The sequence below is a fragment of the Lissotriton vulgaris genome, unplaced genomic scaffold (genome assembly GCF_964263255.1).
Source record: "Lissotriton vulgaris unplaced genomic scaffold, aLisVul1.2 SCAFFOLD_4645, whole genome shotgun sequence".
Classification (NCBI taxonomy): Eukaryota; Metazoa; Chordata; class Amphibia; order Caudata; family Salamandridae; genus Lissotriton; species Lissotriton vulgaris.
Genome location: NW_028250753.1, coordinates 10,255 through 154,433, shown reverse-complemented (window position 1 = coordinate 154,433; position 144,179 = coordinate 10,255). Strand labels below are relative to the sequence as shown.

General features: G+C 47.9%; 1 long non-coding RNA gene across 1 annotated transcript; it reads left to right on the top strand.

Moving 5' to 3' along the window:
- Window positions 1-64,907: 64,907 nt before the first annotated feature.
- On the top strand, window positions 64,908-141,581 carry LOC147663134 (uncharacterized). The gene is made up of 4 exons (XR_015305427.1): window positions 64,908-65,328; window positions 118,136-118,231; window positions 118,364-118,594; window positions 141,553-141,581. It is a non-coding gene; the product is annotated as an uncharacterized LOC147663134 (long non-coding RNA).
- Window positions 141,582-144,179: the final 2,598 nt, after the last annotated feature.

Genomic DNA, 144,179 nt, shown 5'->3' with positions numbered 1-144,179 from the left:
TCCCACACTGAATATTTAATTTTTTCATACCCGCCCCTTGGGTTCACGTTCCCAGGCATAGGAATATGGAAAACAATGAGAGTGTACAGTATATAGAAACATTGTTTCACAGTCAAGGTGGACTGCAGCATCTTCTAGGTGGGTTCCCAGGCGCATCTTGCTTCGGGAGCCAGCTGGCTTGTCTCAGCTTCTGCGCAGTTGGGTTTCTCCCATGTCTCGTGACAGGGTTTAGAAGAGCTTCAATATGGAGCGGCTCCCCGTTCCCAGGCCCATAGATACGTGGTACATGAAAAGCAAGCGAAAACACATTAGAATCATACATAAAAATGATTACACTGTATACCGTAAAAAACTTCACTGCACCCCTTATTTTATAATATCTAGAGGATTACGGTTTAGTGCGAAAAGACAGATAGGCATAAGCAGCGGGGCAAGCAGAGAGCATGGTTAGAGACAAGCGGCCATGTTTGCAACAGTGCGCATGAGCAACAAGTCCCTCCAAAATGCGAGTGCGTCACATCACATGGGTATGACCGACGCATGCGCAGACTGGATTTTCTGCGAAGCGGCCATTCAGTAGTGCAAGCTTTGTTATTACGGAAAGACACATAGGCAAGCCTCATAGGGGCACCCGCGTGTTGGGGAAAAGGCGACATAAATGACGGACAGGTTGAATTAATATGATTACAAGTTAGGCGAGGTTCTTGAGTCAGGGCAAGTCGCTTTACGTGCGAATCCTTGCTCCATCAATCCCCTCTTTGATGATATTTACTATCATCACAATAAAGGAAACAGATGCCAACTTCATTCTTCCAATTCGCTCATCTCTATTTCCACGAATTTATTGTTGAGTTTTCTTTCAGCTTCTCTATGAGAGTGGTGATTCTTAGCTTTCTTATAAATCTGGTTTCTTAATTCTTCTAATTCTAGCTCGTCAACATTTCTCTTCACTCCTCTCTTATATACAGTGTACTTTTTGCATTTTTGACATTTACAGCAGATGAATATGATCAGTACAACCACACCTATTCCAGCTATTGGCATCAGTATTTTCCATATAAGATTTTTACCTAAGTTAGAAAACCAACTACCTATAGAGGAGAGACCACCAGTTAGTTTCGTCCAGGCACTGTCGACCTCTAATGGTTTGAGTTCTTTTTCCAAATTAGTTATGTTCTTTACATATTTCTTAAGTTCGATACTTTTGTCAGGTATGTAGGTGCAACAATGTTGCGCCTTCAACATCCTGCAGACTCCGCCCTCTTTTGCCAATAAGGTGTCAAGAGCAAGGCGATTCTGTAAAACCATTGATCTGATCGCAACCATTTCAGTATTGACCAGCAGGAATCCAGCAGCAGTGTCAGTTGATAACCGATCCACTACTGTAGACAATTTGCAAATTCTGTGAGTATTCAGAACTACCCCCATTCCAGGTATCAGTGCACTAAAAATATCACCTATAATTTCTCCTACACTTTCACGTTTTCTACGCGCTAAGCCATTAGTCTCTTCATTGCTTCCAGCAGCGTTGTTCACATGGTATATCTTAGGGAAGACAATGCCAAAGTAGCAGCTTCCATACCAGTGATCCGGCAATTTGAAGTAAGCCTTGTTCCCACATATATAATAAATTCCGGGAAACACAGGTTCCGACCCATTTTTGAAACCCCAACCGCCAATTACCTTGTAATTATGTTCACACTCGCTGGAACCGATGAATACATTGTTATAATAACTAGTCTTTTCTCTATGAAGACAGAGTTTCCCTTTCCGTTCAAAATCCAGCAACAAAGCAGGAGCAGCTTCGCCTTCTGAGGTGCTTTCCATCTTTTCTGCCCACCTAGGGGTTCTATCCTTTTCGTCAGTGGCCTTTTTCTGAAACTTTTCCCTCCTTCTTTCTGCCATTTTTATAAACATCTTTTCCTGCTCTTGCAAGGAACAGGTCAGATTAGCTTGTCTAGCTTCATTTCAGTCTATGTCACCTATAGTCAGAAAATATTCTCCCATGTAACGGGTCACCTCACTTCTAATATGTACAAGGTTTAGGTTTCCACGAATGGGAAGTTCTGAAAAAATTACGTCAGTGTTTGAGTAATAGTACTGTAAAGTGCTTCTATAGAATAAGCTTGCTAATATACTACAGGAAATACCGTAGGTCAGGGGTAAATGGTGATATGTCACGCCTTCAGCTACAGAAGTGGGTAGCTTCATGCAGACATAACAATCTTCTATTTCCATAGCTTCTACATAATGCACTAAAAGGTTAGCAAAGACATTTAAATGTGTCCGGTTTCTCATTTTGTGAAAATGTAGTCCACCCTCATCTGATGCTTCTAATTTAGGTTGTGTGTGTCTCAGACTAACTGTATTGTCGCGTTTTTCCAAACTTCGTGGTGTTTCTTCAGTCTGTACAACGTCTGTGTCTAGCGTATCGGGTTCAGTAGGGGACAAGTTAGGATCTTTACTTATCATAAAAGGTATAAAGACTGTTAGCCCTATCCATATCACTATCAACATTGCTACACTACATAAGCATATTTTACAGCAGGTTTTGCAACAACTAAATCTGGATCTTCCATTGACACTTGAATCAGCCATTATAGCTTACAGGTGGTTCCTTCTCGACCCCTCTTTGTTTCTTTATACCAGAGGTTCACTTAGGCGTGTCTCAAGGAGGGTCTTCGTCAGAACTCTGATCAGCAATGGACTCTTCGTCACTTTTGCCACTGTGGTTGGGCTCATCAATTTCTTCCAACACCAAATAAGTCCATTCAGGGCTCCGATACAACCTGTTCTGTTTCTTTACTCTGTCGCTTTTTCTGAGAGACTTGCCTCGGGCTTCTTTCCTTTCACTTTCAGCCCTTTTTCGGTCTTTTAGTTTTTCTTCAACTGTCTTTATTCGGAGTCTCAGTCTTTTGATGTATCGGGGTTCACCCTTACTCTTGTGACTTTCAGTGGTTGAGGAAACTTGACCTTCCTGGTGAACTCTCTTAATTTCACTTCGTGGTTGTTCTTTGGTCTTGGCAGTGTCTATTTCCCTTCCTGTCTGACTAGTTCCAGGTCTTTCATCTATTTATTCTGCCTGGTTCCTAAGCTGGCCTTGTTCAGGTGGAATTTGTATTTGTTCTTTACTTTCAGGTGATCTGGTTTCTGCTTCCTGAACACGTTCGTCTATATCTATCTGGTCCTGTTCATGCACTTCGATCCCTTGATTTTCTTCCGCATGAACTTCAACCTTAACCACTATCTGACCCTTTCCAGATTCTGGAGTTTCAGGAGGAGTGTCAATGGCTTGATCTGTCCCTACTTGGCCTACTTCCTGATCAGGTTTGATGTGAGTCTCGATGACCTGACCTTCGTCCTCTAATTCTGTCTCACCTGCACTATCCCACTCACTATCTAGGTAGGAATATTTTCTGGTTCGTATTGGATCAAGAACCTGGTCGTCGGCAGGGAACCAATCAACGTCTTGACTTGTGCTCGGTAGTTCGATGTCAGCGAGATCCGGACCCTCTTCGGGAGTCTCCTCAGCTGGACTACCTTCAGCTTCAGTCGCGTTTTCTCCGGTTACCCGCTTCGTGTGGCTGGCATGGATCCACTTCGGTACACCAGCACACTTTACAGCAGTTGTGGTGACAAGGATCACTTGTCTTGGCTTTCCCTACCTTTGGTCCAAGGCAACTCGTCCGGGTGTGTTTCTTTAACACCACCCAATCACCTGGTTTCAGTTTATGTGCTGGAGTCTTGGGCCAGTCGTCAGCTGTCTCTCCAATCTGGTGAGAGATGGAACGCACTTGGTCACCCAGCTGCTTGCAGTATTCTAGTATCAAATCATCAGAAATACTTAGCAGTTTGTGTCCAGGTACCCATGCCTGTCGCATCACTCTCCCCATTAGCACTTCATGGGGGCTCAGGCCTGTTTTTCGGTTTGGAATACTTCTCAAACTCATCAGCACAAGGGGCAAAGCTTCTATCCAGTTCATTTTGGTGGAATCACACATCTTCGCCAGTCTGGACTTGATCGTACCATTTATCTGTTCAACTATTCCAGAAGCCTCTGGATGATAGGCACAGTGCAGCCTTTGCTCCATTTTAAAGGCTCTACAGAGTTCTTTTAGGACATCGTTGGCAAAGTGCCCACCTTGGTCTGTTTCAATAGTCTCTGGAATTCCATATCTAGGTGTCAATTCCCTGAGTAATAGTTTGGCTACAGTTATGGCATCATTTTTCTTTGCTGGGTAGGCTTCCACCCATCTAGAAAATAGGCAAACTATTACCAGGACGTATCTGTATCCCTTGCACATGGGCAACTGGATAAAGTCTGCCTGCATCCTGACAAAGGGACCTACTGCCTTTCCAATTGTACTTTGTTCTACTACAGTCCTCTTTCCTGCGTTGAATTGCTGGCACACTAGGCACCTCTGGCAAAGTCTTTCCGCTTGGTTCCTGAATTTTGAATTGTAGAATACCTTTTCAAACACACGACACATCGCATCCCTTCCCATATGTGTTGGTTCATGTATCATTCTGACCATTGGGTCTACCAGGCTGTCTGGCAGTACAGGCACACCAGAGGGGTCAACCACCACACCATCATTCCTGATTCGGCATTCATTCGTCCTCCATCTGCCCTTTTCTTCCCTGTCTGTTGCCTGTTGTAAGTTTCTCAATTCCTCCCATGTAGATACACTCTCAAACAACATCAGTTGGCAGCTGTTTCCACCACCCCATAATCCAATTTGGAGGGACATTTTGTGTCGGGCACAAAACTGGGCGATTTGGTCAGCGTATCGATTTCCGGCTGTCACATCATCATTTCCAGATTTGTGAGCCGCACACTTGACCACAGCCAATTCTTTGGGCAATTGAATTGCTTCCAGTAAGTTCTGTACCACCTTTCCATTTCTGATAGGGGTACCTGAGGAAGTCATGAATTCTCTTTGTAACCATAGTTGGCCGAAGTCATGAACAACCCCATAACAGTACTGGCTGTCGGGATAAACAGTTATTCTTTTGTTTTTCCCCCGTTTACAAGCTCTGGTTAATGCGATTAGTTCTGCTACTTGTGCAGATTTTACTTCGCATAGGTAAGATGCTTCCCGGGTTGTCGTCAATGTGACTACAGCATAGGCAGCACTCAGACCTCCATCCTCATGTCTTAAACACGAGCCATCCACAAATATTGTAAGATCCCCATCAAGTAAGGCTATTTCTCTGATATCAGGACGGGGCTTAGTGCTAAATTCTGTTATATCTATGCAGTTATGTTCCATTTCATCCTCTGCTTCTACATCCAGAGGAACAGGTAACAGGGTTGCAGGGCTCAAGACATTGCACCGGGAAATAATTACATTCTCAGCACCTATTAGAATTCTCTCATACTTAGTCAGCCGACTAGGTGTGAGATACTGGGTCTTGGTTCTCGTCAGTAGGATTACAACAGAATGTGGAACATATACAGTGACAGGATGTCCCATGACAATATTCTCACTCTGTTCTAGACTGACGCAAGTAGCAGCTACTGCCTTCAGGCACCCGGGTAATCCAGCAGCCACTGGATCTAAAGTGGCCGAAAAATAGGCCACGGGACGCCTGACCAGCCCATGCTCCTGTGTCAGGACTGAGAGTGCACAATTGTCTCTTGTGTCACAGAACAGTTCGAAGTTCTTGGAATAATCAGGCATTCCTAATGCAGGAGCTGAACACAGACAATTTCGCAATTTCACCCATGCGGACATGCTTTCACTGTCCCAACTGACTGGGTCTTCCACTCCTTTCTTGGTCATTCTTATCAAAGGTTTGGCTAGAGCTGCAAATCCTACAATCCATTGTCTGCAGTACCCCACAACTCCTAGGCACATTCTTACTTCTTTCTGAGTTCGGGGGAGGTCCATGGTCTGAATTATCTTGATCCTTTCTGTAGTGACTTTTCGGATCCCTTTCTCTATCTGGTGCCCCAGATATTTTACTGAGTTCCTACAGAACTGCAATTTGTCTGGTGATACCTTATGTCCTCCCTTTCCTAGGTGATTCAGCAAGGCAATGGTGTCCGTGACACAGTCAGTTTGAGTTTTAGACGCCACCAAAAGGTCGTCTATGTACTGTACCAAAACGGACTCTCTTGGCAGTACTAACGATTCAAGGCATTTCTTTAGGATCTTTTTGAAAATCGATGGACTTTCAGTGTACCCTTGAGGGACACGATTCCAGACATAGACGTGGCTGTCAAATTCAAAACTAAAAAGGAACTTGCTTTCTGGATGCAATGGGATGGAAAAGAATGCATGGCACAGGTCAATGACAGTGAACCATTCCGCATCCCGAGGAATCTGATACAGTATCACTGCGGGGTTTGGCACAATGGGGCAGCAAGGTACGACAATTTGGTTTACCTTGCACAGATCCTGCACTACCCGGTACTTTCCGCTAGGCTTTTTAATTCCAATGATGGGTGAATTGCAGGGACTGCTCATTACTTCCTGTATGATGTCTGCTTCAAGTAATCTGTTTATTTCAATTGCGATTCCAGCCTTCACTTCTGCACTCATTTTATACTGTCTGGTTCTTGGGTACACAGCATTTGTTTTTATGGCTATTTTGACTGGATCTACATTTGCCATTAAGCCTACATCTCTTCCTGTGAAATCCCATACTTCAGGTACCACTTTTGACTGCAATTCTTCAGGAAGGTCTTCAATGGACAGGTGTCGAATTTCGGTGTCCGGTCTAACTAACATCAATTTGTACAGGCCATCTTCATCTGGGGTCTGAATCTCGACACCCTTTGGTGTGCAAAAGATAGTACAGTTCATTTTGCACAACAAATCTCGTCCTAACAGGTTCACGGGACTGGAGTCACAGACCTCAAATCTGTGCATTTCCTTGAAATTTCCTATGGAAATCTCCATGGGTTCAGTTACTGGCGTACTGATTATTTGATTTGAAACACCCACTACTTGGATTGCTTCTCCAGAGAGGGGTAGGTTAGGAACATCCACTGTTCTCACAGTGGAACGGGTAGCACCAGTGTCCAATAGAAAGGTGACGTCTTTTCCCTCAACCTTTCCTTCAATGTATGGTCCAGTCTGGTCTACCGGTAAGGAGGCGCCAAGTACGCACTCCTTGTCCTCCCCCCTCAGGCCCCGTCAATCTTGATCATCACAGAGGAAAGAATCATTTAACAAATACTGTGGAATTGCCGCATTTCTCTCATTCTCTCCTTCCCATACCTCAGCCCTTTCATTCTGCTGACCCTGATTCTTATAATTCTGTCTAGGAGCGCGAGGTAGTGGAGGTAGCTTTACCTGGTGCTGGTTCTTTCGTGTCCCCTCTTTCTGCACCTGTGGATTTAAACCATTTACAGGGGCATTACCAGCCTGCAGATGTGGACACTCGTCTCTCCAATGCCCTATCTGACCGCACCCGTGGCAGGGGAACTTCTTCATAGCCTCTTCCCGACTCATTTTTACCCGGGGTTTCCCTCCTCCCCCAGCATTGGGATTTTGGGCATTATTAGTATTATTTAATTTACTTAACTGTTTTTCTTGCTGTTCAGCCAATTTCACTTGTGCCCACATAACCTTCTCCTTGAGGGCTTTCTTCTTGTTTTCTATCTCATCCTCACAGTACTTGGCGTACTTGAGGACATCATCTATGGGCTTACCCTGCCAACTGATTTTATTATCTCGAATCCATTGGGATATTTCGGGCCTTAATCCTAGCACGAATCTGTAACTGAAATGGGTCATGTCCTTCATGTCCACATTATCGATTCCACTGTAAGTTTTGAACACTTGCAGCAACCTTTCATAAAAGGAGTGGACGGTTTCATCGCGCTCTTGGGTAGTTCTATCTATCCGGGTCCAATCAGTTTCCTTTGCGGGCACCTTTTTCTTTAGGTATTGTATGACTTGATCATACTTCCTCATTACTTCAGGTGAGGGAGCTCCGGTTTTGGGATCTCTCGCATATTCGTCATTGGGCCAATCAATTTCAATTTTGCACTCGGTCCACAAATCTACAGGTACTACAATGTCGAAGAACCCATCCAGGTCTTTCAGGAGACATTTCTGAACCTTTATGAAGCGTTCGACCTGTCTGTACCAGTCAACTGGCTTCTCCCGCAATTTTGGAAAGTCATTTGTAAATGACACAATATCTTGTCGGGACCAAGGAACATGGACGTATTTTCCCCCAGGGACCTCTCTCATGGGACACAATTTTTCTGCGGGACCTACTTATTTAAGCACGTATCCTGAAGTTTGGGATTTAGCTCTACTGTCTTCCTTTTTCTTTGCCCACCGGGTTTTCCATTTTTCTACATCCCCCATTTCTGTAGGAGCTTCAGTAATTCTTTTATCTGGATTTGTTTTCCTACTACATTCAAGCTCTCTAAGTCTTTGTCGGAAAAATCTGCTCTGTAGGGTTTCTGAAGGACTTTGGAACGACTGACATCGATTCCCATGTCTGCGGCAGTGTCCATCAATCTCTCATGGAGCAATCTAGCGTTCCGGGTAAGGTTTTTGCTGATGAACAGTAACTCTTCTTCGTTAAAGGAGTTTAACCGGTCCAATCCTACATTACCAGCCATTAGTTCCTCTATTTCTATCCTTAGTCTATAGATTTCTAAGGGTTTCGGTTGGGGTGTGGTTTCTTTCTCTAACTCTTTGGTCCATCTGTCCAATTCTTCTGGAGATACTACAGTGGCACTCCTAACCTCAGAGGTGCATTCAATCAGAACCTCCTTTGTCCTAGCCTGAGTCCTTGCCCTCGGTACACTGCTCCCATGTTCTCTTATGGGCAGATCCATTAAGACCACTGACTCACATTCACTTTCTTGATCATCAACTATGAGCGTCTCTTTTCTTGGGGGTGGAATACTTGGGTTTGGTACAATCGGGGTTATAACAGGAGTTTGTGGACTGGCCATTCTATCCCCGTAAAGAGGAATAGCTGGACCGATAGTTACTGGGATAGTCAGTGAATCTGGATGGGGATGTATCTGGGCTATGGTCCGAATTAAATCATCTCGCTGTCTAGCCAGGGCTTCCTTCTCCCGCAAAGCCTTTTCTGCGGAATTGTCATGCAATACTTGGGGTACCAAGGGAGGGTAAATATTTGGGGCTGTCGGAGTAACCAACCGAGGTGGGTATTCTCCAAACGGACGGTAATTCGGGACCGTAGAACTAGGTCTGCAAAACCCATCCCCATCACTGGTTTTACTATCTGTACCCGTTCCATCTGTCTCACTATCCCTCCGACATCTAGGATATTTAGAAAACGGGTTTGGTGAACTCAAAGGCTCTGACTCTGCAACATAGGGAGGGGGGTTTTTCATCAACAAATCCTCTAGGTGTTCATCTTCAGAGTCCCCCACGGCCATTAAGTGATGGGTTTTCTCTGTACACTTCCCTTTCCCTTGTGCTAGTACCCCCATCATTGGAAACAATCCCTCAACCATCATATTCTGTCTCCACTGTTTCATTTTCTGCTCTTTGGTTTCTCTCTGGACCTTCGGATACCATTTGCTTACTCCCTTGTCCATCCGGGGTCTATCTCTTTCCAGAGCCTCAATCTCCCATTCTTCTAGGGCTTCGTACTGGGTTAATCTGGGTCTGGGATGTAATTCGTTTATGCGGGTTCTTAAGTTAAACAGGATTCTGCCATTAAAAGTACCATCAATAGGGAATGCTAGGACTCCGTCATCTGCAGTATACTTTGCCCAGTTCTCTAACCATACACAGGTATGATACCCTTTTTCAAACATCATGAAGGAGGCAGGAGTATTTGGTGGGGGAATGATCACACCTTCCCTCGTTCTAATGGGCTTGTCTGTCTTAAAAAAGTTCTTTATTTTATCGGAAAAGGACATTTTTCTTTTTACTCCGTACATTATGCGCGGTCTACCTCGTAGAATCTGATCCTTATGAAATCCTAGGTACTGTGGATTAGGTATAAACTCTGGATACCACATACACCTTTCCAGACTAGCTTCTAACTCGGCTTGATTAATTTTGTTTACCTTTGTGCTTCCAATGCTAGCGCAACTTTTATTTCGCGACAGCCAATCAACACAGTGATTACAAAAGCCCTTGTCCAATGGGTGCGCGGCCTTTCGCGAGATGAAGTCTCACGCTCCGGCACTCACCCCTCCCTTACAATTTCAGCTTCACTATACGCCCGCTGTTTCAACCAATACCAGCGCGGCACGGAGTGACGTCAGGGCAGTCTTCCGATTGACTCCCTCCTTCACAAGGTAACGGAAACTTTGAATTTTTCCTAAAGTGCGAGTGCAAATTTTAGTTAACAACACGCAACGTTCGCCACTGTGTCTGAGGGTTCTAAATAGAAAAAAAAATTCTCTCACTACAAGTAAACCACTTCTGTCTACTTTTCATTCACTCCGGGTAGACTTCTCTGTCTAACCTCCCACACAAGCAATATAGAACCTGCTACTCCTCTGACTCATCCACTTATTTCTTGGATATATACTAAGTCAGGCTTTCACCAGCGGACTACCTTGCTTACCAATCAAGCCTCGGAGACCCTATTTACTCCTTTCACATGAGACCCTTACAAGGCGATATCTCAATGGAAGTTTTAACGGCCTCGTAGCTATCAATTACTCAGATGCAAAAGATCCTAATTAGTGCTTCCAGTTATTCCTAACCCTGCACTAATGACTCACGACAAGTGACCTCATCAGCTAACCGGATTCTGCTCACCGTTAGCTATAGACTTCCCCGGGGATTCGGACTACACTTAACGCTCACAGGCAATTTTGTTAATATTACATATAATACTTATAGCAGCAATGCAAAAATCATTTACATATATAAAGAATCCTTTTAAAACATTTGCGCAATATTTGAAGCAATGCAATCAATAAAAATCTTAGCAGCACATTTTATTTTCACGGTTTATTTATTCGACTATCTTGTCTACCTATCTTAACTAGTCCTAACCATACTACTGCTACCAGAAAATTACTGATAGAGCGCGCAGGTCACCCGGATCACTAGTTTACCAAATTTCCACGCACTGGGCCCTGGCGTGCATATGATGACAGTGTTTTGCATGAACCGGGTGAAACCTTTTCCACGCTGCTATGAGTAATTCGGGGGGTGACTCTCACACCACTTACTATTCATGTACCTGACTTACCCCAGGCACATTACTCCTGATGGATCAGGAGCTAGCAGTGGACAGGCGACAAGATTTCCTAAAAGGGAGTAGAACTTTTGTACACTTAGTACATTTATCCACACTTTATACTGTAAAATGACCACAGACACCTGATGGGTTTTCAAAGTTTATAAAAGAAATTTCAGAATGAATATGCCAAGATAATGAGGCAAATACAAATCAGCACATCAATGATTAGAATTAATGCCACAATATAACTATGGATTAGGGCAAGTACCATTAGAGTAGTTGGGAACACTACGGGGTATGAGTATTGAGGAACAAGCTATTCAAACAAGTTTAAACTAGGGCAAGGGACGTGGGAAGGACCTAACATGTGCACTTAAACTAGGCTTCTTATGCTATTCTTACTAAGTTCACTGCAACCATGCTAAAGGGAAGGGAAAAATGGAACACACTAAAACAATATGACAGTTTAATAATATCCTAAAGGTAGGGAAAGAAGGGGAACATCACTAATAAACAATTGCATATAAATCACTTTAAAGGTGATAGAGAAATATCACAGGCAAGAGTGCTTTATTAAGAAAAGGAAAGGTAAGAGTATAGTCAGACAGACACCCACAGAGGATATTTACCTAGTACGAGAATGAAGACTAACCCTGGCCACGGGTCAGTTGGGACAAGATCGGGGACAGGGCCCTCAAGGATTCAGGAATACCAGAAGGTGAGCAGGTACAGCTCACGGACAATCAGGACAGGATACCCCTCAGGATTTGGGTCAGGACTGGGCTCACCAAAGGGCACGACCAACCCCTGCAGCTTCGGATGCAACGCCTGCGTTACCCCTTCTCTGCACAGAATCCGCCAGTAACCCCGATTGGGTCTTCGAATTTCCCCAGCAAAGTGCTTCGCTAGCACTTAAGACTATTTCCACCCCATGGAGTTTGTGGAAAGTATGGACAGAGTGCTCCGCAGCGCTCTGTATCAATCACCTATAGAGTTCGTAGGGTCAGTGACAGGTCTGCTACTCAGACAAGTCGGTCGATTTCTCTAAGCTATACTAGGCTAGTTATACTGTTTTGGGACCCCTAGACCACCCACAAATGTTGCAAATGACACAGTCCCAAATTATGATTGGTCAGGAGAGGTGGTTATGTCATGGTTACCACCTATAATTCTGTGTTCCCACACTGAATATTTAATTTTTTCATACCCGCCCCTTGGGTTCACGTTCCCAGGCATAGGAATATGGAAAACAATGAGAGTGTACAGTATATAGAAACATTGTTTCACAGTCAAGGTGGACTGCAGCATCTTCTAGGTGGGTTCCCAGGCGCATCTTGCTTCGGGAGCCAGCTGGCTTTTCTCAGCTTCTGCGCAGTTGGGTTTCTCCCATGTCACGTGACAGGGTTTAGAAGAGCTTCAATATGGAGCGGCTCCCCGTTCCCAGGCCCATAGATACGTGGTACATGAAAAGCAAGCGAAAAACACATTAGAATCATACATAAAAATGATTACACTGTATACCGTAAAAAACTTCACTGCACCCCTTATTTTATAATATCTAGAGCATTACGGTTTAGTGCGAAAAGACAGATAGGCATAAGCAGCGGGGCAAGCAGAGAGCATGGTTAGAGACAAGCGGCCATGTTTGCAACAGTGCGCATGAGCAACAAGTCCCTCCAAAATGCGAGTGCGTCACATCACATGGGTATGACCGACGCATGCGCAGACTGGATTTTCTGCGAAGCGGCCATTCAGTAGTGCAAGCTTTGTTATTACGGAAAGACACATAGGCAAGCCTCCTAGGGGCACCCGCGTGTTGGGGAAAAGGCGACATAAATGACGGACAGGTTGAATTAATATGATTACAAGTTAGGCGAGGTTCTTGAGTCAGGGCAAGTCGCTTTACGTGCGAATCCTTGCTCCATCAGTATGATGGACGGAGTGTTGAACAATGCAAGCACTCACCCCTAGTCAACTGATCTGGGTTAAATCCATCATCATTCTTTAGCTCTCTCCGCCACCCCAGTTCAGACATGGCCATATGCAAATCAGTCTGACCCTGTGCCTCATGGGAACAGTCCAACCCGAACTGCCAAGCCATGTCTTCCCTGGACTGAAAACAAGTATCCTGGGCCCGGTTTCTGGCTAATCAGCCTTCATCAGCCAGGCTAGATAAAATCCAGAGGCAAAGTGAGCAAGGGACCCGCGTCTGGGCATATAGTTGACATTTCATAAATGTATATTTTCGTGATTCATCAGATAGCATTTTCAAATGTCAAGTATATGCTTAGAATGAAACATTGCTTTAAATGCATAGAGCACCAATGCACTTTTGTGTACAACCAGTACCAATACATTTTAATGAATTTTGGATGGGTTTTGAAAACTTGTTGTATTAGAGATATTTTAGATATGTTTCAACATGTTTAGGACATTTGGGCAGATTTACATTTACTGGCGCATCCCTGCATATCGGCAGGGATGGGCCAGTAATTGTGCGCAGCAGCTCCGCCACCCTTGATTGTAAATGCGGCGCACCATGGGGCAAAACGGCATCTGTGCTGTAAAAGCGGCTCATTGTTGGAGTTGCGTCGCAAGCACGACGCAGCTCCAGCAATGATTAGGGGGGCCCTATGTGCACAATGCTGCGTCAATCCTTACGCCTGCTTCAGGCTGGCGCAGGGTTTTGACGCAGCATGGGCCCAAAAGAGACAGAGTGAAATCTTGTAGATTTCACTCAGACACTTTTGGGAGGCGTTACTCCGCCAGAACGCCTACCCCTGCGATGGTACGCCTCTTCTGGTGCAGGGCTTTACAACGTGACGCATCTCCCAGATGCATCACGTTGTAAATACCCTGCACCATGTCGCATCTTTTGCGCCGCCGCTGCATCACAAAAGTGACGCAACGGTGGCATAAAAGTGGCACAAGGGGTTTGTAAATCTGCCCCTTAGTATTTAGTAAAATTCGTACATAAGAAAGTGGATTGGGTGTTGTGTGCGATAATAGATTCCGAATGAATTTCCCGATTCATGCCCTTACATAGGTACAATTCACGTTGCCCTTATATAGGTATAGAAATCCAGTCCCAATGTAGGCATAGCCCATGCAGCCCAAATACAGGCATGGCTACACTTCCATCCGTTCATCTACGTCACAATGATTTCTTGAAAAACCAGACTCTTAAGCTGTTAGGGACTTCCCCTTGCTTGAATATTGATTTCTCGAAGCACTCAGGTATTTTACATGAACATCTATTCCTTAGGGGTTCATTCATGACGTTCATATGCCCGACTTTACCTTCACTTGCTATGGCAAAACACGGTGTGGTTCGGTGCAGTCCTACTACCTACTTGCACAACGCAGCTCGCTACAGCAAGTTCCGAAGGAAGCCAACTCTCCAGCTGACGAACTGGCAAGAAGTAGTCCTCCTCCTCTTGAGAAATCCAGCTCCAGTGTTTCTGACTCACCTTGCAGGGTGTTGGGAAATCAAGTCCATGAAAGACATACCAACCTCTCTCATTCTAAAGTATGGAGATAATTAGAACCTAGAGAAACCTTTGGCAATTCTTGGCAGAACTAAACCTATCCTAAAGACCATACTTACTTCTTCCCTCGTACTAGACTTAGGCTAGGTACATTGGGGTGGGCGTATTTTAATAGCACCAGTTGAGTATTTTAGCCTATGTTATTTATGTATGTATTTTTATGTCATAGCACCAGACAATGCTATTACAGTATTATTTCATATTACTGTTTACGCTGTACGCATTATACTTTGCATTCTGTCTAGTGATTGTAGTAGTTCACCTCTCTTTAATGAGAAAGAAGACTGTTTAATGAACCCCTTTTATTGATACGCCCGTCCCTCTATTTTTTTCTGCAACTCTGTAGAAACGAAGCTTGCACGATTGACTGAGTCAAATAGTTATCTATTGTTTCCACAACTCTGAAGATACGTTTTATTCTTGGGGAAACAAAGTTGTCATGTTTATGCGGTTGACAGAAACTAATCCCTTCTTATGTATTCGAGAAAGTTTCTAGTGACCTCTGAGTTAGTTGGCACACACAATTAAGTTTAGTATACTCAATAGAGACATACTGACCTCAGTCCTATGTCAAATCTATAGTGTATATTATTCCAATGTGCAGAGCCTATTGGGAATGGAGGAACTACACTACAGACGTACCCGTTATGATGAACAGAGGCACTTTACCAGGACCTCTATGGCGAAAATAGACTAAAAATGGGACAGCTAGATTATAAAATACAATAGGTATAGTAAAAATAAAAATGCCAGCTAAATGAAAGCAAAAAACTGATTATTTCCCCAAAGAAGTAAATGGGAAATAATTGAAAAATGTTGAATAAATGTATTAAATAAGAAACAAGTTACTTACCTGTACATTGTGGTTCTCCAGTATTGATATCTTTTATATATTCACATGCTTGAATCTTCCCTTGTTCTGCATTCTGTCCATCAATTGTTGTTTTTGCATTTGAATCTTCCCTGTTGTCATATTGGGAGTCACACGCTAACAGTAAAATAGCAGTATCAAAACTTCAACATTCAAATACCCACAGGAATTCTCTAGCTTTTTGCGACCTATTACCATTGTTATACAACATCAAAACTCCAGCTAATCAGAGCACAGACCTTAGAGTCTCCTTCTCCTGCAGGGCCACCATACCTCAGATTTCAAGTATGAGTACCACAAGGTAATAAAAGAGGTATGGAGGGTGAACCTGAAAAGGGAGGAGGGAGGGTCACATGTAAATCTATAAAAGATATCAATCCTGGAGAACCACAGTGTACAGGTAAGTATTTTTGTTTTTTTCAGTATTGTATATTTTATAGATTTGCATGCTTGAATCAGAATAGCAAGCCGTACCAGAGGGTCAGAGGTGGAGGGTAAGGTGAACCATCCCACCATGCTACCCAGAAACCAAAATATGAATAATAATCATAAAGAGCATATAATATGAGCTCATACCAATGTATACATATGCCTAGATTAGAAAATATTCGAAACATATTAATGACTTATTATAATAACAGTAGCATATTTTAAAGAAAAAGACACGAAGATCATACCTTATGTGAATAGACATCGCAGAGGAGGTTGACAAACTGCTACATCCGCCTTCTGCCAGGCATCCAGGCAAGTAATGCTTCGTTAAGGTATGGACGACTGTAACATTGTATCTTTGTTCCCCTGAGGCGTGAGCCGGGGGATCTAGCCTGCCATTCTATTTTAAAATCACATTTTCATGTTATTTTCGCCAACCTTGGATTTTTAACTGTGGGCTTAAACTGTTCATTAAACTGGGCTTAAACTCTTCATTGCGCCTTACCTGATTATAGCGTGTGACTGTACTTGGGATTTGGCACTGCAGTAGCGCGATTACAGAAACGGTGCCGCCATCTTAGGTGGACACCAGGGCAGCGCTCTAGTTGTTTGGCGCTCCCTACCCTCTCCCTATATAATGTGCATATGAAACCGACGGCGCAGCGGGCGGGCGCAGCGGGCGCGCCGGCGGCGTGCCAAAGGCAAGCCCGTCCGCGCCCTTCATCGCCTGTCCATCGCCTTTCGCCAGAACCCCTGGTCTGGTTCAGTCTGCTTTGCACAGGTATGGTAGGGAACAACTCTTGCATTTAAAACCTGATGCAGGGGTCTGTATGGATCTGCCATTACAGCTAGGTGAGTCAAGTCTGAGATGTCAGTCTTGTGCCTTTACAACATGCTCTCCTTCTGGGGTCGGGAGTACTGAAGTCTTAGGGACACAAACTGTGTTCACAGTTCTACAACTAAACGTGCGTTCTCTGGTGAAACACCATATCTAAGTTTATTCGTTACTTAGCGATGAAACCCCTGATGTCCTCTTTGTCTGTGAGACATGGTTGCGGGATGATATGGCAGGGATAACTGGCTTATCTCTCCCAGAAGGTTATCTGAATAAGACTCTTAATCGTGACTCCAAGGGAGGTGGGATTGCTGTTATTTGTAAAGCTCTGTATCCCTGTATCTTCACGGCGGAGAACTTGTGGGGCTGTGAATGTGCACGTTTTAGACTAGATATTAACCCGCATTTTACTTTTTCGGGGCTTTATATCTATCGCCCTCCTGGTCATGCTTCTAAGTTCTGTGAAGCCTTATTAGAGTTAGTGGGCTCATTGGTGTTGCAATCTGCCAACTTCTCTATTTTAGGTAACCTAAACCTCCACTTTGACCAAACACTGGACCAGGCTATCTGTAACCTGATAGCTGACTTAGCAGCTTTCCAATTGGACTTATTGGTACGGGATGCCACTCATGTCGCAGGACATATATTGGATCCTGTTTTTTCCAACATTCCAGCCGTCCAGGTTGATCAACCTCTTCCTATGGCCTGGACTGATCATTATCTGATCAAAGCTAGCTGGAAGATAACACAACCCCCAAAGTCCAATAGGACAGCTTTGACGTTTAAAAGACCTTGGCATAAACTTAACATAAACGATTTCCACGCCTATCTGAGAGAGACCTTTGTCGAAGATTTGGCTGACCCTGATACCGCATATACTGCCTTTTGCGACTGGATTGGGGGGGCTTGACGCTCTGATTCCAGCTAGATGGGTCAGAGGGCGGAATTCGATCACCAATCCTTGGTTTTCTGATGCTCTTAGAACACTCAGAAAGGAGTGTAAAAGAGCTGAGCGACTGTGGAGAAGGGACTATGACAAAGATCTCAAGTCTGTGTACTTGGCTAAATTAAAACACTACCATAAAACGATTTGTTCCACACGCGCCAATTTTTACGCTGAAAAAATCAGTGATAACTCTAATCCTACGAAATACATTTTTAAGATTGTTCAGGAGCTAAAGAACACTAAAACTTCAGTTTCACATGTAAACTCAGCGCAGCAATGCGAGGAGCTTGCTCATTTCTTTCTGAACAAAGTGCAGAAAATCTACGCCACTTTTCCTCAGCATTCCTCTGCTCTTGGCCCTATCACGGTCAGAGAGGGGATTTCTACTTTGGCCGCGATACCCGAGCTCTCGTGCGACGAACTTGTGAGACTCTCGGGGTCTCCATCTGATCCTATGAGGCCGTCACAGTTTCTGGACTCTATGGACCTTATTCAAAAGCCTCTAATGCAGATACTCAATCTATCTTTTACCACCGCTATAGGACCGTCTGCCTGGAAACAGGCTCTGGTCTCTCCTATCATTAAAAAGTCCACACTTGATCCCTCTCTACCTGAGAATTTTAGGCCTATCTCTTTGCTTCCATGGGTTGCTAAATTAGCTGAGGCTCATGTGAAAGAGATGCTGGCTCGACATATGACCCGTAACAACATTCTGGACCCGTCTCAAAATGGCTTCAGATCGGGTCATAGCACCGAGTCGGCCTTGTTGGCCTCCACGGAGTACCTAAGAACTACTCTTGACGCCGGTCAGGGTGCAGCGCTCATTTTATTAGATCTTAGCGCTGCCTTTGATACGGTGTCTCACGACATCTTGTTGTACCGTCTGGAGGCAATTGGGATCATGGATCAGGCCCTGGGATGGTTCCGTGCATTTCTGACGGACAGATCCTTCCGGGTCTCGGCACCACCTTTTCTGTCTCAAGCCCATTCCATCTGCCAAGGGGTTCCGCAGGGCTCTGCGTTGAGCCCGACGTTGTTCAATCTTTATGTTCAACCTCTCGCTGCTGTGGCAAGAGAGTGGGGCCTAACGTTAGTTTCTTATGGTGATGACACTCAGCTGATTGTCACCTTGGCTGAAGGTCCCTATGCCGCTGCCACTAGGTTCAGAGATGGGATGACCGCAGTTGCCCAATGGATGGCTTAAAATTGTCTTCAATTGAATGCCACTAAAACCGAGGTGATGCTGGTAGGGAAAAACACCTCCCTTTGGAACGAACATTGGTGGCCAGCTTCCTTAGGCACTATGCCTGCAGCCAAGCCAGTGGTCAAGAACTTGGGTGTGTGGCTAGACGCAGATCTCAATTTTCTGGGCCACACAAAGAAGGTGGCAGCGACATGTGTGGGCTTACTGAGAGGCCTTCGCCCTGTTCTGAAGTTTTTTAGTGCGCCTGTTCGGCAGCTTATCATCCAGGCCACAATTCTATTGTGCTTGGATTACGCTAGCGCGCTACTTTTGGGCGCAAATAAAGCTGAGATTCTACGTCTACAGCGAGTTCAGAACTCAGCAGCCCGTGCTCTTGTCGGACTGCCTTGCAGATGTTCTGCTAGAGCCACTATTAGAGCTTTACACTGGCTGCTGATTCATGCTAGAATCCAGTTTAAGACACTTTGTTTAGCATTTAAAATTTTGAAAGGTACCAGCCCTGAGCTTCTCCGCCCTCTTTCAACTTCGTATACTCCTCAGCGTAACTTGTGCTCCTTGGGTCAACATCTGGTAAATACACCCAAGTTCAGACTTTGCCGTGTTGGAGGGCGTTCCTTTCGACTGCTGGCGGCCAAACTGTGGAACTCTTTGCCTGTATCTATTCGTAGTATCGATGAGCTGCTCCCATTTCGGAAAGCCATGAAGACCTATCTTTTTCCTCTGATTTAAGGTTTCTTTCTCTCAGTTCCTCCTCTTCTGGTACAATGATACGGTCAGCGCCGGGATGCCCCTTAGCTGGGGCAGCTGTGCGCTCTAACAAAACTTTAACATAACATAACATAACATAACATAACGCCCATCCATGTGGCTGCCCTGCACATATCAGGCAAAGACACTCCAGCGAATAGGACAGAGGAAGCTGCCTTCTTGTGTGTTGAGTGTGTTGAGTGTGAAGCAACCTTGGAAACCAGGGGGTGGCCAGCCCTCTCATGACAGAATAGAATAGTCCATAAGACCCAGAAAGCGATAGACGCCTGTGTCAAAGCCTGACCCTTCCTAGGTGCAGAGAAGGCAATGAGTAACTGGGGTAGAAAGGCTGAGTCCTTTGCAAGTAGAACTTTAAACATTGTTTATTGTCCAGAGAATGGAGTGCTCTCTCAGCTGGAGAAGATGGAGCTGAAAAGAAGGAGGTCTCCTTTAGATGAAATGCAGAAGGTGCTTTGGGAAAAAAAGATCGATTGGAATGAAGAATTACTTTATCTTGAAAGAACTGCAAGTAAGGCTCCATTGGTTTGAAGGCCTGAATTTCACTAATGCGTCTAGCTGACGAGATGGCCAACAGGAGAGGTACTTCAAGTCACACTTGTGAATTGGTTCATAGGGTGACTTCATAAGCTGCGACAGGACAATATTTAATTTCCATAGCACTGGAGGACGTCTTACTGAAGGGTAGGCCCTGAAAAGTACTTTCATGAACTCTTTTATCAGATTTTTAGACCACAAAGACATGCAACCAGAACGTCGTCTGTATCTGAAGATTGCTACCAAGTGCACTTTAATGGACATATGCATCAGACCAGCTTTGGCAAGAGACAAGAGATAGGGCAAAACGTCTTCAGGAGGCAATGAGAGAGGATCACTAGAGTATGTGGCACACCATATGAAAAAAAATTCTACTTAGCCAAATAGCATTTGATCGTAGAAGGAGCTCAGGCTTTCTGTAGTATAACCTGACATTCCTCGGAATTTATTAGTTGTATGAATTCTGCGTGACGAGGAGCCAAGCCGACAAGTGTAGTGTGCGGATTTGAGGATGAAGCACTTGGCCCTGGTTCAAGGAGAGAAGGTTTTCTTTTGGCTGAAACAGGATTGGAGAGGACCTTGATAGGTGATACAGCTATGTGAACCACTATTGTCGCCCCACACTGCGGTGATCAGGATGACATGGTAAAGCTCTCATTTGATCTTTTGCAGAACCTTTGGAATGAGAGGAAAACAGAGGGAAAGCATAGGCATACCTTCCCTCCCAAGAAAAGTGGAAGGCGTCTCCTCAAGAGTCTATCTGAGGAAATCTTCTGTCGTAGAATCTGCATTTTTTGTTGAGTGATGTAGCAATGAGATATAGTGTTGGAAACCCCCAGCAGTAAAAAACCCTTTGTAGCTGATCCTCGGTTAGTTCCCACTTGTGACGCTGCTTGGTGTCCCTGCTGAAGGAATCAGCACAATCGTTTTGGGCTCCTGACACATTTCCAGATCTGCTGAACCAGGATTCAGAAGGCCGGAAATCTTGTCGCACCTTGTTACAGCAGATAGAACATGGTGGTGGTGTTGTCCGTGCGAATCAGGATCAACAACTCCTGATTCTTGGCTGGACCTTTCTTGGGAACAATCACAACTGGTGATACCTATGGTGTGGGGCCATCCGTTTTCTCAATGATATCTGCCTGAAGCAGTTCCTGAATCTGGTCCTCCCCCACCTGCTGAAGGTGGAAGGGTACTCTCCTTGGGTGTTGAGCAATGGGGCGTACCTGATAATTTATGTGTAATCGAATTAAGCACTTATTCATCTTGCCAAGTCCGCTGAACAGTTTTGGGAATTTTCGGACAATGTCTGGATTATCATGCACTCGGTATAGTATTTCCACTAGTCTGAGTCTCTCTGCTGTGGGCAAACTGAGGAGACAGTCAGCTTCTGGTCCTTCAATGACATGAATGTATGCCTGTACTACTGAATTCATGTTTGAGTGTTGTCGCAAACTTGCCCAGACAGAGAAGTGGTTTTCTCGCCATCCAGGTGAACACCCTGACATGTGCGGGGCTCAAAGCCGGCGGCGGCCTCATCTTCTTGTATTCAGTCACAGGCATGTAGTTTAGTGATGCCCCACTATCAAGTACAAATTTGGTGGCATGAGTCCCCACTTCAATGTCCAGCGGAGGATACTTCTTTAATTGGTCTGGGTCGGCTACCATGCATATGTATTCGTCTGTGTATGTCGTTTCTCTAGAGTTTGACCTCGACTCCCTCGACGATGACCCTCTGGTCCATTGGGATCTGTGCGATTCTTTGCTTGAGTGTGATGATTCGGACGACGACGGTGCAAGGTCTTGCACAGATTTCGCGTAGTGTCGCTTTCCTTCTGGTCAGGATCTGGATGTCTCACCCTTTCTCTCCTTATTGAATGCTCCACACATTACTTCGAAATGGTTCATGCGCCCGCATTTTCGACACTGTTGGCCCATTGCGGGACAGGAGTCTGTGTGTGGGAAATCATACCCACATCTGTAACATTTCCGTGGACGTTCCTGCTTTTTGTTGTAGTTCGCTTTCTTTTCTCTTCTTCTGGATTCATGTCGTCGATGACTTTGATGACCATGACGGGACACTGGACGAGACCTTCTTTGATGGTCACCTGATCTTCTCCGACTGCTGGAACTTTGTGTCCAGTATGCCTGTTCCTTCCTGTCTCCCCGTCCTGTCTCCATGTTCTTGGCGTGTTCGTCTGCTTGATCATATACTCTCATCATCTCCTCAATTTCATCGAGATCATGACTTTTTCGTAGTAGGCGCCTGCTTAGGGTCTCTGAATGACAGCCCTCAATGACTCTCAGTCGGATGGCATCTTCTGTTTTTTAAGGCGTCAAAATTGCAATACTGCGACAGGCGCGCAGGCGTGCGATGAAAGTGCTCATCATTTCATCTTTGTCCTGACGTGCTTGATGAAACACATATCTTTCATAGTCCACATTTATTTTATGCACAAACTTTCTGTTGAGTGCATCACGCACCTTATCGTAAGTTCCTTTATCGTCCGTTGGTAGTTCTTTGATGACCTTCCTGATCTCTTTGCTGACCAAATTGCGGAGTGCAATCAGTTTGTCTCGGTCTCCAGTGACCTTTGACCCTTCTAGGTAATCTTCAAAATCTTCTAGCCACTCCTGCCACCGGGGACCCTTGCTTCCGCCTGCTACCAGAGTCAATGTTTCTGGGGGGCGTAGATGAGAGACTATGGACGCAGCCGGGGCTGCGCCACCTCCATTCCGATGGGGTGAGTTCGACATGGCTGTTCAGACGTGTCGCTAGCGTGCTTGCGTTCCAGTTGACGCGCACCGTTGCACTGTCCACTGCTTGTTTATATCTTCGATGTTTGTCTTGTACTTTCAATGCTTGTTTTGTATTTTCAATGCTTGTTTGTATTTTCAATGCTTGTTTGTATTTTCAATGCTTGTTTTGTATTTTCAATGCTTGTTTGTATGTCCAATGCTTGTTTTATTGTCTTGCACTGGGGACGCCTGACTTCAAAATGGCCGCCCATTCACTTCACAGGGATGTCCTTTACAATCGCCTGACTTCAAGATGGCCACCACCAGTCACCCACGAGGTTTGAGTTCCCATGCAGCATCTATCATACTCGGTCTCTGTAGGCACTCACCGGGGGTCTCTTCTTCCAGCAGCAGGGATTTGGCAGCTCCGCTTCCACTTCTAGGCCACTTTCCACCGTTCAGGTAGGCCAGGGGCGAGCTCCAGCGTCTCGCGTTTGCTGCGTGCCGTTCCTCACGCATCGGGGGTGAGACCCGATGTCGGCTAAACGGGCGCTTCTATTCTGGCGCCTCCGCAGGCTTCACTCGCCTCCTGCTACGCTCCTCACTCGGGCAGGGCACTTCAGGAAGGCTGGGGTGGGCTCCCAGTTCCTACCTTCTGGGTTCAGTCATCGGGACACACTCCCGACTTTGGCGCGAAAATCGCGTCGGACACCGGAGGGGCAGCGCTTCAATTTCCACTGCTCCGGAGTGGTTTCACACGATCTCCTGGCCGTGGGACGACTCCTCTACCGCTGGCCTCGAGCTGTAGGCGGCGGTGACTTCGGGGCACAGACGTTGCAACAGCAATCACTTCTTGCTGGTGCACAGGACAGGGCAGTTCTTGCTCTTGCTTTTCAGAAGGACTGGCAGGTCACTTGCATCCCACCCTTGTCGCCAGTTGTCATGTCGTGGCAGCAATAACGACTGACAAAGTGTGGGTATTTTCAAAAGAGCTTTATTCTGCTTCTGCTCATGACCCTGTCCCTACTCTAACTGCCCCTTTGCTATTACCGCTCCTCCTCTTCCTCCAACCCCGAAACTCCTCCCATCCCAACTACTAGACTGCATACAACACTACACTCAGTAGCTTGTCTGTCAAAGAAAAAGTGCCAAACCACCTGTCATCAATTCAGAATGTTAGCTGTATACCATTCAGCAGCATTTGCAGCGTGCTGCCTGCTGATTAATGCACTCAACCACAGTCATGTTATCCGCCAGGAATGCCAGCCAAATGAGCATGTCCTGGCGAACCTCTGCAGAGAGTCTTGTGCAATGGTGCCCTTCTTTGAGGCCAACCATGGCCTGAGCAATGGATCGTGAGAAAGGGCGAGCCATCGGCATAACCCTTAATGCAAAGTTAAGCTGACCTACTGTTTGCTGTAATTGGTGCAGTGTCACTTTCTATTTCCGAAGTCACTTTAACAAGGAAGCCCTGAATTTGGCGATCTTCTCCACCGGCAAGCGGAAGCAACCCTCCACGGAGTCCAGTTCGATACCCAGAAACTCCTGGGAGGTAGTCGGCCCCACCCTCTTCCCCTGCGCCAACAGTACCCCGAAACCCTGCATGAGCACGCAGAAATCCTGCAATGCCCGTGTACAGTCCCGAGAGCCTGCTGGGCCGAGAAACAGAAAATCATCAAGATAATGCATCACATGTTGGTGCCCTGTGGCCTTCGAGAACACCCACTCCAGAAATGAGCTAAACATTTCAAAATATGCACATGAAATTGAACAACCCATTGGCATGCACATATCCATGTAGTATTTCCTCATAAATGTAAAACCCAGCAAGTGCTGATCCTGGGGATGCACCGGAAGCAACCTAAATGCAGATTCAATATCCGATTTTGCTAACAATGCACCGGGGCCTAAGCGATTCAACATCACCACTGCGTCATCGAAAGATGCATACCTCACACTGCAAATGTCTGGATCGATCGCCTCATTGACGGAAGCCCCCTTTGGTGCCGACAAATTATGAATGAGCCTGTATTCCCCCGGGTCCTTTTTAGGCACCACCCCTAGTGGGGAACACACAAAATCAGCCGTTGGTGGGTCACTAAAAGGTCCTGCAACCCGCCCCTAGGCAAACTCTTTGGCGATTTTTGTGGCGGCAACCGCCGGGTTGCGCTGAACTGACAGTTGGTTCTTACATGAGGGGGCCCCCCCGAAAATCATCCGCCGGGATCCTGAAGCCATACGAGAAGCCATCCCGCAGGATCCCAGCGGACACATGATCAGGGTATTTGTTCAGCCATGGGGTCAAAGCCAGAATATCTACAGTGATTGTTTGGACTTCCGCGGCACCGTATCAATCCTGCTTGGTACCCCCTTTTCCTCTGGTACCATTGGCTCTGGATCGGCAGCTAGTTTCGGGGTGGGAGGTGTTACCACAACTAGAGCACGCATGCCTGAACCTACACGTGCCTTGCGGCCTACTACACGTTCCCTTATTGAAACCCCAACATACTCCTCGCTTATTTCCGTTCACTCCCGATCTAGGCTGAAACTCCCCCCCTGGGTTGGTCAAAAGGGCTGAGGATGTTTCTGTTGAAAGGCCCTGGAGCCGTTTGCGCTCGACCCTGATCCACCCGCTGATCCCGTCAAGAACTGCGCATGTCACGACACAGTATCCAAACATTCCCAAGTCAGTGTTTCATTAAACTCTTTCGCTTTTCTAAAAGCCATGTCATACCCTTTCCATTCTTCTCCCCCATACTTCTCATGGAAGCCCGTGATCCTGCTCTGGTAGCACGCCAGGTCACTTAACGGTTCCGGTGTTCGTTCAGCGATAATTGATACAAAAATAGAAAAGGCCCTGATCCAGTTCATCATGGACTCTTCCACCCTGAATTCTGCCATTTTTGCCCGCCATACACTGGGGTGCCACAAATCCTTCTGAGTCTTGGCATATTCTAACTCTCGATGATCAGTCAACAATGAAAACATGTTTATGTATTTATTAGCCCACACCATTTCCTTGGTCGACATAGGAATATGTTGCTCCAAGCTTTCCCGCCTTGAGGGTACCACGCCCTCCCCCATCATTGGGCGTGATCTCTTACCGCCTTCCGCCGCACCTTCAGCTGTGTCCGCCGACTTATTCCGGTTTTCGACCGCGACCAGATTCGCCACCTGTGGAGTAATAGAAGGCACGTTCGCTGTCCCAGCACCCCTTGTCTGCCTTAGCTGCTCGATAATCTGCCTTGCTTCTTCGGCCGGGTCTTCCACAGCCACGGATCCCCCCGCTCCCTTCTTCAACCAGGGTAACACAGCCGCCAACTGACGAGATAGTTCGGGAGGCATTTGGTCGTTATCCAGCGGTGTGATAACCACAGGGATCGGCAATCCCCCATTCGGTGTGGGTACAGGGCTGGACGCTGGTGCTACTGGGACCGGCGGGACCTCCATCGGGACTGGGGCCTCGCTAGGACCCGCTTTCCCCTTTTTCTTTTTCCCCTTATCCCCCCCTGGGGTAATGTTTGGCAAAGCAGGCCCCACGATCCTCTTAGGTCGCTCCGAGGACTCTGCTTGGGCCTCAACTTGTTTCCTGAGGGCCGCTAAGCCGCGACCCAGCTGGTCTACTTTACCAAACTTCCTGTCCATTGCCGACACTTGGTTCACCAGTGTGCGCAGCATTCGTTCCATCTCGGAGCTCTTTCCACCCTTCTTGCCAGGCATATCTACGTTCTGTTTTGCTTCTGCCCGCTTTCCAGTAGAGCCTCGAACTCCAGCTACGCCTTGATGACTGAAACAGAAAAAACAACGATTACACGTTCAAAAAATTGCAGCTTGTTCCCTTGCGGGCTCACGAGCGACGAGTGTTGCAGCCTTCAGAGCGCAGGAACAAGAGGACGCTTCCTTGGATTCCTGCGCCTTTTATCCAGCAGCGGGAAGGCGGGGCCGCGACCCCATCCCGCCCATAGGTGCACGGACTTCCGGGCGGGTGTTAAGGACAACCCTTTTAGGCGGCGGGGGCGTGCTCCGACCACGCCGCTTTGGGCATACCGGCCGGGACACGCCCCCCGCCCGCAACGGTTTCCCGGGGGATCGGGGCACCCAGCCATACGTTCGGGGTGACCGAGTGGTTTCCCCTTTCCATATACCATTCAGAAATGCGAACATTATTTAGGAGGCTTTTATATGTCAAAAAGCATTATGTTTAGGAGAAATGAATAGAGTTATTTTTGCATGGAACAGTGGCAGAGGTAGAAAAGGTTTGTTATGATATACCGCTTGTTTGGAGGTGTACCAGAACATGAGATAGGTATCACTGTTGATAACTTTCAAGAAGAGATCAGAAACTCTTACAAAGTTTGTTACGAGAAAACAAACTGTGTTTGTAGGTCGAGCAACAGCGTGCAAGCCCTGCAGTTATCTATAGAACCATGTTTTTCCTGCCTGCAACTTACCATACGCTGACTCCACAGTCAATCTTCCTCACTGCCTCCTGACTGGTTCCTGCAACCGATATGTCACTTCTCTTGAAGACTGCAGACTAACAGCCAAGTGCAGTTACGTTACGCTGTGAAGGCATCTCTGTTGGTTGGACAAACTCTTTTCCTACTGCTGGCCTTCACTATGCTACAAGTCCAACTCCAGTCTTGCGGTGCCCCTACACGGTGCAGTCCGTGCTGTGCTCTCCCCCTCCATTACCTCATGTCACATTTTTTTTTAATTAATGCTCCTATCGACATAGTTGCAGCTACGCGCTGCACTCACTGCTCAAGCTGCAGTTACGATTAGGCAATTTCTTAAAACCAATGTGCCATGGCGTGGGCAGGCACATCATTTATATTACTATTCTGTTGGAAACAAGCACTGTCATACTGGCTAACTTTGCTTATTGTATGCTTATTGTTGTCCTACAAACTGGCAGCAAAAATCGGCTGCTAGTTTGGACTATAGGGCATGAGCTGGCCCCATTGAAAACATAATAGTATCTCAATAAGTAGTCAAAAATATTGACCTATTGCGGTCTATGTTCAACACAAGTTTTATGCCCCATGAGCCGGCAGATGAAGGGTTTTCCTCTCGGTCGAATTCACCGCATGAGTTCAATGCCTCGTTCCTACCCTTGTGCCGCTCCGTGGATACTATTATGTTTTCAATGGGGCCAGCTCATGCCCTATAGTCCAAACTAGCAGCCGATTTTTGCTGCCAGTTTGGACAACAGGCTTACTATCTTACAAACCGAGCATTTCCCAGTAGGGACCATTAGAAGGTCCTGATGAGTAGGCAGTAAGGGACTGCCTACAAAACATGTTGACCAGGTAGCAAGCTAATTGCTCTACCACAAAACCCCCTTCTTAATATTCCCAGCCAGAGAAGTGAATACATTATTTTTTCTACTAGCCAGGGAATTTTTAATTTTTTCCTTTTTTATCACACTCACTAGTTAGGTCCCTACACTTCACTGACACCCTGCACCATCACATAGCCTTTGTCACAAATACCTAGTGCTCCCGCGTAGTCCGTAGGTCGTAGCACGCCCCGCCCCGTAGAGGGACGGGAAGACCCCTATGATGAAGCATGACACTACTGGATTTTTTTAGTGTATGAGGGGTATTTTAAAAAGCACATAAATGCTCTCATCTTTCCACTGTATAAGAGAGAGTTTAGTTTTTTCACTGAACATATCAAAATCCAAATAAAAATATCACCATTACACATTGATAGAATCTTTTTGTTTATATAAGACTTTTTAGGAGGGTGATTCTATCATTGCCTCTATGCTTCCTCTTTTGTTTTGGAACACCAGTAATGTTCCCTAATCCTCCTTTTAGTTGTAGACATACCCATGTGTCCCTCATGTGCCAACTTACAAATGGTTTCCCTTAGCTTCAATGGAGGAATAATTTTATCAGACCTTACAATAATGTTCTGACTCAACATTAATTCATCTCTGACTTTGTAAAATGATGCCAATTCACCGGAAAGTTTCCTCTCTTCAGGCCAACCATTAGTCAAGAACTGCTTAACCAGATTCAAAACTTCATCATTGTTCATAGCTTCTTACCAATCTTTCTCAGACAAAACTAGAGAACTCTCTTGACTTAAAATCACATTCACATCCGCAAAAGAGTATGCAACATCACATTCAACACATTTACCAACAGCCACACTCGCAGGAAAACGTGACATACAATCCGCATGAACATTCAAACGTCCTGGAACATACACAACCTCACAACCGTATTCCTGTAATTTGGCTGCCAACCTTGCTAAACGAGCAGTAAGTACTCTTCCACCACCTGCAGACAACATAGTGATTAAAGGTTTGTGATCAGTTCTCAAAGAAAATTTAGTTCCCCACAAAAATTGTCTAAAGTGTTGAGATGCTCAAGTACAGGCAAGTAGCTCTCTCTTAATTTTTGAGTAATTCTTTTCAGCGTCACGTAAGGCTCTAGAAGCATACGACAGAACAAACTCACCAGACCTATCTTTCTGCATTAATACGGCACCTAAACCAACGTTACTTGCATCAACATATACAATGCACTCCTTACCCACCGAATATGGCCTCAAAAATGGAGCCTCAACAATTTTGCATTTCAAAATTTGAAAAGATTCCTGTTGTTCCTTGCCCCACTCAAATTTAGCATTTTTTTTTAGTAAAGTCCTTAATGGATGTACAATGTCTGAATAATTTTTTACAAATTTACTGTAAGATTCAGTCAGACCTAAAAAGGAAAGTAATTGTTCTTTTGATTTAGGTGTACGAGCATTAACAATACTCTGAACATGGTTAACCTTGGGCTGCCTTTCTTTTCAAAGGGGACATTGCATTTTCCATCGGCACAGCCCGCCCTGCCCGCCGCCGCCCGACCCCTTCAGCCACCTCGGGGGTCCGGCCGCTGAGTGGAGTGTGGGCGAGGCACAAGGACCACAAATCCCAGCAGCGCTAGTGGCGCATACCGCTACCTTTGCGCGCCAGGAGGCGCATAAATCAGGCGTCACCCCGATCGAGGGGGTGAAACCAAATTTAAAAACTTGAGCCTTACCGCAGCACAGGCGCTGCCTTTCTTTTCAAAGGGTATATTATTTACAACAAGGGGTGGTGAGGGACAGAGTCTCTGAATTAAACAGAATACTCTCACCCAGTCAAGAGATCAGGGCTAGATCCAACACCGTTTTTTAGCTCACTGCACCATCCCAGTTTCAGAACCTGGCTGTATGCAAATTAGTCTGTTCCTGTCCCAGTGCATGATGGGAACAGGGCAAACCAAACTACAAAAGCCAATTCTTACACTGGGAAGGAAACAAGCTACCGGGGACCGGTGTCTGGCATTTCAGCCTCTTCGGCCCGGCTTGCTTGAATCCTGATGGTGCAATGAGCAAGGGTCTCACATCTGAGAATACCCTTCCACGCTTAGGGTGGACAAAAATATTTACAACAAGGGGTGGTGAGGGACAGAGTCTCTGAATTAAGCAGAAAGCTCTCACCCAGTCAAGAGATCAGGGCTAGATCCAACACCGTTTTTTAGCTCACTGCACCATCCCAGTTTCAGAACCCGGCTGTATGCAAATTAGTCTGTTCCTGTCCCAGTGCATGATGGGAACAGGGCAAACCAAACTACAAAAGCCAATTCTTACACTGGGAAGGAAACAAGCTCTTTTCAAAGGGGACATTGCATTTTCCATCGGCACAGCCCGCCCGCCCGCCGCCGCCCGACCCCTTCAGCCACCTCGGGGGTCCGGCCGCTGAGTGGAGTGTGGGCGTGGCACAAGGACCACAAATCCCAGCAGCGCTAGCGGCGCATACCGCTACCTTTGCGCGCCAGGAGGCGCATATATCAGGCGTCACCCCCGTCTCGCGGGACGCGAGCGGGACGCCGGGCGAAGCCCGGGCTAAGGGCGGGCCCTCTGAGGCCCTCCGAGGACGAGGAGGTCGGGTTGGGTACACCCCCTTAACATCTCTGCCCAACGGTACATCAGGTAAACCTTTAATATAACTTGTATGTGTCTAAAAAGCTCCCCTGCTACTTAGTATACAAAGGATAATACCTTTTACGACATAGAGCACCGCTGCATTACACTTATTGGGAGACCCCTGATTTCTCCACTCAGTGCTTGCTATTGCACCCCGGCTACGACCACACCGCAATGTCTACCAGGGGAAGTAGAAGTAAAACTGCTGCAGCAAACAGTACATCCATCATTGGCCCCATTGACAATTTCATTACGAGAACTCATGACGCTATTGACTTAAGCATCTTGAAAGAAGAGTCTCACAAGACTTAGAAGCTGCCAAGCGTAGGGCCTCATATGAACTACTAACAACTAAACGTTGCTCCCTTGGCGAAATTTTGTTGGCAAAAACTCCTGCTAAACACAACGAACTACAACCAGGCTGTTTGCAAGAAATACGGTCTGATCTTCATACCATTCCTAATGAAATCAATTTATCAGCTACGGATCCACTGATTGACTGTGATTCTGATACGAGTAATGATCTTGAAAAGACACCAGATCTAAACATAAATCTTACTCCGGAAAACACAGAAGAGAATAGTCCTATACTATTAAGACCCACTGAAGAGGGCGCAATTCGTAAACAGACTCAACAACCAATAATAAGTATCCCTCCTGCTGTAAAATCACGTAAAAAATCTAAAGCTCCATCTAGAAAAACCACAATCAAGCACTCCACAGTTAGTGGAATAACAAAACAACCCGACCCTTCAACTGAAGTCATGCAGGAAAAGGTCCAGGAGTATATAAATAACCTTGACGCATCAGTAAAACAAATAAAAGATGACCAACTAATAGAAAGAGTTGGCAATCTCCTGGCGATCTTCATCTCACCAATCGAATCTAGATTGACTCGAATTGAAAAAAAACTTGAGGAACTTATCGCTGTTAACAAAAAGACTCCCACTAGAGACATTGCACCTACCAATACAGCGGGAAAAACAAATATCAGTAAAATCACCACTACAAAACAGACAGAAAAAGTTACATCATCTGTAGATAGAACAACAAAACCACAACCAAATCCACTTCCTCTAGTAAGCAGAGATAAGTCTACAAACAACCCTACTACAGGAAATGGCCCAACTCTAAGTACAACTACTAGCACTCGGGCTGTAACTACTACTCCAGGAAAGATGACAGTATCATCTCAGGAACAAAAAAAGAGACACAACCATTCAATTTCTACTTCCACAAACTCTCAAAAACCCCGGCTAACACATGACCCACCATATAATTCAAGGCAGATCCCTTCAAGAATCAATCTTCCTCCCGAATGTGGTGCTTATGTATTGATTTTGGTTAATGTTCCTAGGCTCAGACATGATCAAGAGGAAACTTATTCATCTTTGAAAAACAAGATCTTGCATTGGTTGATAGCAAACTGTAATTATCCGATAGAATGCACAGGAGAAATAAACAATGTACAGAGAGTAGGATGGATAGGCCCTTTAAAGAAAAAATTCGAAGGTGACTGTGTATCCATAAGCTTCAAGAATCCACAATGGGCCGAGAAAACTCTGGCTAGAGCCCCTCCACCCTCGGTTTGGGAATTTAACATTACTTTACTCCCGCTGGGGTACTTCTATAGGCATCTGATTACTAATGTACCAACAATGGAATCTAATCTAGCCACTCCTTTTCTTGATCACCATCCAATGTTTGAAAACAACTCCCCCTTTTTACAGCAGTATCCCAAACTCACATATCCGAACATCCATATGCAAAGACATCAACCACAGGTCCATTCTCATTTCACACCCCATCCTTATCTGTCTACAATGCCAAATAAAGAATATAGGGACCCTCGCTGGCAACAAGTTGCTGCCGCTCCTGGCAATCTTTATAGTATCCCAACACAAAATAGGTTTGCTGCACTTTCCACTCTTGACTTCAATGATTGACAAGAAAATATTTATTTCGAAGGACTAGTGACCTATACATTAAACCCAGAAGGCCAGATGTCAGATAGTGCCCTCAATACACAGGGAATAGATATTCATAACTCTATAGTAGAGAATACCCTAATTACCCAAAATCGAATAAGACCAAATGATGAAACTAACTTAGCACAAACAAAAATTTGTCCTGAACTTCAGGGAAATTCAACAATTAAGATAACTTCTCCCAGACATAACAGAAGTACTTCCTCAATACATATAACTTTCTGGAATATAGCAGGTTTGCTGGCTAAAGTAACAAACCCTAACTTTATAAACCAAGTGACTGCGAGCAGTATTATCTGTCTTCAGGAAACTTGGGCCATTGAGCCATTACATATAATGGGATACAAGACTTTCCTTTCCTCAGCAAAAAAATCTTCATCTGGAAGAAACAGTGGCGGGTTAACTATCTATATAGCCAATACTTTACATCATGAAGAGATCGTTCCTGTTAAACTAAATGAGAACTACCAAATAGTTATTCTAAAGACAACTAAACAGACGCTATACATTATTGTAAACTTCTATAATAACAAGAAACTAGACGATCTGACCAATCTTCTTCAAGAGATTTCTCTTACTCTACAAGACTTAAAAGAGAAATTCATTAATAAAACATGCACCATACTTTGGGGTGGCGACTTCAATATCCACTTATGTGAGAATAATAACACAGATAAATGTGGGATTGAGGACGATGATGGTATTATGATCACTCACTTTACTCACTCATATGAAGGCGAAAAAATGAACGAGGCTGTAACTGAACTAGAATTGGGCTTTGCAAACGAATTAAAAACCTCCCAAGTACCTTTTACACCAACCTTTAATGGTAGGGAACTAACGAGTCTGATAGACTACGTTATGATCTCAGCACATAAAGGCCCAAATATAGAATTATTTGAAGTAGTCAAAAACCCTTTAAGTGATCACTTCCCGATTGTAATCATCCTAAGAGAACAAAAAAAACAAAAAGATTTTGATACATTTTCTTTACTACATCAACAAAACCTAGAGTTGGGTTCTCTTAACGGCTACACCCTAAAATGGGGAAACGTTGATAAAAAAAGCGATCACCTCAGGAGTAGTTACAGCATGTAAAAATGAGATATCACTTTGTCTAGACTATGAGGCAGAAAGTTCTAATATAATAGCTAGTTTCAATACTAATACAGAAAAGATAAAAAAGGCACTAACTAGATCTTGTAAACAGACTAACTGTGAAAAGAAAGGCTGGTTTAATTCAGCTTGTACTAAAGCACACATAAAACTAAAAAAAGCATTGGGCAGGAAACATAGAGACAGGGTGGAAATTACTGCTCTAAGGAGAGAATATGCCTTAGCAATTAAAAATAGAAAACAAGAGATAAAAACCGAGCTATGGGAGCGTCTAAAGAAAAGCTCTGAACTCAAAGATAGCGTTGAGTTCTGGAAAATAGTAAGGTCACCATACCTCACAGGTAAGGAGGATATACCCTCTATCGATGTTGCAATTACTAACACTGAATGGGTACATCATTATTCAAATGTTTTTGGTTTAGGATCATCATATAATACGGAAACAATGGACTTATTGAATCAAGTTATCTATCCGCTAAACCTGCAGTTTACGCATGACGAGGTACAGAAAGCATTAAGATCCTCAAAAATAGGCCCCGGGGCCTGACGGGGTTCCCAATAATATTTTTAAAATACGAGGAAGAACTCTGGTCCCCGCTCCTGACAAATGTATTAAACGCATCACTAGAAGAAGGCCTGATAAAATCATGGAAGACCTCTGTACTTGTCCCGATCTTTAAAAAGGGAGACCGAAACTCACCAACTTGCTATAGGCCTATCTCTCTCCTGGACTCTCTTGGGAAGGTCGCTGGTCGGATCATTCTCGAGAGACTCCAGGAGTGGGCAGTTACTAATAACGCTATATCAGATATACAATACGGTTTCCGTGAGGGTCTAGGCACTGTGGATCAAGCGTTAAACCTGTCCCTATTGGCAGGAAAGTATTTAGAGGCCAAGGGGAGTGTCTTTCACATGGTGTATGTAGACCTATCCGCAGCCTTTGATTGTGTTATACACTCAAGGCTGTGGATGATCATGCTGAAAATGGGAGTAGATCCCCCTATCGTGGACTTCCTACGAGAACTCTATACCGGAACAACAGGCAGAGTGCGATTCGGGACAAAGGGCCAACTGACAGATAGCTTCGGTGTGGAAAAGGGGGTCAGACAGGGATGCGTTCTGGCCCCCTTTCTATTCACCCTCTACACAAATGGCCTCGAGACAGCAATGCTTGAGGGAAGTAAAGACCTCCCCTCGGTTGGTCGTCGGCATATACCTGCTTTGCTATATGCCGACGACGCGGTCATTTTGGCTAGAACATCAGTGGAACTGCAGCGAGAGCTTGATAGATACTGTGAATTTATGTTAAGTCTGAACTTGTTTTTAAATGTTAAGAAAACTTTTACCATGCATGCGGGGAGGAAAAGCATGAAACCTAAAATACTATTTGTGAAAGGAGAAGCTTTGGAAAGAACATCCACTTACAAATACTTGGGAATCGTCATTGACGACAAATTTAAGTGGAAAGCAGCAATTTCTGCTAGGAAACTATCCGTTCTAAAAGCAACAACGGCCTTGAGATCATTTGTTCAAAAACTGGGTCATAAGCCACCTCTAGAAACGTTTAAAATCTACAAGGCAAAATGTGTCAGTACCGCAATTTATGGGGCAGGGATATGGGGCTATGCAAACGTGACTGACTTACAAAAAATAGAAAACGCCTTTTTAAGATCCCTACTGGGGCTACCGAAAAATTCCTCTACATACGCCTGTCACGAAGAGCTGGGCATAGACCATCTAGAGGATATTATAAGAACTCAACCTATAATGCTCTGGCGCAGAATTTGGGTCACTGAACAATGCCACCTAACCAGACTCATTATTCAAGACATACAGACGCTTGAGCACTATGGGCGGTTGAAATGGACAGCCTATGTAAAAGCCTTTTTAAAAGACATGGGATACAGTCATTATTTTACAGATCCATCATCTCTAAACAGTATTTCCAAATTAGAACTGAGGAAAGCATGTCTATCACATCAGCATCAAATACGTCTGCTAAAAGAAATCCATAAACCCTCTGTACAACAAAGTTTATTAGTTCAAACAGTATCATCTGTCGAACCCTATTTGATGTATAATATGACCCAATTTGAAAAACTACTCTTGACACGCTTTAGGTTCAATACGTTCCACTTAATGGTCTGTTTCCCCACACAGAATGATTGGTCATCAAAACTGTTGTTGTGCCCTTGCGACTCCCAATCACAGCAGTCAACGATACATACAGTCTTATTTTGTAAATTCTTTGAGGCACCCCGCAGACAATGGCTATTGCCCATACTCAAATATTGGGGCCTACGCCAATGTCGCCCAGCTTACCTGGCGTTACAATATCTTGAAAATGAATTGATAGCAAAAGCAACTGTACGCTTCCTGAAATTTTGCATACGCCATAGGTCTAATCTCTGATAATTAAATGAATGAAGAGACCATAAGGGATGGCAGTAAAAGTTTACCCTTTTTTTAAAAAACACATTGTGAATTTATAAACTGTATTTTAAACTTACGACTTTTAACAGTTTTTTTTTTTTTAAATTGAACCAATGTATAAAAATGTATTTCTATGAACTTTTATGGTTTTTCCTTTTAAAAACCGAATAAAGTTATTTTTGATTTTGATTTGAACCTTGGGTTTGATACCGTCCTTCGAAATTTCATGGCCTAAATACTCATCTTTATCCTGCCTAAACTTGCATTTAGTAAGTTTCAAAGTAAGACCCTTGGACCTTATTTTTTCCAAAACAGAAACTAAATTCTCATTGTGTTCATTGCTATCTTTCCCAAAAATCAATATATCATCCTGGAAGGCTATAGCCCCTTTACACTCCATCAACAACTCTTTCATTAGACGCTGGAAAACAGAGGCTGCACTCGCCAAACCAAAAGGCATACGCAAATATTGGAACATGCCTTCTGGAGTGACAAATGCAGTTAATTTTCTGGAGTCCTCGTGTAACTCCACCTGGTGGTAAGCACTAGCCAGGTCAATGGTGGAAAAGACAGTGGCCCCAGATAATGCAGCAATCAACTCATGGATATTTGGTAAGGGGTGTTTATCTATCCAAATTTCTTTATTAAGACTGCGAAGATCCGCACATAACCGAAGATCGCTTGAGCTCTTAAGCGATATCACAATGGGCGAAACCCAAGGGGATGACTCAATTGGCTCAATTATGTTCCTTTTGACCAAACCATCTAACATTTCCTTTAATTTTGGCCTATAAGCTAAAGGATCATTTCTCACTCTATGCCTAACGGGGACAGCGTTATCATTCAAAATGATTTCGTGTTTGAAATCAACATATTTTCCTAATTTCTCATTAAAGATTTCAGGAAACTTCTCCAATACCTTCTTAGTGAAACTAACACTATTAGATGCGTCTAGGGTTAAATTCACCATAGAGTCAATTATTGACTTTTCAAAACGAGGCTCATTAACATAGACCGGAGGATCTGCATTTGGATCCAATTTAATTCCTAAATCACGTTGGTGAGGCCAACCAAGAATAGATACCTCTTTGGTAGCGACATAAACTTTTGCTCTGATGTCCCAATTCTTAAAAGATAGCTTCGCCCAGAAAAATCCCTCTAGAGCAATCTTTTGTCCCGTTTACCCACCAGGATATATATCTGGACTTAATAATTCTCTTTGGCACCACAATTGTTGAAAAATATTCTTGCTAATGATGGTGTACCACGCACATGAATCAACGAAAATTTCAACGGGTTTATCATCAATCAAAATTGTACATGAAGGAAAATTCTTTTGAACACATTCATCCACGGAAAGTATACAATTCAAACTATTAAGAACCTCCTCTTCTTCAGGTGATATATAATTAATTTTCTGCCCTGACTTGCATACATTACCAAAATGCCCTTTTTCTTGCACTTTACACAGATTTTGTCCCAGGCAGGACAACCTCTGTAATTACCCACATGGTTGGAACTCCCGCATCTATAGCAAAGTATTGTACCCCTCTCCACAAAACTTCTGTTTTCATTAGCATTTCTTGCATATTCTTTCTTGAAATTACTTTTACTACCAGAAACACTCGAAGTAGGTTGACTTTTAACAATAGCTACCTCTATCTCGGGTACATGTGTCTTCTGATTTTTCCCTCTAATTTCTGACACAAATAATTCAGAATGTTCTATACCTTTTGCTATATTCACTACTGCAGCTAATGTAGTCTCCGTTCCTAACCAAAGTCTTTCTTGGATCTTTTTGCTTTTAGTCTTCATCATAATTTGATCCCTAAGAACTTGTTCATAAGATATAGTTTCAAAAGAACAAGAACAAGCAAGAGAACGTAATGCCGCAACATAATCCTCAATTGTTTCCTCAGCCTTCTGTTCACGAGAGTAAAATTTGAACCTTTCCATTACAGTATTTATTCTTCTACCAAAGCGAATTTCCATTTGCTTTGCAGCTTTATCAAACACATCCATGTCACCAGCATCCTCTAAAGGTGGTAAATTATCAAATTCTTTAATCCCAGCACCCCCAAGACAATGTCTTAAAAGAGCTAGTTTCCTTTTTGCAGAACAACCATCTTTTTCCAATACTTCTATGTACGCAATAAACATAGGATACCAAAGATCCCATTCTATGTTAGGATCACATGCAACTTGAAGAAAATGTGAAGGTGCAGCTATATTTGACATTTTGTAATTAAAAACTGGGAGAGATTAAAAACAAATAAATAAATAAATAACACTTCTTTAAAAAGGAATAATAGTAACAGTATTGGTGTGCCAATCACCGTAGTTATTGATTTGCGAACGTCGAATTTCCATTCAAAGTCTTGAAACAGGTGTGCAAATCACCGTGGTTACTGACTTGCAGCGGAGTGTGTTAAGGGATGACACAAACGATGCTTAAATTCCAAGAGAAATGTTTCTTCACTCGTTATGTTTTCTCTTGTCACGAAGTCTTCACAATCAACTGAAAATGCCTCAAACTTAACAAAGATGGCCGCCGTGAACGTCTTATCCTGCGCGATGACATCAGAATACCAGAATTCACTGCGTCAAGCTTGAGCGAAAGACGAATTCCAGAGGCAGAAGAGAAAAGCTTGTGGTAAGCTTCCTCAAATTTTAAATATAAATAGTTCTAGGAAAACGCTTACATCCGCTAACTTCGATTCATTAATCCAGCAAAATAATCCTGAAATTCGCCAGAATCTGATTCAAACACGGCGAACACCGCTCGATGAGTGCGGTCGATAAAATGATAGAAACAGTCAAAACATCGTGGAAGCATAATTTTAACACGAATCTAGAGTCATTCTGAGAAGAAGAAAAAAAAACGTACATTTGTAGAGCCATAGCGGACCACTTCTTTAAGCAAAGTCTCAAAAATATTACAGCAGATAAGCTTTTCTTTACTTGGTCATAGATTGCAGGCTTTTCTTCGTTTAAACACGTGTGAACGCCGTCTTCTTTAAATCTAATCCTCCCAATCGTCGCCAGTGAATGTGTAGTAATTTCCAACCACACAAAAGTTAGGTTCCAGGTAGATTTATTGTACAGAAGAACAGCTTGACAACCACAAGTAGGAAAATGACATTCTCCCAATTAAGACCTCTGAGCAACTGGCTCAGTAATCAAGGATAAACATTCCAGGTGACATAAACTAATTCTAAGTGACATAAACTAATTCTAAATGACATCAAGTAATGGAATACCACACACAGCAACAGAACAACCATGCTGTAGCCTTAGGGGAAAAGAAAGCTTAACCACTTGGATGCTATGGTGCCTCTGGTGCCTCAATGTAATTTCCATTGAAATCAATGGAAACTCCATGACGAGTTACCCTTGTCATTAGCGGCGAAGAGGTTAAGCGTTAGGCATGAACATGTGCCCTAGAGGCTTCATCCTTAATATCAAAGCATTAGGCATAAAAGGTAAGCATCATGGCATTATCATAGGCACAGGAAAACCTTATATACCAGACCAGCCTAAGACCCTTTGCCATGTAGGCGTCATCATGAGCAACAGAAGGGCATTGGCATGCAGCATCTCATATGAGGCATGCAGGCATGAAATACAATTAGCATGGGGGCAATACTGTCACTAGGCATTAATCACTATGTGCATAGATCAGCCTCACTTCATTAGACATCAGCATAAACCTTAGCAGCACTGCAATAAGCATAAAAGCGTTAAATGCACTAGGATCACCACATTAGCGCAAGTCACATTAGGAGGGGGCATAAAACATTAACAGCCATGCAGTCATTGAGGGAAAGCGGCACACATAACTCTAAGATTAAAGATGCCCCTCGTTGTGCAGCCGCCCTCTCTTTTGCTAGGTACAGAAAAATGAGGTCCCAGGATAAATGCAAATAGAAAAAATGGAAACAAAAAACTAAAGTAGGAAGTACATTTGTTATTTAATCCCAAAGTACTGCTTGTGAAATTAGCGCCCATAGCATAAATACATAGATCAACATATCATGGTGCCCAAGGTAGGAGGGGAAGGGGGGAGGCGAGGTGAGGGTAGGCGTGGTAAGCAGTAGTGCACAAGTATAATATATACAGTACAAGTCACAAATACTCCTTTGTAAAATACTCAGAGACTGGCTAAGGTTAGCGCCAGGCACAAGAAAAGCGCATAAATGACATTGTATTAGATCACAATCATGCTTCCAAATAGGAGAGATAATTTATTTGTAGCTAGGGCAGGAAGTTGGTGAGGGATCCAGTTGTCGACGTTTCGACCCCATACATAAGTAGGAACAAGTTGGCCCTTACAGGAGGGTCTCCATCAGGACGCGTGGGGTGTGGGGGTGATGGTAGGGCAGTAAATCGTAGGTTTCAATTAAGAGTCTCCCAATGGTTCTGATCAATGGCTCCTGAATGTTGGTCATTAGGGAGAGTAGCACGGTGAAAGTGCAAGCGTCGATTCACCGGTAAATGCTGCCATACAGCTAACCGCAGATTACTTGGTTTCAGTCGAGGGTAGCGTCCCGATGAATGAGCCTCTCTTCTGCAGCGCAGCTGTGTTGAGTACCAGGAGAATTGGCCCACTGTGTCCTCGGAGCCCCCCTCCGGAGCTACTGACTTCAAAACTGCCCCCAAAAGAACCCTGGGACGTCTCTTGGACTCTGCAATTAAGAGTCCCCCACAATGTTGAAGCTGTCCACTGTCAACCAAGCAGGCAGGGGGGGAATCCCACATGCCGGGATTCCCTCGTATGCTTTAGAATCCCGGCGCTGCAGACGTCCGCTCCTCTTCTGCTGGGCACAGGTGTAGCGCCTTGGCAGCCAGCAGAGCACAGTCAATGCGGATAAGGCACTGTGGTAGCACCACAATGCAGCACACATGCAGGGGAATTGAAATATAGAGCTTTGACAGCACAGCGCTGCAGGTCTCAGCTCCTCTTCCCCTGGGAACCTGAATATAGCGCTTACAATGTGCTCAGTCCCACCAGGGGCTTCAGGGACAACAGGTAGCGCTCCTCACAAGCAATGTGAGTGCTCACGAGGCGCTAGGTAGCTGCCACAAATTAAGGGTTCCACTTAAGGACATAGCGCCCATGTTCCTCTCTCCTCACTGGCCATCTGCATATAGCGATTGGGCGGTACAGCACTAGGGTGCAGGCAGGGGGGGACAGGTAATCCACCTGGAGCACTCATGACGCGCTAGGTCCCACCAGCAGACTTAGGGACAACAAGTCCCGCTCCTTACCTCCTTCTGGTCGTAGTCAAAGGTGCTCCTTGGCAATCAGATAAAGCGCTCTTCTTTTCCAGGCACTGGGTAGCAGAGCAGCAGGCACTACTGGGCAAGGTCAACAGTCAGTGGGCACTCATCAGGACAGGGCTGTAGTTTCTAGGAACCATCCTCCTCTGTAACGTGGCACTCCTGATACAGCAGCCTTGACTCCGGCAGTGGGGCTCTCACTAGCCCTGTGGACAGCAGAGGGGTTACAGTTGGGCCCAGGGACCAGCACACAGGCCCTTGCGGCGGTACCTCCTGGCAGAGTGTCCCCTCTCAGTCAAGTCCACCCTCAGTCTTAGCACATGGTATCTCAACTGCTCTACATATATACCCCTCCTCCCACCTACCAGAATGGGCTAGAACCTTCTAGAAGGTCCCTGGCAGTTCCAGCCTCACTGTCACTGTGGGGAAAATGTAGAACACCTTGTCACTTCAAACACTAGACCGCCAACCCGCCTCAGGCAGGCGGCACAAGCAGACAGAAATGGCGTCCATTTTAAAGGTGACATTTCTGCAATGGTAAAAGAACACTAGACCGCCAACTCACTGCAGGCAGGCAGCACAATGCACACAGCAATGGTGTCCATTTTAAAAGTGACATTTTACCAAGGTGCATTCTTACAATGGGGGGATTACTGGTGCGTACACCATTGCGTCACACTTAACATTTGTATTTCACATCCATTAACATGACGTGGATTCCCACAAAAGCGAAAAAATTCAGGGGAAAAAGGGCCAAGTCCAACAGTTTTATTACATGTAAGCTATGTTTTAAATGTTTGTTTTTATTTACTTCAACTTTTAAAATATGAAGTGTACCAATGCACCCAACAGCCATGATATAGCGCGCTTTCTTCCCGCTGTAGCATAGTATTACCTCATCGTTCTCCCTAGATAAATGCCTTTTTTACTCCACTATTGTTTGCCAGTTTGTGTTATAAAAATGTCTATATCTTAAAGATGATATGCTCTGTTTAAATTGATAATAGCATTACATTGTTTAAGAGGGTGACCATGAAGAAAACATGAATGTGCGATTATTTCTTGCACCCTTTGAATCAGCCATTGTTGGACATTAGACAGACGCTGGATGCATTACCACGAAGGGCTTCTCTCAGTGCAGACCTGCTGATAGAGCACACCGTCTAACATTTACAAACATGCTGAAAATTGAGAGAATCCTGTGCTTCCTGTCAGTAATGTACTGCTGCAAGAATGTCCTTGGATTGTAAGTAATAGCGGCATTTGAAAAAGCAACTGTAGCTTTAAACTTATTGTGTAAAAGTATCGGGTAATAGAAGTACCCTTTCCATTCACATTGACTAGAACATTTCACAGCAGGACTGAATAATCTCTTTAGCAGACATACTCTTCCAGCTTCATGTTATCTTATGTTATGTTATGTTATTCACACTGATAACGCGCACAGCTGCCCCAGCGAAGGGGCGTCCTGGCGCTTTAACAAGGTACACAAAACACAACACCGATAAAAGGCCAGAAAGGAGAAATAGCAGAAAACAATTAAAGAACTAAACAAATAAAATAGTCTTGATGGCGCGTCTAAACTGGAGAAGGTCATCAAGAACCCGGATGTGAAGAGGAAGAGAGTTCCACCACTTCGCTGCTAACACGCGAAAAGAGCGGCCACCAGCTCTACTCAACCTGAAGCGCGGAACCACTGCCAAATTCAGGCCCATGGATCTGAGGGTTCGCGGGGGTACATACGGTACCAGCAAGTTCTCCAGAATTTGAGGAGACATGCCCTTGAGGATTTTAAACGCAAGGCATAATACCTTGAATTTGATCCTCTGGTTTACAGGAAGCCAATGGAGAGAATGCAGCGATTTAGAGACCGAACACCGCCTTGGCAGACCTATCACCACTCTGGCTGCAGCATTTTGGACTCGCTGTAGCCGGGTGAGTTCCGACTGAATAATCCCCGCCAAAAGCGAGCTAGCATAATCCAGCCGGGACAACACAGACGCTTGAACCACCAGTTGCCTGGTGGGTGCGTCAAAAAATTTGAGGATAGGTCTTAGGCCTCTGATGATGCCATAGCAGGTGGCCGCCACCTTCTTGGTGTGACTGATGAAACTGACGGTTGGGTCGAGCCAAACCCCTAGGTTTTTTATCTCCGATGCTGGAGAGGGGGTCACACCCAGTTCAGGGTGCCACCACCTGTCACCCCACAGCTCCGCCTGCTTGCCGACCACCATAACCTCGGACTTCTTGGCGTTTAACTGGAGACAGTTGGAATTCATCCAGTTGGCCACTGCCTGTAATCCATCATGGAACTTGGGAGCCTCCATGTCTGAGTTCCCACTCAACGTGACCGCCAGCTGCGTATCGTCTGTTACAAGGCTTTTCATCGAGCAGGCAAAACCAGACATTTAAACACATTAAACAACAGGGAGACATAAAAGGTTTGACTTAAAATTGAAAGTGTACCTTCATTGTTCATTGATGGGTTCGTGGTCCTGCAATATTGTTGATCAGTGAGGGATGAATGAGAAAATGAGTCATAGGGTGGGAGAGTGGGTGGGGTGCATGAAAGCAAGGATGAGTGACAGAGTGTATCCATGATGTGTGACTATCTAAACTCACCAATAAGGAGGATTGTTTGCAGTGACTGACAACAAAGTATTGTGCCTTGGTACGTTGTTAGTGTTCCTTTACTCCTCTTGGCAATGTGTGATAATACAGATCTTGACCCTCCTGTGAGTGACCCCTCTCTGATCAATTCAGTCAGTGATTTCACAACTGTGAGCCCAGAGTAAAGTGCTGTTGAAGCTAATTACGTGGTGCATTGTGGGAGCGTGCCACTTTGCAGGATGTGATGGCACAGTCCATATTACAGTTGCACTGTGAGAGGAGCTCTCTTTCTCTTCTCTGAAGTGGAGAACAAGTACTCCCTTCAAGCTGGCAGGACTGCATCTTACTCTGTATACGGTGGAGCCCTTAAAGAGGCAGGGTTGCATTAAGTAAATTCTGTCCACAAACTGGTGGAATCAAAGCTGCAGGCTTTAAGTTTTATTATCTGACAACATAGCTTCACTCGGAGTCCTAGCTCTTTGCTAAACTTCATTGAGAAGACAAGGATTGGGAAAAGTTCAGAAGCCAAAATATTGTCCAACATGTTATGCGGCTCCTGGATACTAGATGTGGACACACTAGGATGGTATACACCTGTTACAACGCAACTTTTACAACTACCTACTATTACAACGCAACTTTTACAACGCATACCATTACAACGCATTGCGCTGGGGGGCGCTCTAGGATAGGGAATAAGTATAATTTACTATCCAACACCTTCCCTAGTGTCCACGGGGACTGGAGTTAGAATAGTAAATTATACTTACCACTATCCAGCACCTCAAAGCGCTATGCGTTGTAATGGTATGCGTTGTAATGGTCGCGTTGTAATAGTAGGTAGTTGTAATGGTATGCGTTGTAACATGGTACATCCCACTAGGATTATACCTGGAAAGGAGGCAAATCTGGGCAGTAACTGTAAATATTCAGGACAAAGGGTAACATTTTATTCCATACAAAATTACATTTGTCACATTGGATGGAAAAGCTAGGTGCAGGTCTCAAACAGATGGATATTTTTTACTCTATGTTTACAGATTCCATGATTGTTTTCAGATGAGTGCATGCTAATAATTCCAGCACCGGCTTTGCGGTAGTGTTAGAGTTAGGATTACTATACTCCTTTTTAAACACCGGCCCTGAAGTATTGCAGATTTAATTTAATTTAATTTAAAGCCATTCGTAAAGCACCTGGTTACTCAGAAACAGAGTGTCCCCGCGCTGAATACTGAAAAGATGCCAGAGAAGGGAGCACGGGTACGCCAATTCATACATGAAGATGGGGATTAAGTACGTGGAAAAAGAAACGTTTTAAGTTTTCCCTGAAACCTGATTTCAGAGGGTTCCATGCGGATCTCAAGTGGGAGCTCGTTCCAGCATTTAGCAGCCAGATATCTGAACGAACGGCCGCCCATCCTGGCTCTGGTGATTTTAGGAATTTTAAACAACATAGCTCCAGAAGATCTCAGATTTCTGGTGGGGCGATGTGTTATGAGAAGGCCTTTTAGATAGTCTGGCCCCGTGCCATATGCGATACGATGGGCAAAGCATAAGGACTTAAATTTAATTTGTTCCTCAATGGGGAGCCAGTGAAGTTTGGACAAGGCAGATTTCCCTGAGGCTCTACGAGGAAGCTTGAGCACCAGACGTGCGGCGGCATTCTGAACACGCTGAAGTTGGTAAAGTCCTTTTTTGCTCAAACCTAGTAGCAGGGCATTCCCATAGTCCAAATGAGGAGTCACTAGGGCATGGACAATGATCTTTCTAGAGTCCATGGGGAGGAGATCTAATACCTTCCGGAGAACCTTCAGAACGCTGAAGCCCCTCGCTGTGACTTTGCTGACATGAGGCATGTAAGAAAGATTAGAGTTATGCCCAAGTTCCGCACCACGACTGCAGGACAGGGCAGGCTGCCTAATTCCGCAGGCCACCACATATGGGACCATGCGGAAGAGGATTTTCCTACCACCAACAGCTCGGTTTTGTCGCCATTAAGGCGGAGACAGTTATTATTCATCCAAACAGCCACAGAAGAGAGACAGTTGGAGAAATTGGTGGCGTCCTCTCTGCAGTCGGGTGTGAGCTTGAACATCAACTGGGTGTCATCAGCGTAACTGACAATGCCCACCCCATAAGCCTCCACCATGCAAGCCAGGGGTTCCATATAGATATTAAATAAAGTCGGGCTCAAACTTGAGCCCTGAGGAACCCCATGGCTCGCCTTCCTGAGGGAAGACTTAAAGGGGGGGCAGTGCAACTGGAAGTTCCTGTTAACCAAGAAGGACTCCATCCACGCAAGGGCGTGCCCCTTTACTCCCATGTCAGATAGCCGAGACAGCAGCGTTGAGTGCAGCACGGTGTCGAAGGCTGCACTAAGATCTAAAAGTACCAACGCTGCTGTCTCTCCATCGTCCACTATGTGCCTTAGACTTTCAGTGGAAAAAAGTAGGGCAGACTCCGTAGAGTGCCCCGCTCTGAACCCAGATTGTGTAGGGTGCAAGAGAGAGTGTTCTTTCAGATAGCTCATGAGCTGTCTGTTAACTACTTTTTCCACAAGTTTAGCGCAGAAAGGGAGGAGGGAGATAGGGCGAAGGTTTTGAAATTGAGAGATGTGGATGTTGGCCTTCTTCTTAAGGGGGATTACTTGGGCTGTTTTCCAAGCATTTAATACCTGGCATTCTTGAAAGGATAGCGACACAATAAGACTAATATAATCAATTATTGTGGTTTCCATGACTCCTAAACAGCGAGTCGGCGGGCACACATCGCTTGGAGAGCCCGATTATATGCTTTTTGCGATGCACAGTAACTCCTGTTTCTCCGGTGTCACAAAACACGTGAGACCAGGAGTCCCCGTTTTGCTTGTATTGGCTATTCAAAGTTTACTCGAGCTGGCTTCATCCTTCGTGAAGGTAGCATGGATTTTATCTATCTTGTTCACGAAGAAGTCAGCAATGGAGTCACACAGTTCTTCCGAGTGGATATCTTGAGCTTCCAGCCTCGTTGGAATTGTGAGTTCCTTATATATAGAGAAGAGTTCTTTAGTGGGATTGTTTGCTGAATCAATTCTACTTTTGAGGTGGCAGCTTTTTTCAGCTCTCACTAGTTTATGGTATTTGTTTAATTCACACTTATATAGTAGTTTGTCCTCATGTTTGTAGAATTTCCTCCAACTACGTTCTAACATTTTGCATCTCGTTCTGGCAGTTTTTAGTTTTTCCGAAAACCAAGGAGCGGTTTTGGATTGCCTAGCCAGGGGCTTGGATGTCCATGGGGCTATCTCATCCAGAGCGGTGGACAGCCATCTTTCATAATTTTGCCAAGCCTCTTGAAGGGAGTTGCTTTGCGGAGGAGGTTTTTTTTCCAGAGCAAGTCTAAAGGCTTCTTGGGAAAACTTTTTCCAATTTCTTCGTTTCAGGGAAGGGGGTTTGAAAAATATGCTATCTCTAAGTGTGTTATCGACCAAGATCGGGACGACAAGGTGATCAGACCAAATTATGCTGACCGGAGGGAAGGCTATAATACCGTCCCAGTTGGCAAAGATCGCATTTAGGAGATGTCCATGTTGATGTGTAGGGGCAGTGGATTGTAAGTTCAGCCCCAATGAAGCCAAAGCTGTCGCCACCTCCTGAGCCTCCTTACATTCCCTATCGTCAAAATGGAGGTTTAAATCGCCTAAAATAGCGAACTTTTTGTATAGGAGGGCTGGCTGCGTAATAAAGTCCACAAACTGACTAACAAATCGTCCAGCTGCTCCAGGTGGGCGGTATGTTAATAGACCATTGACAACATTTCTTGGTCCTAGTTTAATGGTGAATAGCCCGCTTTCACTATGAGGTACACTGGCTTTCACTAAGTTACATTCTATCTCGGACTTATGAATAAGGGCTATCCCTCCTCCTCTTTGTTTGTGTCTATCTAACAAAGAAGACACTAGCCCGGGGGAATAGCCTCAAGCGCTTCCGGAGATGATTCCTCGTCCAGCCACGTCTCAGTTAAGAAAGCTACGTCAGGATTATTAGTGATGAGTAGATCATATAATTCAAGTTTGTGTTTTTTCAACGACCTACAGTTTAATAGTAGCATATTTGGTTTAGATGTAGGCAGTGTGTTTTCCCCAGGGGTATGGAAAGTCTGGTCACACAGATCACAAGCTTTAGGTAAGCGATCAGCTAGTAGGCGGTGAGCGCAGTCATTTGGCACCTTAGGGCGTAATAGCAGTAGCTCCTGTTTAGTGTATTGTATAAAGTGACTTGTAGGGCCGGAGATGTCATATAGTATCAGGGGGCTTAGAGGGCTCGCCCCACGTCCTGGTGTGTCGCGGACGGGCGCAGACGGGCTGGACTCTGGCTTGACTCTGGCGCGAATGCGGCGCGCCCGCTGAACGCGTCCGCTGCGCGGAGCCATGATCGTTTGGTTTTATGGTGGTGACTCACCCAAGATGGCCACCATAATCACTCCACCCGAGACCCAGGAAGCCCAGCCCTAAAATCGTCCGGACCCTCTGGGAGGAGGCAGCGCTGACTAAAGTGAATGGAATTACTATAATAACATTGACCCGTTAGGGGCAGAAGGCGAGAAACATGTCAACCATTTACACTATCTAGACCCTGTAGGATCATTGACTCCAGACATGGCTCACACATTTTTAGTTGGGTTAGTACACCCTCAGAATAAAATGTGTTCCACACAGGGCAGTACTAAACCTATTTTAACTCACTTTGCACACACAATTCACTACCCTGACCACATACCCTCACACACCCAACGGCTGTCTCTTAAAAGATCTCCAGCAAAGAGCTCCTTAGCGGGTGCCCGTCGAGCATTGCAGCGCGGGCCCGACGAGGAGCACACCACAATGATGAAGCATGACATCCTTCGGGGTGTGTGAGGGCAATCCATAAGAGACCTGTACACTCCCCCTTCCCCCTTTAGGAACTGCAAATCCATTTCACTTACTTACTTTTTAGGAGCATTGTGCAGGACCTATTTACAAAGCTCCTGGTTACTCCTTTTTGATTAACACTTTACATCACACAAATTACGCAGAGACAATCATTCATACGTGTGTAAATTGGTGTATAGGAAATGTTACATCAGACAAAGGACTACAAGGTGTAGGAGTCATATGACAATCATACTAGTAGGCAGTATAATGTAATAGTGATTCGCCTGGAGAAACACAAACTATGAATTTAGAACGTAATATCACGGTTGGGAGTTCTCTTTAATAACCAGAATTGATTTCTATCTAAATGAACCTTTTTGCAACATTAGAAAAATCAAAGACTGGGGAAATAACCATAACGCTCCAATGTACACCTTGCAGTTTGCATGCTGCTCTTAAATGAGAGTTAATAGCTCACTTAACTATGTTAAAATTTTTTACTTATAAACTGCAAGTAACAAAAGGATCTCACTGTCAAAAGCAGTAAACGTAAATCCGTATTTGTAAAGTGCAAACTACTCACCCTTACGAGTCTCAAAGCCCTGGGGGACATCGTGGAAATTAAGTGAGCTATTACCCAGAAATCCCTGGTGTTGAGCTGAGCTGTCGCCAGTGCCGGGGATCGAATCATGAACCCTGTGCTCTGTAGTCAGCTGCCCTGGCCGCTGCACCACACCTCTCCACTAAGCTCTTTATGCTATGCGCAATTTGGGACCTGCATGATACATGTTCTTTGCAGCCCTCTGAGTCTACTTTTCACGAGTCAGAGCTTTCACTTAACAAAACTCCATCTCTCTCTAAGAACAACATTAATAACGGAGTTATCATGACATTTTTATTGTAGCCAAAAATTGCTGGGGGCAGCAAGTGCTTTAAAAAACAATATACTTGCAAACATGATGCCCCCACCTGAAGTCAGCTGCCGGTGCGATCACACCGGTCACACCGCCCTAGAGCCGGCTCTTCTCAAAGGTCCTGTAACCTCAGTGACGGGTCACTGTTGCTCTAGGGTGTGCTGCTTCATAGATCTGACGGCAAGACTGGAGGGGAACTCCAGTATGGATTGTGGGGGACAGGCCTTCAAGGTTAACCCACACTTGCAACCGCCAGGGTCCATCACTAGGGGGCACCAGGGCTTCTAAAGTCTAGTGAGGCCTTCTAAGGTCCAGCCCGGGAATGTGCTCCCTCAAGAGATTGGTCTTGGGGACTGGTCATGACGGCTGAGCCTGGTTCCCCAGTCCCATATTTGTCAGCTCTGACAGTGCTACATCCTCCTGAGAGAAACTCACACTGCATTCAACTACAATTCAATTGTGCCCCGATATAATCAACTGGATGCGACTCAGTTCACATTGCGCACTAGACAAGAGAAATATGCTGCCTAAAAAAGAAGTAACAACTATCTGGTAAAAGCAAACTCTCATAGGGAATGCAAGATTAGGTAACAGATGTGAAATGTAAAAAGGAACAACATGGTTACCTTAACGCTTTTGCACTTATTATTCAGAAATCAGCGAGTGCTTTTGCCTGATAAGTTAAGGACATGACTACAGGGCCCAGAGGGACCCATTTCAATGTCCATTACTTATATCCTTACCAAAAATAAGCAGTATTGTTTAGAAAGACCACATCCGTGAACACAGAGCTGCGGTACAAATTTTATTTAAACTTTATTTTCCAATCCACCCATCAACCAGGTATTGCAGTACATCCAGGAATGGTCCACCTCCCCACCTGGGGGATAGAATGCTGTTCAAAGAAAGAAGAGAAAATAAAACTAGTGCTTCACTGGCAAACTCTGTAAAGTAGCACTAATGTGCTCTCGGTGTGAATAAAATCAATCTGGCCACTGTGCAGCCCACTCTGTCTTGCTTTATTTAGTTATTTTTCACATCTTGAAACTTTAATTTCTCTCTGTCCTGAGGCTGCACTTTTCAATGGAAAAATCATCGGGCTTGCGCCTACCACGCCTACCGCCGTGAAGGGAACCGCTCTACAAACTTAACCTCCATTTCTTGTTGGTCGACTTCCTTGCTGCTTGGGGCAGGGGCAGTGTGTGAGGCCCCCCTGGACCGAGACCGCCGTGAGGGAAACGACCATCACCGTCGGGGACTACAGATACCAGCAGCCCCTGGGAGGCACGCGCTGACAGTATCACCAACAGGCGCCTATAGCCTTCATTAGCGCTACACGCCTCCCGCGGTGCGGGACGCTCATCAGGCTCACGCCTACCTCAACTACCGCCGTTAGGGGAACGGCTCTTCAAACTTACCCTCCACCTCTTGTTGGTCGCCTTCCTTGCTGCTTGGGGCAGGGGCAGTGTGTGAGGCCTCCCTGGACCGAGACCACCATGAGGGAAGCGGCCATCACCGTCGGGGACTACAGATACCAGAAGCCCCTGGGAGGCGCGCGCTGACAGTGTCACCAAAAGGCCACAGCAGCCTTCATTAGCGCTACACGCCTCCCACGGCGCGGGGCGCTCATCGGGCTCGCGCCTACCGCCGTGAGAGGAACGGCTCTTCAAACTTACCCTCTACCTCTTCTTGGTCACCTTCCTTACTGCTTGGTGCAGGGGCAGTGTGTGAGGCCCCCCTGGACCGAGACCACCGTGAGGGAAACGGCCATCACCGTCGGGGACTACAGATACCAGCAGCCCCTGGGAGGCGCGCGCTGACAGTGTCACCAACAGCCGCCTGCAGCCCTCATTAACGCTACACGCCTCCCGCGGCGCGGGACGCGCGCGGGCAGTGCCAGGCAAAGCCCGGGCCAAGGGCGGGCCCGTCTGTGCCCATCAGGGCCAGGAAGGGGCAGGGCAGGGCCACCCTCCTTGGGTGCATTTTCTGGGGACTAACTCATGAGGTGTGGTAAGACCACTGTTGACATTGACATTGATTCCTTCTAGTAGTCAGCCTTGGCATTTGTTTTTTCACCCTTAGAGTTATTCTGTTCCCGTTTTCTGCTTTGTTGAACGGTTTTGATCTTGCAGGCACATAAGTTTGTCCAGCAGTTTTTACAATTCTTGTTATTAGAACTGAGTACAATGGAGAAACGAAAGAGCACTGTGGGAACTCTAGACGCCTTCCTGGTTAGAGCTGAGTCCCTCCTCACCCATGAGATACAGTTAACCGAACGGAGGCTCTCACTTGATTCTTCTCAGTTTCCATTGACCAGGGAGGAAGAATCTAACAGACCTTTAACTCCTAAGATTATTATTCAACGAAATAATTCTAATTCCCCCTGGTTACCCAATCCCTACCCCCTTTGAGTCACGATAGGGAGATCGAAAATACCACACCAGTAGGGATAGGTCCTCTAACCCGGAAACAAACAAAATTGATGAAAGGGAATGTAACAAAAATTAAACAGAAGGGAGAAAGGGGGGGGTAATCAAGGAAGAAAAAAAGATTATCCCGGTTTTAGTTCCCAAGTTACTGTTTTAGCAGAAACTCAAACAGAGGTAACCTTTAACACCCTTGAATCTTCGCTAACTTTAAAGATGTCTCACTGGGCACCAAGGCTCTTTTCGAAGATATAGTCAGAAGATTGATAGAAACTCAGATCAGTGCCAAGATAACCCAGATGAGTGCACTTATCGACGAAAGATTTGGCTGTATGGAGGAAAAGATTGAGCAGCTGAGAGAGGTAGTAGGATCAATTAGCGATACATTAGAAAAAACAACTACTACCCATAATAGTAAGGATTTTAACCCCACATATAAGGAGGGTCCTAGGTTATCCACACAGGAGATTTCGTCCGGAACCATAAGAGAATCTCAATCAGTAATTTTAACCAGCCCTGCAGCAGAGGATCCTAAACTTGAGGCCCCCTTCAGGGTGGAGTACAAGAGTAGACAAGGGCAAGACAAAAGGGAATACCTAAACAACTCTAGCGCCCAATCCAGCACAGATATTCTAGATTTACCACCCGCATCCCGTCCCTATGTACTAATTCTAACGGGGTTCCGGCATTAAAACAGGGACAGATCGAATCTTGGCCTACCCTTCTCAATAAAGTGGTGGACTGGCTGACGAAATTTAAATATTTTAGTCCCCACCACATAAATGAAATACTGATGGTTTGCAGAGTGGAATGGGTTGGCACCTCACTAAAGTCCATATCCGGCGATTGCATTGTTGTAAATTTTCAGTCCCCCCGATTGGTTCGCTCTCTCTTAAACCACAAAGAGGTACCTCCCGCTTTACGATCTAGCATTATGGCCCTCCTACTGGGTTTCTTTTACAAACACATCATAAGGCCCAGAGGAGAAGGGAATGCATCTGTTGTAACTTCTAACAGGTTTGAGGTGTTATCTCCTCTAGAGGAAGTGGACTGACAATCAATCTGTGTTCCTGGGTGTACTTCCCGCTTGAATGAAAGAAACAGAGTGGTTCAGTCAAAGATTCCCTCTACCACATCTCTTATGGTAGAGGATCGGGTAGTAAATTCTTTATTTCTGACTTCTGAACCAATTTCGGCTCTATCTGAGCTGGAGCAACAACCACCCACAGTCAATCTTGGCAATGGATCCACATTACAGAGTTCACCCAAAATAAATAGACCAGATCTGGGCTCGGGTAACCTTATCGATGGAATTCCTTCAAAGGAATTTGGAGGCCCTGTAACAGCCCTTTCCTCTGACGCAAAATCCACGAGAGGGGTTCCACTCAGCATTATTTTCTGGAACATTGCTGGCCTACGTGCCAAGGTCAATCAAGGCAAGTGGCTTTCCTTCTCGCGGACCTACGGCATTCTTTGTCTCCAAGAGACGTGTGCTGTCGTAACCTATCCATCTAAATGGTTATAAAACTTTTTTCTCCCCTTCAATTCCGTCCCCATCAGGGCGTGCGAAAGGAGGTTTAGTGGTTTATATTTCCAACTTAATCTCAGTGCGGGAAATCACTGCCCTAAAAATGGAAGATAATTTTCAGATAATTCTAATAGACATTAATAAAATAGATTTCCTTGTGATAGTCAATTTCTATAATAATTTAAAGCAGCCCCAGTTAATTGACACTCTAAAGGAAATTTGTCACCTTCTTTTATAATTTAACAACAATCATCAAGGGAAAAACCCCATTATCATTTGGGGCAGTGATTTTAATTTATTCCTTTGTGCACACAATGATACTATAACATGTGGCCTTCTAGATGAGAAAGATAATAACTTGACTCATTTTACCCATACTCAGAGTGGGGCTTGTTTGAATGAGACAATATTGATCTTGCAAATGGTCTTGGCCAACAAATTAATATCACCCGCTGTTCCTCTTACTCCCACCTTTAATGGTAGAGGAGCCTCTAGCTGCATACACTTTATTTTTCTGGCAAGTAGGGCTTCATCCCTTATTTTGAATTTCACAACCCATGATTGTGTATTTAGTGACCACTTCCCTATCTCTATTATCTTTTCTCTCCTGTTGATACGAGGAATGACCAATCGGATAAGTTCTCATGGGGAGGAAAGTTTGGTCATGAACAGATTAAACGGTTACACACTTAAGTGGGTACATGTTGATCCAGTAAAGATTCCTGAAAAAGTTGTTATGAATTCGATGACTGCAATTAGGATCTGTCTGGCCGATTCATCAACCCCTCAGGAGATTCTTGACAATTTTTTGGTAGTTACCAATTCTGTTAAAGAAGCTTTAAATATTAAACCCAAAGGGGAAAGGAAAATAAGGTTGGCTGGCTTAATCACAACGGTACCAAAGTGTACTCAAATCTTAAAACGCTCTTAATAAAACTACAAGAGACAGGCAAGAGATTACTCATTTCAGAAAAACCTACCATAATGGCCCTACAACAAAGGAAAACAGAATTGAAAGAGGAACTATGGGCAGAATTACATAAAAGTTGCTTAATGAACGACAGTGCCGCCTTCTGGGAGGTGGTTAATACCCCTTTTCTGTCTGGATCCAGGGAAACTAGCAAAATAGAAGTTACGATTGACGAATCGTCCTGGATAGCTCACTTTTCCCAAATATTCGGAGTATCAGCTAACGTGCCCTTATCTCAGTGTCATTCAGGGATGAATAGTAATAGTACCAGGTCCACTTTCATTACACTTGTCTTAGATTTCACTTTAGATACTAGTAAAGGGCGTAGGGCCCCAGGCCCCGACGGGGTGCCGGTTGACCTTTACAAATTTAAATTTAAAATGGATCTCTGGGCCACAATATTGCTCAGGGTATTAGAAGCAACCTGTAAATTTGGATTGCTGGACTCTTGGTCCGAATCCATTTTGGTCCCAGTTTTTAAAAAGGGTGATCAACTCAGTCCAACTTGTTATCGTCCTATTTCATTACTGGACTCCCTGGGAAAAGTTGTGGGGCGCATTATATTAGAACACTTACAGCACTGGGCTGAAGACACCATGATTTTATCGGACCTTCAGTATGGATTTAGGGAAGGTTTGGGCACCATTAAGCAGGTTTTAAACTTGACTTACTTACAGGTAAATACGTAGAAGCGAAAGGTGGGAGACTTCATGTGGCCTAAGTAGATCTTACTTCAGCATTTGACTGCGTAGGCCATTCGAAGCTCTGGGGCATTCTAACAACAAATTGGTGTTGATTCTCCGTTAGTAAACTTTCTCCGTGAAATATACTATAATGCTACAGCCAGAGTGAGATTTAGATTGTGTGGAGAGTTGACAGCAACATTTAGGGTCGAGCGGGATGCCAGACAGGGTTGCGTCCTGGCCCCCTTCCTCTTTACTCTCTACACAAATGGATTAGAAGAAGCCATGTTGGAGGGGTGTCAGGCCCTACCCCAAATCCAAAATCGTCTGATCTCCGCTCTCCTTTATGCGGACGACACAGTGATCATTGCTCGCACTCCCCTTGAAATCCAACACTCACTAAATCGATATAATTCATTCATGTTGAACCTCGATTTAAAAATTAATATTAAAAAAACCTTTATTATGAATTCTGGCCCAAAGCTTAGAAAAGGGAGAGACATTTACATAAATAACTCTAGGGTGGAGAATACACCTACTAATCCCTATCTTTGAGTTCTAATAGACGAGAAAGGCACTTGGAGAAAATCCATAGAAGCTAGAAAATTGTTGTTTTTAAAGTCGACTATGGCCCTAGTTAATTTCACCCAGAGACTAGGAAAAAGACCTCCGGGGGAGATGATCCGCATCTATCAGGCAAAATGTACTAGCACTGCTATTTATGGAGCAGGGGTGTGGGGCTATGTACAGGCGGAATCTCTCCAAAAAGTGGAGAACAGCTTTTTGAGGTTTCTCCTCGCTGTACCACAGGGTACTTCAACCTTCAGTTGCCACCTAGAATTAGGTTTGCCTTATCTTACTGACATCATAAAGATGCAACCAATTCTGCTATGGCACTGCCTTTGTACATCATCTAAGATAGTTCTCACTCAAAGTCTCTTAAAGGATTGTCTCTTACTTGTAATGTAATGTAATGTAATGTAATGTAACGTCACATTTGTATAGCGCTACTACCACTCCATGGAGCATCTTGGCGCTTGGGACCAACCGAGCTGGAATAGGTTGGTGGACTAGAGGCAGCTCAGTACATACTACACACTTTACACCAGTACCCTACAGGCAGCGTCAGTGAGGGAGAACACCCAGGTCTTCAGGGACATCTTGAAGTGGCTCTCATTAGACATTAGCCGAAGCTGGGGTGGCAGTTTGTTCCAAGACCTGGAACCCAGGACAAAAAGAGATTTCCCACCTTTAGTGACAAGTCTGAATCTGGGGGTTACCAATAGATTTTGATCAATCAATCAATCAGTGACACTTATAAAGCGCGCTACATACCCATAGGGTCTCAAGGCGCTGGTGGGGGGGGGGGTGCCGCTACTGCTCGAACAGCCAGGTCTTCAGCTTCTTCCTGAAGGAGAGGTGGTCTTGGGTCAGGCGCAGGTCGGACGGGAGGCAGTTCCAGGTCTTGGCGGCCAGGTAGGAGAAGGACCTTCCTCCTGTGGTCGCTCTTCGGATGCGGGGGACGGCGGCGAGGGCGTGGTTGGCTGATCGGAGGTGGCGTTTGGGAGCGTAGAAGTTGACTCGGCTGTTGAGGTAGCTCGGGCCTTGGTCGTGTAGGGCTTTGTGTGCGTGGGTGAGGAGGCGGAAGGTGATTCTCTTGTTGATGGGGAGCCAGTGAAGGTCTCTCAGATGTCCGGAGATGTGGCTGGATCGTGGGATGTCGAGGATGAGTCTGGCTGAGGCGTTTTGGATCCGCTGGAGTCTCTTCTGGAGCTTGGCGGTGGTCCCGGCGTAGAGGGCGTTGCCGTAGTCCAGTCGGCTGGTGACGAGGGCCTGGGTGACGGTCTTCCTGGTCTCTGTGGGGATCCACCAGAAGATCTTCCGTAGCATGCGTAGGATGTTGAAGCACGCCGAGGAGACGCTGCTGACTTGCCTGGTCATGGAGAGGGAGGAGTCCAGGATGAAGCCCAGGTTTCGTGCATGGTCTGTCGGTTTGGGTGCGGTGCCCAGGGCGGGAGGCCACCAGGAGTCGTCCCAGGCGGAGGGAGAGGAGCCCAGGATGAGGACCTCCGTCTTGTCCGAGTTCAGTTTCAGGCGGCTGGTCGTCATCCACTCGGCTACCTCTTTCATCCCTTCGTGTAGGTTGGCTCTGGCGGCGGCGGGGTTGTTGGTCAGGGAGAGGATCAGCTGGGTGTCGTCGGCGTAGGAGATGATGCTGAGGTGGTGTTTGCGTACGATGGCCGCGAGGGGGCTCATGTAGACGTTGAAGAGGGTGGGGCTCAGGGATGATCCTTGGGGGACGCCGCAGATGACTTCGGAGGCCTCTGACTTGTACGGTGGTAGGCGGACTCGCTGTGTTCTTCCGTCGAGGAAGGAGATGATCCATTCCAGCGCCTTGTCCTGGATGCCGATGTTGCTGAGGCGCCGTACTAGGGTGCGGTGGCAGACCGTGTCGAATGCCGCGGAGAGGTCTAGGAGGATGAGGGCCGCTGTTTCTCCATTGTCCATCAGGGCTCGGATGTCATCGGTGGCGGCGATGAGGGCGGTCTCGGTGCTGTGTTTGGCTCGGAAGCCGGACTGTGAGGGGTCGAGGGATCCGTTCGTCTCGAGGAAGGCGGCCATCTGCTTGTTGACGGTCTTCTCGATGACTTTGGCTGGAAACGGGAGAAGCGAGATGGGGCGGTAATTCTTGAGGTCGGTGGGGTCCGCTGTTGGTTTCTTGAGTAGAGCGCTGAGTTCGGCGTGTTTCCAGCTCTCGGGGAAGATGGCGGTGTCGAAGGAAGTGTTGATGATGTCTCGCAGGTGGGGTGCGATGACAGCGTCGGCCTTGTTGAAGATGTGGTGAGGGCAGGGGTCGGTTGGTGATCCGGAGTGGATTGAGTTCATCGTGCGGATGGTGTCTTCGGTGCTGATCGGGGTCCAGGCGTGGAGGGTGGTGGTGGGGGGGGGGTGGCTGGTCGGTCGTGGTGTGCGTTGGTTGGTTGTTGAAGCTGCTGTGTATGTCTGTGATCTTGTTGTGGAAGTAGGAGGCGAGGGAGTTGCAGAGGTCTTGCGATGGGGTGATGTCGTTGTTTCCTGCGTTGGGGTTGGAAAGCTCTTTCACGATGTTGAAGAGTTCCTTGCTGTTGTGTGCGTTGTTGTCCAACCGGTCCTTGAATGCTGTTCTCTTGGCGGCGCGGATCAGCTGGTGGTGTTTCCGGGTGGCAAGTTTGTAGGAGGTCCTGTTGTCCGGTGTCGGATTCCTTTTCCAGACTTTCTCGAGGGCTCGGCAGTTCTTCTTGGAGCTCTTGAGTTCGTCGGTGAACCATGGGGCCTTCTTGCTGCCGGGTCTGCTAGGCGGGGTCCTCAGCGGGGCGAGTTCGTCCGCGCAGTTGCTGATCCACTTCGTGATGTTATCGGCGGCCTGGCTGGGGTTCGCTGAGCTGGCAGGAGGGTGTTGGCTCAGGGAGGTGGCGAGCTGGTCTGCTGTGATCTTGTTCCAGCTTCTGCGGGCGGTGTGTTGCTGGTGTTGGTGGGTCGTCGTTCTCTTGAAGGTGAAGTGGACGCAGCTGTGGTCCGTCCATTGAAGCTCTGTGGCGTGGCTGAAGTCGATGTCTGTGCTGGATGAGAAGACGGCGTCGAGTGTGTGTCCGGCGAGGTGGGTGGGGGTGGACACCAGTTGCTTGAGTCCCAGGTTGGCGAGGTTGTCGAGCAGGGTGCTGGTGTTGTGGTCGTTGTTGTTCTCCAGATGGAAGTTGAGGTCTCCGAGGAGGATGTAGTCAGCGGAGGGGAGGGCATGCGGGCTGACGAAGTCGGCGATGTCCTCGCTGAATTGCGTGCGTGGTCCAGGGGGTCGGTAGATCAGGGTGCCTCTGAGGGTGGTGTTCGGGTTGGTGTGGATCTGGAAATGCAGGTGTTCGGCGCTGGTCAGGGTGTTGTCGGTGCTGGTCGTGACACGGATGGTGTTCCTGTGGATGATGGCGATGCCTCCTCCCATCTGGTTGGCGTTTCGGTCCCTCCGGACGATCTTGTAGCCCTCTGGGATAGCGATGGCGATGTCGGGAGCTGAAGAGGCATTCATCCAGGTCTCCGTGAGGAAGGCAACGTCAGGGGCTGTGTCGTCTAGAAGGTTCCAGAGTTCGATGGCGTGTCTGTGGACGGAGCGGGTGTTGAGCAGGATGCACTTGAGGTGGGTGCTGCTGGTGTTCGACTTGGCGGGTGCTGGTGCGGGGCTGGTCCGGATGCAGGTGAATTTGCAGGCGTGGCAGCTGAAAGGTCCGTGGGTATGTCTTGGAGTGGCTTGATGGCATTCCGGTAGTCGGCCGGTGTTGAGAGCGAAGAGGGTGGCGGCGGAGTACGTCTGGCGGGTCGGTCGGGGTCTTCGGGGGCCAGGGGTCCTGGCGCTGGTCGCGATCCGGTCGCGGACGGGCGCAGACGGGCTTACCTTTGGCGCGCCTTCGGCGCACAATCGGCGCGCCCGCTGCGCGTGACCGCTGCGCGTGACCGCTGCGCGTTCGCACGGTCGCCATTTAAAGGCCAAGTGCGCGGGTGGGCGGAGCAGCTGGGAGGCGGGAGCGGGGAGGGAACAGAAGAGAAAAGGGGCGGGGCTGATGGCGGTGGCGGGAAGCGGGAGCGGGGAGGGAGAGCGGAGGGCGGCGAGGTAGGCGGGCACACAGGAAGGAGACAGGCACAAATGAAAAAACACGAAGAAAAACGGGGCACTGGGTACAGGCAACAATGCAGGTCAAAAACAGAGGCAAAACAGTAGACAAACGCTCTTACGGCAACCAAAAAAACAAGCACAAATTTCCGACAGAAATCGGCAAAAACCAAGGGGAGCGCTCAAGGCGGCAGCGAGGCCGGCGCTGGGGCAGAGGCAGGCACAGGAGCACACGCAGCAGCTGGTGGCCGTGCGGCGCGGGGGTGTCCCACAAGTGGTTGATTAGCGGACCTCAGGCAGCGAGCTGGCTGATAACGTTTGAAGCCATTGGACAAGTACCTGGGTCCTTGTAGCTGAAAAGCTCTAAAGGTGATAACAACGATCTTAAATAAAATACGCTTGTGTACTGGTAACCAATGGAGAGTCTTAAGCGCGGCCGAGGCAGATGACTTTCTAGGCCAGCGAAGTACCAAGCGCGCAGTAGCATGCTGGACCAACTGCAGCCTGTGAAGCACGGCTTCATTAGATCCCGCATACAGGCTATTGCAGTAGTCCAGTCTCGATGTTATCGACGCTACTGCCACTGTTTTCCTTGCTGCCAAAGGAAGATCAAAGAACTTCCTAATAAGCATGGGCGGAAAATCCGTTTCGCTCGCGGATTTTGCGGATTTTCGGTAAATTCGCAATCCGCGAGATTCGCGAATCTCCCGCAAAATCCGCAAATCCGCGAGCAGCGGATTTTATGGCTTGCTCGCACTGTTCGCGTGAGTTCGCGGCTTTCCAGTACAACTTTGCGCCCCGCGAATAAGCGCTAAATTGCAGAAATACGATCTTAGCAAAACTGAAACTACTTACCAGGTTCAAAAGTTCAGGCTCATCATTAGTAGCCATTTCCTGTAGTGCTTCCTGAGGGGCCCCTCCAGAGTTCAGTTGCCAGTTGCAACTATTATGTGACCCTGCTCTGAACCTCAGAATAGTTACACATATGCCACAAAGGTCCTGAATTACAGCTAAGAGAGACAAGCAGGAGCCAGGCTGGAAGTTCAAATCCATTAATCAGCCCCTAATTCATTATTGTCAGTTGGGGCAGGGCAGGTGTTGTAACTAATTTTGCAACAATGAAAGCACTTAGCAAGTGCAAAAGATCACTAATCAGGAAGCACTAAGGAAGCAGGTGCCAGCTAAAAAAATATTCTGTGACACATTAATCAGCCCCAAATTAATTCAGGTCACTTGAGGCAGGGAAGGTGTGCTTTGCTTTGCCACAATAATGTAAAACTGGACAACCAGAGGGTGCTGTGATGAAACAGAGAGTGGCATGGGTGTGCCAGAGGGTGGCATGAGTAGTCAGAGAGTGGCAGTGGTGACAGAGAGTGGCAAACACAAAAAAAAAAAATCCGCGAGAATTCGAGGATTTTGCGGATTGCGAGTTCGCAAATCCGCAAAATTCGCGAACGCGAGATTCGCAAAATTCGCCCATGCTTACTTCCTAAGCGATCTAATAATATGGAAACACGTGCTAGCCACGCCTACCGCTTGCTGCTTAAATGACAATTGGTCATCAAACTTGATGTCCAGATTACGAGCAGAAGAGATAGTGTTGGGAGGAGCTTCAGCATCCTCGGGCCACCATTGTTTGGGGAAAAACAAGTTTTGGGGACCGAAGGGCAAGATTTCCGTCTTCCCAGAGTTACACTTGAGGTGATTGCTATTCATCCACTCAAATGTGGACGTAAGGCAGTTTTTCAGATTTTCCTCTGCTCCAGGCAGCTCCCTATCCAACACCAGGATAAGCTGCGTGTCATCCGCGTATGATATTGTGCTAATCTGATAGGAGGCAATTAATTCAATCAGGGGTACCATGTAAAGGTTGAAGAGTACAGGGCTCAAACCTGAGCCCTGGGGGACCCCTGAGCTGATGACTTTTACTTCAGAATTATATTCACCCAGTACCGTGACTTGACGTCTTTGGTTGAGGAAATTTCTAAACCATGCCAACGCCACTCCTCCTATGCCTGCGTTAAATAAACGGTCAAACAAAATTGTATGTGAGACCGTATCGAAGGCCGCCGATAGATCGAGTAAAATCAAGACGGCCTTCTTCCCTTCATCCATAGCCATTCGCAGGGTCTCTGCCGTAAACAAAAGGGCAGATTCAGTAGAATGTTTAGATCTAAACCCTGATTGATTGGTGTGCAGGATGTTATTCTCCTCAAGAAAATTCGTAAGTTGGTTATTAACAAATCTTTCCGTCAGCTTAAACATCAGTAAGATCGGTTGGCTTCGATATGTCAAGAAGTTCTTATATGACATGGCCTAGAGAAATATTATCACAATCCTCCAGAATTGGCAGAGCTTTCAAGGAAAACGTTAAAAAATCAATGTTTATGCCATTTAGGGGATCTTCGTCTGGCATCAGAAGCCAACAAAATCTCGACTCAGCACTCTCTGTTGATCCAAACCTCCTTGGGGATTCAGCCATACTTAAACTTGAATTTTAAGCAGCTATGATAGATTTTTGCTGATCCGGTTTAGGCTCAACATTTTTCATCGACTTGTTACTTTCCCAACTGTAAATGACTGGTCAAAGCAGCTATCCTGTCCCTGTGATGGTGTTTCTCCCCAATCTCTTTTGCATTTGACCCTTTTTTGTAAATGTTATATTGAACCTAGAAAGCGCCGGTTAGTCCCAATTTTAAAAAGTTTGCGGCTACGCCAATGCTGTCCTGCTCTCATGGTTCTCCAACTTCTGGATTCCGAATTTTTAGCCCTAAATATTGCTAGGTTTTTTTAATTTTGTATTCGCCACAGAAGTAATTTATAATGGAACTACAATGCATTTTAACCTTCTTGTTGAATATTCTCTAAATGTAAATTTTTTGAATTTCAAGCTACTTTGTTAACTTATAGTGTTTTTAAATATGCATGTACCATTATTTGATAAACGTATTATTATGATATGTATAGACTTTTATGTTTTTCTCCTAATTGAAACGGAATAAAGTAAATTATGATTCTGACTCAATGGAAAAATGTGCCAAAATAACAACTACAGCAAAATGTTTTTCTTTTTTGGAACAATTTCACGAAGGAACAAATAAATGAAAGGTGAGGAAAGAGGTATTATTGGCTACAAGGCAAAGGGAAGGGTGGAGGAGTTATTGTAAAAGCATTCATGGTAAAGGCATATAGCGTGCTATGTGGTAAATGCATTTTGTGGTACAGGATGCATGGTGAAGATATTGTGTGGCAATTGCCACCAGTGTTTTAAATGGAAAAAGAAATAAGTGCAGGTACTCACTCCTACAAAGCTGTGGACTAGCAGTGGAGCTAGGGGGAGGTGTAACGGTGGGTGAGAAGACAACTATTTAAATAATCTTATTTTGCAGTCTTCCTGATCATTTTATAATCAGATACATTATTCCTGTCACACCCCTACAACATTCCCCTTAGCCACTCACTTATCTCCCAGGCGTTAGTTTTCCTTTCCCTTTTGATATGTTATCCCTCTTCCTAATTCTCTTCACTCTTCCCCCACCTCGTCATGTTTCCTCATTTCCCTCATCACTTACTGCTTTCTCCTTGCCTCTGCCCTTTGCTTCTCTCTTCTTCCCATTTCTGTATTGTTTTGTCCTTGGTTATTCTCTTTTCCCTTGTCTCTATATCCCCATCTTCCTTAACCCTCGTTAATGTTTCCCTACTCACCTCTCTAGTACTCGTCCACCCACTTCCAATCCTGTTTCGCTTCCACACCTCAGGCTCTTTCCCCAGCTTCTCGTTTGCTTTCCTTTCCTTTTCTTCCTGTCGATAGTCTGCTCCCCCAACCACCCACAACCCAGCCCTATCCTATCCGACACTGCGGGATCTGGCCCCTGGCCTCTCAAAACGCATAATCAGCGTTATAATGCATCTCAGGTTAACTGGCTGTGCTGACAACTTGAGTGCTGCTTCCGCTCCACTCTAATAAGTTTGTGTGTACAGAGGTGCAGAAAAGTAAGTAACTGCAGGAGTGTCGCGCAGGCCCAGGCTCCATAACCTTAAAGAAAGGAGCAATGAGAGAACAGATCAATGCAGTGGGCTGGGCCCCTAAACAGAGGTGGGTCCACCTTGCTCACCCTCAATCCCCCCTCCCCCTCTTCCTCTGCAGGTTACACGAGCGCCATCAGCACGCTGACCAGTTGTTTACAAAATTAAATAAAAGAACGCCCATTACAGTGAGAAGAGTTATGTGGTGCTCAGGAACTGGGAAGGACTTCATTGTGTAGGTGAGTGCCGGCCTGTTTTCTAGTGTCATGCCGCAGGCTTTTGGCCCGCCACCTCTTGCTGCAGCTGAAGCTTTTGAGCCTTATGGGCGTTGCGCGACTGGACACCTCCCACTTCGCAAACTCTGCTCGGAAGGAAGCGAAACTGAAACTAACCTCACGTCTTCCTCCTCGGCTGTGTCATGGCTACAGAAAACCAGCTCCGGAGCCTGAAAGAAGAGGCGACCTGCTCCATATGTCTGGAGTATTTCACTGAGCCCGTGTCTGTGGAGTGTGGGCATGCCTTCTGTCTGTCCTGTATCTCTGCGTACTGGCAGGGGTTGCAGACAGACTTCTCTTGTCCGGAGTGTAGAGGAACATTTCCGAATAAAACCCTCCTCCCTAACAAGCAGCTCGCAAACGTGGCCGAAAAGATAAAACAGCTTCAAACACTGACCACGGAGCGATACTGTGCAAAAAGCACGAGGAGAAGCTGAACCTGTTCTGTGACGATGACCAGGAGCCCATCTGCGTCATCTGTCGCGAGTCCAAAGACCACAAGGCTCACTCGGCGCGCCCCATTGACGAGGCTGCCCAGGAGTACAAGGTGAGTCTCACCCCTGTGCAGGATTGTACATGTGTGGCAGGCGCACAACGCCCGTTAGGCTACAAGGGCCAACGCCCCAAATCCACCAAGTCGTTTTGAGTCTCACCCCTTGATCCACACACAAGAGGCTGACCGGAGTACAAGGTGAGTCTCACCCCTTGATCCCCACATAAGAGGCTGTGCAGGAGTACACGGTGATTCTCACCCTGGAACCCCTCCACATAAGAGGCTGTGCAGGAGTACAAGGTGATTCTCACCCCTTGCTCCCCATTCAAGAGGCTGTCCAGGAGTACAAGGTGAGTATCACACCTTGCTTCCCATTCAAGAGGATGTGCAGGAGTACAAGGTGAGTTTCATCACTTGATCCCCACATAAGAGGCTGTGCAAAAGTACAAGGTATCTCACCCCTTTATCCCCACATAAGAGGCTGCCCAGGAGTACAAGGTGAGTCTTGCCCCTTGACCCCCTCATAAGAGGCTGTACAGGAGTACAAGGTGAGTCTTGCCCCTTGACCCCCTCATAAGAGGCTGTACAGGAGTACAAGGTGAGTCTTGCCCCTTGACCCCCTCATAAGAGGCTGTACAGGAGTACAAGGTGAGTCTCACCCCTTGCTCTACATTCAATAGGCTTGTAGGAGTACAAGATATGCGGCAGGCGCACCACGTCCATTGGGCTACAAGGGCTTAACTCTCCCCCACACCCTAGTCCATAGTTTGTCCCAGCCTAGGCTGCTTCAGTTTACAGGGCGAAACAATGCAGCAGTTACCACACAATGCCTTTACAAGGCATCTTTTAACACGCAATGCCATTTTCGTGCATCCTTAACCATGCAGTGACTTAACCACACAGGTCTTTTCCCATGCCTATGCCTTTACCACAAATGCCATTACGATATGGTAAATATACAGCAGATAATTGTGTGTATATATTACCTACTTGCGGTCGCCAGTAGGTAGTTAGGACCTTGTTTCTATTCAAAAAGTGTTTTTTCTCTTGCCAATATTTTTTGCACTGTATGACGAATCTTCGTGAAATTTTCAAAACTAATGGCCAGCTCACTTCAGCTGCTGTGTTGAAAGTTTTAAGGTGATTCGTCAAGCGGGGGCAGAGAAATAGGGGGAGTCCCAAAACACTTTCTCTCTATGTTAATTTCCATAGGAAACTTTAGACACGGCTACAGCCCGAACTGCTGAACGGAATTACACCAAATTTGGAAAAAATGTAACTCTTGGTTCAGAAAGCACTCTTTTTGTTAACAGGTGTTAATACGTTCAGTAGTTCCTGAGAAATGTAAACATTTCTCATATATATATATATCCCTGCGGAGGATCCGCGAACCATCCTTAAGTTGAGCCTGCAATCTGATTGGCTGCCAATAGTTCTAACCAGGAAGTCTTGGCAGCCATCTTGTGACTCGGTAGAACCAAGTCACATGAAAAAAGATTGAAAAATTATTAAAAAACAACAAGAAAAGGAGGTACGGGTGGTTTTTTCAGTGAATTTCTAAGGTTTTTTAAATGCTAATTTCGTCCCTTAAACTTGTGTATTTTTTCAGTGAAAATAAATATATGACCAGGCTGTGAAAATAACCACACTGGAAAGGATTTGTGACTCAGACATCGTTTGTTTCTGGAAAATATACGAAAAGATTTGGTTCGAGATTTGGTGTTCGCGACCCTTTCTGAGCCCGCCACCCCAAGTGGCTGGGGTTTCTGCGCGGCAAACTACTGTGGAATATATATATATATATATATTATATAACGAAAATCGCCATTCAAAATTTTCCTTCCTTGGCAAGAACAACGAAGAGAGGACCCAAAATCTGGTGCAACATCCTTAGTGCTTTATTGTGGAAATAATCAGCCAGCAATCCGCCATGACACGTTTCGCCTCCACCAAGAGGCTTGATCACATGACGTGCCACAAACACAAATGAGGGCATTAACCCTTTAAGTGCTGCGAACGTCCAACGGTCGTCGCGTGCACTACCTCGCTAGTGCTGCGCACGACCGTTGGACGTCCGAATCCCGTTAGCGCGATCGAACGTCCGCACTGGGGCGGAATGTTCGACGCGCTAAACGGGTTAATAGTAACAAAAAGTGCGCGAAACAAGCTGCTCCATTTAAATGCATAGAAAGTGAAGAAATCCTATATATATACAAGGCATTATTTGGACCAAATATAAGACATAATGTCTGTAAAAAATCATTTGCATCATCTATAAATACCAAATAGAAAAATATATTTATATAAATACATTTTGATGTTTAAAAATTATTGTTATATATAAAAATATATATTGAACAATGCAGGTGAGATCAGAAGTGGTGGGCCAGGGTGGGATGTGATTAAAAAAGGGAGGGGGAGGTGGGGGATTCAGCAGTGAGGTTTAGGCATCTGGATAGGTGGCAATGGTTGGGAGGGGTGAGTGGGAGAGGTGGTGGAGATTGGCGTGAGGAGTGACTAGGAGAGGTTTATCTGAGAGAGGGTGGTAGGAAACTGGTAATTGGTAGATGCATTGCATAGTGGGGGTGGTCAGAAGAGGCAGTGCATCAGGAGAGGTGGTGCAGAGTGTAAATGCAAGATGGGGATATAGACAAATACTGGGAGGACTGGGGTCACTGCGAGTCGTGACGCAGCTTCGGGAGGGAAGAAAGTGATGAATTGGAAGAGGTGTGGAGCTTATCACAAGAGGAAGGTTAGTAAAGCAATGTAATGCTAGGGGTGCAGACACACAGGAGGTTTCAGATAAAAATCTACCTGGAAGCATCAAAAAGACCCCTTGAAGTGCACGAGCTTCCCTGCAAGTTGCCTGTGGTGCTGCAAACGTCCATTGCTCTTGTCTGCTGATAAGTGAAATCTGCCATGTCGCTAAGCAACAGCCACATGGAGACAGCAGCATGAACACACTGTGGTCCAAGGAATCCAGCTTACCTCATGGGCCAGAGAGGGGATGTGTTTATGGCGCTCTAATCACACCAGGACATCCAAATGCATTCATTGGGAGGGAGCTTCGAAACACGGGCTGGAAGGGGCGACTGTGGGCTGGAAGAAGACAGCATGGCCTGGGAAGATGAGCGGGGTCGGAGGGCTGGGGTGGGGGATAAGGTGAGGGGGATAAGGTGAGGAGAGGCAGACCGGAAGAGGATAACCCAGCCCGTGAGTAGCAAATATATGCCAGGGGAGAACAAGCATTGGCCGGGAAATGAAATAATAAAAAAAACGCGAGTTGGAGCAAGCGTGTGATGAAAAAAAGTGCTGTGCACGTCGCGTGCTTTTGCGCGTGAGGGTAAGCTGGTGGCTGCTTTGGAAGCACTTCCAAAAGCGGCTTACGAAATGTCTCACTAGATCAGCGCATGCGCTGGGCTCTAGCGAGACCTAAAAATGGGGGAAAGCTCACCTAAAACATCTTGTATACTTCAATAGGGATGCCATCATTCCTGCTAGCCTTAGCACTAGCCATACCTTTTTGTATTTCAGTTAGTTCTACAGGCACAATAGACTTATTCAAGGCTTCTATATTATCCCTAGTAATTTGTGGTAGCTGAAATGGCGAATTAACTTTCTAAATCCTGTGGGCCCACTTCTGTATTTCAGCATGAATTTGTTTAAAATGGAGAAGAAATATTTTTGCTGTCCTATCTTTATCTTCTACCATAATTGCAGTATTTGCGTCTCTTATTTGTATGATTATTTGCCTTTTCTAATGCGTTTTAGTAGACCATGCTAAATATTAGCATTTTTATGCTGGCTTCCTTCATACACTGTCTACACCTCCCAGTTCAATGTACTCGTAAACAGAATGCTAACTCCCCGAACTGCCCTATTGGCCGAAGCAAATTACGCTTGTGAATATTTCCTTGGCAACAGCAGTTTGAGAGTGTTTGACTTAAAATGCGTTTCCTGCAAAATGATTACCTCAGGAAAAAGGAACCCAACCATTTTATCAGTGCCCCACTTTTTATGTGCATTTAAAAGACCATTTACATTACAGGAGATTATCTTTATTCTTTGTGGCATTCCTTAAATTTAACCATAACACCATTGCTTATGCAGAAAATACATGGATTATTGAATGAGCGCATGAGTGGCGGATGGATTTCAGAATGAGTGGTAGATGGATGATTGAATAAGGGCATGTTAGAAATGGGTTTTGTGGTTGGCTGGGGTTTGCACCTATGCCACCACTCAAGTCAGGATAAGGGGATTACATGTCTGAAATAACCCCTGTTCACCCCCTTGGTAGCTTGGCATGAGCAGTCAGTCTTATCCCAGAGGCAATGTGTAAAGCATTTGCACATAACACACAGTAATACAGTGAAAACACTACAAAAGGACACCACACCGGTTTTAGAAAAATGTCCAAAATTATCAGTGTAAAACAAGTCCAAGACAATACAAATCTAACAGTAATCCATAACAGCAATAAAGCAAAAATAAACTTTATATACAGTTTCTTGAAGTCGATAGCTCAGTCCGGGGCTATCATGGCATCATGAGCAAACAAATCTAATACTTCTGGCCGACTGCAGCATAGTGGACCAGATATGGTGTCGGAAAGACTTGTAAAACTGTACTTTTAGAGGTGCAGAGTGTCAGACCTTGCGATGCACTTCGGAGGAGAGGCATCGACTGGTGTTGAATCCGGGAGTCTGTGCAGATGTCGTCGGGCCCTTGAAGTCACACGTGTTGCAGTTCGAACTCCTTGAGTTTGCAGTCAGGAGCGCTGGCGTCAGGGCTGCGGTGTGAAGTGCAGTGGTGAGGCATGCAGTGTCCTCAGGTCACAGTGCGGGCAGTGGTGTTGATGAGACCAGGGCTGCAATGTGTAGTGGGGCGGTGCTCATCTGTGTGCTGGCAGGTCAAGGTGCAAGCAGCAGCGGTTTTGTTGCTGAAATGCCCACTCCGGTAGACTCAAGGCTGTGATGCGAGATGGGGCAATGCCTCGTGCAGGGCCCACAGGTCGCAGTGCAGGCAGTGGCATTCGTTGATGACCTGGAGTTAATGGAGCTGGTGTCGTTGGGACAAGGCTGCGGTACAATATGGTGCATTGTGTAATTTACGAGCGGTGCCCCAATCCACGGTAAAAGCAGCGGCATCGATGACAGTGTGGAGCGTCATCGTCGGTCAGACCAGGGCTTTGGTGTGAAGCGGGATGGTGCTCCATGTTCTCTACGAGCGGTGTCCACAGGTCACTGTGAAAGCAGTGGCGTCGGTGATACCAGGGCAGCAGTGTGAAGCGAGGCAGTGCAGATTGTGGTGCCCACAGGTCACGGTGCAAGCAGTCTCCGATATGTTTTCATAAAGTAAGGTTGAAGATCCCACCTGCCAGGCGGTAGTTGGCGATCTTGTTCTCGATATAGTGGCTGATTAATGCTCCCCTCTCACGATTATGTTGATGTTTTATTTAAAAATCACTGCCATTCTTGCATATCTTTGGAAAGCACTGATATTATTCCTAAAACATATGGGGACAAAGAAATTGACATGCTTGGTTTTCTCTTTTATGATCTAATCTGCTTAGGTATAAAAATTCACTCTAAAATGTTTGCGGCCATTAAAGGAAAAAATATTGTAGGATGGTAAGACTTGGCTAGAGTTGGTTTCAAATTATTTCCGGGGTCAGTCCATTCCTGTGCAAATTAATTATATCTCTGTTTCTTTAGTTTTGGAATGTTTGGATGATGATGTCAAGAAAATTATTTAGGATTATCCTGAAGTCTTTGGTCCCACCATTGGGTAAATTTCAAAATTTAAACATGTAATTAAATTAAAACACAATGCAGTTCCTGTCTCTCACAAGCCCAGATCAATCACGTTTTAGTGTCTGGGATGATTTAAAAAAAGAACTTGATAAGTTGGTCTTTGAGGGCATCATTATGAACACAGATTCATCTGCATGGTCAGTCCTATTGTAATTGTTAAAAAAAAAAGGATGGAAGTATCCACTTCTTTGTGGATTTACGCTTCCTCAATAAGAACATTTTAGTGTACTGTCGTCCCCTCCCCAAAATACAAAACCTCTTAACTGGCATTCAGGGCTCCATGTTTTTTACTCTTTTGGCTCTCCGTTCAGCCTACCACCAAAATCCACTTTTCTCTGACTCCTCTGATCTAACTACATTTGTAACTGTTTTGGGGCTTACACATTTCTAAGATTACACTTTGTCTTGGCCTCTGCGTCCAGTGTATTTCATAAATTTATGGGCCACATTTTAATGGGTATTAGTTCAGGCCAGGTTTATTTAAATTTAAGGGTGTTTGAGTTACTTTAAGCTCTGATAAATGTAAGTTTTTTGCACATTCAATCGAATATTTAGGTCACACTGTTTCTTTGACAGGTATGAAACCAAAGTTATCTCTCATATAAGCCATCTCACAAGTTCCTGTTCCAAAAGATAAAGACTCCCTCAAGTCATTTTTAGTCATGACTGAGTATTATTCGAGATTTATTGCAGGTTATGCTCAGATTGTTCAACGTTTACGTTGTCTCCTTAAATAAAATGCAAATTTTAGCTGGACACAAGAAGCACAAGCTGCAATTGTTTTGGTCAAAGAATTGATTGTCAAGGCCCCTCCCCTGTCTTCTTTTGCTCCTAGTCATACTTTTTTTTTTGTTCAAATCTGTTTTCATTTTATTGTACTTGGCATTACATATCAATGAAAGGCAAGGTGTCACATCAAGAGCCATCTGTACATTACTCCGGCTATTCATGCTAGAAGTGTACCATTTAACTTGAGTGTGGAACGAGACATACATTCCTGTGCCTTCGCTGGTACAGAGTCAAGGTTAACCCTCCCAAACAGTTAATTTCACAGAGGATAATGTAACAGTACATTAATTGCTTGGGCTCAATAGTGCGTATTTCGGAGTCCTTTCACATCTCTCATCAGATACAGTTGAACAAATGTTGTGGTCAAAACAATCAAAACCAAACTAACCATGGCAGCATTAGCCGATGTCTGTGCCATTAACACCCCCCATGCCCCTTCCCCCACCTCTACCCCACACCTCATGGCATCAGCCTGACAGTAGCTCCCCCTCGATTGGCTCCGGCTATGCCCACCCTAGGCGTTAAGTGAGGTATATACCTGCGCCTGATATTACTGCTGACTATTGGCGGGGTGTCCGACCCTCCCTGCGTGTTCGCATCAGCTTTCCAAGGATTTTCCCCTAGGACTGTCCCTCCCTGCCTGTCACGGGGCCTGGAGCAAATCCCCCCATTGGGCAGCCACAGGCGCCCTCCTCGGTCCCGTCGTTTCTTCCCACAATATGGCAAGTTCTTTTACTTTGGCCCAAGCCAAGAGTGAGTACCTCCAGGCACATATATGTGGTGGATCGTGTACTTTCCACCGCTTAGTGAGGAGGCGCTTGCCAACCACTAATCCCAGGTCAAGAAACCTAGATGTGACTTTTGTGGCCGGGGTTCTACGGAAATGGTGCAAGAGGTAACCGGTCCTCGGAAGCTTGTTTCCGGTCCAGGGAAGGCATGGTTTGGCAGTTCGGGCTGGACTGTTCCCATGAGGCACAGGGTCAGACTGATTTGCATATGGCCATGTCTGAACTGGGGTGGTGTGGAGTGCAAAAAAACGATGGATTTAGGCCCAGATCTCTCTACTGGGGTGAATGTATGACATTGTTCTGCATTCTGTCCATCAACTGTGGTTTTTGCAAGAGGTAAGCAGGCCATTCAAAGGGGATGTCGCGTCCTGTGCATGTGTGTAACTGCTCACTGACTGCGCGCCAATAGGTATGTAGCCCAGGGCAATCCCACAGCATATGCAACAGTCCCGCACCTGGTACTGAGCAGCGAGGGCACACTGCATCTGCGCGGTGAAAGTATTTGTTAATCATCTCGGGTGTAAGATATGCTCTGTGGACTATAAACAATTGTATTTGTCTGAATCTCATATTTCTGGGTATGCGGACTGGGCTCTTCAACACTTTTTCCCATTCCCTATCTTCCAATTGGCCCCCTAGATCTGTTTCCCACAGCAGAGTGGGCCCAGGCTGGACGTTGCGTGTGTTTCTTAGTGACGCTGCAAACCAGCAGACTAAATGCCAGCCCTGCCCCATAACGTGAAGGTACTGTATGGTAAGGTGTTGGCTCAGTTCTGTAGTCAGGTCTCCCCATTTGGCAGTTATTGTCGCAACCAACGATCAATGCCTGAGAAATTGCCCCAGCGGTAGCCCTGTGTCTTCAGTTAGGTATTCAAATGGTAGAAGTGTGCCCTCCCGATACAGATCTCCCAGTGTCTGCATGTCAGCTGCATGCCAGTCCCTGAGCTCAGTATGCGTGAGTACTCCGGGCACGTTATGGGATCCCTCCAGAGGTATTGCTGGCGCATAGGGAGTGAGCGCTCTGGTGAGGTAGAGGCTACGACGGTAGCACTTATACGCCACCGCCAGAAGGAGTGGCTTCAGCATTGTGGTTTTGGTGGCTGGATGAAAGAGCCTGTTTATATGCTCCAGAGACAGGGGGGTAGTGTGGTCACAGTGTCATCGTGACCCTTATCTGCAAGCCATCAAGAGATCCACTGCAGTTGTGCGGCCAGGTAGTACTGCTCGAAGCAGGGCACAGCAAGGCCCCCCTGGTCAGTCGACAGGTACAATTACGCCAGTGTCGTTCTATGTCTGGCGTTCCCCCAGAGAAAATCCCTGAGTAAGCTAGTGAGTGTGGCGAAGAAGAATGCCGGAATGTATAGAGGGAGATTAGTGAAGTAGTACAGGAGGCGGGAAAGGATCACCATCTTGGATAGTGCCACTCTGCCAGTGACCATCAGTGGGAGTGTGCGCCAGAAGTGCACCTGAGACTTGAGTGCCGCCAAGGCCCTGCCTAGATTGCTGTCAAATAGGTCAGTCGGTTGATGGTATATCTGGATACCCAGATAGCAGAAGGTGTCCTCCCTCCATTGTACCCTTATATTGTTTAGTGTGTAACCCGGGTCTCTGCTGCCTTACACAAATGCATAGTTGCAGGACTTTCCAGCATTGACGTTGAGCCCCGAGATGGTAGCGAAGTCACGCAATATATCCGTCAGCAGAGTTGGTATATTCTCTATGTCCCTTACATATATCAGGAGATCGTCGCCATACAGTGACACCTGGTGTACCGCGTCACCCAGGGGTATTCCATCTCCTAGAGTCGCACGCAGTGCTACTGCCAGAGGCTCTATTGCCAAAGCAAACAGGAAGGGTGATAGCAGGCACCCCTGCCTGGTGCCCCTGCATATTGGAATAGTGTCAGAGATGTATGGCCCCAACCGGGTTCTTATTTAAGAGGCCAACCATCTGAAGAAATCCTAGCTCATATTTCCAGAGCACTGCCGCTAGATAATTCCATTCAAGACAATCAAACACCTTTTCTAGGTTTAACACAAGGCATCCCGCTCTGGGCCACGCTCTCACACTGTTCTGACGCCACTCTAAAAAACCTTAGCAGATTTAGGGACGTGCTACGTTTAGGCACAAATCCATTTTGGTCACTGGGGGCTAATTTGGGGACTAATTCGAGTAGTGCCAAGGGTCTATAGGGACCCAACAGCCCTGGGATCTTATCTGTTTTCAGCAGGGACACTAGGTAGGCCTCGCGCATCGAGTGTGGTTGCGTGTCCTCCTCTAGAGCTGCATCGTAGAGTGCGTGCAACTGCTGCACCAGAGATTTCTGATATGCTTTATAATATTCAGCTGGTAGGCCGTCCGGAACCAGCATTTTCCTGGACACCATAGATCGGATCGCCTTCCCGAGTTCTTCTAAGGTAAGGGGACCATTGAGTGCCTCCTGATGTGTCTCTGATGCTGTGGGTAGCTGGATGGGCTCTAGGAATCTTTCCAGCTCTGGACCTTGGCAACGTCTCTTTCATCGGTATAGTTGTGTGTAGTGGTCTACCATCACTCTATGGATCTTGCGCTGTGTGTGTACCAGGTTCCCCTCCGGTGTATGTTTGACTCCAATTGGTGCTTGTTTACTTTCTTGTTTCAGCAGCCAGGCGGTCCGAGTTTTTGCCCCCTCCCTCCCGTTCATATCGTAGTAGCTGTGATTCCAGGTGGGGGAAGCAACAGTGTTAGTTGCTTACGTATGTTCCATGTGACCCGAGGCAGTGACCCCTGATCGCTATTTCATGGGCATCCCGTTCCACCAGAGCATTCATTGCTGTACCTTCATTAAGTTCAAAATATGTGAGGACAGTCGTACCAAGTGATGCACGGAATTTAGGGTCTTCCAGCGCAGTAGGCTGGAGGCACCATGTGGGGATGGGAGTGCGATCAACTTGCCAACTGAGCAGAATTTGCAGAGGGTTATGGTCTGTGTGTGTCTGCCCCAGGTATTCCGGTGCCTCAACTAGTGGGAGTAGGGAATGGGAGCCCACCACCCAGTCCAAGCGTACATGTAGGTCGTGTAGCGCGGAGTAGTAGGAATAAATACGTTTGTTGGGATGAAGGGTGCGCAATATATATAACAATGGCCAGTGTGATAGCCAGTCCGTGAGCACCTGTGCATTTGATACAGCTGATGTCTTTCGGAAGGGGGGGGAAGGACCTATCTATGTGTACATCGAGTACTGAATTGAAGTCCCACACCCAGCAACCAGGGGAGACCAGCGTATGGTGTCAGTAGTGAGGACAGCTGCGTTAGGAATGAATGCCGGCTGATCTACGTTTGGGGCATACATCGAGCCTAATAATATTTCCTGACCATTAAGGGTCCCCCGCACCAGAGTGTACCTGCCGACGGGGTCTGTCACTACATCCTCACAAACGAAGGGGATGCCCGCTCTCACCCAGATTAGTGTGCCCCTTGCGTGTACAGAGTACACCGTGCCATACACCTGTCCTCTCCAGCGTTTGCGCAGCTTGTCTAGCTCTGGTTATGTCATATGTGTTTCTTGCAGTAAGGCAATGCCTGCCGAATGCTTCTGGAGGTGGGCAATTACGGAATAACACCGCGTGGGTGTGTGCATGCCACGTATGTTCCACGTAACTATATTAGCCCATGACTTTGCTGGTATGGCTAGTCACTGGGATCGTCAAGGGTGGGGTGCACTGTGGTGTGTGGGGGTCATGGACATGTACTTATATTTCAGTCTGCTGAAACAAAAACTATGACTATGATTGAACAAGGAACAACATAACAGTTGGGGCGAACTCTGTCGAATGTCCGTCCAAACCTCTATAACAATGTAAAAGTAGAGATTAAGTCAGTGTGTTGCCTGAGGGGGTCACGCGCATAGATAGTGTTTTGACTATCCCCCATATTTCCATTCGCATTTCCCTTCGCATATCCTGTGCCATCTAGATAGTTACCTAGAGAAGGGTGTGAGTCCAGTCGGCTCAAGGTTTAGTGGCATCCCATGCGTACCCTCCCCCTGCAGTGTATATGGAGCTTGGCTGGGCATGTGCGCAGCCGCTTCCGCATTGTATCCCAATGGGCGAGTGTGGCCAGCAATCCCACAGGTCCACCCTATTTTGTAACAAAGGAGAAGAACACATTAGTGTACAATTAATTATCTACTTGCGTGAGCTGCCTGTGACAAAGTTGAGCTTGTCAGTTCATTATCCTATGATTCAGTCGGAGGTTTGCGGCATTACCACTAGTAGGTCAGGGTCATCAGATATTTCGGTCAATGGTGACAATGAGCCACTGATCACTAGGGCATCACTCATGCAAGTGTCTAAGTGTTCCTTGACCCGCTGGGATCCGATGGTGGTGACAGCTACCAAGACGTCCTTCCTCTCCCTTCTCATGTACTCCAGATTCGAGGCTGCCATCCCTGGATTTGCATTGCGCCTCGGCTCACGGCATCCCCGTCGCCTTTCCTCCTGTCCGTTGGGTTGTCACCATCAGGATCCGAGGGCCTTGCGCCCGTCCACCGCCCAGTCTCTTCCAACCAGTCCCAAACCGCTGCGGGAGAATCAAAGAAGTAGGTCCCTTCTTTCACCATCACTCTCAGCTGAGCCGGGAATAACAATGAGTATGGTAGTTCCAGCATTTTGAGTTGGCGCTTCACTGCTGCATAATTACTCCTGCGGCGTTACCCTAAGGTGGTGTAGTCTGGAAAGAGCATTACTGGGCTACCACTCACCTTGAGGCTGTCCATTTTGCGCGTTTCACGTAGCACTGCGTCCCTGGCTATCCTGAAGATAAACTGGCACGGTCTAGCTCCTGGCTGGGGTTTCTGCGTCAGCACGCTGTGGGCTCTTTCCACTCTGAACTGCATTGACAGTGTTCCACTAGGGAGCAGTTCGCAAAGCCAGCGCTCCGTGTATTGTTCTAGGGTCCTGCCTCCCTCACCTTCTGGCAGCCCCACCACGCGGATGTTGTTGTGGTGGTAGCACCCTTCCGCATTCTCTGCTCTTTCTTCCAGGGCATGTATGCAGTCTATCATGTTCTGTAGTGCAACTGCGTGGCTTTGAGTGATAGGTTGTAGATCTTTGAGTGTTTGGCCTTGCTCTGTGACCCTTTCAGCCAGTTTTCGGTGGTCTGCGTGCAGCAATTTGAAATCCGAGGTGACTTTATCTATACGGGTCTCCTGGGAGGTTCTGGTGTGTTCCAATGCAGTGCCGATTTTTCTCTACCGCAGCGAGTACTGAGTCCATCTTGGCCGCCAGGGCTGCAGTCATGGACTTCATCTCTTCCTCAGCTCCTGTGCGCGTGAGATCCAGGTTGCTCGCGCGCGGAGTACCCTGTTGCAGTTTGGCGATCATCCGGCGCATCACGAGTTGTTGCGCCGTGAGCATTTGTGACTAGCCGTTGAGGGCTACTGCGCTGGTAGCGATACTGCTGCGGAAGCTCCGAACAAGTGTCTGGGCACCCCGCAGGTGTGAACTTCGTCAGGTGTGTAACCTGGCAGGGTCGCCAGCGGTAGCCGCACTACGCGCGTCTCTCTATTTTCAGGAATGCAGGTTATGTTAGTCTGAATACGTGTGCATCCTTCCTGTAGGACAGGGTGTCAGGATTTACAACCGGGTGGCAGTTAGCATCACCCTCCAATGACTGGGACTTATTTACTGGTCTTCCCTCGTAGGTGCCCGGCAGCTGTTGCATCAGGGCTATTGGTCTGTGCAAGTCAGTGCCTCTTAGGTTGCCTTATATGTCCTCATGCAAGTTTCAGCTCACGTCACCCCCCTAAATCGACACCGGCATCCGTGCGCTTCCCAGGCCTTAGTTGCGGTGTCGTTCACACGCTCCAGGCTGTCCCCACTGGACTGGGCACCAAGATCAGTTAAACCGATAGTCCACACTCTTCCACGATTCCCTGTATTTTGGAGGCTAGTCCAGATCCAGTGTGGTTCATGTGCTGCCTTCAATGTGGTCAGTACAGGGAGTGTTATGGCTTCCCCTGCGCCCCTGGAGAAGAAGGGGGTCTCCGTGCCCTACAGGCGTCCCCCAAAAGATGTCCAGCCTCCACTGCTGTGTAGATGGAGCTTGAATGTGCTGAAGTCTCGACTAGTATCCCCACATCGAGCACCACACCTCATGTCATGGCTCCTCTAGCTTGTGAATTTCAGCCCCCGTAGTGAGCTGTCACCTGTATCCGCCGCCGATGCGGCCTGTTCTCTACACCTTCACTCACCAGGTGATCCCAGTGCAGGGGAGCATACGGCCTGGAGGCCTCTCAGCGCTGTCATTGCAGCCCAGTCTCGCCTCTAGGGTGCCCCGTTTGCTACCCCGAGGTTGTCCCGCCAATATATCTGTGAGTTTACCTGGTGTTCTGGCCATTCACCGCAACAGTCACATCCGCATTTATGGTTTTCCGGATGGCACTCATCCGTCCCATCTGCTGCCGCTGTTTCAGTTCAGGGGCTCCCGTGGAGCTTTGGTAGAAGTTCCCAGTAATCTGAGTTGGGGATAAATAACCACTCTTGCTCAGTTTTCATCCGCCTCCTTCAGTGGCTGCAGGATTAGGCCAGTGACTTGTTCCCCCGACCTGTTTGGTAAGCCGGGGTGGCCCTCGCTGAAACAGACACCCCCAGCAGCTCCACCTGGATCCAATCCCAGTCCCGGTCTCTGCCAAAGAATGCCTGCGCTGCTCAATAATCCCATGACTCCTCTCCTGGTTGTAGCTCCTTACCACTCCGTGGTCTCCCAAGGCCGCATCTCTCCGGTCACTTCCACAGGGGGTGGGTTCTGGCCGCGGACTCCTCCACATGTTTCTCGCGCCCGCTATGCCTTCTCACTATTAGTTAGTAGGTCTCATCGGGGGCCGGCTTCTTCTGTCCGGCGCTGCGGTGTCTCACCACGCTCATGTGGTTGCCCCGCGCACCCCACTGGTTCCACAAACCCGCGGCCTGCTCAGACTACACTCCACCCCTCGGCGGCCTAAGATGGCGCGATCCTCAAAATGGCGCCCGCTCGGTCTGACTGTCTCTACCCTGTCAGGCCCTGGGCTTTACCGGTGCTCAACAATTCCTGGATTCTGAGGGCTTCACACCACTTCAGAGGCTTCCATTTCCAGGAAATCAGCGTGTGTCCTGCACATATTACACAGCCACGCTGCCTGTGGTGGGGGCAAGGCAGAGGCCCCGCTCTTCCTCTCCGGTGGCAAGGTATCTGCACAGTCTCGCCGCCTCCCACTTTGCTTTGCCGCCTCAGAGGTACGCCTCCCGCTGACTACACTCCTCACCTCAGCCACACCAGATGGCGGGTCTCATAGGGCAATGCTGGATGGTCGCCTCTGAGAGACCTCTGCTTACCGCCAGTTGGTCTTGGGGATCTGTCTTCCGTCAGCGGCCTTCGGGAGTCACCTCCCTTGCCAGCACTCCCGCTGCCCTGAACGTTCCCGCTGCCTCTGGTAGTCCCGTCTGGCATTCGTCACCTTGGGCAGAGTCACGGGCACCAGTCACTGCCTCAGTCCCTTCCCACGCTTTGGCTCTGCATGCGCTCGCTCTCCCTGGGGCACGCATCTACCTCCGACTGCAGCTGGGGTCACGTTCGGTGAATTGGCATTGCACTGGGCTCCGCAAGTGTCTTACTTCGGCATCTCATCAGTTCCGCATGCTTTCAGCATGGATGGTACCACTTCAGGATCATTTGAACGGATAATTGGGGATATCGGCCGGAGCGCTAGATATCCTCCATGTTGACTTGCTGGCCACGCCCCCTCTTGCTCCTGGTCATACTTGTTCTATTTCAGTGGACGCCTGTCAACTTGGCTTAGGAGCAGTTCTTTGTCAATGGATTGGTGGTAGAGAGCACACCATTGGTTTTGCCTCTAGGTCTTTAATGCCTGCTGAGTCCAATTATAGTACCATTGAGAGAGAGGCCCTTGCTTGTACCTGGGTTGTCTAGAAATGTAAAACTTTCATTTGGGGTACCCACTTTGAATTGTGTTCCGATCATAAACCTTTACTTCATTTTCTTAATGGGAATAGTACAGGCAAAGCCTCTTCGAGGCTTGTACGGGTTTTATCTCATTTACGTGAGTAGAATTTCTTAAATTAAAAAAAATATATTTTTATTAACGTTTCCAATTACAAACAATTGCTGCAATATCACACATTTTCGTTGTTGCATACATCACCTTACAATTATGTCTTATTCGTAAAACATCTATCATTGCCCATCCACATTTCGGATTTTTCTTTTGCACCCTTAACAGTGTCCACTTTGTTATACCTCAGAACAGACTCTGCTACGGGCACCAAATCTACTCAATGTCTTCTGATAGCGAGTCTTCATGTGGGGGGTCACAAATATTGCCTCTATATTCATTCCACTTTCCCCATACCCTTGCCCATTTTTGGGGGCATCTCCTATGTGTATATACTGACTTTTCGGAAGGAAGGATTGTAAAAATAAGGACCCCCTGAGCAGTAGCATAGGCAAACATAGGATAACAATGTGTGAGTGAAAATTCCTAGGCAGCTAAACATTGGAAACCAAGTGAGAGTAGATGACAGCAAAGAAGGGGACCAAGAAAAATTACATAAAAAAAGCCATAATTTTAAATAAACGCAATTAAAAATCATATAGTTCATTACACAACATATACTATATGATAACAAAACAAGGGTTTAAAAAACATAAATTTTATACAGAGACAGGAAGTCTTCCATCTCTTTCGAACACAGTTGCACCCCATTGTCCGTGAGTAGACTGCTGGGCAATCCCTCTCTAATGAATAGGTCTTGAAGGAACTCAATGACGTATTTCGTTCTGATTTCACTTACACACTTCACTTCCGGCCACCTGGAGTACAGATCCATGAGCACCAGAATGTACGGCGTGCGCGCTTCTCCCGTAAGTGGGCCAACGATGTCCAACGCCAACTCTTCCCAAGGGCCTGATGGTGGTGGCCTGCACACCATTGGAGGCGTCAGTTGTCTCAGCACTTTATCACTGATGCTGCACGGAATACAGTCTCTTACTTTCCTTTCTATGGCAAGGTCCATGCTCGGCCACCAGTAGTCTTCTCTCAATCTTTGTTTGGTCTTAGTGATGCCCAGGTGGCCATCATGAGCCATATCCACTAGGTTTTCCCTCACAGCTGAGGGAGGTACCAACCTCGTACCCCTGAACAGACATTCGTCGACTACGGACAGCTCTTCTTTGACAATCCAGAATGGCCGTAGAGCATCTCCCGTTTATCTTCAGGTTTCCATCTGTTTTTTACTCTTTTGCACACCTCATCCAAGACTCCGTCTGACTTTAGTGCTCCTTTCCATGTTTCTTCTCCTATTGCTCTCTGAATTGCGCACACATTTTCCTTTTAATAGTCTTCAAATTCTTCTTCCACATTGTCTTGCGTTTCGTTCACATCATTTTCCTTCACCAACCGCGACAAACAATCTGCTGCAAAATTACGCGTTCCAGAGACATATTCAACACAGAATGTGTATTCCTGGAGTCCAACAACCCAACGCCTGATCCTACTAGAGATCGCATCCAGGCCCTTCTTACTGAAAACCTCTACCAATGGCTTGTGGTCCGTACGAAGAATGAACTTTGTGCCCCACAGGAAATCCCTGAATTTACCCAATGCCCAGAATACTGCCAAGGCCTCTTTTTCAATCACAGAGTAATTGCTCTCTGACTTCTGTAGGGATCTTGAGGCGAAGGCTATCGTTTCTTCTCCGCCTGTGCTTACTTGGGTGAGGACCGCTCCTAGCCCTTTTGCGCTTGCGTCGGTGGTGACTACAGTCACACAATTGGGTATGAAAGACTTGAGGCTGGGTGCTTCTGCGACTGCATTCTTCACGTCCTCGAACTCTCTTTGACATTCATCACTCCAGCTGAACACTGTATCCTTTTTCAACAACTGTCGCATAGCATATGTCCTTCCTGCAAAGTTCAGTATGAATTTGCTGTAGAACTCCAGCATTCCTATGAAGGACTTGATTTCGTCCTTGCTCCTCGGGGGCACCAAGTTCATAATGGTGTTCTGGAGCTCTGCTTTCGGACGGATTCCTTCTGCTGTTACCTTATGTCCGAAGAAATCCAGTTCCTTGCAGCCAAACACACATTTCTCTTCTCACAGTTAATCCTTGTGACCTAAACCTGGCCAGCACTTGTCTCAGTCTCTTGTCATGTTCATCATGGTCTTTTGCGAATACCAGCACATCATCCTGGTAGCATAGGACGCCAGGAATCTCTCTCAAGATGTTCCCCATGAGTCTCTGGAACACGGCTGCCGCTGATACCAGACCGAAAGGCATACTCTTGAACTTGAATGCGCCCATAGGCGTTACAAACGCTGTGAGTTCTTGCGACTCTTCGTGCAGCTTGATCTGAAAATAAGCTGAGGTAAGGTCAAGTGTGGAGAATACTCTTGCGCCCTCTAGCATGCTCATCATCTGTGTGATGTTGGGCAGTGGGAACCGGTCGACCACGACCTCTTTGTTCAAAGCTCTAAGATCAATGCACAGCCGGACTGACCCATCCTTTTTCTGGGCAGCTACGATAGGTGCCAGCCATTCTGTCGCTTCCACCGGTTCGATGACTCCTGCTTTGCACAGTTTCTCGAGTTCAGTCTTCACCGCTTCTTGGATGGCAATGGGTAGCTTCCTAACCTTGGCTACTACAGGCTTCGCGTTTTCTTTCAGTTTGATTTTGTGGCAGTAATTCTTCAAACACCCAAGTTCTTCACTAAATACCTCTTTGAACTCTGTCACCAAATCTTCCTTTGACTCTTGCACTTCTTGTATTAAGATTTGGGGATTGCTATTGGGATTAAGATAGACCCCCAACTCCTTCTGTGCCTGCCAACCCAAGATGTTATCTCCGACAGTAGACACATAGACCTTGGACACTGTTGTCCTGTCCCTGTATTCAATTGTGTCCCAGAAATAACCCTTCATAGAGATGGGGCAACCAGCATACCCCCCGGGCATTACATCCATCATTCTCAAACTAATCCTCCCCTTGGACACCCGTGAAAATTCCTTTGCACTGATGATTGTTATTCTTGAACAGGAGTCAAACAATGCCTCTAATTCAGTACCCTTTACTTTTATTGTGTCTTTAGGGCTGCAGACCTGACCTTCCCCAACTTGCACGACTATTTCATCACATAATCAATCAATCAAAGCATTTATATAGCGCACTACTCACCCGGAGGGTCTCAAGGCGCTAGGGGCGTCCGCTACTGCTCGAACAGCCAGGTCTTGAGCTGCTTCCTGAAGGCACGGTGGTCTTGGGTCAGGCGGAGGTGGGTCGGGAGGGAGTTCCAAGTCTTGGTGGCCAGGTAGGAGAAGGACCTTCCTCCTGTGGTGGCTCTTCGGATGCGGGGGACGGCGGCGAGGGCGTGGCCGGTCGATCGAAGCTGGCGTGTGAGAGCGTAGAAGTTGAGGCGGCTGTTGAGGTATCCTGGGCCTTGGTTGTGTAGGGCTTTGTGTGCGTGGGTGAGGAGACGGAAGGTGATTCTCTTGTTGACCGGGAGCCAGTGCAGATCTCTCAGGTGTCCGGAGATGTGGCTGCGACAGGGGATGTCCAGGATGAGTCGTGCTGAGGTGTTCTGAATCCGTTTCAGTCTCTTCTGGAGTTTGGCGGTGGTTCCGGCGTAGAGGGAGTTACCGTAGTCCAGACGGCTGGTGACGAGGGCCTTGGTGACCGTTTTCCTGGTCTCGGTGGGGATCCACCGGAAGATCTTACGTAGCATGCGCAGAATGTTGAAGCACGACGAGGAGACGGCGTTGACTTGTCTGGTCATGGAGAGGGAGGAGTCCAGGATGAAGCCCAGGTTGCGTGCGTCGTCTGTTGGTTTAGGTGCGCTGCCCAGGGCGGGGGGCGACCAGGAGTTGTCCCAGGCGGAGGGTGAAGGTCCCAGGATGAGGACTTCCATCTTGTCCGAGTTCAGTTTCAGGCGGCTGTTCATCATCCACTTGGCTACGTCTGTCATCCCTTCGTGTAGGTTGGCTCTGGCGGTGGCGGGGTCGTTGGTGAGGGAGAGGATCAGCTGGGTGTCGTCGGCGTAGGAGATGATGTTGAGGTTGTGTTGCCATGCGATGGCTGCGAGGGGGCTCATGTAGACGTTGAAGAGGGTTGGGCTGAGCGAGGAGTCTTGAGGAACGCCGCAGATGACTTCGGTCGCTTCTGATCTGAACGGGGGGAGGCGGACTCTCTGCGTCCTTCCGGCGAGGAACGAGATGATCCATTCCAGTGCCTTCTCCTGGATTCCAACGTTGCTGAGGCGCTGCACTAGGGTACGGTGGCAGACAGTGTCAAAGGCCGCGGAGAGAGGTCTAGGAGGATGAGGGCCGCTGTATCTCCGTTGTCGAGCAGGGCTCGGACATACTGTGTTTGTCCTGTCCTTGCTCTGTCTGCTAAATCGCTGTCCACTCCTACAGTATTGCCTGAAATGACCTTTCCTGCTGCACTTGTTGCATGTGAACTTTAGGACAGGGCACTCCTTGTCATTGGTCATGTGCCCCTGCTTTCCGCATCGATAACGGGTACCCTTGAACGACCCTCCCATTTTGCTCTCTTTCTGCTCTTTACCTACTATGTTCTGACTTTTGATCACAGACACAGCTTCACATTCAGTCACGACTTAGCTTACTTTGGGTTTCTCTTCGCTTCATTTCTCACCACTGTCCTGTTTGATTTCACTGACGCACTGTAGCATGTGTTCTACCTGTTTAGCAACTATTAAGACTTCCCTCAGGGGTGGGTCATCTTTCAACCACAACTCCTCACGTACTCGTCCCATCCTACACGCTAGCACAAATTGGTCCCTGATCCTCTCCTCACTTGCGCCACCAAACTTGCATGTCGCGGCTAGTTTACGTAGGTCAGACACACAATCTTCAACAGATTCCCCTTCCTTCTGTACTCTTTTACCAAAATGGCATCTCTCCATTATGGTGCTAGTCTTAGGGAGGTAGTGCAAATCTAATTTCTTCAGGCTGACTTCCAGCTCATTCAGACCCCTTGCTTCCTGTGCCCCTAGATCTGTGAGGTGATCCAAGACTTCTTCCCCCTCTGCTCCCAGGTAGTATGACAATAGGGATACTTTCCTTTCTAACCCAAGATTTGGGCCACACACAGTAGCATAATTTAAAAACACCTTTTTCCACTTTTTCCATTGTATTGCAGGTTCCCCAGGGTTAGTTAGGAAGAAGGGTGGAGGTGTTACACTCTGCATGTTTTCAGTGTCCCAGGGGGCCCTCCCAAAAGTCAGAGGAGAATGTGTGCTTTCAGGTTCAAGGGGGTATTAGGAAGCGTGAATTAACCTGCATACAGAAACAGAGTGTTTTACATGTACAGTTCACGATGAAAAGTCTGGGCTGAATCAACTAACACTGTAACACTACTGGTGGTATGGGTAAAAACTTTTTAAACCACCGGGTGGCACTGTGGCGCCAAAGTCATCTTCCACGGAGGCGAATGTTGTGCTTGAAACCTGGCCTGTTGTCATTCATCCACAGGACGCCACCAGTCTCAAGACGGCCAACCCACTTCACTTCCCTCTCTCAGAAAGCAGCAGGACTGGTTCAACAAAGTCTATTCTCCCGTCGAACAGATTACACCAAAATCGCAGGAGAAGCGAGTGTTAACCTCCCAATTGGGCGAAGGTAGGGTTCTTACTGAGGTCGCATCACAGCATAGATGTGCTGCCTGGAGTTACTCTTCCAAGGTATCCTCGGCGCAAGGCTCTGACACACGCTGTTCACTCCACCAGTCGCCTCAATGTCAGCATAACACCGTCACTGCGTTTTACCTAACAGGAGCCCGTGTTTCCACGCACAGACGTGGTTCAGCCTGTGACAGTCGCCCCTCCTGGTAGTCACGCTGCGACTCACCGCCGGTCTCCAGCCATGCAGCACGCGCGGCTAACACCCCACCTCCTTGTTAAACGCGTAGGGCGCCTTGCACAGCGCAGACACTTCAAGTATTCCGCGCCGCCTCCTCTTTACCGATGGTCGCAGCTGGTTCTCATCACAGAGAGCACGACTCACCGCCGCTTCACACCACCATCCTCAACTCTTCTGTGATCTCCGCCACAACCTCACACTCTGCCAGCTCCTCATGTGCCGGTAAATGCGTAGGACGCCTTGCACACTGCAGACACTTCACGTCTACTCCGCCACTTTCTATTTTCCGATAGTCACGGCTGGTGTCTTTCACACATTTCACTGCCAGCTGATGACGACTCACCGCCGCTCCTTTCCATCAGTCGCTCGCAGTACACTTTTCCTTCCGACTACCTCAGGATTTTCTTCGCTGGTTTGGCAGTGCTTCTTGACCTCACAAGCGTGTTGAGGTCGCTGTCCCTGGTTGACCCTCGTCGCCAGTGTAGTGGTGGTCAACAATGACAGACACGAGTAGAATAGAAGTCACAAAAGTATTTATTCAAGCATAGTATAAGGGAAATGCAGCGAGCCCAGCCACAGCAACAGCCACAACAGGTGGCAGCTTCACTCTGTCCCCACGGCGCTCGCCTTGGAACTCTGGTCGCGGTGACATTCTAAGTGATGTCACCGCGAGCAGTTCCATTACATGCAGGGCTGCTGAAGGGAGGGTACGGTGTGGAAGATACCACAGGAATATTTTCTTTGGCCTCTCAAGAAATGTTACCCACCTTCGGATTCTCCTTTTATAACTTTCTTGAGTTCTTTCTCATGTCGACACCGTCCCCCATGATGGCCTTCTCACAAGACTTTATGAGATTGGACTACGGGGGACGGTGCTCAGCTGGTTTTCTTCCTTTCTAGCTGGCCGCCGGCAAACGGTCTTGGCCTCGCCAGATTCCGCCGTGATGCCGCCTCTGGGAGTCGGGGTCCCTCAGGGCTCTATTTTGAGCCCGACCCTCTTTAACATCTTCATGACCCCTTTGGTGGCGTTGGCGGAGTCGTTTGGGGCCAGGATCGTATCCTATGCAGACGACACCCAGCTCCTCTTCTCGTGTAAGAAAGGAGGAGACTTTGATGGGGAGAGTATCCGGGATTGCCTTGGGGCTGTTTTTCAATGGTTCCAACTGAACAGCCTCAAGTGCAATTCCGATAAGTCCGAGGTACTCTTCTTTGGGTGTGACACGGAGCCAGACTGGCAGGCTTGGTGGCCTATTAATATGTTCCCCCCGACTTGTTCATCCCAAATGGCTAAGAACTTGGGAGTCAAGATGGACAAGGGGTTGACGTTGAAGTCCCAGATCCTGGGGGTGTCGGGCATCTGCTTCGGCCTCCTTAGGATGCTGCGGAGGTTTCTTCCCCTTTTGTCGGAGGAGCACAGGAAGCTGACTGTGCAGGCCCTGATAGGCTCTAGGCTAGATTATTCGAACGTTCTGTACCTGGGCCTGCCAGAGTACCTGCTACAGCGGCTCCAAGTTGTGCAGAATGCTGCGGCAAGAGCTATTTTTGGCTTGAATAGACGTGCTAGTGCAGCGGGTTTGTTGCAGACTCTGCATTGGCTCCCAATCCGCAAGCGGATCGCCTTTAAGGCTTTGACCCTGACCTACAAGGCCCTCCATGCGGTGGGAGCAAAATACCTCCAAAAGAGACTTACCTTCTACCATCCGGCTCGTTCTCTGAGGTCGGAATCCCTGTTTTTGGCGGCTGTCCCACGAGTGAAGAGAGCGCGCCTGGGAGGTCGCTCCTTTGGACTACTGGCGCCACAGTTGTGGAACTCTCTGCCGCTTACACTTCGGGGAGCCACCAGTCTACTTGCTTTTAGAAAAGGCCTCAAAACCTGGTTGTTTACCCAGTAGGCCTTCTTGCTGTTGTGTCTTCTCTGTCTGTGATACTTTTCTTTTTTAATTGTGTTATGTTATTACACTGTAGCCCTCCTTACTAAAAGCGCCGGGACACTCTTTTTGATTAGCCGTGCGCTATACAAAAGCAAATATAACATAACATAACATAACATATCAATGTTCCTTATTTAGCACCTCTAAAGAGAGTAGTATTTTTTTTAGTTTCATAAAGTAAAAAATAAAATAAAATATACATATCTGTCTAATATATTAATCACCTTTTCATAATCCAATCATCAGTTTTTTCTTTGGAATAGGTTGTATCGTTTTTAATTATCAGTCCATACTAATTGTGCCTTCCTGCGATGGAATTCAAGAGGAAAGGGGTTTTCCTATTAAACTTATATCAACTTCTATAATGCCTCATTATTTATAGTTACAATTCATTATTTTCCACGTTATTCCCCCATATTCTTACCACAATGATTAACTTTTTAGTGCTATGGTATCAATATGTTCATTCCTGCTTCATTAGGGTGTCAATGTATGAAGATCCTTTATTCATTTGTTACTGTGGCAGGGTTATTCCATTCAATAACCTCCCATATGGCCCCTATGGAATGCAGAAAACAATAAGATCATGTTTATCTCCCCTTTGTCTGTTATGATATTTTTAAATATTTGCCACATTTCTATGGACACATTATCATTCATGATAAGCTTTAATCAAGACTATAAAAATGCTATTCATTTGTAGCCTGTATTTTACAAAATTTGAGTATGAACACTGTTTATGTTTACAAATATTAGAGAAGACCATTTTTCACAGCCATCTGAAAATACATTGATATTACTAATAGGGCTGTGGTCTAAGACGATCCTTTAGTCCCACCCATGAGTAACCTACAAGCCTCCTTATTCTGGCTAGGTCGATAATGCTTAAATTAAACCATTATTCTCACATAACTAAATGCCATGCTGCATACCATTTATATTTCATCATATGTCCTGTATATCATTCTATCGAGTGAAAATAATTTTGTCTAACTTGGCATAGTTAGTATTCTATGTAATACATTTTTATCTGGTCCAGATCTTCACCTTCCCGAACCCTTCCTGCCTTGGTTATCCCATTTTTCAATTTCAGAGAAAAGTGCAGGATTCGGCTGGCCCTTCTTTTAAATGGCTTTCTGATCATGTGTATGTCGGCCATATTAGCTTCAGGCGCCAATCATTTCGGAAGCATGGTCCAGGCAACAATACATTTTAAGTCGTAATTCATCTTCTTTATGTATTCCCAAAAATTATTTTTAAGATCTTGAAGTAGTTGATGCCTGAAGGAAATGTGGCCGCAATCTAGTATGCCGTGTAACTACTTATATAATTTATAGGTTTAAAAATAACTCCATATGGTTTCAGAAGCATAAAGTAAAGAGTAGTTAATAGAGCTACTGAGCGTACTAATTTGTGTGAATTCATATAGAAGATGAATTACGTCTGGACCATCTTTATTTAGTGCTTGGAATTTTGCGACCTACCAAAAATCTGCTTGAGTTTGGGAAGCATTGATCTAACCTACATAAAAAAAGAAGTTGTCTGCTGTGAACAAACCATGCAGACAAGATGTACTTAGATAATGGAATAAAACATTAGGAGCGGTGTGTCAATCTTACAGATGAGGAAATCAATCTGAATTTCCAAGATTTAAAAAAATTATATACATCTATCTTTTCCTTTGTGTCTTACTGATCGGACAGAAAAACTAGAGAATTTCTTCAACCATATGACCATAATATCTGTCTTTAGCATTTTTGGGAAATGTTATTTATTTGTAAAGGTGGCCATTGGTATGCTTCTTAATCTGTATCGTTTCATAATCTTTTATTCGGTTACCACTTATTTGCAACCATAAAAAGTACAAAGATAAAACAAGAAATTTAGGAAGGGCAAGACAGTAATTACTAAAGAAAAAGCATTAAAATGTAAATGAAATAATACAAGTTATATTAATGAAATAATATCAGTAATATAAAAGCATGATTTGAAACTTATAAAAATAGTGAGTACAATTGTTTTTGTTTAAAAATAAGAATAAAAATTAGATACGCAATCATCGGGAAAAATTTATCAGTCCAGAGCATGGCGTATCTTGATGCTGGCTTTTAAAAAAGTAGTTATGCACTTTGCGAAATATACTGAGTCCAAAAGCTGTAGAGAGAAAAATGCTGGATAGCATGACCTTTGGCCGATTGAGCGAAGGAGTGGTAAAATCCAGGATTTTCGTGGTAATTTGTAAAATTTACAAAAGAAAATAATATGGATTGTTGATTGGGTAGATACTCCGTCACATGGACAGTTCGTGATGACACTCGACCAGTTCTGTGTTTGAGGAAAAGAAACTAATCGGAAAAAAGTATTAAAACTGAATCTTGTCAGGAGATATTTCTCATGATTGGAGAGATAATACGATAGGTATAATTGCATACCTTTATCAGTTTGAATTGCACAAATTTGAGAATTGGAAGATTTTAAAATCTCAGTTGAGCTGCGAAGTTCTCTCAGGTGATCCATGCAGATCTTTTTTAGCTGCTTTCTCGAGATGTCCTCCACACTTGGTGGGTCATCTAAGTAGGAGCTTCGTCCAAGGTCTCTAAAGAAGTTCCCCACATAAACTAACCAGGGAATCCTTCGCCAGTTTGTTAGAGCCATACAGTCCGTAATCAGGGAACGTGTTAAGTGACATTCTGCTTTTGTCCATATGCGTTGCCATAAAAGGATTGGTTGAGAACGTATGGTATCAGTAATGTAATCCATACCAAGCTCATTGTGGGAAGCATAGGTCGGGGCACTTTGTGGAAGAGCCAGAAGATATTTAACGAACCCGTTCTCTATTATCTGAATTGGGTCTATAGGGCCATAACCCCAGACACCCGCGCAGTAGGTGGCCACGCTATGGCATTTTGCGTAATAGATCTTGAGAAGTTCGGTGGGTGCAGGTTTGCCAAGTTTCCTGGAAAAGGAGACCAGGGCCGTTGTTGCTCGCTGGAAAAGAGGTTTTCTGCTAACCGTGGCCTGGCGCCACCTTAAAGAATCGTCCACCAGTATGCCTAAGTATGGATAGGCAGATGTTTTTTCCAGCCTTGTTTTTTCCACAAAGATTGTTTTAGGATTCTTGACCTTAGGACCGATGTGCATAGTGAACGTCTTTTTTATGTTGATTTTAAGGCCGAGAGAGCCCATAAAGGAGCAATATTTATTAAGTTGTTTTTGCAGTTGATTCAGTGTTCTAGCGATAATGACAGAGTCATCTGCATAAAGCAGTGTTGGTATGGGGCGGTGATTAATCTGGGGTAAATCCTGGCTCCCTTCTAGCATGGCCAACTCAAGTCCATTGGTGTAAAGATTGAACAAGAAGGGAGCCAGTACACATCCCTGTCTTACCCCTTTTCCAGTGGAAAAAGATGGAGAAAGTTCGCCCTTGACTCAAATTCTGACACACGCCGTTGCGTCCGAATAGAGTTCTCGGAGGAAGACTATAAGGGCTAGGTCCACCCCAAGGTCAGTAAGAATAGCCCAGAGTTTAGAGTGCAGGACGCAGTCAAACGCTGCACTGAGATCAACGTACACGAGAAAGATGTTACCTCCTTTGGCACCCACGTACTTCCCGATCAAGAGGGCAAGATTCAAGGCCTGCTCCACAGTCCCAAGACCCTTCTGGAAACCATATTGCAGGTCGGTCATGACATTATTGGTCTGGGCCCATACATGTAGTCGATCCAACACCACCCGGCCCGCAACTTTACCCATGGAGTCCAGAAGGGAGATAGGCCTGTAGCAGGCGGGGTCGTTTCGGTTGCCTTTTTTAAAGATAGGGAGCAAAATAGATGTTGACCATGACTCTATCAGCCCAATTGATGTTGCTGCAGCCAAGACCTGGGTAAGAAGTGGTGACCAGATTTCGAAGTTATGGATAAAAAAGTCCAGCGGAACACCATCAGGCCCAGGAGCTTTTCCGGGTTTAGATGCCTTGAGAGCTTTAGCTACCTCTGCGTGGTTGAAATAGATGTTAATCGGGTAGCTGTTACTCCCCGGCTTGTTGCCTCCACTCTGTTCTTCCCCTGTAGGATCTAATTGAGAGTTCCCAAAGATTTTAGAGAAATGAGTAACCCATTCATCTGCTGTGACTGCAACATCTAAATGCTGTCCCATCGATGGGTCGGCCAAAAAGGGGGATCTAATAACTTGCCAGAAGAGAGCGCTGTCTTTATTTTGGCAACTGGCGTGTAACTGTGTCCATAGATTTTTCTTAATTTCTCTCCTGCGTTCCACTCTGGCTAAGTTATAGAGTTTCCTTAAGCTGGAAATGTCCAAAGTGTCCCTCATGGGTCTACAGAGGGCTGCCTTTAAGTTTGAAAGAGCCTTGCGACACTTTGCATTAAACCATCGCTCAGAGGTAGACTTTTTATTTCTATGCTTGTCAGTAAACTCCTCTCTAATTACCTCCAGAATTTTCTGGAAACTGGCCATGATTGTTTGAGGAGAGGAATCAGTAGATAGGCAGTCAAGAACCCATGGTCTAGCTTTTACAAGAACACTCTCAGTACTTACAACTGGATCCACCTTGGCCCATTTAACTGTGTAACCATTCATCTTGTTCATGGTTAGAGAGCTTTGTGTTAGCTGGCTGGTGATAGTAGAGTGTAAGGAAACATTTTTAGGCACAATTGTTACGCTGATGGGAAAATGTTCACTGCTAACGTCAGTCCCAGTATGGAAATTTGCCACTTGACCCTTCAGGCACTGGGAGGACATGATGTAATCAATAGTAGTTGAAGACCCTCTGCCATGGAACGTTGGTGAAAAGTCAATTGGAGGTTCTACTAAATCATTTACAAAATCAAGCTCTAATGAGAAGAGGGACTCGTTTAATTTATTGCCGCAGGTAGAGTGTGCAAAATGGGACAATGGACTACCGTGTTCATCCAGCAGGCCACAGTTTCCATTTTTATAGTTAGTGCATAGTGGAAGATTAAAATCACCACCCCAGATCACATATACTGGGGTTGTCTGTTGTTCATTATGCAAGGATTCTAAAAAAGAGGTAATTTCACTAAGCAGTTTTATACAATCCATTATTTCAGAATTATTATAGTAATTAACCAAAATGTAAGTACTATTTTTATTAAAATTTATTTGCAGAATTTGATAACTCGGGTCTTCTTTAGACCTGCGTATAGTCATGGGAGACAGAGTATTGGCAACATAAACTGCCAATCATCCCTTTGGTCTACCCATGACTCCCTGGTTGGCTGGGATATGAAATGTTTTATAACCCTGTAAATGGTATGGAATGGTTGACCATGTTTCTTGAAGGCAGACTATCTGGTGTTCAGTTACCGTGTCCAGCCACGGTTGTAGTAACATTTTTGCACGCAAACCTGCAACATTCCAATACAAGATTGAAAAGCTCAGATTTACGATATGGAGATGGTCGTTTGGCTGAGATGGTAAGGTTTCAAGTAACAAAAGATCGGAAGATCACATAAGCGAACACACTGGTGGGACCACAATCCCTGTCTTATTTTTATTAGAGTTTTTAATCTGGTGGATATTTGGAACATTTGTTCCAGTGGGAGTCACCGGAGATCTATCCATCATTACATTTAAGATGGCATGAGAAAATTCTGTCATGGGTCCAATCTCGTTTATATTTGAAATGGACGAAGTTAATTGTAAAGAGGTATGACGTTTAGGCAAACTTAATTGTGAACCTGGGCTTAAAAAAACACCAGAGACTTTGGGGCCTGAATCACATTCGTTGCCTTCGCAAACGGTCAGTCTACCATTTCCAAGCAGTCATAGCGATTTCTAGTTGGAAGACCCTGCCAACCCTCCCTGGAAAAGTGGGACCTGCCTGGATGCCAGAACTGTGACTGCCAGTCCTGTGACTGCCAGTCTCTGCTCCTATTTCTGTAACTATGACCCACCTGATTCCAGTGACCTTCAAATGGTTGTTGCCAATTTGAAGTAGGGAAATATTGATAGGTGTTCACTGGAGGGTAGAAAAAGGAGAGATGTTGAGCGTCAATTCCACCCTTTTTTTCCAGTGTTGGCCAGGAGCAAATATAGTCAAGTGTGGTTGGATCATCACAGTTTACTATGATGCAATCACCCTGTATTGATTTGCGTTCATCCCCTATCCAGGTTACTCTACGAACTGTAGAGATTCTGCTTGAGTGACGGGGCTGTAATGGCCTATTTAGGCTGAGCCACTGCAAAACCTTATTTTTAAGAGACCAAGAAGGTTCGTCAGTGCCATCAGATAGTTCAGGAACACCGGTGAGAATGACCGTGTAAGGGGATGCCTCGGGTGGGAGATGTACGGGGCGCCTTGGTCGCACTCCCTTTTTTGCTATCTCCGGAGATTTTATTCCCAACGTTTTAGAAGGTAAGGGTGTCTGTTTTTTGTTGGCGGCTTGGTTAGTATTTTTCACAGATCCTGGAGGGATCTGGGACGGGACAGTGACCGTTCTGGTCGTGGGCGCGCCTACATCAGAGTTAAGCTGCAAAGGGGCTGGTGGTGCAATGTGCTTAGGATGTGTGTGGGATGAGTTAGCCACTATGGTCGGTTTACTACCAGGACCTGGTTGGGCCATTTGAGGAGTTTGTGTTGGATGTTTGGATTTCCCCTTCCCCTGTTTTGTTTGATCTAAGCTAGTCAGGGTAGGTGGTGTAATAGATAGTAATGCTATCTGTTTTTCAAGATGCCTCAAACTAGATTCCAAAGGTTTTAGGTGTTGGATAAGGAGTTCCCTGATGGTGGATAATAAAAACGGGGTGGTGTTACAGGCTCTGCAGAAACCTCCCGGCTGAGTCATCATGGAAAAATTATCAGGTAAGTTCTCCATGTTATTCGCTGGGGGATTATTGGCCTTTGAAGTATTTAAGCTAAGTTGAATAGGCTGAGTAGACTGACCCCCCCCCCCCGGCCTCCGTGGGGGCATCTGATCCAGCTAGGTTACCATGTAGCTTTCCGTTCCCCCGTTTTGGAACGGCACCCTCTCTAACCCCACGTGACTGCTTATCTGGAGATGTCTCCTGCGTTTGACATAGCTCTAAATCTGGGGTGGTTTCGAGGTCCACAGACGAGAGGGAGTCGGACAAAGATTGAGTTGCAGAAAGATCCACCAAACAGGGGACTGTGTGAATTGCTGCAACAGTTATTGGTGGTAGCAATATAGAGGTAGTGGGGCCTTGCTGAATAGGAGAAACCGCAGTGGCCAGAAGGCCCATAGAAGAGCGTTTGGCGTTCACGAGGTCTAAGGATACCCTGCGCTCCAGCAGGGAAATACTCTGGCCGATGACCTCGTTTGTTCGTGAAATGAATTGGTCTATCGGCCCAGTAAGCTGGGTAACACTTAATGCAGATTTGGTTTTACTCCTAGTTCCTCGAGTCATGATGAACTAGTCAAAGGATCAGACGATAGTCCGAAGTATCCTTGTGTGGAAATGCAAGGGGGATGGCCCGGTCCGGTCACTAACGGGCACCAACGGGCCCGCCCTTGGCCCGGGCTTCGCCCGGCGCCCCGCTCGCGTCCCGCGTGACGGAGCTGGTGTCACTTTTATGCGCCTCCAGGCGCTGGGTAGTGACGCTTCAGCAGGTGACGCTGGAGACCTCAAGGGCTGCTGGGAGTTGTAGGCAGCCCCTCACCACACTCCACTCGGCGGCCCCGCTCTAGGTCGTGAGAGAGCAGCTGGGCACCGGGAGGCAGGCGGGAGGGTCTCAACAGCCAGGTGAGAGTCTTGGCAAAAACGGCACAGGGTCAGCGGGTGTAGACACAGCAAAAAATGCATAGTTTTAAAAATATGTAACTTTAACCACAAATGATCATACAGAAGATATTTTTAAAATTCCAAATGCTTATCATATTTCCGTGGTTGGGATTATTAAAAAAGTTACTATCTTAATCTTTCATATTATTTGTTCGGCTGAACCTGAATAGTGGCCTGGCCAAAGATCAGTAAATTTAGGGATGCCAAACTTGAATGCATGTAGTTTTCCAAGATAAGTGAGCGGCATTTATTATTGCTAGAATTTCAAAAGCTGTGTCACAAGGCAGTTCTATGGTCTCTCTTGGACTCAATACACTAGGAATCTTACAAGCAGATGAATGTCTCTGATACATTTGGAATTGTTGTATTTATTTTCATCAGTAAAGATGTGGGAGAATGGGTGTGAGAGAGGATCTGTGAACTATCTTTTTTGCAAATGTTTGCTTAAGTACTTATTAAATTCCTTTTAGCTGCTGAGAGATCTGTAATGAAATACGAGGAACCAGAATATCGGATAAGGGACTAAGGGGTCCATTATGATCTCGGTCGGTAAGATTTCTGACCGAATCGGTCTCTGAATGGTTTCTGACCGACTCGGATCCGGGGATTCCGACCAACCGATTATGATGCATCCTTATGCAATTTGGTTGGAATCTCATTGACTTCAATGGAAGCTTGTGTTCTGAACAAATACACAGGCACCCTGAGTGTGCTGGGTATACTCAGACGTTATGTTATGCTATGTTATGTTATTTTATTTTTGTAAAGCGCACGGATGCCGCAGCCAAGAGGCGTCCCGGCGCTTAGGAGAAGGTAAAAAACACAACACGGAAGCTAGTGGCTAGAAAAGACTAAGCAGTAGAAAATAAAAAGGTCTTCAAGGCTTTTCTGAACGGGAGCAGATCAGGAATGGAGCGAAGAGAGGCAGGCAGGGAATTCCAGAGAGCTGCTGCCATCACAGCAAAAGAGCGTCCGCCCATCCTTGCTTTTTTAAAACGTGGCACTACAGCAAGGTTAGTCCCTGAAGATCGGAGGGCTCTGGATGGCTCATAATGACAGATTAATTGGGACAGAATAGGGGGAGAAGCCAACTTCAAGATTTTAAAAGTTAGGCAAAGAGTTTTAAATTTAATTCTTTGCCCCACAGGCAGCCAGTGAAGATCCTGAATAGTGCGACGCACAGAAACAAACTTCGGAAGACCAACCAACATCCTGGCGGCCGCATTTTGCACCCGCTGGAGGCGCACTAGTTCTGCTTGATTAACGCCTAAGAATAAAGAGCTGGCGTAATCTAATCTAGCCAAGACTGTGGCCTGGACAATGATCTGTCTCGTGTCAGCATCAAAAAACTTAAAAATGGGTCGCAGACACCTCAGGGCACCAAAACAAGTTCCGGCAACCCGTTTAGTGTGGGCGGTGAATGAAAGTTTATCATCCAACCACACCCCAAGGTTCCTAATTTCAGCCACTGGGGTGGGAGCAGGGCCTAATTCAGAAGGCCACCACTGATCGCCCCAAAGCTCACTTTCCCTACCAAAAATAATAACCTCGGTTTTAGAGGCATTCAGTTGGAGGCGGTTGTTCGCCATCCAGCCCGCCACAGCTTTTAGCGCGGTCTGAAAAGCATCCATGTTGGTCTCTCCATTAAGTGCCACCGCCAGCTGCGTATCATCGGCGTATGACACCATGGAGAGACCAAAACTATGGGCGACCTGAGCCAACGGTTGGACATACAAATTAAATAAGGTAGGGCTTAGGGCCGACCCCTGTGGGACACCCTGCAGGATCGGACGAGGAGCAGAAACAAAAGGGGGGGTGGATACTTTAAAAGTTCGATCAGTAAGGAAAGATCGAAACCACTCGAGTGCTCTCTCTCCAACTCCGGCCTCCTCAAGGCGATGGAGGAGGATCTGATGGGACACCGTGTCAAACGCGGCACTAAGATCCAATAGGATCAGTGCCGCCGTTTGACCTAGGTCCAACATTTTCCTGATGTTCTCCACCACTGCTAGAAGAGCCGTTTCGGTACTGTGACCCGCGCGGAACCCATTCTGCGATTTATCCAGTATTTTCGCTTCCTGCAGATGGAGTGACAGGATGCGGTTAGCATGAGATTCTGCTAATTTCGCTAGCCAAGGAAGCAGGGAAATCGGCCGATAATGTTCCGATTTAGTGGGGTCGAGGGCCGGTTTTTTTAAAATAGGAATGATGGTAGCCTGCTTCCAAGCATTAGGCACACAGCCGGTGTTTAAAGACAGCTCAATGAGACTGTGCATGGCCGGGTAGCAGCACTCAGCAATTTCCTGGAATTGAATGGGTCTCATGGGCTCATCAGGTGAGCCGGATTTGACCTTTAATGTCAAGGCTTTAAATTCCTCTAGCGTAGGGCTGGGAATAGTCAGCAGTGGTAAGGAAGCCTTAGGTGTTATGTTATTCTCCTGGATGGTAGACTGGGAGAATGACCTATAAATGACGTGAGTCCCAGGTTCTCCACACCACTGGAGTCAAGCTATCCAGGCTGATGAAGGCTGATAGCCAGAAACCGGTCCTTGGATGCTTGATTCCGGTCTGGGAAAGACCTGACATTGCACGCACCTTTCCCCTCCTGAGGCGGAAGCCGGGAGGTCTCTTGTCTTTCCCTGAATTTTTAACTGTGTTTTTAACATTTGTTGTTCGCTATTTTGCAATTTCTTACACCTGATTTTGATAGGTGTTTGGGACCCCCCAGCGCTCAGCAGCGCCTAGAATTCACTTCTGCCCCTTCCTTACAGCTCCGGTCCCGCTCTCGGCCGAGTATTGACACCGAGAGCGCTGGGCGCCGGTTTTGGCGGCCATCTTGGGTCGGGCTAGGTAACTGAGGCCATCGACAGCGCTATAAAAACAGACGGTCATGGCTCCGCGCAGCGGACGCGATCAGCGGACGCGCCGGACCTGCGCCGGAGTCGTCAGCGCACGATCGGGCTCAGGGCTGAGGGACTCTGGCACTCGCACCTGCTATTCCTCAGTGGATCTTCTAGCACTGAAATCTGACAGGTATACCCTATCTCCTACTATATGTACCACTCTCAAGGAAAATCATATCTTGCACTCTCCTAGCGGTAAGAATCTAAACCGTTCAACCCCCTTAAAGCTAGCCACCCTCAACACCAGGTGATTACAGAAACATCACTTGGAAATCTTCACCCTCTTACAGGACGAGACTATCTATATCCTAACACTCACCGAAACATGGTTGAGTGATGCCTCTTCCCCGGATATCATTGCCGCCCTTCCCAGCGGGTATGATATGATCTGGCACAATCGACCAGAGGGGACCCGAGGTGGGGGTGTAGCTATGATCTTCAAAAGGCAATTTATGGTAACCAAAATCTTTGCAGAGACTATAAACACCGTTGACTTACTAGGGATAAAAGTTACCTCGAACAACTCCTGTCTCATTATCCTAACAGTATACTGCCCACCCCAAAGTACCCCCATGTTCAATGATCTCTTTATTCCCATTATATCAGATCTATGCACACGTTATAAAAACATCCTGGTAACGGGTGACTTTAATGTCCATTGGGATAAAAGTGATCAAAATTCATCCGTCCAGACATTACAGACCACCATGACCGCCCTTGGACTGATACAACTCGTGGAAGCTCCAACCCACATAAAAGGCCATATCTTAGATCTCATTTGGTCCTCGATACCAAAAGCAGTCATCACAAGTATTTCACCTTGTATTTGGTCGGATCACCACCTTATCTCGTACGATTTACCGCACAATATCTACCAGGCCAAATTACCGTTAAAAACAAAAAAAGTGCGCCAATGGAAGAAAGTAAATTCTGAGACCCTAACCAAAGTCCTGCCCAAATACAAACAGAATTTTATTACCCCTGCTGATAGCACCGACCTAGACTCAAAGTATCATGCGATAATAACCACCCTTAGGCAATCAATCGATGAGCTAGCTCCCGAAAAAATACAAAAAGTAAAAGGTGCAGAGAAAGGAGCCCCCTGGTTCACCGAAGGTTTACGTGAACAAAAAAGGAAACTTCGCTACCTTGAAAGATGCTGGAGGAAATCCAAAATGGATACCAACAGGGAATCATATAGATTACTGTTTCAATCATACAAAAAGCTTATTATATCAGCCAAGAAGGATTATTATGAGACACGCATCAATAACGCTACCAACATTCAGAGAGAGACCTTCCAAATTCTGAAAGAGCTGAGTAAGAAGGAAGAAAAGGCAGATATCCTGATTGACTGCGATACCTTTCAGGGTTACTTCCTCGAAAAAGTAGCGACCATCTTGTCCGATATCAAGAAGGACAACCCAGTCTCCTATACCGAACAACCGCCTCCTCCATGCTCTTCATCCCCTGTCCTCACTAGCTTCCCCGAAATTGATTCCACCATTCTGAGACAACTTGTATTATCCACCAAATCAGGCTCCCCCGCCGATCCCTGCCCACCTGACATCCTTCGGCTAGCAATACCGATTCTAGAAGACCAAATCTTAGATCTTCTAAACACCTCATTAGCCACTGGAACATTACCATCTACCTTCAAAGAGGCACGCGTCAGACCCCTGATAAAAAAGCCTGGAGCAGATCCAACTAACCTGAAGAACTACAGGCCAATCTCCCAGCTGCCATTTCTGTCAAAGGTACTAGAACAGCATGTACTAAAATCATTGTCATCCCTCCTGGAATCTCACCATCTCCTCCAGGAGTGGCAAGCTGGTTTTCGTGCCCACCATAGCACAGAACTAGTAATGCTGTCGGTACTAGATGAGCTAAGATGCATGGCTGACGGTAAAAAGCCAAGCACCCTGATTTTATTAGATCTTTCAGCGGCGTTTGATACCGTCAGCCATGCATTGCTCCTGGACAGACTGGCTGGGTTTGGGATAGGAGAGCAAGCCCTCAAATGGTTAACAGCTTTTTTGACAGGAAGGACGCAGAAGATCCAGTTGGCAGACCAGGTCTCAGATGTGGGCATGTTAGCCTGTGGAGTCCCACAGGGATCAGCACTCTCTCCGCTCTTATTTAACCTGTACCTACAACCATTGATAGAGTCCATGGCAAACATGAATTGTAAAGTCTTTAACTATGCCGACGATACTCAGCTGTTGCTGAGTATCGATATTACACCATCGGCTCAGTCCTTGGCCCAAGACATTCTACGATTTACAGTGAATTGGATGTCGTCCAATTTGCTGAAAATCAATCCAGATAAAACGGAAGTGCTCGTAGTCTCAACCTCTACTTCCCCCTGGAATGATCTGTTTTGGCCACAAGAATTAGGACCTACCCCAAAACCTTGCCCTAGTGTAGTGAAAATTGACCAGGAACTCTCGATGGTTAACCAAGTATCCGCTGTAGTTGGCTCCTGCACCAACTTGATCAGGCAACTACGTAAACTCGCCCCCTTGCTCTCGAGAAACATGCTGCGAACCATCGTTTCAGCCACCATAGTGTCTAGAATAGACTATGGCAACGCACTGTACCTCGGCCTTCCAAAAAACTCCATCAACCGTCTTCAGGTTATCCTGAATGATGCAGCACGCTTGATCTTTGGATTGCCGAGGAGGACTCATGCCTCCCCTTTCCTCTATAGGCTACATTGGCTGCCTATAGCGCAGAGAGTCGAATTTAAGAGTATGTGTATCTGCCACAAAGCAATCCATGGACAGGCGCCAGCCTACATAAAAGAAAGGCTCAAGATATACGAACCCAAGCGCGCCCTGCGATCGTCCGGATCTTTTCTGTTATCCTGTCCACGCTTCAAGTTAGCAACAAAAGGAGGCAGATCTTTTTCAGTTCAGGCCCCTACCATCTGGAATAAGTTACCGGAGGCGCTTCGCAGAGAACCTAATCTTCTCCATTTTAGGAAGTCCCTGAAAACCTTACTCTTCAAAGACGCTTTTCCATCTCAATAGTCGGCTACTAGATCAGACACCTTTATACTTTTATTCCATCTTTGTTGCTGTACTTGGTCAGTAGCGCTTTGAGACCTGTCGGTGAGTTGGCGCGATACAAAACACAGTTACAAAATACAAAATACAAATACATGGCTTGGTAGTTCGGACTGGACTGTTCCCATGAGGCACAGGGTCAGAGCTGATTTGCATATAGCCAGTGTCTAACCCAGGGTGGTGTGGAGTGCAAAAAACGATGGATTTAGGCCCAGATCCTTGTACTGGGGTGAATGCATGACATTGTTCTACATTCTGTCCATCAACTGTGTTTTTTGCAATATTCTCCCTTTGAAGAATGGCATGGCTGAGGAAAATCGTACACCCTGTGGCGGGTACCCCTTGGTGCCTACCACACTGTGCATGGTTGGAAAGGGGGGTCCCTGGGGTTCCCCCACAGGTCCGATTCGCTCGCTCATTTGGAAAGCTTCAGAGATGTACGGAAACGCGGCCTGTAGAAACACATGTTTCAGCTCCAAATGACTCAGACTTTCCCAACGCCGTTCAGTTCGGATTCGGAACTGATTCGGAAAGTCCAAACATCGTAAACGCTCGTTCTGAATGGTTTCCGAATCAGTTGGAAACAAGCGTTCTGAATCAGATTCGGAAAACCTGAATCCTATTAGGAGGTCTTCCGAACGGTATCGTAATAGACCTCTAAGAGAAAATGCATGAGTTGGGTGGAGAGCAGAATGTCCATCTTTGGCTCAGGCACAGAGAGATGTGCGTGACCTTTGACGCTGATCACAGGCAGTTCGCTCCCCACGCCACCACACAGCCGCCAGCTGCCTCGTTGCTCCTGCTTACCTGCCGCCGCCGTTTCCCGCTCCCTCGTTCTTGCCGCTGCGTCCCTGCGGCCCCGCCCCCTGTTCCCCATTGGCACCTCGCTCCCGCCTCCCAGCTACTCCTCCCTCCCTTTCCACCTCTTATGCAGGCCGCGCAGCAGGCCCACGCAGACGACACCCATAAACCCGCCGAACACCTGCACTTCCGGATCCACACCGACCCCACTACCAGCCTCAGAGGAACACTCATCTACAGACCTCCCGGACCCCGAGCACAATTCAGAGACTCAATCGCCTGCCTCGCCAGCACCCGCCTGCACAGACTACATCCTCCTTGGGGACCTGAATTAGAACAACAACAACGCCAACTCCGCCACCCTGATCGACAACCTCGCCAACCTCGGCCTCCGACAACTCGTCACCGCACCCGCCCACGCCGCTGGCCACACACTGGAGCTCATCTTCTCCACAGGCACCCACGTCGCCTTCGACCACACCACCAAACTCCACTGGACCGACCACCGCTGCATCGATTTCACCTTCAACAAACCAACCACGCACCACCGCACGCATTCAAGAAACCGTCCAACAACCACGCCAGCAAGAGAGCCTCCTGGTTCACCGACGAGCTGCAGACCTCCAAAGGCACCTGCCGAAAACTGGAGAAGATGTGACTCCACGAACGCACTTCGGACTACTGCGCAGCCCACAAGGACGCCACTCGCAGACATCACCACCTCATCCGAATAGCCAAGAGATCCTCCTTCGAAGACCGCCTGGATAACAACGCACACGACAGCAAAGAGCTCTTCAGCATCGTAAAAGAATTCGCCAACCCCAGCGCCAACACCAACGGCATACCGCCCTCACAAGAACTGGGCAACTCACTAGCCATCTTCTTCCACCGCAAGATCGCTGACGTCCATGACAGCTTCAACACCATGACCGCCCTGTCTACGCCAGACCCCACCCCCCCTGTGAACACTACCAGCGCCAACCGCCTGACCTCCTGGTCCACTTGATTGAGACTGCCGCTGCGAGTGAGTGGTGTTGGCACAGATAACTCGCACTCATTTTAAAGAAGTAAATCTTCCTCATTTTAACATTTGTATGGTGTATGGTGATTTTAGACTACACTTGCGCATTTCAAAGCGGTGATGTTACAACTGTTTTAATTAACTCGCGCTCATTTAAAAAAAGTAAATCTTCCTTATTTTAAACATTCGTATGGTATTTGGTGATTTTAGACTACACTTGCGCATTTTAAAGTGGTGATGTTACAACTGTTTTTTTTTTTTTTTTAATTTTTGAAAACCTTTATTTGAGATCAGAACACACAGCTATTTAGCCTAACATCCCGGAGGCAAGGCAGCAAAAAATGGAGGAGGTCATCAGTGTTCAACAGTAGAAACATAATCATCAAAGGTTAATTTTTATGATAGAGAAACAACAACTGGCGCCCGTGGGCGCGAAGGTGGCAGTAAGTAAAACGTGACGCTGGGTGTCGGGGATGGGTAGGGAATAAGGCAGGAATACTATCAAGAAAGGAAGAATACAGGATAGGATGGAGGGAGGTGGGGGAGGGCATCAGGAGAAAGAATCACTTCGAAGCTCAGTTGGCGTCACAGGTCAGGGAAATTCAGCATCTTGTTGGTCAATTGGTTCAGGTGGTTGGCACACACCCCCCCTATATTCATTCCATGCTCCCCAGACTTTCGTCCAATTCCGCGGCCTCCCTCTGGCTACATAGACTGTCTTTTCCCTAAACATACACCAGTCCATGTTGGCCTTCCACTGCACCAGTAGAGGGGCCGCAGTCGCACCCCACCGCTGGGCTATGTCCCTCTTCGCCACCATGTTCCCAAGGGTGACCCACCTAGTCTGCGCAACATTATGGTCGGACGGTTCCCAGACATTTAGGAGGCATCGACGGGCCGACGCATGGGAAGCCACGCCAGTAACCTCCGCCATCACGCGGTGGATCCTCCTCCAATAGGAGGCGATCACCGGGCAATCCCAGAGGATATGTAGGAAGGTGGCAGGAGCCCCACAACCCCTGCGGCAAAGGCCGTCAGAGGAGAAACCCATGCGCATCAATCGGGGCCCAGTCACGTAAACCCGGTGGAGGATCTTAAACTGCACAAGGCGAAGACGGGAAGAGATGGCAACCTCCTTAGGAGAGGAAACCGCACTTTGCCAATCCTCGTCGTCCAGCTCAAGGCCATCCGCCACCCACTGATCTCTCAGGCCAAGGAGGAGGTCTGTGCGTACATTTATCAGCTTCTTGTACGAAAGGGAAATCGCACTGTCTGGCACATGCCCATCCAGGATCCTATCCTCCAGCGGGGAACTTTCAGGAATGACACCATCCGGCGGGGAGGCCGAAATCAGCGCATGTCTCAGCTGTGCACACCGGAAGAACTCCGTCGCGCCCAGCTGGTACTCAGCCTGTAACTGGGGGAAGGTCTTAATCAAACCCCTAGAAATCATGTCCTCAACCCTGCTGATGCCAATGAGGTCCCACTTGTCAAAACCTTTGGTGTGCCACAGCCTACCCAGGATGTCGGAGTCAAAGAGGGGAGTGAACCTCGTGAGCCTGCCCTGCCATCCCTGCGCCTTGGTAACCGCTTTCCAAATGCGAACCGCCGTGCGAGTGGGGCCCGTCAGTTTGCGGTCAAAGGACTTGGAGTATAGGGCACGGTAATAATTCCCGCCGCCCATCAGCCATCTATCCATGGCGTATCCAGGGTTCTCCACTGGGCCGTAAAACCCATGGTTCAGGGCAGCGAGCTGCGACGACCAATAGTACCGGCGCACGTCGGGGAGGGCTATGCCCCCATCATACCAAGGGAGCGTGAGTTTGTGGAGGGCTACACGAGGGCGACCCTCCCAGAGAAGATTACGAAGCAGGCCTTCGATGTCGCGGAAGTAGCGGGCCGGGTCAGGGTCTTGCGTATTCTGTAGTGCATAGAGGAATCTGGGAAGAGCCATCATCTTAAAAAGGGCAGCGCGGCCTAGGAGGGAAAGTGGCAGGTGGCGCCAGCTTTCGACGTCACGCCGCAACCGCTGAAGAGGAGGGAGCAGATTGTTATCATACCGGAGCTTGGCATTACCGGATATGTATATACCCAGATATTTAAAGCCGCGCGAAGCAATCTGGATACCGCAGCCCCCCGGGAGGTGCGGGGTATCCCCTTTGAGGACATAGAGGGACGACTTGGCCCAGTTAATAACCAGGCCAGAGTATCGCCCAAAAAGTTTGATGACATCGCAGGCCACAATGAGGGAGCTACCCGGTGAAGACATGTACAGCAGTATGTCATCAGCGTAGAGAGAGACCCTGTCCTCAAAGCCGGGGGCCCATTCAATACCTCTCAAGTCGGGATGGGAACGCAGCTGCGCCGCAAGGGGTTCGAGAGCCAGGGCAAACAACAGGGGGGACAAGGGGCAACCCTGTCTGGTGCCACGGCGCAAAGGGAAGGGCGCCGACAGGCGACCATTGACCGTCACATTGGCCATCGGGTCCGCATAGAGGAGTTTCACCCAACCAATGAAGATCGGGCCGAATCCGAGTTTAGCCAGAACCGCCCATAAGTAAGGCCATTCTAGCGAATCAAAGGCCATGGTGGCATCCAGGGACGCCAACACCGCTGGGTCTTTAAGAGTGTGGGCCCGGGCCATAACCCCATGGAGGCGGCGCAAGTTCAGGGCAGTGTTACGGTGGGGGATGAATCCAGATTGATCGGGGTGTACGAGGTCACTAATAACTCCAATCAACCGATTAGCCAGGAGTTTGGCAAGGACCTTGGGTTCCACATTAAGGAGGGAAATGGGACGGTAAGAGCGACAAACGTCCCGTGGTTTACCTTCCTTGTGGATAACCACGATGGTAGCCAGTCGTTGGTCCAGGGGAAGGGAGCCTCTCTCAAAGGATTCGAGGAACATCTTGCGGAGATGCGGGGAAACCGCATCCGATCGGATTTTATACAGTTCCACTGGTATACCGTTGGGACCAGAGGCCTTGCCTGAATTAAGGGCGCGGATCGCAAGGTCGATCTCGTCCGCGGTAATGTCCCTATCCAGGTCCTCCCTTTCTTCCTCGGAGAGACTGGGCAGGTCGATATCAGCGAGGAAGGTCGTAACATCCGCCTCCGAGAACTCCGAGGCAGACTCATAGACTCCACGGAAGTAGTCCGCGAAAGAGTCAACAATGGCGCTGGGATCCGTAAGGATCGTACCGTCGTCTCCAAGGAGCTCCGGCACCACTCGGCTGGCCATCTCCCTCCTGTCGAGCCAAGCCAACAGTTTCCCGGCCTTATCGCCCACATCGTAGATGCGGCCTTGCTGTTCTTTGGCGAGAACAAGAGCGGCATTAGTGGCCAAGTCGTGGTACTCCGCTTGTTTCAGCGAGAGATTGTGGAGGGCCAGGGGGTCCGGATCGGAGCGCAGCTGGGCCTCGAGGTGTAGCACCTTCTGCTCAATGGCCAGCATAGCCGAGTCCCTATCACGGCGGGTGGCCGCGATGAGTGCCTGGGCCTCACCACGGAGCACCGTCTTAAAAGCTTCCCACAGTGTAACGGCCGACTCCACCGAGCCCACATTTTCGGTGAAATATAGGTCAATAGATTTGGCCAAAAGGGTGCGGGTCTTAAAATCACGAAAGTACCAAGGATTGACCGCTGCCGGGCGTTCCGACAGAGTCACGCCAAAGTCGAAGGAGACCCATAACGGGGAATGATCGGAAATGCCTCGGGCAAGGAAGCGGGCCTCCGACACAGCTAGTGCATCCGAAGCCAGCGTAAGGACATAGTCAATCCGCGAGAGACTCCCGTGCGCACCCGACAGGAAAGAGAATTGACGAAGCGTGGGGTGCAAAAGCCGCCACGTGTCCACCAGCCCAGTAGATTCAAGGAAGGACGGCAACCACATCTGTGGTCCACGTAGGTCGCGAGGCGGTTGGCGATCGAGGAGACCAGAGCAGACCGCATTAAAGTCACCCCCCACAATCAAACGACCAGCCGGCATAGACAAAATGGCACCACCAAGGTCCCGAAAAGTACTAGACTGAAGCCCTGGGGGGACGTACACAGACAACAACGTGAGGGAACGCCCTTCCCATCTCCCGGATACGGCGGCGTACCTCCCCCTATCATCTATCAAGGTGGTCCCTATCTCTAAGGGAAGGGATGCGCGCACAAGAATTCCCGCCCCCCTGGAGCCGGAAGAGAACCCCGAATGAGCCACCATTTTATAACCTTTGCGATTTAGGGCTTTACAGGCATTGCCCACCAAGTGCGTCTCCTGAAGAAGTACAACATCCGGCATATGCCGTTTAACCAGTTGAATAACCACCCCTCTCTTGATACGATCACCCAACCCGTTAACATTCCAACTAAGAATTTTCAACACCCTACCCCTCATCCCTCCACCACCCGCCCCACCCACCACCCAAAGACACCAGCATCAGAAAAAGGCCAGGATCACCATTGTCTGTGTGCCACAAGAAAGAGAAAAAGAGAAACACAAAACAAACCAAAACTGTACCCAACCAACCCCCCACCCTGCACCCCTGCGTAAGACTAAAAAGCCCTCCCAACCTGCAGTGTGCCTGTCGCCCCATTAACTACTCTACCGAAGACCCAGAGGAGGAAGGAATCCCCGTGGAATCGTCCCGCCACCCACCATAAAAAGTAAAGGAGAGAGTAATCACACCAAAATAGCAGTCCGGCGGTCATTCGAGGCAGGGGTAGCCCCGGCTCCCAGTTCATTCTTGCCGCTCCGCTCCGCCTGAGGCTCCTCCAACATCTTCCTCACGCTCTTCCCGTTCCGGTGTTACAGTGTCCAGCCACTCGCTCACATTGTCCGGGTAATCAAAGAAGTAGGCACGGCCCTTGAATTCCACACGGAGCTTCGCAGGGAATTGCATAGAGTATTTCAGACCCATGTCCCTGAGGCGTCTCTTGACTCCCGCGTAGCTCAGTCTTTGGCGTTGCACCAGCCTGGTGAAATCCGGGTAAAAATGCACCTCCGCGTTCTGATATTGTAGTGGCCCGTGCGATCTGGACGCTTGGAGGATCGCATCTCGATCCCTGAAGTTGAGAAGGCGCGCCACAATGGGTCGCGGCGTCGCCCCTGTTTTAGGTGGACCCCCGGGCACACGATGGGCACGTTCCACCGAAAAGAAGTTACTCAGCCCTGAGGGCGCCAGATGCGTCTTGACCAGTTCTTCCACAAAGAGATCCGCTGCGCCATCCTCGGACCCTTCCGGAACCCCCACTATGCGGACGTTCTGCCGCCTGGCTCGCCCCTCAAAGTCCTCCAGCCTTTTCGAGAACTGATCGGCAGTCGATCTCAGGTTCCGGACCTCCGCTTGTAGTTCAGAGACATCCGAGGTCAGACTAGTGGTCTTAATGTCTAGCGCTCTCACACGGTCGTTCGTCTTGCCCAAGTCGGTCCTGATTAGAGCAATATCAATGGCCATGGAATCCACCTTGTGGGACAGAATCTCGTGCTGGTGTTGTGCGTCGGCACGGAGGCTGGTGATGGCACCCATAATGTCCACCAGGGTAGGATCCGAGCCGTCTGGCGGGGCAGTCACTGGGGTTCCCTTGGAGACAGCACCCGACGTAGGTGGTGATTTGAGATTAACATACCGCTCCATACGGTTGTTCTGCGTCTGCGGTTTGCCCCGACTACCTTTATTCGATGCCCTCTCCGGATCGCCTCTGCCCGCCATGTTGGGTCCTCAAGAACAAAGGACCGGTGGTCGCAGGTCAGGGTCCACAGCCAGGGGTCAATCAGATCAGAAAAGACAATCAGGTCGACCAGGGCAAGGCTAGAGCACCGCGTCTTCACCAAGGAGATGGCAAGCAAGGCCCTTGCAGTACGATCGAGCGAAGTGGCGAAGTGACGAAGTCCGGATGGACAATGGCACCGTTACGGAGCGGAGTTCAGCTCGATGTAACTTCGCTCAGGAGCCACCGATTTGGGACCAGATTGCAGCCCCCGCCTCAGCAGGCCGCCAGCTTTACAGTGCCACCAACGTGGACCAGGATTCTAGGCAGGATAATTGCGGTGGATCGGACGGTCCACGGAGCTCCGAGCTTACGCGGCCATCTTGGTCGCCCGCGAAGCTCCTCCCCTCATGTTACAACTGTTTTAATTAAATATTTAAAACTGTAGAACGAGTTGAGTTGAGTTGGGATTTATAGAGCGCATAGCTACCCTAGGGCATCCCAGCGCTAAAGACCATAGATCAAAAAAAAGGGGGGGGAGCAGAGGGAGCAGTGATCAAGGGAAGAGCCAGGTTTTTAGTTGTTTCCGAAAACGAAGGTGATTGTGTTCTCGCCTCAGGGAGAGTGGGAGGGAGTTCCACAATCTGGGGGTGTTGCGTGTTTATCTAGGTTCCTGATCGATACTGTGACCTTATGCCCCTATTCGGCTATAAATCCATTTATTCCCTATATTGGCATAACCGTTCAAGTGCGATTTTCAGAAAAGTCATCTCTTGCCTCACACGAACAGAGTCACATTCCAGCATAGCTCTCTGCCACAATTTTTTTTGCAACCAATTAGTGCAATGACAGAGCAAAAGTCACTATCTGATATTCCTAGATTAACACTCCGAGTTCTTCAACAAGATAAAAACTCAGCAAACCTGGAAATCCCCGCTTGCTGTGTTTTGATTAGTAATGGAACTCTAATGAGTAACTGATAACTATCACTTCCTAGTGACATCTTTAACTGACGTCTTATGTCCAGCAAACTTGCGTCAAACCCGGCACCTGTCAGGTATAAACATTACCAACGTTGCCTTAAGCAATGAGCTACTGTTGCTGTTGCCAGCTGCCTGCAAGACCCCGTGTTGGTGAAGCTAGCACTCTGTCGCTGCAGCCTGCTGTCCCTGTGGTGGTGAAGCTGCTGATACCATTATCGCTGCTAAAGCGCGAACTATGGTGCAGTACGCTTAGGAGCTGAACAGCCGTCCCTCTGCGAAAGACATCCAGCAGATTCCAGCTGCCCGCGGACGCTGTCCCCCCTCCTCCCTCGACGCGCTGAAGAGACCCGCTGCCTTTCTCCTGCAGAGAAATCCAGCCCCGGCGTTTCCGGTCTACCCTCGCGGGTGACTGGGATATCGAGAGTGACCCCTGAAGGAGATACCAATCCTCCATCATTCTATTCAGAGGTATGGTGTTGACTAAACCTTTAGACGAGAATTCTTGAAACAAACCTTGGCAAAACCAACTTAACTTAAAGCTACTTACTTACTCCCCTTCCACGTGTTAGGCTTAGGTCAGGCACACTGGGGTAGGCTTAGTTAGAAGCACCAGTTGAGTATGTTAGCCTAATGTATATATGACTGTGTATATGTTTTATTACTTTTAAACCATTGTATGGCTAAGAAACCATATCAAAGCTTTTACAGTTCTATTTCGCAATACTTATCTTACTGTACGTACTTTTTATAATAACAAGTCTTGCAATTGTGGCAATACATTTCTCTTGTACGAGAAGAAAGACTATTCAATAAATGTTAACCCTTTATTGACAAACGCCCGTCTCTCTATTCTCTACATCTCGTGAAAGTAAACTGCACTAGACTGACTGAGTGAAATACATGTCTATTGTTTCACACGACCCTAGAGATTGACTCTTGATCTGAGGAGCAAAGTTGTCATGTTCCACGGTTGTTGGAAAGCTGAATCCCTTGTCTGTGCCAAGGAAGCTGATCACTTCCCATGCAGAGAAGAAAGTTTCCAGTGACCTCTGAGCTAGTTGGTAACACAACCCAATTAAGTTTAGCATAGTCAGTGGAGGCCTGGAATATCCGCAGTTCCACGTCGATACTACTGTTTATGTTATTCCAATGCGCAGGGCCTAGTGGGAAACTAGGAACTACACTACAGGGGCGTTGTACAGGCGACCGCCGGTTCTGGCCTTCCTAATCCTTTGGACGCTGGCGAGAGCGAGGGAGTTGGATCTTAGTTGTCTGCTGGACTGGAGCGGTTTCATTAGTGGTCTCAGAATGGGGGGGCCTTCGTCGTGCATTATTCTGTGGGAAATACACAAGGTTTTGAACGTGACCTGTTCTTTCACTGGCAGCCAGTGCAGGCTTCTGAGAGCTGGTTTGGCCGAACACCTCGCTTTAGTTCCAGTCAAGATTCTGGCAGCCGCATTCTGTGCACACTGCAGTCTGTGGACTACAGAGGCTGGAGCCCCCAGATACAGCACATTGCTGTAATCTAGTCTGGAGTTCACTAGCCCCTGCATCAGGAGTTTTCTGGATTGGGGGGGATCAGATGGAGGATCTTTCGTGACATCTTGATGAGGCTGAAACAAGTTCCTGCAGATTTTCTGGCCTGGGTCTTGAAGCTAAGATCCTTGTCTAGCCAGATACCCAGACTTTTAACTTCAGATTTGGGGGTTGGTGGCGTTCCCATGCATGGTGGCCAGGGAAGGGATGTGGGGATCTTGTTTGGATTTCCCAGGGGAAGTATTTCCGATTTATCTCTGTTTAGTTTTAACCGGGAGTCACACATCCACTGGTACACCTTCTCTAGACAGCCGGATAGATTGGAGAGGGTATTGCTTGATTGGTTGAGGGAAACAACCAGCTGGGTATCATCGGCGTACATTATTGTTTTGATGCCAAAAGGTGTTACAACGTCCTTGAGAGGGGCCATGTAAACATTAAAAAGCGTGGGGCTCAGGGAAGATCCCTGTGGAACCCCACACTGGAGTGGCTGGGCATTGGAAGTGGCATACCCATCTGACACTTGGAAGGATCTATCTTCCAGGAAGGATTTAATCCAGGCTAGGGCGGAGTCCGCTACTCCTATCAGACCAAGCCGGTGGACAAGGGTTGCATGGTCCACCGTGTCGGAAGCGGCACTGCCACTGATCCTCCTGCGTCCATGATGCTCCTGGCTTCTTCGACCACGGCTAACAGTGCGGTGTCAGTACCCTGTCCCGGTCTGAACCCTGTCTGTGAGTGGCGAAGCAGATGATTGACTTCCAGAAATGTGGAGAGTTGCTGGTGGGCTACGCGCTCGGCAACTTTGCTGATGGCAGGCGGCAGTGAAATGGGTCTAAAGTTAGATGGTTCCATGGGGTCTAGCTGTGTTTTTTTTTTTTAGAAGAGCCTTGACCGTAGCTTTTTTCCAATTGGTCGGGACAGAGCCTGATTTGAAAGAGGCATTAATGAGGTTGGTAAGAGGGGGAGCTACCGTAGAGGCAACCAGTTTGAGATTACTGATCGGGGCTGGATCTGACGGGGCACCACTTTTTACCGTTTGTAGGATGGATAAAAACATCTCTGTGGTGATTTGGGGGAAGGTGCGTAGGCAGGGGGCCTCTCAGAGAGGGGAGGGGTTAGTGCAGGCTTGTGTGGGGGAGGGGGCCGGTAGGGAGGTCAGGATTTTATCGATTTTTGCCGAGAAGAACTCGGCCATCTGGTTACATCTTACGCCCTCCAGGTCTGGAGTAGGTAGTGGGTCCTGAATTTTTGTGAGGAGATGTACAATACGGTAGGTCTCTTTTGCGGAGTTGGCCACTGAAGCTATTTTTTTCTCGAAAAAGGTGGCCTGCGTTGTTTTTATAGAATTTTTATAGAGTCTAATATGGGCTCTATACTCTCTTTTATCTTCCGTAGTCCAGTTTTTTCTCCATTGGCCCTCTAGCCTTTTGCATTTTTTTCTTAGGTCGCGTAATTCCTGAGTAAACCACGGGAGTTTGGCAAATTTCCTAATAGTTGGAAGAGATTTGAGTGGCAGGATTGAATTAAGAGAATCGTTGATCCATTCATGGAATTGGACATCAGCTCTGGAAGGATCTGGGTCCAGTACAGGCATGGTAGAGGAAAGTGCTAGTGCCCAGGAGTTAGTGTCCAAATTTGTCCATCGGCGGGAGGGGAGCTGGGGAAGGGGTAGTTCCGACTTATTAACTGATAATTGAATTTTAAAAGGAACTAAAAATGGTCTGACCAGGGGAGGGGCATAGGGGGTTGTACTGACAATCTGGTGAGGTTGGAGAAAATGGGGTCTAGCAGATGTCCTTTCATATGAGTAGGTACATTCTTTCGAAGTTGTAGGTTTACGGAGCCTAGGTCTGCTTTAAGTTCAGCAGCAAGTTTGTTAGCGTGGTTGTCGAAGTGGAGATTTAAATCTCCAAGGATTGTAAAGTTCGAGGCCACGCAAGCGAGGGAGGGGATAGCGTCGATTAGGGAGTTAGTAAAGCGCCCTACCGGTCCCGGGGGACGGTAGATTAGTATCCCGGAACGGAGATCCTTACCACCCTGCACTGACTCCCAGGTCGCCACTACCCACCAAAAGCCCCCCGGTTCGTCACAGCAAGTGCCGATTGCACGGAGGGGGCACAGCTCTTCCACTTCCGGATTGGGAAAGCAGCACGGGGTGAGCGGGCTAGTCGTTGAAGCCCTGGACCAATTTAAACAGATGCTGATTCGTGCGCGCAGCGGACGCCCCGGCAGCGCGCCAAAGGCAAGCCCGTCTGCGCCCGTCCGCGCCTGGCATGGGCCCAGGGCCGAAACCCTTACGCCAAAAACAAACTACGTAAATAGGAAGGTTTACAACCTTTGGACCCCCGCCCGCCTAAGGTTCTACGCATGTTCCCGGGTCTGCTGAGTTCCCAACTCCAACCACTCTTCAGCAACATAATTGAGTCCAGCTGCTTCCCGATAGCATGGAAAGCAGCCTCGTTCCTGCCTTTACTGAAGAAGCCTAGCCTTGACCCCTCCATTCCAGCCAACTTCCGGCCAATCTCAAGAATCCCTTTTCATGCCAAAATTCTTGAGAAACTGCTAAACTCCCAACTGGCAGGCTTCATCAGGAGCACACATGCCCTAGACGACTCCCAATATGGGTTTCGGGAGGAGCATGGGACTGAGACGGCATTGGTGATGGCAGCGGAGGAATTAAGGGGTATACTGGATACAGGAGGGAAGGCCGTCCTCATTTTGCTAGACTTGTCGGCGGCCTTCGACACTGTAAACCATGATATCCTTATTAACAGGCTGAAGGATTTAGGCCTTCATGCATCTGCTACCAACCTGATGTCCTCCTTCCCAAGGAAATAGAACGTTCTCAATCCAACTTGGGGGATTTGTCTCGAGGTCCTTCAGCTTGCCCTGGGGAGTCCCCCAGGGCTCGAGTCTGAGCCCATCCCTTTTTAATTTATATGTTGCCCCCTTGGCCGCCATCATCCGGAACTGCGGGTTCATCCCACTATCCTATGCGGATGATACTGAAATAGTGTTGCCAATCTCAAATAACACCTCAGAGACCGCAGATAGATTCAGGCTCTGCATGGTCCACGTCAGTCAATGGATGCAGGACACCTGTTTAAAATTAAATGGTGCTCCAACCTTTGGTGGCCAGACCGCCTCGGTAATTGTCCTTCGCCGGTGGACAATGTGAGGAATTTGGGTGTCATATTTGACTCCAAACTTACCTTTGAAACACAAATAAATAACCTCTCCTCAACTGTCTGGTATACACTAAAACTCATCAGGAAACTGTTACCATACATCCCACCAGACACCACTAAAACCCTGGTCACCTTTCTAGCATTATCTAAACTAGATTATGGCAATGCGTTATATGTAGGGCTAAGAAAACAGTTGCTACTAAAACTACAGAGGCTACAGAACGCGGCAGCCAGGTTGATTCTCAACATCCCCAAATTCGACCCTGTAGCCCAAAAGATCAGAGGACTACATTGGCTTGCGGTAGAAAAAAGAATTCAGTTCAAATCAGCTTGCCTAGCCTACAAGGCACTACACGGTTCTGGGTCACGTTTTCTAAACAACAAACTAAAACCCTATGAACCAACCAGGACGCTAAGATCTAGTAGTGCCAAGCTCCTCATAACACCAAAATTCAAACAATTGAGGTGGGGGGAGAAGTTTCATAGGCAACACTGCTAAAACCTGGAACAAACTTCCGGTCGAACTGAAAAACAGCCCCTCACTGTGGTCCTTCTGAAAGAACCTAAAAACCTGGCTTTCACAAAAACAAATCAAACATCAACTCCGACGAGACGCGCAAGGTCATGAACTCCATCCACTCAGGATCTCCGTCAGACCTGTGCCCACACCATGTACTCCACAAAGCAGATGCTGCCATTGCACCCAAACTACGGAAGGTCATCAACGAGTCCTTCGAAACAGCAACATTCCCGGAAAGCTGGAAGCACGGCAAAATTAACGCCCTCCTCAAGAAGCCCAAGGCGGACCCCAAGGACCTCAAGAACTTCCGGCCCATCTCCCTGCTCCCGTTCCCGGTAAAGGTCATCGAGAAAATCGTCAACATGCTACTGACCCGCCACCTGGAAGACAATAACATCTTGAACCCGTCCTAGTCCAGGTTCAGACGAAACCACAACACAGAGACAGCCCTCATCGCCGCCACAGACGACAGGCGCCAACTAGACAACGGCGAAACATCAGCCCTCCTCCTCCTGGACCTGTCAGCCTCCTTCGACAAGGTCTGCCATCGCACTCTAAAGGCATGCCTCCTAGAAGCCGGAATCCAAGAGAAGGCCCTTGACTGGACCACGTCCTTCCTCTCTGGCAGAACCCAGAGCGTCTGCCTCCCACCCTTCTGATCCGAGGCCACTGACATCATCTGAGGCGTCCCCCAGGGCTCATCCCTCAGCCTGACACTGTTCAATGTCTACATGGCCCCCCTCGCTCTAGTGGCCCGCCAACACGACCTTAACATCATCTCCTATGCCGACAACACCCAGCTCATCCTCCCCCTCACCAAGGACCCGCACACCGCCAAAACCAACCTCCACAAGGGAATGAAGGCCGTCGCCGACTGGATGCAGATCAGCCGTCTGAAGCTGAACTCAGACAAGATGGAGGTACTCATCCTCGACCCACTCCCTCAGCCTGGGACGACTCCTGGCGACCGACCACAATGGGAACAGCACCGACATCCACCGACCATGCACGCAACCTAGGATTCGTCGTCGACTCCTCCCTCTCCATGTCTAAACAGGTCAATGCCATCTCCTCCTCCTGCTACAATACCCTCTGCATGCTCCGCAGGATCTACAAGTGGATCCTAACCGAAACAAGAAGAACGGTGACACAGGCCGTCGTCAGCAGCAGACTGGACTATGGCAACGCACTCTACGCAGGAATCCCAGCCAAACACCTACGACGACTACAATGCATCCAAAACGCCTCAGCCCGACTGATCGTCAACGTCCCCCGCCGCAGCGGCATCACCCCCCACCTGAGTGACCTACACTGGCTCCCCGTCGACAAGAGGATCACCTTCAAGCTCCTCACCCACGCACACAAAGCACTCCACAACGCCGGACCAGCCTACCTGAACAGCAGACTCAACTTCTACACCCCGACCCGCCAGCTCCGCTCCCCAGCCTCGCCCTCGCCGATGTCCCCCGCATCCAACAAACATCCTCCGGGGGGCAGATCCTTCTCCTACCTCGCCGCCAAGACCTGGAACACCCTTCCTACCCACCTACCTCAGACCCAAGACCTACTCGCTTTCAGAAGACTCCTCAAGACCTGGCTCTTCGAGCAGTAGCGGCACCCTCTCCCCTCAGCACCTTGGGACCCTCATGGGTGAGTAGCGCGCTTTACAAGTATTATGATTGATTGATTGATTGCGCTATACATAAAAACATCTTGTCTTTGAAGTTTCCACCAGGAAAGACTGGCTAAATGTTCGTTCATCTGCTTAATTGCTTAGTACCCTGTTGCATGGTCATTAGGACACTGATCAATGAGTTGCCATGTTCCTAATGACCGCGGGTAGCACTCTGCTGCACTTTGGCAAGGTTTGTGCTATAGAAATACCATATACATACATATATCATGACCCACATTAGATCAAAGATTGTGCTCACAATCTTAGTAATTGTCCCAGTAGGAATACTTCTGAATTACATTGCTGTAGAGAGTTCCCACCAAAAGACATACTGGTCTAATGAATTTACTCTCCCACAGAAAATATACACACACTCATGCACAGCATCATAGGATGTTATATTAGCTAATAGTGTTATTTACTTTGAAGACAGACGTATGTTTTTTTTGCAGGGCAAACTTCAAATTTGTCTAGCCACATTGCAGAACAGTCTGGAGAACATTGAGGTGCTTCACTGCAAAGATCAAAAAAGGATAACAGAGCTGGAGGTGGGTAAGAGAATAGCAGGTATATAATATTTTAGGGGGAGCCCACTTCTCTGCAAATGATCTATGTTTGCAAATTGGTGGGATGCTATGCAAATATCTTTCTATTTGATAGTTGAATTATTTTTCTTTAAGGAAGCCGTCAAGAACAATGAGCTAAAAATTCTGAGTACATTTGAGGAGAAGAAAATGTGCCTGGAGCAGAAGAAACAACTTGAGCTTAGCAGCATGAAAACAAAGCATGAAGAAAGTCTACAGATGATCCTTAGAAGCATTAGTGAGCTGAGGAATCAGAAACCAGCACTGATGGACCTGATCAGCAACATAGAGGAGAAGTGTCAGCAGCAGGATGTTGAGCTACTGAAGGTGAGAGAGGCCTAGAAAGCCATACACATGGAAGGAGAGCCGGATTCAGGAATCTGTTCACAGGGAAAGGGTCTGCAGCAGACAATTTTGGAGTTTCTGAAGTTGTACAGGGATCTAGAAATCTATAGATTCGTAAGATCAACACTCTTCCCTCAAGGATCTGGTTAGAGGGGGAGGACAGTTTAGCTCCAGGTATGGAGCTACTTAAGGTGACAGTTCAATTAGAGTCAGGGAACATCCAAACAGAGGTGGAGTGGGAGCTAAAAATGAGACTGGATGATGAACAAATGTAGACTAAGTGTAGGCTATATTACCCACTTATGAAATATAAAAGACCCATGTATGTCCTACTTAATACTTGCAGTATTCTTTGGTTTCAAAATAGGATATTTGAATTTGAACTGAGTACTGATATAGTGAGAAATGCAACTACCTCACCAATTTACATTATTACCCGTTATCCTTTTTTAACATTGTTTGAGCTAGATAAACTTTTAGCAAGAGCTCAGTCACCATGTGGAGCCTGTGGATCTCAAAACAGGTGAAATGTGCACACTTTCCTATATTGCTTTAAACAACATTAGGAAGTTAATCTGGAGTTCTCCAGGTGATTGATAGTGGTGGTGAAGGAACATATCTTTCTATAGAATTTGAATTGGGAAATTGAAAATAATGGCACTTGTAAAGTTTATATTTGCATGTATATTGTTCAAAACATTAATTGGCTTTATAGGTGATTTTGAAGGAGAAATCACTAAAAAATTCCCAAATCTTAGTAACTCAACCGCGCACAGGATCAATATTTGGCTGCCCCAGCAAATCAGGAATGTTTGTCAACTCCGTAGAGCATTTGTCAAATACAGTATGACACCGGCGCCGTGGCCAGGGTGACTGACACTGGACGCTGGGGATCATGGTTTGATCCCCAACTCCAGCGGCAGGGGTCTGCCCAGCACCATGTGACTCTGGGCAATAGCTCGCTTAATCTTCTCAACGGCCTCCAGCGCCGAGATACCCCTTCGGGGGTGATTCGTGCGCTATACAAGTACTGGATTTACATTTTACTCCTACACAACCACAAACCTTGCAAACCTATTTTTCCTGGCATTAACCATTATTCACATTCACCCCCTGGTTCTTGTTCACCCTAACATTACCATTCCCCCACTTTAGCAAGCCACCCTATCATTGTCATTTAGCCCTTCTTTCCCATTCATAATGTTATTGCAATAACCTTTTTTATTCCCCCTCTTTCTCATTTACTCCTCTCTTCACCATAGTTCTCATCACATACGTGCTTCGGTGCCTCATTCACCAGACTAAGGAGCCCTGATTTACTACACGACTGTCCACCTATTTAGTTATCAAGCATGATCAGGCCTGCCTTGGCACATTATCACACCATGATTAGATGAGACCTTACAGAGACATTCTATCCCACCACACAATAGTTTGCACAGAATATGATTGTGAGGGCAGGGTCATATTCAACACAAAAATCCCTGTGTGTAGTGCAGAAGTGAGAAAGTTATACCATGCTGTCATTTCTGCTGAAGCAGTGGTCTGCTTTGTTTTAAGGGTGGGTGTAGTTGGCGGAGTACTATTACGTGGAATTCCACGAAGTTGAAAAAAATTCCGCAACTTTGCTCCGTCAGACTCCCAAATAAAACAGGAACTTCATATACTTTTGGTAAAGTAACAAGTATCTCTCTCTCTTAACATGCTGAAATGCATATAGTCATTTACAAAAGTGAAGATAAAGCAAGCAGTGAGAGAGGTGATGATTTTGGAATCCTCCCTAACCTAGGGAGAGAACCAAGCAGATGCCTGAAAACAAAGAGCACATCCTGCTGAACGATTCGTTGGTGGTCCCATCCTCTCAGGACCACCCCAAGCACAGTTATGGGCAAAAATACAATCCCAACTAAAGGCCCTACAAAGCATTATGGGACAAGATTAGCAGTGGGCAGTGAATATTATAGTATTCAATAGTTCAACTGGTTGTTACTAAGTGTCCCTCACGAGTCAAATGCAAAAGCATTGAAATTATTATTACATCAAGCTGCAGTTCCACTAGTCGTTACTAGGTGTCCCTCATGAGTCAACTGCAAAAGCTTGATGTAATAATTTCAATGCTTTTGCATTAATTTTTTTTTTAGCAAAGCCATTATTTCCTGATGCACTACCATTTTTCAGCTGCCGAATTACTGTTTTGTTCTCTGGTAATTTTTTGGGCTGAATTACTACAGCACATTCTTAAGGTCCTAATCAGGCCATGTTTGGAGGTATGTTATATGGCTAGCAGCCCATCTAGGACAGAACAAATACAGCGTGTTCTCCGATTTATCCCCCTCCTATTTGTTTTGTTTAAATTTGTTTATTGAATTTTGAATTACAGGTATTGAATCAGGTGACCTAGGCAAGTTTACACATTTTGACACTGATGCATTCAATCACATAGCATCTGACACTATCTAAACTTTGCAGAATAATGATTTGTGTATACAGAATATTTGAAATGCCTAGATAAACAGAGCGTTAACATTATGCACCATAAAATGGGTGTAAAAGTCACATTGTTTCAGCTTTGTGAGACAACGATTCATGCCAACTGTATATCATCACTATAATCTGAAAGAGACACGTTAGTGATAGATTCCTTACCTTAGAATATCCCCAGGCGTCAGACTGGATCCGGAAATTTTTGCGTAGCAGTACCCCTGCGCGTCGGTAGGTTGCGTCCGTGGCTCCGTGTCCGTTGTCGGCATCGTTGGCGCCGGAATGACGTCGTCGGAGTACTTAGACGCCACCCATGCGCGCTGACGTCAGTTCTTTTTTCCGCGCCAGCTAGCGCAGATCTGGAGAAGCTCTACCCCTAGTCATTTTTTGACTAAACTTTTTGATCTTTTTGATAATTTCTTTCCTCGAGTCTTCGAGACTATCGGTGCCGGTAGGGATACCCGGGTTCCAACCCTGTTCGAAGTGCGACCGACTAATGTCCGTTACGGATCCCCATCGCCGGTGCCTAAAGTGTTTAGGCCTTGACCACGACGACCGCACCTGCTCCGACTGCAGGGTCCTGACGCCTGACGTCTAAAGCTAGGCGGGAGCCGTCCCGCAAGCGACTCGAGCTCCGGCAGTCGGCCCGCGTCGTTCCAGGTCCCGGTCCCACGGGAGGTCGAGGGACCGGTCGCGGGGTCGGAGTTATTGCAGCTCCGGGAGTGGACATCGGTTGTCAGGATCCAAGTGCTCAGGTAAGAGGCATGAGAGGTCGGAGAGACATCATCGTTCCTCCGACCCACCCCGACGCTCGCACGATGCGGCCGGGGGTTCGGGCGACACCGCCCACGCGGCTCCGACGGAGTCGCAAGCGTCGCCGCCTGCCCCACACCTTCGGGTCCCTGGGCACGGCGCGACGCCAGAGGAGATCGAGCGGTACCTCATGGCCATGAGGTCCCTTCCTCCTCAGTCGAGTTCCGTCGCGCCTCCGGGCCCAACGGTCCCGGCTGGAGGCCCTAGCGGGTCGGGTGCTTCGGCCTCGACGCCGCCAAGTGCTTCGGCCCGACGCCGCCGGCGACTTAGGTCCCGGCGCCGCAGGACCTCACCAGCGCCGGCCCCACGGGCGTCACCCCCGGCGCCCACTGTGGACGCCGTCCCCAAAGTTCATTTCCGTCCGACTCTGGCGCGGAACGCTTCCGACGGCCTTTGGAGATTTTTATTCCCATGAGGAGGCCCCGACTGTTAATCCTGTTCTACAGGAGACGGGTGACGAGGGAGATTGGGAGGAGTCTGAGGAACCTCTGGCACTGGAGTGCCAGTCTCAACAGGACAGGACATATGAGCTTGGGGAGGCCAGTGGTATTGACACTTCGCCAGACACTGGATTTGTCTCCCCTCCGACCGTGGATTCGGAGGAGGGGTCTACTTACAGTGTAGTGTTGACGAGGGCGGCCAAGGACTTAAACCTTGAGCTCCCCTTCGCGGCCGTGAGGACTAACCTCCTCACTGAGGTCCTCAAACCGCAGTCAAGCTCCAGCGAGCCTCTGAGGCCTTGTGTGATGTTCTTGTGGGCACTTGGTCCAAGCCCGCCACAGGTCCACCTGTGGATAGGAACGTGGCCAGACGCTACCGTCCGGCCCCGGGCGACCCTTGCTTTTTGTCCACCCATCCCACCCCCGAGAGCCTGGTTATCCAGGCCTCCACTTCCCAGACTGCATTCCCGTCAGCTCCGACCGATCGGGAATCCAAGAGATATGAACAGTTTGGGAAGAAAGTGTTCTCGTCCCTTAGCTTAGGGCTGCGGTCTGTCAATACCGCCTGTCTCTTGGGCCGCTACACCCACACTCTGTGGGACGCGGTCGCGGACTTGCTGCCACAATGTCCAGAGGAGGTCCGGGCTAAACTCGCCCAAACCCTTGTGGAGGGCCGAGATGCAGCGCGATATTCCATCCGATGTGGGCTGGATACCACAGACTCACTGAGCAGGGCGATGGCAACAACAGTGGCGTTTCGACGCCATGCCTGGTTGAGGTCCGCCAACTTTTCGGGCGATGTCTGTTTGGACATGCCATTCGATGGCCGTCGCCTCTTTGGCGACAAGGCAGACCATGAGCTTGAGCGTTTTAAGGTCTCCAGGGCTACGGCCAAGTCCTTGGGCCTCTCGGCCACACGTCAGCAATCGGGTGCCTTTCGCTCCTTTCGTGGCCAAGGAAGAGGCGCCCCCACACGTGCTGCCAGCCGCGCACCGCAGAATGTTCAACAGCGCGGTGGCGGCCGTGGAAACTGGCGTGGCGGCGGTCGGGGACAACAGCAAGGCCAGTCCACACCTCCCTCCGCAGCACCTGCCTCAAAACCTTCCTAGTCCGAGTTTTCAGGCCCATGTGACGCCAGTGGGAGGCTGGGTTCACCATCACCTCTCCCACTGGCGCACTGTCAGGTCGGACAGGTGGGTGCTGCAGATCGTCCGAAGGGGCTACTCCCTCCCCTTCGAGGCGACCCCTCCAGCCATGCCACCGCAATTCCACCGCGTGTTGGGGGATTACTTGCAACTTCTGAAAGAGGAAGTCACGGCCCTCTTGGCCAAGGGTGCCATCGAGCGCGTTCCTGGGCCAGAAGTAGGGTGAGGTTGTTACTCCCACTACTTTCTGGTACCTAAGAAGGGCAAAGGGGGCCTACGCCCTATCTTGGACCTACGGAACATCAACGGCGTCCTCCGGAAGGAGAAGTTCAAGATGCTGACTTTGGCTTAGGTCTTAGCTGCCCTGGATCCTGGAGACTGGCTGGTAGCGTTGCACTTGCAGGACGCTTATTTTCACATCCCCGTCCTGCCGGCCCACCGGCATTACCTGCGGTTCGCGGTAGGCCACAAGCACTTTCAGTTTACCGTGCTCCCCTTTGGCCTTACCAGCGCCCCACGGGTGTTCACGAAGGTGATGGCGGTGGCCGCAGCTCATCTGTGCAGGTTAGGGGTGTCAGTCTTCCCCTACCGTGACGACTGGTTGTTGAAGGCGGGCTCGCCCCAGACAGTCGTCAGCCACCTCCAGACTATGGCCGACCTCCTGTACTTGCTGGGGTTCTCCATCAACGTGCCGAAGTCGCACCTGTGTCCCTCTCAGAAGCTCCTCTTCATCGGAGTGGTTCTCGACTCGGCGCAGTTTCGGGTTTACCCACCCGAACAGGGGGTTTGGGATATACAGGCTCTGATTCCAATCTTTCAGCCTTTATCCCGAGTCTCGTTCAGGTTGACACTGCGGCTTCTGGGGCTGATGTAAATGTAAATGTAAATGTACAGGAATTTATATAGCGCAAATCACCGAGCGGTTTCTAAGCGCTTGCTTAGGGAACCCGTCCTGGTATTCCCCTGTGAGATAACCCCAGCAGGGTATCCACAAGGTGAAAGCCAGGCATCCCGCCGCGAGGGGCCGTTGTGGAGATTAAGCAAGCTATTGCCCAGAGTCGCAGAGTGTGAACCCGTGAATCGAGTAGGCACCGGAGCGAGAATTGCCGAGTCCATGGACATTTTTAGGACTCAAGACCGCGCCGAGCCGGTGTTGGACAGGCCACATGACGGGCCGCTCTCCCCCGGCTCGACCAGGCCCGAGCCCAGTCACGCAAGCACCACACACCACCATTGCACGCCCTGCGTCCCCTCAGGGACACCTGCCCCCGAGCATGATAACCTCGTGGGTCCGATCCACGGCCGACCCACGCGCCCAGCCCGGGCCGCCATCTTGGACTCTTCGCCACGAGGCCGCCTGGCCCCCGATCGACCTCAACCCTGGGCCTAGCCCGGCCTCAGACATTCCGGCACCACCCTCCACCCAGGAGGTGAGCGAGCTACTTGGCCAGTCAATGGGAGAAAGAGGTGTCGATGGTTCTCCCCCGGCCAGTGCCGCTCGCCCATCGCCTCCCCGGGCGCTGGCTCCACCCCCCTGCTGGGTGTCTGGACTCCCTCATCCCGGACCTCCCGACCTCCAAGTGCGAGGGTCCGGACATCAAAGCACGCCAGCCCTATAACTGGGGCAGCTCCAGAACAGGAAGGCAGTTGTATCTTGGAGTCGAGAGACGAAAGAAGAACTCATCCTGGACGGACTACTGGCGCTGCCGTAGCTCTGTCCTGTGCACCATCATCCTGCCTGTTGGCGCTGCCACAGCCGTCGTAACCTTCATCCTTCACCGTCGTCCGGATCTGCTGGCGAGGCCGCGGACCGTTGTAACCGTCATCTGCATCGGGACCTGCTTGGCTTCTCCACGGCCCGTCGACCATCCTTCATCCATCCCGGGACCTGCTTGGCTCCTCCACGGCCCGATCAGCAAACCCACCGAGCTCGAGGATTGAGAGCTATTGAACTCATTGGTAACTAAGACTGACCCGCTACCCTTTTCCTCAACCAGAGATCAGAACCGAGGGGACCCCTGAGTCCAGACCTCCTTGTATTATATCAACGTAACCTAAGAAGTGCATATAAAGTCTCGTTAACCTTCAATCTTGTGTGGTGTCCGTCTGTGGGGGGGAAGTTACTTATCTGTACAGTCGTTGGAGACGGCTCTCCCTGGAGACCTCTCCCCGTAATCTCGGCCGACCCTCCCGGTCCGTCTAACATTGGTGGCCAGCGGCGCGATCCGAATCACCGCATAACGTACAGAGAGTAGCTCACCCCACAACGAACAACAATGTCGACTAAAGAGAGCGGAGCAACTGAGAAGTTCCAAATGGAAAAACTAGAGGAATACAGCCATCGTGAACTAAAGCAGTTCTGCATCGAACTAGGTATCGCTACCACCGGACTAAGCACCAAGGACGATTTTAAGCATGCCCTAGAATCTTGGGCAGAGACCGGGGATGTCGAAGCCCCTGAGCAAAGCACCGCGAAAAAGACCAACACGGCCCCTGAAGAGCAAAGAACGGGTCTCTCGCAAGACGAGATCCAAGAAAGAGAAAAAGCCCGACTACACGAACTCGAAATGGCCCGACTCAAGATGGACGTAGAACTCAAATTGGCCGAGCAAAAAATAAACTTAGAGCACCTTCGCCTCCGAGAAGAAAGAGAGGAGAAACAGAGGCAAAGGGAGCTCGAGGAAAAAAGACTAACGTACGAGCACGAGCGGAACCTAGCCGAGATCAACCTGCGCAAACAGAATAAAGAGTTAGGGGTGCCCGACAGACCGTCCACCCCAGGGACCACGGACAAAAAAGTGCACATCCCCAAGGATGTGGTCCGAGAATATTTTCGAGAAGACGACATCCAGCAATGGTTTAAGGCATATGAAATCGCGATGACTGCGCACCGGATCGATAGAGCCGACTGGGGAGCCGGCCTATGGGGCAAATTCCTCAATGAGGGCCGCGATACTCTGTTACAGCTCCCAGACCACCAGATGACCTCCTACGACCATATGAAAGCGGCCCTCCTCACTCGCTATGGCCTCACGCCCGAGATGTACCGTCAGAGGTTCCGAGACTGCACACGCATTCCAGGTACAACTTGGGTGGACTATGTAACGTACTTTAGCCGAGCCTTCGAAGGCTGGATCAGAGGGAACAACGTCACGACCTACGAGCAGTTGTTCAATCTGATGGTATGGGAGCATCTGTCCAACAATTGCTTCATTGAACTACGCCAACACCTCCTCGACAGCAAGCTAACCGATCCCCGGCAGCTCGCAGCTGAAGCTGACCGGTGGGAGATCACCCGAGTGGGCCGGAATGGGTCCTACGAGCAGAACAGGAACAACAATGGTCACTACCGACCCAGAGGAGGAGGAGGGGGCCAAGGACGAGGAAGAGACAATACTCCGGCCGCCCCCGCTACCAGCACCACCCCCCCGGCCAACCGGGGCAGCACCCCGGCGCGACCGGGATACAGAGCCAATGTTACCTGTCACCGATGCCAACGAGTCGGCCACTATGCAAACGACCCCAGCTGCCCGCAGTATCAGAGTCCAAAACCCCGCCATGTGGCCGCCGCGGCACTAGGGGAAGAACAGATCTCCGAGGAACAAGAAACAGACGAGCAAGAGTATCAAGAGTGGGAGCCAGCCGCCATGACTCTCGCGTGCTTAGGGGGAAGAGACATGGTTCCGCGGGTCCCCCTACCCGCTAACACCCAGAAGTACAGCCAATGGGTGAGCATCAATGGACAGCGGGCCGAAGCCCTTCGAGACACCGGGGCTAGTGTGACAGCCGTCCGCTGCCACCTGGTGACCCCAGAACAATATCTACCGAACATTCTCTGCCCTGTACGATCAGCCGACAACTCGGAGAGTCTGTGTCGGATGGCCTGCGTCCCCTTTGAGTGGGGAGGGGTCTCCGGCATGTTGAAAGTAACGGTCCGAGACGACGCCCCCGTGGACTGCCTCCTCGGAAATGACCTGGAAAGCTCCCCGTGGGCAGCCGTGGAGCGAAAAGAACACTTGGGGATGTTGGGCGTCCCAGACTGGGCGTGTGTCACCACCCGGTCCATGGCCGCCCGTGCCAACCATCACCCGGAAGAACCAGAATGGCCGGCGCCTCCGCCTCCGGTCGCCCCCGCCGAGACCCCCGACCAGGACATCCCCCTCGAACCTGCTCAACCTTCCGACCTTGCTAATCTTGACCAGTGGGCTCAAGAAGGGGGACCCACACAAGAACAATTTCGTCAGGAGCAGAAGACCTGTCCCTCCCTTGAGGGACTCCGACAACAAGCGCTCGCCCAAAGCGCAGGGGATACCTCCGGAACTCATTGGGTCTACTGGGACAATGACCTACTGTACAGCGAGCAACGAATCGCCGAGCTGGGGGCCAACCGAGTACTAGTGGTGCCACTCCGCTTTAGAGACTTCCTGCTAAATCTGGCCCACGATGTCCCCCTGGCAGGGCACCTGGGACAAGATAAAACCTACAGCCGCCTAGTGACCCACTTCTTCTGGCCAAAAATGAGAAACGATGTGCACCAGCATTGCCGATCTTGCCCCACGTGCCAAGCCAGTGGGAAGAGCGGCCGCAAATTAAAGGCCCCCCTGCAACCCTTTCCCGTAGTCACGACCCCATTTGAGAGGGTCGGAATAGACATTGTGGGACCCCTAGACCCACGTACAAGACAAGGCCATCGCTTCATCCTAGTACTAGTGGACCACGCCACCCGCTACCCTGAGGCTATTCCTCTCCGGACCGTCACAGCCCCAGTGGTCGGCAGGGCCCTGATGGGGATCTTCTCCCGTGTGGGGTTCCCCCGAGAAGTCGTCAGTGACAGAGGCACGAACTTTATTTCCAAATACATGAAGTCCCTCTGGCAACAGTGTGGGGTCACCTACCGCTTCACGACCCCCTATCACCCCCAAGGAAACGGACTTGTTGAGCGGTTCAATCGCACACTAAAAGGGATGATCGGGGGATTGGAAGAACCCCTCCGTCGCCAGTGGGACGTGCTGCTGCCGTGCCTCCTCTTCGCCTACCGGGAGGTCCCACAGAAGTCCCTAGGCTTCAGCCCATTCGAGCTGCTCTATGGGCACCCAGTACGGGGGCCACTCAGCCTGATCAAAGAAGGCTGGGAGTTGCCTCCGGCCAAGAGTCCTCCAGATGTCTTCCGGTACCTCCTCACCCTCCGCAACCAGTCCCAGCGGTTCAGAGACCTAGCGAAAGCCAACCTAGAGGCCAGTCAAGAGGACATGAAGAGATGGTATGACCAGAACGCCTCATCTATTGAATTCGAGCCGGGGCAACAGGTCTGGGTAATGTCCCCCACAGAACCGTGCGCTCTCCAAGACAAATGGACGGGACCCTTCAAGGTAATCGAGCGCAAGGGACCCGCCACCTATCTGATCGATATGGAGTCCGCCCGGAATCCGCTCCGAGTCCTCCACACCAACAGACTGAAACCCCACTTTGCACGAACAGAACTCAGCCTCTTGATGGCCACAGACAACGGGGTTGAGGACGACTCCGAGCCTCTCCCTGACCTCTTGCGGACCCAGGAGCAAGACGGCTCCGTGGATGGGGCCCGACTCTCGGAGACCCTCACCCAGGAACAACGCCAAGAGTGCCAAGCCCTCCTATCACGATTTGCCAGCCTGTTCTCCCTCACCCCAGGTGTCACTTCCTGGTGTGTGCACGATGTGGACACCGGAGACAGCCCTCCTATCCGCCACCGGGCCTACCGCGTACCTGATCGGGTACGGGCCTGCATCCAGGCGGAAGTAACTAAGATGCTCACGCTCGGGGTCATCGAGCCCTCCGACAGTCCATGGGCCAGCCCGGTCGTACTGGTCCCCAAAGCAGCCGCCCCCGGAACCACACCCGAACTCCGGTTCTGTGTCGACTACCGGGGCCTGAATGAAGTCACCAGAACGGACGCACACCCCATCCCCCGGGCAGATGAACTGGTCGACCGAATGGGCGCTGCCCGCTACCTCAGCATCTTTGATCTAACGGCAGGCTATTGGCAGATCGGCCTCACACCCCGAGCACAAGAACGTTCTGCCTTCTCCACCCCCGATGGCCACTATCACTTCACGGTCATGCCCTTCGGCATGAAAAATGCCCCAGCGACTTTCCAACGGCTCGTCAATCAGGTCCTGGCGGGGCTCGAAGAGTTCAGCGCCGCCTACCTGGACGACATCGCGGTGTACAGCCACCACTGGACCGAGCACCTCCACCACCTCCAAGCAGTGTTGCAAGCCCTTCAGCGAGCTGGCCTCACGATCAAGGCCAGCAAATGTCAAATTGGACAAGGGTCAGTGACCTACCTCGGACACCAAGTGGGAAGCGGTCTAGTGGCCCCTCTTCAACTGAAAATTGCCGCCATCCAGAACTGGCAACCCCCTAACACTCAAACTGAGGTGCGAGCCTTCCTGGGCCTCACGGGCTACTACCGAAGGTTCGTGAAAGACTATGGTACCATCGTGGGGCCTCTCACCGAACTCACGTCGAAAAATCAGCCCAAGAAGGTGAACTGGACCCCAGAGTGTCAAGCGGCCTTCGAACAGCTAAAGGCCGCCATGTGTTCCGCTCCTGTACTCCAGGCCCCAGACTACAGCCGGGAGTTCATCGTCCAGACGGACGCCTCCGACCAGGGCATTGGGGCGGTCCTGTCCCAGGTGAACACCGAAGGCCTTGATCAACCGGTGGCCTTCATCAGCCGGAGACTCCTACCACGGGAGCAACGCTGGAGCACCATAGAGAGGGAAGCCTTCGCTGTGGTATGGGCCCTCAAGAAGCTCCGACCCTACCTTTTTGGCACCCACTTCCGGGTGCAGACTGACCACCGACCCCTGCAGTGGTTGATGCATATGCGGGGGGAAAACCCAAAACTGCTACGCTGGTCCATCTCCTTGCAAGGTATGGACTTTACCGTCGAACACCGGCCTGGGTCTGACCACGCCAACGCGGATGGCCTGTCCCGGTTTTTCCGCCTCGACGAAGAGAGTCCCCAAGAGGATGGGTAACTCTCCCCGCCTTCAGCTGGGGGGGACGCATGTTGGACAGGCCACATGACGGGCCGCTCTCCCCCGGCTCGACCAGGCCCGAGCCCAGTCACGCAAGCACCACACACCACCATTGCACGCCCTGCGTCCCCTCAGGGACACCTGCCCCCGAGCATGATAACCTCGTGGGTCCGATCCACGGCCGACCCACGCGCCCAGCCCGGGCCGCCATCTTGGACTCTTCGCCACGAGGCCGCCTGGCCCCCGATCGACCTCAACCCTGGGCCTAGCCCGGCCTCAGACATTCCGGCACCACCCTCCACCCAGGAGGTGAGCGAGCTACTTGGCCAGTCAATGGGAGAAAGAGGTGTCGATGGTTCTCCCCCGGCCAGTGCCGCTCGCCCATCGCCTCCCCGGGCGCTGGCTCCACCCCCCTGCTGGGTGTCTGGACTCCCTCATCCCGGACCTCCCGACCTCCAAGTGCGAGGGTCCGGACATCAAAGCACGCCAGCCCTATAACTGGGGCAGCTCCAGAACAGGAAGGCAGTTGTATCTTGGAGTCGAGAGACGAAAGAAGAACTCATCCTGGACGGACTACTGGCGCTGCCGTAGCTCTGTCCTGTGCACCATCATCCTGCCTGTTGGCGCTGCCACAGCCGTCGTAACCTTCATCCTTCACCGTCGTCCGGATCTGCTGGCGAGGCCGCGGACCGTTGTAACCGTCATCTGCATCGGGACCTGCTTGGCTTCTCCACGGCCCGTCGACCATCCTTCATCCATCCCGGGACCTGCTTGGCTCCTCCACGGCCCGATCAGCAAACCCACCGAGCTCGAGGATTGAGAGCTATTGAACTCATTGGTAACTAAGACTGACCCGCTACCCTTTTCCTCAACCAGAGATCAGAACCGAGGGGACCCCTGAGTCCAGACCTCCTTGTATTATATCAACGTAACCTAAGAAGTGCATATAAAGTCTCGTTAACCTTCAATCTTGTGTGGTGTCCGTCTGTGGGGGGGAAGTTACTTATCTGTACAGTCGTTGGAGACGGCTCTCCCTGGAGACCTCTCCCCGTAATCTCGGCCGACCCTCCCGGTCCGTCTAACAGCCGGGAATTGAACCCTGGTCCCGGGCTGACCTCTGCTTCCAGGTCTGCCTCCTCTAACCAGTGAGCCACACTTCTCCATGGCCTCCTGCATCCTTCTGGTGCATCACGCCCGTTAGCGGATGCCGGCTCTGCAGTGGGACCTGAAGTTTCAGTGGGCCCAGCATCAGGGCAACTTGTCCGATCACGTCTTGATCTCGGAGGGCACTGCGAAACAGCTGCAGTGGTGGCTCACGGACCGCGAATGGGTCAATGGCAGATCCCTCTCCGTACCTCACCCGGAGCATGTGGTTGTGACGGACGCGTCCCTCCTGGGCTGGGGAGGCCACATGGGAGAGGCAGAGCTCAGAGGCCTCTGGTCTCCGGCGGAGTCCCGGCTCCATATCAACCTTTTGGAGCTGCGGGCGATCCGACTAGCACTGAAGGCATTCCTCCCCTCTGTCCAGGGGAGTGTAGTGCAGGTGTTCACGGACAACACCACCACCATGTGGTACTGCAACAAACAGGGCGGGGTGGGGTCGTGGACCCTATGCCAGGAGGCTCTACGCCTCTGGCAGTGGCTGGAACATCAGGGCGTTACCCTGGTGGTTCAACACCTGGCAGGCTCTCTGAATGCCAGGGCAGACGAACTCAGCCTTCGGTGCTTGATGGATTCCGAATGGTGTCTGAACTCGGACGTGGCGCAAGGCCTCTTTCAGCAAAGGGGAGAGCCTTGGTTAGATCTATTCGCCACAGAAGAGAACGTGCAATGTCATCAGTTCTGCACGTTGGAATTTCCAAGGCGGCACTCGCTCGAAGACGCTTTTCGTCGCGAGTGGAGTTGCGGTCTATTGTACGCCTTTCTGCCTATACCACTTCTGCAGTGCTGAAGAAGGTCAGGCGCGACCGGGCCCAGGTTATTCTTGTGGCTCCGGACTGGGCACAAAGATACTGGTATCCCGAGCTACTCAGCATGTCAGTCGATCCCCCGATTCGTCTGCCTCTTCGGGAGGACCTTCTGTCGCAGCAGCAGGGGACGGTTCTACACTCGAACCTGTCCAGTCTCCACCTACAAGCTTGGAGATTGAGCGGCGGCAGTTGAGGCCATTTGACTAGCCTCCCGAAGTCTGTGATATCATTCTGGCAGCCAGGTGTCCCTCCACAAAGTCAGTATACGCCTGCAGGTGGAACAGATTTGTGGCATGGTGCACAGCAAAGGCTGTGGACCCATTCTCTGCACCCCTTTCTGAGGTTCTCCTCTTTCTTCTTTCTCTTGCCCAGCAGGGCTCTGCTCTGGGCACTCTCCAGGGGTACCTTTCTGCCCTTTCCGCCTTCTTACAGCTGATCAGCCTTCCTTATTCAAGTCCCTCATTGTAAATAGGTTTTTGAAGGGCATCACACACGTGTTCCCTCCTGTTCCCTTCGTGATGCCCCAGTGGGACTTGAATCTTGTACTTACTTACCTAATGTGTGCTCCATTTGAGCCGCTCCATAACTGTCCTCTCCGTCTTCTTACTTTGAAGACTGCTTTCCTGGTGGCCATCACCTCTGCCAGGAGGGTGAGTGAGCTCCAGGCCCTTTCTTCTACACCTCCTTTCCTCTCTGTCCATCCGGACAAGGTTGTGTTGCGGACGAGACCCTCTTTCCTGCCCAAGGTTGTCACTGCCTTCCACATCGGGCAGTCCATTACCTTGCCCACCTTCTTTCTGCCTCCGCATCCCTCGAAGGAGGAAGAGAGGTTCCACCGTCTGGACCCAAAACGTGCGCTCTCTTACTATCTGGATCGCACACGCCAGTTCCGGGTGGATGACCAACTCTTTGTTGGTTACGTGGGCGCTAAGAAGGAAAAGGCGGTGCACAAGAGGACCATCTCGCGGTGGATCATCTTGTGTATCCAGGCATGTTACTCCATGGCCAAAAAGGAGCCCCCTGCTGGATTGCAGGCTCATTCTACTCTGGCCACGGCGACTACAACTGCCCTGGGCCGAGGAGTGCCCTTTGCAGGACATTTGCCAGGCAGCTACGTGGGCCTCGCTGCACACGTTTGCAAGACACTACTGCCTGGACAGCCAAGTCCGGAGGGATGGCTTCTTTGGCCGTTCCGTCCTCCAGGACTTTCTGGTGTGATTATTGGTTCGCAGACCCACCACCGGGGTTGGTATTGCTGGGGTATCTATTCTAAGGTAAGGAATCTATCACTAACGTGTCTCTTTCAGATGCACAAGTTACTACTTGTGTAACGATATATCAGTAAGAAACATTAGTTAGTGATAGATTCCTTACCGACCCACCCATCCTCCCCGTTCTGCGAACCGATATCTAGGGTTAAGGTCATCCCCTTTCAGGGCCCTAGTTTCATGGCACAAGTGTTGGTTCTATCATGGCTCTGCGTATCTGGCGCGGAAAAGCTGTGTATCAGAACTGACGTCAGCGCGCATGGGCGGCGTCTAAGTACTCCGACGTCGTCATTCCGGCGCTAACGACGCCGACGGCAGACTCGGAGCCGCGGACGACGCCTACCGACGCGCAGGGGTATTGCTATGCAAAAATTTCCGGATCCAGTCTGACGCCTGGGGATATTCTAAGGTAAGGAATCTATCACTAACTAATGTCTCTTACAGATATATTGTTACACAAGTAGTAACCTGTGCTTCAGCCCTCCTCGCCTTCTCCGCTTCCCCTTAATTGCATATTACTCTTATATGATGCATTTCCTTACTGCTTAAGTAATCAAGTTTCAGCTTGGATACATGCAAGAGTTGCACAGTGTTTGGGGCCCTGTGGATTTCCTATATTAACCACCACATCTATACTGACACTTTCTCTACTGTACGCTATTCTCTGGCTCTTGCGCCTCATCTAAATCTGAGGAAGTGCCCTGCATTTCCGAATACTCCGGCCAGGATTTACGGAAGTCTGTTAGTATTGCATCCCACTCTGGCACCAGCATCTGTTTACATACCCCTATAGTGTATTTGCGGTGAAGCGCTACACTTTCTGCCTGCGCCCAGCAGAGAAACGACTGAAACCAGGCCTTCGCAGCTGGGGGGTTCAGGGAATTTCTAGTGCCTAGTGAGTAACAGCTTTGCCACAATAAGTCACAGTTATATGAAACAGGTCATTACTTCATACTTTCTGGGCCTCTGGTAGAGCCCCAGAAGGCATCCCTCCCAGGTCCATTCCAGCGTGCGATCTGTGCACTGGGTTAAATGTTTAGTGACCACTTACCAATAGGACATTATGGCAGTGCAGGCCATAACATGTGTAGGAGATCTCCTACTAGACCACATCTGTGACATTGGGCATCATTGCAACTGAAGTATTGATTGATCTTGTCTGGTGTCATATAAGCTCTGTGGTTAAGAAGTATTGGATGAGGCGGAATCTAGTGTTCCGGGGGAAGCCTCCCATTCCCGCTCTGTGCAATGCAGTAACCTTTTAAATAATGTGACCAGGTCTAATCTAAGCCCTCGGCGCTAGTAAAGCAGCCCAAGTACTAACAGCATGGAGTGCTGTTCTCCTGCTTGAGCTGCTGCCTTTAGGAAAGCATACGTTTGTCAGAGCCCCGAGACATGGTGAGCTGTGCCACCGAGCACATGGGAATCTCAATGTAGGTCTTTGAAATGTACCCCCTATTTGGCGGTACCTTTTCAGGAACTGAATCAGTTAAGGGGAAGCAGTGAGGGTGGAGAGTCATAGAGGGCCGGTATGCGAGGTCCAGGGTTTGGAAAAGGCATGACCAATGTGGACTTATCAAGAGCAGGAGTTATGAGGGGGACTGGGTAGGGTTTGAAGACTCTTCAGTACCATCTCCAAATCTGGAGACTTGTCTATAACTGGAGTGGTAAATCCTCTGTACTGGCAGTTCGCTGGGACAGACTGCCAAACTCAATCCTTTGAATAAGGAAGCACCATGAGGTGTAGGCTTTCTAATGTTTCATGTCATAAGCCACATTGATAATATATTGTTCTGATGTATTGTGGTATCTGCCTTAAAATGGAAGTTATATCATGTATATTAAAAATCTGAAAAACACATGTCCGAGGCATATGAGCTGCAGATAACACACTGTGCATGGATCGCCATCTGGTGTTGGGCCTGGATGTTTGCACTTTGTTCTTGTCTTGGAAGAAGTCTTTGGAAGTCATGAGATAGGCGACTCCTCCTCTGTACAATAGTGCGCATGGGCATCGACTCCATTCCATTATCGGGCTCGGATGTGTTTGTCGCGCTCCAGTTCAGTGTCGTTACCATTCTACCTTTCGACACGCAATCCTTCACCCATTCTTCGGTATTGTTTTCGATCGTGTTTCCCATTCGACCCGCATCTCTACAAACTGAAATTCTTCGATTCCGATCGTCGACGCAGGCCTTCAGGCCTACCTGCACCATCAGGCCCTTTGGCTCATGGAAAGGACTCCTTTCAAAAAGTGTCCTCAATGTGGATCCAAGTTTCTACATGGTGATCTTCACGAGGTGTGTAACTTCTGCCTTTCGCCCGAGCACAAGCCAAAGGCTGTCCAGACTGTGCCTCTTTCCACTCTAAGAAAACAATACGGGATCGTGAGGCTCGAAGAAGTATGGCTTGATCATCAACATCAATACCGGATGATATCTTCCAATAAGGCATCAATGTACCGGAGCAGAAGCAGATCAAAGAGGGCAACCTTAGCGACTCCGAAGCTGATGACTCTGACGTTGAAGACAACCCCATCCTTCCAGGGCAACGGGTCGTAAGTACTCTAGTCTACCCCTCCCTCCCACCCATTCATAAAAAGGCTTCGGTAACACCTTCACCCTCGGCCTAGGTGCACACTGGGACAAAACATCCCAAGCCTCGCATTCGGGCCCGGCAAAGAAGTCAACACATAAGCCTTCAGGCGACTCGGGATCAAGTCAGCCTACCGTCGGTACCGAAACCCCATCCCCGGCACCGAAAACAAAAGACAAATCCAAAGAGAAACCACTGTCTTCGTCCACACTGAAGCCTGGTTCCACATCAGCGCTTTCAGTACCATAATCCACTGGTACTGAACCTTCGGATCCGAAAAAATCATCAGAACCAAACATACAACCGGTTCCGAAGACCCCAACTAAACCTTCAGAACCCAGGAAAACTCCTGATTTGAAACCTAAGGAGCATAAAACAACTCCAAAACTTGTGCCACACAAACAGTCGGACTTGAAAAAATCGACACTGAAACAAAACACTCCAGAGGAGGAGCTATTTCCACCTGATCCAACCCAAAGACAGGTCACCTTATAGTTAGTCCTTCCAGGAAAAGGAAAATGGACAAACCTGCACCAGCTTCACTCCCTTTAAAGAAATGAGACATTGCCACTTCTCCTTTAAGAAATCCTTCTCCACCTCCTCCTCCACACCGCATCTCTCCTATCCCATCTCCAGTACCCTCACAATCTCCCCCATCTCAGGATGATGAGGACGCCTTTGGGGAGAGAGGGGATGATGAACCTTTAGGGGAACCTAATCATCCTAATATCCCAATGAATGACCCATGGGACAATTATGGCACACCAGATGTTCATGATACACCACAAGATGATATCTACCTATCTAGACCACCCCTCCAGAGGACACTATAGGATTCACTCAGCTCATACACAGAGCTGCAGAATACCACGGTATGAATTTGCACACAGACCCTATAGAAAAAGATTTCTTCATGGACACTTTTGCACCATCTCAAAGGTCCACTTCCGTTCTCCCAATGTTAAAAGGGGTAATCAAACATGCTCCTGAAATCTTTAAAGATCCTAAAATGGCTAGCGTCATTAACCCCAGAGTGGAAAAGAAATACAAGTCTGCCCCAGCTGACCCTGTTAACATTAAAGGGCAGCTTCCCTTATATTCCTTGGTAGTCTCCAACACCAGGAAAAGGGCTAACTCCCAGACCTCAGGCGATGCTCCACCTCCTGATAAGGAGTCAAAACTGTTGGACGCATCTGGTAAAAGAACAGCGTCCCAAGCAGCCAACATATGGAGAATTGCCAACACACAGGCTTTGTTGGCTAGGTACGATAGGGCACACTATGACAAACTAGAGACCCTACTACAACACCTTCCAGATCAATATAAAACAAGGGCCAATGATCTCATCCAGTAAGGGAAACCTATAACTAATACCTCTATTCGATGTGCTCTGGATGCTGCAGACACAGCATCCCAAGCTATTAATACCAGTGTTCTTTTGCGCAGACATGTGTGGCTATGTATTTCGGGGTTCAAACTACTATACTAAACCAATCCTATGACCAGGAGAATTTATTTGGGCCTAGTGTAGATTCATCTTTATAGAAGATGAAAAAAGGTACTGATACTGCCAAATCAATGGGAGCTTTTCAATAGCAAACTCCCAGAGGTTCCTTTTTTCACTCCTCTTATAGGGGCGCCTCTAGAGGTTTTACCACTGATAACTCCTCCACCTTCTATAAAAATCCCACCCAGACCTCCTCTACCAGAGGTTATTACAGAGGAGGCTACAGGAACAATAACAACAAGGCAAAACGATCAATACTATCACTGCCTCCACCTCCAACAATCCCTCCACTCCCCCCGGACCATTATACTCTGGTCGGGGGAAGATTGCTACAGTTCCTACCTGTCTGGAACACCATTGCCAAAGACTGGTGGGTGAGGCAAATCATCCAATCTGGTTATAGCCTGGAGCTCACTTCAACTCCCCCAAACATACCACCCAAACAGCGTCCAATGTCAACAGAGCATTTAACGCTTCTATAACAAGAGGTGCTTTCCCTCCTACAAAACATGCAATAGAACCAGTTCCCCTGTATCATCAAAACACAGGGGTTTACTCCCTATATTTTCTCATTCCAAAGAAGGACGGAACCCTGAGGCCCGTTTTAGACCTCAGACCATTAAACTTCTACATACAATCAGACAATTTTCATATGGTCACTCTTCAGGTCCTTCCTCTACTCAAACAAGGCAACTTCCTTGCCACCTTAGATCTCAAGGACGCCTACTTCCACATTCCCATTCACCCTGCTCACAGGAAATATCTTCGATTTGTAGTGGACGGTCAGCATTATCAGTTCAAGGTTCTCCCATTCGGAGGCACCACAGCAACCAGAGTCTTCACAAAATTTCTGGCAGTGGTAGCATCCCCCTTAAGAAGACAACAAATTCACGCCTTCCCATACTTGGATGACTGGCTCATAAAAAGCAAGTCGCATACCCAGTGTGTAAATCACACATGCACCACAATCCAACTACTTCACGACTTAGGGTTTACATAAACCTCACAAAGTCTCACCTCCAACCGTCCCACATCCAACAATATCTAGGTGCCACAATAAACACCTCAAAAGGCTTTGCATATCCCAATCCAGCCAGGATAACAAGCATGCCAGCCCTTATGACAGATTTCCAGCCGCAACACTCACTTCCAGCTCGAGTGTTTATGCAATTAATAGGGATGATGGCCTCTTGTATATTCATAGTACCTCATGCAAGACTCCAGATGCGCCCCTTACAGGAATGCTTAGCACGTCAGTGGAACCAAGCTCAAGGCAAGCTAACAGAACTTGTGTTGGTGGACGGTCGTACACATCGCTCTCTGCAGTGGTGGAACACCCAAAACCTTTCCAAAGGACGACCATTCCTAGAGCCGGTTCCACAGATTGTGCTAACAGCAGACGCATCGCTCACCAGCTGGGGAGCTCATCTACTACATCACACCATACAGGGCACATGGACACCTCAGCAAAGCTACTCCACATCAATTATTTGAAGTTACTGGCAATCTTTCTGGCATTATAATCATTCCAGATACACGTATCGGGCAAAGATGTCTTAGTCCGGACGGTCAATATGACAGCAATGTATTATTTACAAAAATGGGGGGACGTGCTCTCGCAGCTCTCTCAATAAGCACAGAGCATTGGAGGTGGGCTATTCCTCAAAACATATTCCTTTTAGCCCAACATCTTACAGGAATACAGAATCAGATGGCAAATCTGTCAAGTCGTCAAAGACAATAGATTCACGAGTGGGAACTTCACCACAAGTTCTTCAACCGTTTTTCCACATGTGGGGGCATCCAGAGAAAGATCTCTTCGCCACACATTCAAACGCAAAATGCCCAAGCTTCGCCACCAGATATCCACACCCATTGTCCAAAGGCAATGCGATATGGATGAATTGGTCTGGCAGATTTGCGTACGCTTTTCCGCCTCTCCCACTCATTCCATTAGTAGTGCGCAAGGTGCAACAACAGTCACTAACACTGATCCTAGATGCTCCAACATGGACCAGGCAACCATGTTATACAACATTGCTGGAACTATCAGTAGTCACGCATCATAAATTACACCTTCCCCCACAACTTTTAATACAGAACCATGGAGAGATCAGACATCCAGATCCAGCACAACTCAACCTAGCGATCTGGCTCCTGAAGTCCTAGAATTTTGTTACCACAATCTTCTACCTGATTGTATGAACGTTATCAGAGAGGCTAGGCGCCCCACCACTAGAGCCTGCTATTCAGCCAAGTGGAAAAGATTTGTTATTTACTGTACCAATAACACAATCAATCCTCTAGATGTGTCCGTTCAACAGATCATATCTTACTTGTTGCATCTACAAAGATGTAATCTAGCATACACATCCATTAGGTTAAATCTCGCTGCTATTGCAGCTTAACTGCAAAACAGACAACATTTGTCTTTTTTCAAGGTACCTGCTATTAAAGCGTTCCAGGAAGGTCTTAAAAGAATAATTCCTCCCAGGGTACCACCATATCCAGTGTGGAACTTAAACATAGTCCTCACTAGACTCAACGGCCCCCCATTTGAACCTTTACATAAATGTGAATTACAATTTCTCACATGGAAAGTCGCTTTCCTAGTAGCAATCACATCTCTCAAAAGAGTCAGTGAGATCCAGGCACTAACTATTCAAGAACCATTTGTATAACTTCATCACAATAAAGTTGTTCTCAGAACAAATCCTAAATTCCTTCCTAAAGTAATTTCTCCCTTCCATCTCAACCATTCTGTGGAGTTGCCAGCTCTTCATACACTTGATGTTAAAAGAGCACTACTTTACTACATTGACAGAACAAAACCATTTAGGAAAACAAAACAACTTTTTGTGTACTTCTCACCACCACATGAAGGCAATCCTATATCAAAATCCGGGATTGCAAGGTGGATTGTCATATGTACACACATTTGCTACCACAAAGCAAAATGTACACTATCCATTCCCCCTAAAGTGCACTCCACCCACAAAATAGGGGCTTCCATGGCATTTTTAGGAAACATTCCCTTAGATGACATCTGCAAAGCAGCAACATGGTCTACACTGCACACATTCACAAAACACTATTGTGTAGATGTGCAAGCAAACCAACAAGCAACTGAGGGCTAAGCTGTACTTAAAACACTTTTCCAAACTACTGCAACAGACATTGGTGGTCGCCGCTAAAAGGGAGTACTGCTATGCAATCTATGCACAGTGTGTGATCTGCAGCTCATATGCCTTGAACGGAAAATGCTACTTACCAGTATGCATCTGTTCTTGGCATGTAGAGCTGTAGATTCACACACGCCCACCTGGCTTCCTTTATCTGTCCCAGTATTATCTTGTTTAGATACATCACATAGGAATCTTTTTCTGTTTCTTACAAAACTCCATCATTTCCCTTCTTGACGAAAAAACTATCTGAAGGTGGAGTTGATGCCCATGCGCACTATTGTCCAGAGGAGGAGTCACCTATCTCGTACCATCCAAAGACTTCTTTCTAGGCAACAACAAAGTGCAAACATCCGGGCCCAACACCAGATGGCGATCTATGGACAGTGTGTGAATCTGCAGCTCTACATGCCAAGAACAGATGCATACTGGTAAGTGGAATTTTCCTTGTATACTATTGATTTGGTGACCATTGGTTGACCTTACATTTCTTTCCATGTCTCTATTTCTCTAGGGCATCAAGAGCATATTTCACAGGTATGACTATCTTCTCAATTGTCAAAGTAAATATTTAATAAATGGAATAAAATAGTGATGGTGTAATAAACTCTGTGCACATGTGAGTCGAAGGCTGGAAGGGTTTATAAGAAAAATCAATATTTGTGAATCACAGATTCGGCCAACCATGGTTGTCCTTCAGTAAACCATCATTGAGCAGACTCCCAAAACAACAACATATCACAAATGTATAGCTTTACACACAAAGTTCCATGACTATGTTGAACAAAGGTATTTCACAGGTGTCTTAGTCTAAGCTCAAGAGAGAGAAATAAGACAACCTTCAAGTTGTAACAAGAATGTAAACTAATCTTCACTTTCTCGTTACAAGAGCCAAGGTGTGAAAGATTACCTCTAAATGTCACAAAATGCTTTTCAACTAACAACACATTACCAACCCATGTGAGTTTTTAACATTCTAATGTATATGTTCAGTTCTCATCCTACAGTTGTAGAATGTCCACATTTGTCAACCAGGACAAAACAAGAGCCATTCGGTTTCACATGCATATGATTCTTTGCCCTCTAGCTGGTCATAAATCAGCCCTCTAGCTATAGAAATTGGTTTCAGAGACTGCTCTAGTATTTTGGAAACTTCATAAATCTCAAAGATTAACACTCCAACTCGGTACATCAGGTACAAAACAGTAAAGACATTCTTCTAGGCAGCCTTTTATGGTGACAATGTCACCACCAGTAGAAAAGGGAAGGTTGAGATAAACATTTTTCACATTCAAAGCGGTATTGTCCCTGAAGGTTCAACTGAAGACATTGTTCACCATTGTCAAACTCTACTGGGACCATGGCCATTTCTCCATTGATTTAGAAGGTAGGCGGACACAGATCTAGGAGGAAGATTAAGGCTCTGCCTGCACTGCTACAGAAAATGCAGAGCAGTGTCTTGATAAAGTGAGTGTCAGCTTTGATAGTTGGCAACAGCTTAGTGCTGTTGATTTGTTCATCCCTACCACCAACCCCTTCCAAACTAAGCCATTCAGTCAGCCATTTTGCAACACCAATCGAAGGATCATACAGCTGTGAATGTCATACGGTTACTACTTTCTAAATAAGACAGTCATTTTGGGTAACATAAGCATCAAAACTATGTGGGACTGAGTCTGCACAAACCATCCTATGTTGACAGAATCCATGGCTAGCTCACAGTGCTCCATCAGAGAACATGGCAACCCTAATCCTTACCCTTTTGTTTGTAACTCAGGCATACCCAAAGAGGTACAGAAGAAAAACGTACGTGCTGTTTCAAATAGTTATTGAGGAAACTAGATTCTTGTGTAAAATATATGTGTTGCAATGATTAATAGATTGAACCAAACCAATGTCACAAGCATGACAAGAATAGTAAACAGGATGAATAATTTAACTATTGTACATGTGCATTCCATTATATGAATACATATAATTGTTCTCCTACCTAACTTTGCCTATCCTAATGAGTATAGGTGTGGTAATCTGCCAGATCCCATAGAGCGGTCTCACTCTCCATTTTACCTGGGTGCGTATATCATCAAACACAAACATTTGATATTGAGCAGTCCATCATCCTTCTCAGGATAGGGACGGAATCAAGCTTGGCTAGATTATTCAGGCACAGAGTGACTATGACAGTCCTGTCGAAATTGCTCCTCTGCTTAAGCAAGTGTCCATGCAGTTTATATATTAGACTAAATCCATGCATTTATTACCTGAGCTCTGGTACAGCTGTATCTTGATTATTCTGCCCACCCTGGGCTATCAACTAACAGACAACAACCAATAAAATAGTTTGAGCACAGTACCAGGTACCTTGTACAGGGTGTTCTAAGAGACGATAGTGTGCCTATGAAGAAATTTATTGGAAACAATTACTGAGTATGCTGATGTGCAGGCAAAATGTGTTAAAAAGGTCACTGTTTAAAAGATGTCAACTTTAACCATGAACATGTAAATGGAAGTGTTTGTGCTGAGGGCCTGTACAACCCGCATAACACCCACTATTTGACTGTAAAGTGACTAAACATTTAGGCTAAACATAAAAATATATATTTGATAAAACCTACGGCCTAAAAACATATGTATCACTATCGCTGAAAGTGTCACAGTCAGTAGTGTTCCCTATGATGAGGAGCCAGTTTCCCCATACGTGGATGGCCCATCTTATGCATTCTGTAACAAAGGCAATCTTCCAGGACATCTGTGCAGGTGGATTCTTAATGAACCCGTCAGCAACTCTACATCCGGAGACTGGACCAGTCGTCTGACAAGGCATAAATCCATTGCACACTTGAAGGTGCACAATATGCAGTGGAACATGGGCTGAACACAATGTAACCATATAGGTAGAAAGAGCAGAGATAAATTCTCGTTCAGTTCCTGCAGCAAGGGTGTGCCAAAATACTGTATCATTCTAGCACGACACAGCAGCACATGTGGAAGTCCCATTTGTTTTAAACACACTTATGCTAGGGGAAGACCCCTTACTGGATAGGAAAGGTTCTTATCAGAATTACCCATTCTGCCCGCTAAGCCGATTCGGGCCAAGAAAATGCATCAAGCACATTACACTGGCCTCCCTCCAGGGAGAGT